Here is a 128,224-nt window from a genome sequence, read left to right as displayed (position 1 = left end):
TCAGATTTTAATATTTTTTAATATTAATATTTAACACTTACAATTTCTATTTAGAAAATTATAGAAATTACAAAAAAAAACTTATTGTATCTAGAAATTATAAATATTTTAAAATTGGAAGAAAAATAAAAACAAAATTTCAATTCGGGAGTCAGAAAAATAGTAATTTCTAGAATTTTAAAATCCAAAGACTTGGGATAAGACTTTATATTTCTTTCAATCTAATAGGAGCTTTGAAACGTGCACTTTCGTCGAATTTCGTCGATTGATACATCATCCGCGTGTTGCGTCTCGTTATACGCGAATAAATCGAAGCGTATCCTGTCCTCAGATTGCAAATTTCAGAGATTTGCAGATCCAGCCGGACTCGAGCGGTCGGGTCAGTGAACATTCACACGACGACGCTAGAAACAACAGCAACGAGCAACGGAATCAGGAGCCGGTACACCTTGGCTGGCTGGAGAGCTAGCGGTTCGTTCAGATCTAGATCCCAGATTTAAGTGCAGATATTAATTAGACGAGCGCTGCTTGCGCGTTCGTAAATTCTAACGGCCTGCGTAACGGCGCCAAATGTATGAATTTTGTCTCTAGACTGAAAGATAAGATGTGAACAGCAAAGAGCAATATGAATTAAAGTACTCGAAAATGACAGAGGTGAGAGATTGAATAATTTGGACAATTTGAATCTCAAGTTCGAATATCAAACAATTCAAATCTTTTGAATTAAAGATACGGTTCGACCAATCAAATTGTGCGAACTCACTTCAAATTTGAAAGTTTGAAACTTATAATTTGAATTTAAATTTAGAAAAAGATTTGTGTAAAAACGTTTCTTTATTTCCAAAAATATGTATATATATATATATATATATATATATATATATATATATGTTTCTAATTCTTTTTACCGTTTAAATTGTCTGAGTTGTAAATGTAAATTGATTTTACAGACTAATTACCGCTTAAAGATTCAAACTGTCCGGAATATTTGAATTCGCGCACGCGCGCAAATCTTTTTTTTTTTTACTTCAAACCGTTTGAATAAATCGAACGTATAATATGTCCAAATATTTTATGTGAGCTCTAAATTAAACGGTCTCTTAAATCCCTTTTCCGCTTTCTCTCTTTCTCATGTCAAATGAGTGATTTTCACTAAATAAGCTTTCAGGTATTCAAGATATTCACTCACATGTCTGGCATTAAAAATTTGTTACTCTAAGCATTCATTCCAAGGATTTATTCCTTTGGTTTTTAATCATCGAGACATTCTCTATACATTTATAAAAATTTGCACGCTAAACCTCTCATTGCACGCTTCAGTCCTCATCAAGATCGGAAGAGCTTCTGATGCGCGTTCTTCAAAGGGATTTCCGGTGCGCGTCATCGAAGCAGACACACCGTCCGTCGCATCATATTATCGCCGTGATGGGAAGGAGAGAGAGAGAGAGAGAGAGAGGAGAGAGAGAGAGAGAGAGAGAGAGAGAGAGAGAGAGAGAGAGAGAGAGAGAGAGAGAGAGAGGTAGGATGACTTTAAAGGGAGGAAGGTAATTTTCAGAGGTAATTTCCGAGCATGAACGCGAGAATGGGAAGCAACTCGGGTGCGTCTACCGTGTTCCTGTCATCGACGGATCGCGCTTCGTTATCTGATGGTGATTATGCGAGCAGCGCATAGCTGTGTGCGCACGCACAATGTATGATAATAAAAAGGCCGGCGCGTCTTAACGCGCTGCCAACAAATATGCATTAGTTGCATTTCGCGTGCACGTCCCGCGAATGCGCTATGTGAACGTATTGTGTTATACCGGGTGGTTCGGAAAAGTTTGATATCTATTGCAGAAAACGCGCTGCTTTGAAATAAACTGAGAATCTCGAGCCCTCCCTTGATCTGACGCAGCATATATATATATATATATATATATATATATATATATATATATATATATCGGACGTTATATTAATTAAAGATTACATTAAACGGAAATCAAATGGAAATATTTGAATATTATTCTTTTATATGAAAACTTTTCATCTTTAATTTGGAAAAAAGAATTTCTTATCTTCTGTATCAAATAAAATATTTCCAATCAATAATGAGGATGCTTCTTCTGAATTTTTTCCAACAGAAAATATGTCAACTTGAAAAAATATAACTATGCTATATAAATATAATAAATCTCTCTCTCTCTCTCTCTTAATGATACACTTCACTTTTTTAAGTTTCATTTTGATCTGTAACTTCCTCATTGGTAAAAGTACCAATAAATTCTTTCATATAAAAGATAGAAGAGAAGGAAAAAGATAAATAAAAAAAGTAAATTCAGAAATATTGAAAAGTAAATATATCTTTTTATATCTATTAATTCTTGTCTTTTCTTCCGAGTCACCTTATATCTTTCGTTTCATAGGAAGTCGGCAGAAATTTGCGGCAGGAATCAACCACGCGATAACCTGGCGTCTCTGATTGGTAATTAAACGCATGACAGCCAACCGCGTTTTCATCGCCTGTTTTTTCATGATTTTTCTATTCACTCTCTTTATCTGCTAACCGAATCTCCTTTTCGAATTAAAATCTTTGCTGCAATTATTCCCGACAATTTAATTTAAGATTTAATTGCAATGTACTTAACATTAAAATTCTTGCTAGACATGATACGATCTCATAATACGCATTTCAATCTTTTTGAGTACGTTTATTTATTAATCTTTATTACAATCAAATGCGATACGTATGTATTTGTAATTTTGGATTTTTAGATTTAATTTGTTTTGTAGTGAATAGTTCCCAGGCAATACAAAGTATCCAAAAGAGAGAGATTATGAGACATAAAACGAGTTCTTTAAGAACTTGTCTTGCGTCCTGTGAATGCAAAGATGTCTTTAAGATTTTTTTATAGACGTCTATGAAAAAAACCTCTTATGTTCCGATTTTGAATTTTGTGTTGTCTGGGTGAGTCAATATTCATATATAAAATTTTCATACATAACATTTTTTACTTTGTTAATAAATTGGGACAATTAATTTTTTGTAAACTTTACATTAATTTCTTAATTGAATACTGCCAAATTTAATTAGCCAGTTTGCCATAAATTTTATAAAACGCAATTCTTCTAAATAAGTTTTTTCCCTACTTATATATGTTTAATGACGTTACTTATATCGAACTTGAGGAAAGAGAGGGTTAATTGATGATAAATGAAACGGCGACGCGTAATTGCGAGCCACGGGACCAACAAATTTATTCCGCTTCTCGGGAATCCGACACGCGTTGCTTATTATCGTTTACAAAAATGCCGCACGCTTCTCGCTTGGACGTCGGCATTTCCTTAATTGTTTTCTTTATCCAAAAGCGAGCAACCGCGTGCAATCATCGATGCCCAAAAAAATGGAACACGCACATTATTTACGAAAACCTGACTAAAATTTACCGATTTCACCGATCACTTTGCATTTCCATTGTGTAGCGTTCTAAATTTAGCAGTACCTAAATTTACACTGTATTATTTTACACAATATAAAATATATAAATATATTTTTATATCCATAATATGTTAATTGCGGTATAATATTTAATACGAAATACTTAAAAAGAAGTGAAATTTTAGAAATTCAACATGCTGTTAAACGTTAGCGCGAACGCTAGAAATACGAGCGTCTCTCTAATTCGAAATCGGGAGATTTTTATTTCAAATTCGTAAGTTATGAACTTACAGAGACGATGAAAATAACACGTTGGAAAGAACACTTATACCGGCCTCTCATTTATATTATACAAAATACACGCGCAGCGTGTATCGCAGCGCGTTCGCACGAAAGGCGTACGTTACGTACATTACGTTACGTTACGTCGCTATCACGGCGCCGTCCGGTACGTAATATAAGCGTTACAAGCGATAACAATTAGCGTGTATCGCTAATTTTATGTGCGAAATCATCCTTCATGACCGCGGCGGGCAATAAAATACGAACTGCCAGGAGTTACCGGATCTAGTCCGCGGCTTCCTTTATTAAACGGCAGTGCGAACCGTGAGTTTCCCTCCACGTGCGCTAGGCGCGCGCGTTTGCATTTTACATGCGGGCGTGCACTTGTAATACGCATTCTTATTAAATAAAACAGACGGGATGCCCCAGGGACGCCGCAGGGAGGTTTGTATATCAACAAACGGGATTCTTTCCCGTCAAGGAGAATTCATCGGAAGAGACATTTCTATAAAGTACACATGTCCCGGCGTGTTATTTGAATTGGCATCTGTATGTACCGAGAATATCCTGTTTCGTTCGTCTGAGGAAGGACTCTCCTACGGAGGTAATCTCTCATCGTTAATAGTACTTTATTCTGTATAACAATTTTCCCGTCTTTTCATCTCGTTTTATGAAAATTTGTCCTTTTTTTCCCGCGATCGATTAAAGGAGTGAGACCGATTTTTTGAGATCTATTCCTTGTCGCTGCATCAAGGATTGCGTTTAACGAGACGCTGCTAGTACTGTTTAACATTAAATATTGTTGGCGGAGTTAAAGGATAATGCTAACAAACACAATCGTGCATTATGATGTCACTAGTGATAACGTTCCTTGATTGCGCTACAAACGTTATTCTTTCTGAGATGTGATGGTAATAATTTACAGTTAATATTAGTAGCGTCTCGCTGAAGGCACTCTAAAATTTTCTGTCTTGATTCCGTCAAACTTTAAATATATATCTATTTCATTTTAAATGAAAATGAGTGTATACTTCAACTATAAAAAACAGACCTTTGAGCTGAGAACGTGAGCTCGCGAGAAATTTATAGAATTTAAAGGACATAAGCAGTAAGCGAATTGGTCAATCAAGAATGTAAGATTGCTCAAGATCATTCTAAAATTCCGGATTAGTTAATTTACCGCTTACCGCTTGCTATTTACATTAAATCGTAAAGACAGCAGTTTAGTAAAAGGTAACAATAGATACTTTCTTAGTTTAATTGTGCAGTTGGTGGGTAAAAAAATGAAAAAAAAGCAATCATTCTCTTTCTCTCTCTCTCTCTCTCTCTCTCTCTCTCTCTCTCACTTTCATTCTTGTATTGTTACATCTCCTCTATTTAGAATATTAAATGATGGAGAAAGCATCTGATCATGCATAACTCTGTCCTTCAACATTGTCGTTAGCTATTGCATATGAATATGCAGTCTATTTATACAAGTCTATAATCGTATTCTTCCTATGAAGCTGTAGCTCTTATACACAACCTAAGCGATGTGAGCATGGACTTGTAAAGACAGACTGCGTATTCATATGCGACAGCTGATGACAACATTAAAGAACAGAGATATGCGTGGTCATTAAAGAACAGTGAGATGCTCTCTCTCTCTCGCACAATGAATTAGACACACACATGAGAATCGAAACAACAAGAGTAAGAGAGGAAGGTAATGTACATTTTTCTCTACCCCTATAAGAGCTATAAGGAAAATAGGATTGCGCGTGTCCTATTTCCTTTTCCCTACCATCTGCACAGTCGGATAAGAAAAGCGTCCAACCATATTGTCCTCTTTTATCGATGTTGTTTTTACTTGCCCTCACAACAGAAGTGTGCGTGTATATAGTTTGTTTATAAGGGCAAATCTATAAAGGCAAAACGGTTTTTTGCAGGTTGTAATTTGCGGATGCGTGAGCTTTCTCACTTGCACGCCACGCCATGCCGCTCGATAGAGAACACGGCGAGCAACACCCGCGAATTTCGTCCGCTTCCTTCATTCCTTCCTTCCTTCCTTCCTTCCTTTCTTCCACATGAAATCCCGAGCGAATAATCACGAATCTCGGGTGGGGAAATTGCCGCGAGACACGCACGCGGTCGTCCGTCCCACCGCGTGTCGATCGCGTTGTAGATCGAGTCGCCTCGGCTTGGATCACAAAGTCACAGTCAGTTTGAATGGCGTTATGTAGATATGTGAGATCCGGGACTCGGGAATCTCCTCATCTTTCGACCGACAGTCTCTCATGTAAAGTAGGCTATATATTAAAATTTTCAAAATTAGGACTTACAAACCAAAAACCCCGGACAAAAATGCGCTTAAGTTAGTAAAATTGATTAGAACAGTAAATGAATCGTTATTTCACATGTAATTGTTTCCATTAGCATTCAGAGCAAAGAGAAATTTAAACTGGATACTAAATAAATACAGACTATTTTGATTTAAAATAAAAAAACGTTATTATAGGTTTAGTTTAAGTTTTATTAGGTGTTAAAATTAAAAAATTTTAACTCTTTTATGCGATATTTGTGCTATTTGGTAATGTGCAGAGTAATGAAAATATTTAGAAGATTTCTTGAAATCCCGGACGCTTTCAAAAAATCCTCCCGGTCGCCTTAAAAAAAAAAGGACATTGTTCGGGGGAAAAGAGGACGGATGGCAACTCTACTCTCATGCCACTTGCGATCGCGATTAGCTCTCTACAGCCCGATTGTGATTTCGCGCTACATCCATGGCGCGATTACCAGACTTTAGTCGCGAAGTATGAAGAGCGTATTTGTTTCCTTCCTTTCTGCAAGCGTAAAGATTCAATCTCGAGGAAAATCGAGATAAAAGGAATATAGAGCTAACATATGTATATTATTCTAATTATTCTATAAATATATAGCAGAGTAGTTCTTTTCTTTTTCAAAGGTGAAAAAATTAATTGAAACGTTGATCGAAATTTCCAATTTTATTTTAATACAACATGGCATGCAAATAAAATATATTTGAAAATTAAATTTGAATTATTTTCAAGCGTAATTAATTGTAACAACATTTTCGATAAACAGAAGGAAGTTCATTTTTTTTTTTTAAAACTGTGGCTGCGATTGCACAGCCATATTTGACTTGTGCCAACCGTCCAGCGAAAAGGCTCGAGAACGGCTCGCGGAATTAGGCGCAAACGCGCGCCTAAGGTTGTACGTTTCCGAGCTGCACGGCGCTCATAATCTCGCATATTTACACTGGTTGCTGTGAATAAAACTGTTACATTATGCTTCGGCATTTTCGCGCGAGCGCGCGCGAGCGTGCGCGCGCGCGCACGATGAGGCTCGCATCGTGCCCTTTTTTTACCATTCTCAGCATAAGCCGGACGTCAGTATAATACGGCGGTCCCTCTTTCTTTCCTTTCTCTTTTTCGTTCCTACCGCTTACGCATGCCTCGCGATACGCGGTGGCCGTCCCCGGCGCAAATGCGCGTGCAATTAAACGGAGAAAAATGTAACAGGCCGCATGGGCACAAACGAGTGCGCGCGGCACTCGGAGCGCTTTCGAATATCCCAACTACCTATGGTGGTTTTTAAGTAAGAAGAGATAAGTCCCCTTATACATTACGATTGATAAAATAATATATTTTTCCCGCCTGTTCCCGCTTTGTTAATATATTATTTTGATACCTTCGATAAACTAGATATCTTTGCGTACTGTTTAATTAGTGCAATCTTTGTGCACGAGAAATTTATCAACAACAGGAAAAACGCGCATTCACAAAAGAGCATTGTATCTCAAATCACATTTTGTACTGGTCGCACATAGATTTGTAAATTTTATCGACAAAGAAATTAACGATCGACTTGCTCGAAATCTGCTGAAAATCGACATTGTTTTCCTATTTTTAGCTTTACTCAGGATATTTGGAATTTAATTTTAATATCAATTTTGGATCAGTTAGACTGATTTTTTTTACATTACACTTGACACTTATCTCTTCTATTTTGAATCTCAAAATTTTATGAAAATTGATTGAAAACCTTTTCCTATGGGGGAAAGGCTAATAAAGAGGATTTTTTTATATCAAAAATATTGATTATCGAATTGTAGAACCACGTTGTAAGTCCGCTAAAAATAATGGCACATGATTGGTGATATAATTATTTGAATTTATTTCATATAGATATTTAGCACCTGAAATCCTACTTCTGAAAAATCGGCTATGTTATCTTTTAGTTGTTTATTAATATGTACTCGGCTTACATTAATATAAATAATTTAAAAACCTTTTGTTTGAATCTCAAAGTAGGAAATTATTCGTTTTTTTCAAATTTTAAATGCAAAATAGGAGTTTAATTCATAAAAACTTCTATCACAATTAGAACTTATCTAGAACTTATAAATTTTAAGGCTTCTGCTGGATGGCTACAGTCATCTTGAATTATGATGTCGAAGCGAGAAAAAATATATGATAAAAATTTTCGCAAAATACATTAAAATACATAGAAAAATTTTTCGGTAAAATAAACTTGTAAATAATTTAAAAAAAACTCTCTTTTTGTTTTAATAATTAATCAATAATCATATATCTAGAAAATGAATTGTGCCTAATCAAAAAGAGAGTCACAATTCAATTCTAGATGATTATTTATTTTCTATGATTATTTATTGATTAACAAAGCAAAAAAGAGATTGTCAATATATATTACTATTTTATAAAATGAAAACGTTATTTTATCAAAAAACGTTTCTATTTTAATTTATTTTACAATATATATATAATTTATTTTACAATTTTTATTATATGTTTTTTTTCTGACATCATAATTTACGATGATGCAGTAAATCAAAAAAATCTTAAAACTGAAGTAAAAAATAAAAGTAAAATTTTGATTCAGAACATCAACGATATATTGATTTGCAAAATTTATTGATATAATTTGTGAAAGTGTAAAAATAACAAAACTTGTAAATCTTTTTGCTATAAAATGTGATGTGTTTTTAGGGATAAATGTTTTCCTAATGGAAAGAAATAACGATAACATGAAAAAATTTTTAAATATGCAGATTAATTTGAAATACTTCAAGTTGCATTGGATTTGTCGATGTATAAAATAAAATGGAATGAGCAGGTCGTGTATCATGTGAGTGAATTGCCATTTCATAATACGATACGATACCTGACGTGTATTAAAGGTGAGTCGCGCATACTGCATACTTACCTACGAGAATTCCAAGTTTTTATGATTCGAACTTCCGGAAAATCCCCAAAAATCTCTAAAGCTCATAACAGAGATTCAAAATCGCGGAACATCAGCAGTCATAATTCTGGAGGAAGGTATTTATAAGATCCAAAAATCCACATCTTTGACATCAAATTTCTATAAATTTTGTATGAAAGAGAAATACAGAGAAAGAGAATACGCGAGTATTCTTTGAATTCAAAATATAAAAAAAAATAAATGTAAATTTACACATTGCGGATTAAATTTTTCATTTTTTTCTGTGCGTCATTTTATTTACTCGGAGCTGCGCTACTTTAAACAAATATAAATGCTATATATAAATAACATCATATAATTTACATTAATCTAACTATAAAAACAATATCTACAATGTCTAAGTAAATTTAACTCGACGTCACATAATTTATCGAACATCGATTTATGCGTTAGAATTTAAAGGTAAATTTAGATAGACCGATGTAATGGCGATAATTAAATAGCTTCTTTCGGGGAATGAAATAAAGGTCGGTGTACGCGGTGACTCGATAGAATGAATAGCAGGTATCAAAGAGAAATTGCCCGTATTAAGTGCCCCATAAAGGCTTCTATTAAAGAGGCTACGTGGATGGCTCGTTGACCGGCTCGGACCATGTACTACGTAGCGCATCGCGGGGCACCTGCCGTGCCGTGACGAAGAGGCGATACTGAACTCGTAATATCAATATGAAACTGCATAGATCGTTCTATTGACTCTGTGCTCTCTCTTTATCTTTTTTTTTCCACTTCAAGAGAAATTATCTCGAAAGTAGTCAAGCAGAAGTTATGTGAATCGTCGGCCGGATGTATCTATTACATCTCAAGATATCTAAATCTATCTTAATTGTATTATTATTATTGTTGTTGTTGTTATTTATATTATTATTATTATTATTATTACAAGAGTAATTAAAAAATTATCTATTTTGATTAATAAAAAGTATCTGATTAGTAGCTAATAAGGTTACTCAATCATAAATGATAAAAGTTGATTGTCGAGCAACGCGTGCATTTGTTCAAAGAGAGATATGTACAATCTTAAAATAATTTTTTAAAATGTAACACGCGCGCGTGTAACATTTAAAATTATGTTGCAAACATACTGTTGTCGCGATTAGGCGATTTCCCGCACGGAGCACAACGCGAGCAGTGACTTACACTTAAAAATGGCACGAGAGAGTATAAATTTCGCGCGCATTAATCGCGCGATTTAGGCGGCGCCCAACGGACGCTTGTCGCGACATACATACGGTAGACTTCGTAATAATTCATTTGCATGAGACGATGATCAGGTTCCGGTCATTGCGCGGAGATGTTTATCCAGTACGTGTGAGTGGCAACCACCTGCCAAAACCGATACGCGATTAATAGTAAACGATCGTATGGCATGCGAGTCTTGCGCATATATGCATTTTTAGGAATCAACGGTCATCCTGTTGATCGTTGTCGTGTTCATTATAAATTATGAGTGCGACTAAGTGACAAATCTTCCTCTTGCTCATTTACTACTAGAGGAGAAAAAGGGCGCAACGCAACATTGACGCAACATTTTGAAGAGGGCAAATTTGTGAATAATTCAGTAGAATAATTTCTTGAGAGTTAAGTCAAGTCAAGTAGGGTATTATGTAAAACCATCGTATTAATAGATACGTGATACATAATTTAATAGACGAAAATTTGAACGAGTAATGCCGCACGATCAGATTAAGGCGCCGGGGGCCAGGGGGGAGGGGGGAGGGGGGAGATGGATCCGTTCCCCTCTGAGAGATCCCCGCTTCGTTCTCTAATCTTATTCTCATTCTTATCTTGATCCAAAGCAGACTTCATAAGTTCTCTCAAAACTTGTAACTCGAGATTTTATTGTCAAGATATTTAATGCAGGATAGTGAAAATAGTGTGATTCCGGTGTACAGCGTGTAGAGACTCGAGACGCTCACAGATGAGCTAGTAGCTCTTGATTAATTCAGGTATTGTTACGAAGCGCAGAACAAACGACTGTTCGACATGCTTTGCCGGATCGGTGCCACGGGAACTTAACAAGATCCCGGATTTTTAATGAACGCGGTTGGCACATCGGCGAGCTGGGAACGGGGAACTGCTTACATCCTGAGAACTAAATAACAGCTCCCCGCTCATGTATGCTCGGCAGTATCTGCCTCACCGATCGATCATCATCGAGTTCGGCCTGTATCACCTGCTTGTGCGAATCGCTGTAGTTTGCACATCGCGTGAGATCGCAAAAATATGGTATCGGAAGCGTCGCTCGCGAGATGCCCGGTAGAAAGTACGAAGGGATATTAGACCGTGATCTTTATCCGTCAGTTTAGAATAGATTCTTTTCTATCGAGGCTTAATAATAATAGTTTTATTTTTAATGTGAAATAGATTAATACCTAACTGATACCTAATCAATTTTTCTTTTTAAATAATAAATTTTTTGTTAAAAGAAACGGTGTAATTTACAACTTTAGTCGTTCTTTGCAAAGGATATAATTTGGATACAATTAGACACACTGGAAATAATAATTTGGATACAATTAGACAAACTGGAAATAACCGCAGCATTAAACTATATAAATAAATAAATTCTGATTTAAATCAATATTGATAAATGTTAAATATTACATGTTACACGCAATTGTATCAAATTATTAATCACAATGTAATATAATACGATATCATTCATGGGAAGACATGCATTTCAATATTTCAAATCTGGCATTGTATTTACAGAATTTCTATCCAATTATGAAATTTGGTTGATACCTGGTTAAGCGCTTTTAATAAAAAAAAAAAAAAATATTCCAAAGAATCGATTATATTATTCTAGTTTTCATCATAATTGGCTTTTTTTGAATGATTTTTATCATCATTCTTAGATTTTTTAGCTATTTAAACTTTCAGGATTTCTGAATACCATATCTAAATCTTTAGGTGTCGACCTCAAGTTTCTTCTTATTCCTTGATACTCAGATACTGCGAATTGCTAAAATCATTAGAATCTCTCATTCCTTAAATTTTCGAATATGGAAATTCTCAGATTCTCTCTTCGAGCTCCGATTTGCTCCGTTTTTCTTATATAAAATCATAAAAAAATTGGAAAATCGTACAGTCCGTGTGAGTTGTCGTGAATCAAACAGATCGGAATTACAAGCCACGGCACTCTCATCCCCCTTCCGTTTACATTTTAACGGTTCTCCACTTCCTCCCGGTCTCGATCGACCGATCGCCCCGTTGCCACACCGTGAAAATTGAGAATCGCGAGCAACGCGGGCGCGCGCGCTCCACGTGGGATCCCAAGCAGAAAAAAATGGTCTGTCGGATCGATAAGATCGTCTGCTCGAAGCCAAACAAACTATTCCATTAATTCGTGAAAGAAGTGAATTTTTCGTGGCGGGGAAAATAGGAAACGCTTGCCCGAGCGCGCATTTTATCGCGCTCTATCGTTTTAACTAAACGCGCGCAGTCATCATCAGATAAATGTTAGCAAGAAAGGATATAGGGATGAGGAGGGAATTTTTACGGGATAGGAAAAGCTTGTTGTTCACCGATCACAAGCAATGGACTTGCATTGAAATCCACGAAGAAGAAGAAGAAGAAGAAGGTGCGAGAAGCTGTGTGATCTCTCAATCTTTTTATACAACGTAATTTGCAACGTTGTTTACTCTTTATAATGTGCGTGTCAGAGATATTTGTGGCGATAGGAAATTTAATAAATGGAATTCTGGTAGCTCAGATAAGTAGGATAGAGTGTCGCTAATCTTTAAAAAGAAGAATAGAATGATCGGTTTTTTTCACGAGCACGCGCAGGAATTTTCCTAATGCGGAACATTCGAACAGGATTCACGGTTCACCTGGTAACATAAAATCGGAAATCGCCTTGGAACCCCATTGATAAGCCACCAGGTTTCCACCGAAGTGGCTGCAGTTTTCTATTTTCCGACGATGAGAGATTATCCGGGATCACGACTACGCTTCTCTCCCATGCCGAAAGGGCAAGAACGATTCGCACACCAGGATATAATGACACTTAAACGGGACACATCTTCGTGGTTCAGCCTGCAAATGGGTGGGATTAAGGGACTCTACGAACGTGAGTGCTACCGTTATAATTATTTTCGCGTTTAGGAACACGAAATGCTGAAAGCAGCAGCATGAAAAAGGCTAAAAGGACATTGTCCATTCGCCACCACGATTTGCAACTCCTTGGCGGAATTGTAATAATTCGTGTCTGGTTGCATGTCGATAAATTCTTTGCCTCTTTCTTTTTGCCGTATTTAAAATGCTTTTCATATACCTCTAAAATATATTTCTTGCTTATTATACTTACTTTTTACAAATTTTCTGTTTCCTTATTTTGGAACATTGAATTTTTAAATAAATCATCAAAATCTTTGATATTAAATAATTTTTATATTTTTTAGAAATATTATCTTAAATATCAATTATTCTAAAAATCTTTTTTTAGAGCAATTTTCATATTTTCACTTTTTTATTTAACAGGATTTTTTAAGTAGTTCTTCTGTAATTGTAGTATAAATGTCCAACATGTAAACGAAATAGTCATCGTCACCTTTTGACCTTGTGTAGTGTTTCTTACTCAAAATCTTATTCAAAAGAATGGAGTAACACAAGGATGAAGCTAGGCAGGATCAGAAAAGCGGAAGGGAGATGGAATGAGAGACGTGTCCTCAGTGTGCACGACTTTCCCACAGTTAATAAAGCTATTAACTTTATCTCTTGGGTCCTGAAACTCATCCGGATAGGTACCGCTGGTACCGGTGAATATAATTCAACTTGCCTTATCCGTCGAACATCTACGACCATCTACGAACTATGGGCTTTTAGGTTGACAGGGAGGTTTGGCCCCACGGTCGCGTGGCGTTTTTACCTACGTTTACCATACGCTCGCGCATGCATGGACGATATCACACACAAACACACTACGCGGTCGCGTTCGCCAAGTTGGCACGGGCGCTGGTTCTTTGAGGGATTTCAGCTCTAAACGCTATCTGATGAGCCGTCCACCCCAATAAGCCTCCCCACTCGCTTTTGTGCGGTGTACCTAGCCTGGCAAAAGACCCGGGCAGGTATACCCGGCGTTCTACACGACTCCGAGGACAGGTATATACCTATAGAGAAGTCGTGCTAGATTGGGATATGTTGGGAATCCAGTTTTCAAGAAGATGTGACTCTCTCTCTTCTTTGATGATGGAGGCGAAACATGTAATGAAAACGATCTTTTCACGAATTTGGTTCTCGACTTTTAAGGATGAATTAACCACTAATTTATTGTTAAAGGTACAAAGGAACAACGTAATCGAATTTTAAAAGGAATTTCTTATTGATATCTAAAAATACACACACAATTCTTAGAGCCTTCTAAGAAATGCCTTAATATCGTTACATTTGTTTTTTTTTTTCAATAACGAAGTAGTAATAACGTCATATATATTTTTAATAATATACACACGGAAAATATAGTTTGGTTCGCTGAATCAAATTTTGATAAAATATGAATAATTCAGAAATTCTGAATAAAATTATCAGATTCCTATTTAAATTAATCGGAAATCTTGATAATTTAGACTGAATTCTATATAATGATATAATAATCTCAATCAAAATTTGATTTATTCAATCAAACTAGATTTTCTGTGCGATAATGCAGTTACATTTTTTTAGATAATGATAACAAATATTATCGTTACTTTTATTAGTACTTTATACATGTACAATTATTACACTTCATACATATATTTAGAATAATAAAACAGTGTTCTAAAAAGTTATCTTTTTAAAATATTAAATAAAAAAGTAACGGAAATTGTAATTGTCTTTTCAAGTAATGATAACGGTAACGAAAGTTACTTCTCAAAAATAATTTTTTCAACTTTGACAATTAATCACTACTTAAATATAAGAATGAAATGAATATATGATAGTTCAATTTTGAGACAATTTCAAAAAGAGAGGAAATAACATTGGGACGAATTTCGAACGAAATAAAATACATCCCTTAAAGTTAAAAATATATATCATAATTTTTAATTTCTTAAGATTTTAAGATTTCTATCTTAAGATAATTAATTTGAAATGTTAATATTTTTTTACATTGATCGATCATAAAATAAGCAGATGTTTAATTTATACAAATTTTAAATCTCGGCCATTTCTAACTCCTCAGCTCCCTACGGTATCTTTTCGATCGTAGATGTCGATCGTCGATTGCTTCTGTTCGCCAAAATTCTATATTGCCGAGAACGTCGGGCGCTAACGAACCGATCAATCCTTTCATAGAACATATTCTCACTCTGATTGAATGGTCGTGTTGCTTTCTCTCTCTTGCTCTCTCTCTCTCTCTTTCTCTCTCCTTCTCTCTCCAGGGTGTCTCTCTCTTCCGATGAATCGATACGGCACGGGAGATCGAAGGGTGATCGGCACGATAGCGACGGATCGATCTTATCAGTTTTTGCGCGTAATTACGCGTGTTGGGCATACAGAGGGCCCGCAACGCGTTGTAAGCGGGCACGGTGTAAGTGGCCTTAACGCAGATATCGCGATCTGAACAAGCGGGAAGAGAAGGCGGAGGGAATTCCCTGCCTACGTGATGGAAAATCAACGCGATTGGGAGGGGGGGGGGGGAGGGAGGGGGATATATGCGGCCACTCTGATTGAATTTCCTGTAGCAATAATTCTCCTTTACACGGGCCGCTTGGCTGGGCAGGGGTAAAAAGGCGGATGCTGTTAGACGGCGCAATTAATATTCGCGCGAAAATCGTACGTCGCACCGGGCAGCCAGTCCGCCGAGTAGCTTCTCAGAGCTGAACAAAAGAACTGAATAAGCATATTTGCAGAGGTGCAGGATTTGCAAATTGTATGTGATATCGTTTCGCGAGGAGAGAATTTAATTGAAAGAAAACAGAGGGAAATAATTCTTCAAAGAAATTAATTCTTGGATTTATTTTCAAGAAACAAATAGAGATTATGCATTACAAAGACATAAAACATTGGACAAATATTCACATAAATTCACATAATTCTTCTATTGGAGAAGGTTTTTATATGATTTGAAAGTAGACGTTTTGATCAGATTTTCAGATTTTTTTTTATTGATTATATCTTGATTAGGAATTTATCGAATTTATTTACGTTTTTCAGTAAATCAGCTCCGACAATTTGGACAGATAGCAGCTACTTTAGTTACACGGTCTTGCCGAGAATATAAATCTCTCTTCCTTGCTCCGCATAGTGCCTTTTACTGTTACGACCGAATGGTGATCCGCTCGTCATCGCTCCCCAAGTATTTATTTAGAAGAAGAAGATTGTTCCTACCGACCGAAGTGGTGATTTGAGCTGGTCAGACTTCGGTCGCGAGAGAGCAAACTGTGATCGTTACGAATATCCTCTCGATTCTCTTGTTCTCGCTTTGTTAAAGCTATTTGCTCTTTTTATAAAATGGTCTAATTCACTTCACGCGAATGAGTGAGTGAATTGTGCGAAGGGCTACCGCAAGCGCGACACTACGAATCATTATTTTGCTAACCGATCGTTACTTCTGGAAAACAAAAAGGATGAAGTATACTCGACGTTACGTACAACACGATAGGATAAAACGCGATTAAAGCCGAAAGGCTGTTCGTTTTATTGGTTTATGGCTGGACGAAATGCTGTTTCGAAATGTGCGTTTCATGGCACACCGCACATTCCGCAGAATAATAACCCTGAATTTCGTATTGCCGTCGTAAATCTTATCCGTGATGGACAATTATGAGATCTACAGAAACGCGGCTAGTAAGGATCAATTTTACAAAATTTTAGTTTTAATTAAAAATAATGAAATATCTGTATGTAAATTCCGCATAAGCGCGTGATTGTATGTAAATTGGCGTGTTTGTATGTAGATTATACATAAAAAAAAAAATATCTTCATTTAATTATGATGAGACACATAGAATCTTTCTCTTCTTTTTTTTTTATTATCGAATTATTATCGAAAAGATATAACAACAAACCTTTGTAATTTTTTTATTATGTTAGGACGTAATCATTCATTTATCCAAACATCATGTATCCCAATTAGTTCGGATGATCGAAATTGGTAACTGTTGTTCTGAGTTTTGCCCCTTCTGAACATGGACATCGGTTTACGGGTACCAACCCCCGTCGTTCACCCGGTCGGGCGCTATATCAGAGAGCCCCGCGTTCAAGGGGTTGCCCGTATAATCGCGTATTACACGGCGACCCTCGCGACCGTTCGCCTGGTATCTGGCCGAATCGACGCAGCCGAGCATCAAACTGGCTTATGTTGCCCGTCAGAGCTGAATAAACATGACCGCAAACGTTTGTGCGCGTAGCGCTAACTCCGTCCCCGAAATAAACCATGGCGATAATAAGGCATTCAAGAGGTTGGGGATCTTCCGTCCGATATAGAGGGGTGAGATCGCGATTTTAATGCTCTCGTGGAATCCACTTGAAAACGATGCATAATGTGTATATCTCTTTATAGATAATTCAAAAGTAGAATATTGAAAAAATGAAAGAACGATATTTGATATATATATATATATATATATATATATATATACATACACACACATACATATATATATTCACAAAGCTGTTTCCCGCGAAGCAGTTGTAGATGAGTCAGTGTCCAACAAAATTTTCATTCAAAATTCTAAGTAAAATTATACGATTCTTAAAAGCAATTTTGAAGTTTATTTTATTACGCACATCTTTTAATATTTGCTAAACACAAACCAAACATCATTTAATATTTAAATATTAACATTCTGGCTCTGATTTCGACAATTTATATTTATAAAAATATAATATATTATAAAAACTATAAAAAATTAGCAAAATTTGTAAATAATTTGTCATAATCTTGCCAATTTTTTCTGAGAAAAGCAAAATTTAAATATAAATATAAAATTTTTAAAAATTTCCAGAATCCTCCATAAAATTCTATATAATTCCCTGATTTTTAAACGTAAAAAAGAAATTTTCTCAAAAAATTTCAGATTTTTTTTAGAAATTTTCAGAAAGTATATACTTTATAAATACATTCGTACGTCTGTGCTTTCTGTCTGCGCGTAGAGCCAATCGATACCCACATTAAATCTTCAAGCTTAAAGTAAACGAATCGCGGTGAATGATTTCCGTTTCTGTTCGTTTCTTTCAGTATGACGGATATTAAAAACCACGGAAAGCTAACGCTTTCTCTTTGGCGACACTCTCTGCTCGTTTGTAACACGTGTCTCTTGTCTCGGACGAGAGCTTGGGGAAGGAGCGCCGACTTAACAAATCCGGCCCGCCTTTCCGTATTTATAAACACTCTCATGCTACATGAATCTAAGACGTCGCGCGGTGACGAAGCGCCGTCTCACTATGCCTTTCTTACCGGCGTATCGCGTCGACGCGAGTCCGTCGTTGTGCGTCGTCCTTCTTTCTCCGCACGATATAAATCACCCGGATTTCTCTCCGGGCTGTCTACAATCTTAGTTATAAGATTGTCCGAGGTAGAAACCCAGAGAAACCCTTTGCTCTAGAAAGCGCTGATCATGTACGCTCGCGATCGCACAACACGATTTCTATTCTCTAAAATTGAGAAATCACCTTTTTTTATTCTCCAACAGGAAGAAAAAGAGGGAAAAAGAATTGGTTCCGAGACTTGAGACATCGATGTGAAATCCTTAAATAAGTTTAAGAATATGAAATTTTGAAGACTTGAAGATTATCTCCCCGAGAGTCTGATAGACGGAGAGTCCTCAAATATTCTTCCACATCTATATTTAAACTCTTATATCCTTAGATATACAACGTGCGCAAGAGTTCGAATTTAATCAAGACAATATTATATTCTTCTCTACATTAGGTCTACTTTACTATTGTTTTCTTTTTTTTTTTTGTTTGATACATTTTTGTTCGGATATTGTTTGGATGTACGTTTGCATAATCGCGGAATTCTTGGCGGATCGACAATATTCAAACTATTTCGAATGATGTATATCCAAGTTACATATTTCTCTCTCTCTCTCTCTCTCTCTCGAGAGAGAGAGAGAGAGAGAGAGAGAGAGAGAGAGACGTTGTGTCATTAACAGATTCCTTTACGTCTGCCGATCGTTACCTCGCGAAACTACCGAGTTCGTTTTCGCGCAAATAGCGAAGAAAAGAAAAGACGACAAGCAGAGAAGAGAGGAAAAAGGAATGCGGCGATTCATTATTCAACGGTGTTCGGAGGATATGGTGCGTGGAATTGGCGTTGCATTTGACTGACTTGAAAGATACATGGGACTGAGGATGAAAATTATATCGAATCTCGTTGGAAAACATACGATAACAAATATGATATATTCGCTATGTAGCTTTGTAAAAAAATTTACGATTTATTTGGAAAGTATATGCGTAGCACGCAGACGGAGTCTTCTTTTAAACTATACCCGCGATGTGAAATGTTGCTTGTCTCTTATTTACAATCGACAATCACAATCAGATTTTGAAGAAGTTTACATTCAGATTTTTGCCACGAGAAAAACAAGCTTAAAATCTTTGCAAAGGAATAACTGTCATGCATTTTATTGGCCATTCCGATGAGAGAGTCAAATCATCATACGATCAAAATCTGTATGCAACCGTTCCGTTTGTTGAAAGTTTCCCCCCCCCTCTCTCTCTCTCTCTCTCTCTCTCTCTCTCTCTCTCTCTCTCTCTCTCTCTCCAACGCCAGCTCTCCTCGTCCCGCCACATCTCAGCCGTTTTTACGACGCTTTGAGTCGCGGGCGTCGCGGTGGAATGCGCTAATGAGGACTTGGCTACCGTCACACTTTCCCCCTTCATCATCTCATGCCACCCCAACTGTACCGACGACGGTGACTGCAGTTACAGTTACGGTTGCAACTTTAGGCTCGACTAAACATCAGAAGCGAGAAGTGAGCGGCCAGAGGGAAGATGAAATTTCATTGACGAGATCTCTTAGAGCTCGTTCTCTCCTCTACAGTCCCATGATAATAAACGAGGTTCGGTGAATCATTTCTCATTCTAAATTGTTATATCAATTTTGCTAACGTAATAGTGACCATAGCATCTTAGTAATATATTAGCTATATTAATTTGCGTAATGTTGATTTCAGTCTGCGGATCTAATTCTCGACTATTAACTGATTAACCCATTTGCTACATTTTCCTCTAACATAAGTTGATAAGTTCTTTGATAAACCTTGAATACCTCTTTAAGTTAAAGTTTTAAATTGAAATAGTAGTAATTGATGTAATGAATAGAATATATATTTCTTAGCTTCAACGTTGTTGCGTTATCAAAATTCAACAGCATTTAGACAGGTGCAAGTGCATTTTCCAATTCCGTCGTAAATTCTCTCCACTGTCGCGTGGCGATCGCGAATGAATGTACGAAACGAACATGAACGCATCACGCGCATATAATAAAAATGAACGAACTCGGCGCATTAAGCCGAGTAATAGGCGTCTTCGAAAGGAAACGCCGCCACGAAGCAAGCTTATCGGGCGCCGCTCCTGAGCGTAATACTCCATGACAAAGTGGCGCGTCTGGATCGTTGCGACGAGGACGTGCCTCGTCGGTATCCTTGACCATCATCCGGTCGTGATCCCAAATGGAGAACATCGCCGGCGATGATGCAAATGTGCCTTTGATCCTATTTCAAATTTACTCGCTATTTTACTGTGTAACAGGGACATCGAAACACATATATTTTTTCTATCTTTTACAAGTTGAACATACATGTCTTATTTTGTATCTTATTTAAAGAAAATTCGCAATCTTAATTCTGAATCAGTCAAAGAGAAAATTAAGTAATTTATCTAATTTAATGTAAGTAATACGTTTTCTTGATCAATCATTTTTTTAATTATTTTTGATCAAGTTGTCTTAGATTACATTTTCTCGGAAATCTCGTTTTTTGTCTCCTGTTTTTTCTATATTTAGTGACATTTGCGTTAATTAGCGTTTTCCTCATTTTCTCGAAGAAAGGAAAAAAAAAAGAAGTGTGTCTGAATTGCGCAGCCCAGAGTCAAGGCCGCGTGTTATTGCGAGGCAGTCGATGGTATCTGCGGTGACTGCCCGGGCAACGTGATGCGTGCCCATCTCGATGGCCGCGCGCGGTGCCTTTATCATCGCCTGCTCATCGATCCATGGCGCGATACGCGTGCCCATCCACCAGGACGATCGACGTTAATCGAGTAACGCCGCGTTTACAGCTCGGCGACATGCAACTAGTGTCTGCCCAGCGACTTCAACAACGACTTGCTGAAGGGGAAGGATAAGGGGGAGGAGTGAAGGAAGTAAGAAGGAGAATGTCTGAAAGAAGATGCATGCCGTCCTGATACGCTCGACGCATGCAACCGGCAGACCCTCGGCAGCTCCTCCAGGAAACAATGCTTATATACTGATATGCTAATGGATCTGCGTTGCCTTTTTATATGACCGGAGCATGGGACCTCCGCAAGGCCTGTGAGGCCTAGGCTGATAACGATGGCCGCATCGCGTGTGAAAATAGTTGTGTGAATTAATATCGTGGAGTCATTATCTCTTAACCAATTCATGACAAATAATCTAATTTATAATAAATATGATTTTTTAATTTTTATTATTTTTCGTAAGGTCTTAATGATCCGTTGTAATAACGTTAGTTAACATTTATTTAATCTTCTTAAATTAATCGATTAAATTTCGTAATCTTGGTCTTAACTGAATTCTATTTATTCGGAAGGCATTTAAAATTTATCTGTTACATTTTTTGTTAGTAAAGAAAAATATGAGTTAATATTTTTGGCAACTTTTGCTGATATAGGATATTATCGCAAGTGTGCTGCAATCTCGGTGAGCTTTCGACCAACGCTTTGCGTGGCGACCAACGTTGCAACGATTCTCGATACGTACGATTCTCGATCTAGATCTGACGGCCGGAAATGCACGTGTTTCTATGATACACGCCGCATCCGGCGCCACGCCCCCTCGCCTCACCTGCCGCATGATGCGCACGCCGTGTGTGCACTGACGATGATAATAATAATAATAACGCGCGTTCGCATCGCGTCGCATCGACACAACGCGCCGGGGCCTCACGGGGGCCCGCGCGCTCAAGCGCAATAAGGCCCCCTTCCCCTCCATCTTAGTTACACAGCGCGCCGTGCATAACGAGCGCAAACTAGATTAACTGCTGACGAGCGGGTTACTTAGTAACAATAGTAACCGCTAACTACTAGCCGCACCAACGACTGAATTAAACGATACGCTAAATATTTGACTTGCATGAAAGTATGAAAAAAAGTCTGAATGGGCGTCTCCATGCACGGTAAGACGACGCGCTAGTGGCTGTATTAAACGATACAAAATATTTGACTTGCATGGAAACATAAAGAGACTTGAATGAGACTACATACAACTACATACAACATTATACCATGGATCTAACCAGTTCTTTCCGCAAACAGGCAACGCGGAATGAAGCGGGTGAATACGAGCAAATTCAGGAAAGAGATAATAATTTACACGGAACAATAAAAATTACATTTATACACTTTTAATTTAGTCGACATAATAATTCGAGATAATAAGATTATTTGACTCAGTCGATTCTGATACTATGTATTTATTATTTTTTCTTTTTAAGTTTTAAATTCGAATAAATTTTTGTAATCCTAGTTTAAAAATTTTTTTTGCTTTTTAAAATTACAAAATCTTTTTATTCTTTCTTGAGAAAATTGAAATAATATCAAAATACTTTAATAAAAAGTATTTTATAGTTAAAATACTTAAATAATATTATTAAACGTAAACGTTAACTGTTTTATATAAAATTCCAAATCTAATTAGAATACAGAATAAAATTAAATAAAGATAACCTACATTTTTCGCAAATGAAAGATCACATCTCATTTTCATTGAAAATAGAATTTGTATCGAATACAACGTTGTCATACAAATTGGAAAATTCTGTCTGTCATCATTTTAACGTCGTTACCGGATTTTACTGGTTCAGCGTTCTCGCCGATAACCAACATTACGGTCGCTAACGATTGCTCCTATTTTCGGTCATTAATCCCGCGTTGCGTTCATCCGGCCGGAATATTTTCCGGCGGTTCGATCCGGCCGGGTTCTGCCAATTTGTGGGAATATTCTCGTCGATGCGTGCCGACGAGGCGACTCTTCTCTCCCTATGCATCGGATACAGAGTAAAGGCAAACTTACACGGTTTACTTTTAATCGTCGGCGAGATACAGTCATTTGAGATCAAAATTTGTTAATTCTTTTTTAATTTGTGTAACTTCTGGGTTTAAATATTTTGAACTAAACATCTTTTTAGAGTTATTTTATTATTTACATCTTTACATATAATTGCCAAATCTTATCATAGGTATTATGGTTTCTAACAAAATTGTATATTTTTTATATATTTTCTTTATCATCGCGTGTCTTTTTATAAATAATTCTAATATATTAACTAAACAATTTAACTAACTTTTTTAATTTTTTACAGAATAAGATGTGTCAAACAAAATTTATTTAAAAATAGAGTAGAAAATTATCGGTATTTATATTCATATGCGTTAAGAGGAGACTTAATTAAGGTAATTCTCAAGTCACAATAGCACAGCAATAGGTCGCAATAACACAGTAATAATCAGCTGTATAAATAAGCCTTAACGTACATTACTGACAGAGAGCGAGAGAGGTCTTGTTGGTCTCACGAGAGCGCGTTATGCTAGTTACACGCGAGCTCCTCGCGACGAGCATTAAGGAAGCATTATGATAACTACCGCAAACGCGGGGGCGAGTCCGCGTCTCCGGCTCTCACGGGTCCTCCACGGAGTCCGTCGGGGCCCGTCGGGGCCCGCCGACTATTCGCGCGCAATTTTTTCCATCCGCGTTTCTGCTAACACCAGATGAGAAAAATCATGTTGATATATCCAATTGCTATCTGTATTATTATTTGAATAATTTGACAAAGGTAATATTGTATTGCCGACTACTATTTAGAAATTTACAAAATGTCTGCATTGAAAATGTCATTTTGAAAAAACAGATTTTGTATATATCTATGCATAAATTAGTGAATTAAAGAATTGAAGAGTGACAGATTTATATCGGAATTACATGTCTGACGTGACAAATGTTCAGTTTCGTACGGGGTTTTCAAACGGGCGGGCTCGCGTACGATCACGCGATGAGCGAACGATCGATCTGCTCTTCTCGAGCGAGATCGGTGGTTGATGCGCACAATCGCGAGCAGAAATCGTGCGACATTCCCAATGAAGAAACTACTGAATGAAAGGAAACTAGCGGCGGTTCACACGAGGCTGCCGCACGCACGCACGCACGCACGCACGCCCGTATGCAGGCACGCACGCACGCACGCACGCACGCACGCATGCATGCATGCTCGCGTCGACCATTTACTTTAAAGTAAAGCGATTTCCTTTTACACATTATGATCCCACACCGTGCCGCTTGGCGAGCTATCTCCCAGATTATCCAACGCGCTGGTATCATTACCAGACACGCGAGCCGAAAAGAGCACAGGTTGTCAGCGACGAGGAAAAATTGCTTCCGATCATGCCGAGATGGACAAGAATGAAGAAGTTAAGATACCAGTTATACCTGTTTCCATATTTTACTTAAAAGAAAAGAGACCGAAAGAAAAATTGATTGATCCGGAAACGATATTATCTGTATTAGATTCAATTAACTAATTTTTTTTATTTGATCGAATTCATATCAACTCCTTTTTGGATTTAAACTTTTCCTAACATACTTCTCTAAATTTGTTGAAAAAAATTTTTCTATGAGGATCATTATACAAGATTAACATTGTTTTACATAATAAGCGGATAAATTATTTTAGTAAACACATAAAAAATTGAGTTTATAGTCAATTTAAGTGAAAAATAAGAGAATTATTAATATTTTTTGTGTGAAATTTTTTAATAAATTGAAAGATTTTATCAAAAGAATTAAGGCTCGTTAATTCAATTTCTTTAGAAATTAATGTACATATATGTGTCTCTCCCTCCCTCTCTCTCTCTCTCTCTCTCTCTCTCTCTCTCTCTCTCTCTCTCTCTGTGTGTGTGTGTGTGTGTGTGTGTGTGTGTGTGTGTGTGTGTGTGTGTGTCTACACATATTGAATTCTAAGTGATAAAAAGTTTTAATTGCATTAATGAGAAATCGTATTGTGTTCAATGGAAATCATAATTATTATATATTTAATTTCTAATATATTAACACGTCCATAAGGTCGCATGACAGAGCAATGATAATCCTCGCGGTCGATAGTGCGTGACAAATGTCGCGCTGATAATAGGAATTGCGACTTTCTAATTACATATTGCATGATTAGCCTGGCCAGCAATTTTCATAGAACGCGATTGTTATAATCGAAATCCTTTGCAAATTGCAATCCGTTAGACATGGTTAGAGCCGGAAATGACGTTAGCTATCCGCTAGCTGACATTACCCGCTACTTTCAACTTTCAGAAAGTTTTTATATCAATTTTTTGAATGTGACGATATACATAATCGGCATAGTTATTGTTACACTAAAATATATAAGAAATACGTGTAAACCATACATGTAGATAATATAAATCATTCGTTAGTTAAAAATCTTATAATTTCTTAATAATCTTGGATATTTATTCTAATTATATTTATTCGAAAGAATAAATAGGCTATTATACTTATATATTTTATTTAATTTAGATGCAGTGCAGAGAGAAGAAGAAATATAGGACTTCTATTAGTTACACGTAGACTTCTGTTAGTTACATTGTTTTATCTAGTATCAAAAGGATTAGGAAACAGCGATGCGAAAGATTATATGACGACGGTAGAACAGCGCTGACACATCAACTGAAACTCGTCAAAGGCTTTGAAGAATTAAAAATTGATAGGATGCCGTTTCCTGAACAGGACTACCTACTTTACACCCGACAGGTCAAACAGATAAATAGTGGCATCGATCCTTCCTTAGGGGAATGAAATAGTAAAGTTGTCAGAGAAAAGGAATGAGACTCCGAGTCACATCATCGTACATTTTTCGATCGCATCGATAAACGAATGATTCTCATGTCGTTGTTTTCAGTAATCTTTTGTTATAGATCAAAGTGTCTGTATATTATGTACAAAATAGAGAAACTTGTTAATTTTAATTATTAATTTTGCTACTATTAAGAAATTGCCTATCTTGAAATATTTTTACTTTTGTATTATTTTGTATAAGAACAATACAAAACTTTACATTGTTTGTCTATTTTAATTTGATATTTTGCTTACTAGTTATTAACAAATTTAGACAAAAATTGTCAAATTATAACATACTATTATTATATTAACATGCACAAAAATAGTTTTTTTTACCTTAGTCTGTGATGTTTACGAAATAGAAAAGTCAGAACTCTGATATATAATTATATATGCGTAATAATATAAATATATATTTAATATAAATATATATTTTTTATAATTAATATAAATATATATACTTTTTTTTAATTTATTTGTCATTGTTATCAATGATTGTCGATGATTTCAAAAAAACAACTATGAGAAAACAACTGTGAGAAAAGAGGAGAAAGGATGAAAGGAAATCGAAGAGAACATGAAAGAGTGTCATTCTCTTTCTTTTTTTTTTGCTTTCTTTCTCTCTCTCTCTCTCTCTCTCTCTCTCTCTCTCTCTCTCTCTCTCTCTCTCTTGGGTCACTTTAAATGTCTTTATGAGTCTTGGCTGTTAACACGACCATCGGAGCAGGTACGGCTATTTTTCAGTGCTTGATTTTCCCATATCTGTGGGATCTCTCGGGAGGTTAAACATTTATTCATGAAAGACTGAGGAAGCTATGATCAGTCGAGTGCGACCAAAGAAGCACCGCCATTCGTAGATCGTTGCACCGTCAAAGATGTGTGACACCCTGTGAGAAGAAATAATAGCAAGCAAAGGTCTTCCTCATTTCTGATGTATCTCGGAATGTTTTATCAATGGCCAAAACTTCATAATTAAAATTTTATCTTCAAACATTGGAATAGTTAGTCCTTTTCATTTACTTTCCTTTTTCCTAAAATTTAAATCCTCACTTATCTCTAACGAAAGAAGATTCCGTTATCGAACGGAAGAATATTCCGTAATTAAATAATGTAATAAGCCGAGATAAATTTCAAACAGTAAAATAATAAGGTGGCATTGCTCGACAGAATAAGATCTTAGGTGTCCTATAATTTTTTAATCTTTCCTAATTGAATTTATATCTATAAATTTGAAATAATTGTAATTTATATCACGAAATACGTGTTATTATTATTAACAGGTTTTTGACAAAGCAGTAGTCCAAAAAAACTATATTTCTAAATTAATTATCGAATCTGAAAATCGATTATCTTCCTTATTTCCCCTCTACGAAATTCTTATTGCGAAAAATATCGCTTCAGCCAGGAACCTAGATCACCTGCTTTCTGGACAGATGTCTTACCTCTCAATCAGAGGCGTGTGGTGATATTTATCGCCAATAATCAAATAAATAAATAGTGAGAAGGATGCCACGCGGTCAATGCCGCGTAATAAACAAATAATAGAATAAGCTGATATATTCGATTATACATATGCTATTTATATTATTTCATAATCATTTGTGTAGTTCCAAGCAGATTTCGAGTCATGCAAATAAAATCCAAACATATTTGTCAGTTTTCTGGATCTGTTCGAAAATCATATTTTTATCGATTAAACTTGCGCCATTTTAAAATCGTTAGTAATATTATTATGTGACAATTAGATTTCTGCTTTACACCTTATATTTACACTGATAATTACATTCATTATAACTATCTTGAATTATGATGTCAGATGTAAAAAAATATATGTATAATGAAAATTCTTGCAAAATATATTAAAAGAAATGTTTTTCAATAAAATGATGTTTGCTGTTAAGAGAACAAATTTGTTTTTTCGCTCCGCTTACTTATTAATCAATAAATAATCATGGAATCACTGGAATTGAATTATAACTCTGTTCTTGATTAGGCGCAATTTTCTAGACATATAATTTATTTATTGATTATCAAAGCAAGTTAAGTTTTCGATATATTTTATAAATCATCAATGTGATGTTCAAGCGTTATATTATCGAAAAATATTTTTTTTAATGTATTTTGCATTATATATTTTTTCGCTTCTAATGTCATAATTCAAGACGTATGCTGTAATCCAACAAAAATCTTAAATTAAATAATTAAATTTCAGCATTTCGAATACAATTGCAGCCAAAAATAATTAAATGCTATCAATATAACAATATTGCAATAGTGCACGAATAAATAATTAATTTGTAACCCACATTAATAATAACAAATAATTAATTTAAAGCGATCTATGTAAATGAGGGATGAGTTATTTGTTATTTGCGATTAAACGAGGAAAAAAAAAAGGAAGCATATCAGCGATGATAGAAATATAATTAAAAATTATTTGCGCATATGCGCGCGTATTTGTAAAAACGAATCAATGAAATACCTAGTATTGGAATAGTGGAATAAATAATTAAGCGCCAGAAACCGTGCGCGGTGATTAACAACCACCTCGCAATGTGGCATTCGCGCCCTTATGTTAAAAAAATCATTTCCGAGTTGGAGGCAAGGAGGAGGCGAAAAGGACGAGACTGACAGGCGGCGATGGTTAAGGAGGGTTTAAGGGGGTTCCGGGACAATGCGAATCTGTAATTATAAGCGCGCCGGTCTTGTGCTTTCGCTTCTTTTTTTTTTTTTCATGTAAAATCTCTTGCAGCCCTGTATTATCGCCTTAAATCAACAAAGCCGCTCCTCTGGCGTTCGAAGATAGTTCGGTGAAGGCATAGTAAGGAAAGGGATAAGGGGAGAAGAGGGGCAGCGAGATTTGACACAGAGGAAGATGGTTTAAGATCGGAAGGGAGAGAAGGGCGACCTGCAGCTACGGTAGAGCCATGAGAGAAGAACTTTAATAACAGGTCTCGCTTAATAACCCACGTCCCGCATACGGCCCAAACTGAATGTCATTGCGGTAGATTCGATCACGTGACTCGGCACTGTTCCTACGGTAAGAAGGCGTGATGTGCATTCGATACGAGATGCAGAATTGGGAAAGGTTCACCGACAACATCTCCGATCGATCTTCGCTCAAATTTGATAATATGTGTTAAGTCTACTTATCGCCGGTTTCCTAGAAAACATCAAAACATACAACAATAGAATATCTAAAGAACATCTTAATCTTAAGTCATACATTATCTTAAATCACAGAAACATCTTAAATTTTAAACATATCAAATTTTTAGACATTTTCTAAAACTATTAGAATGACGTCTTTAAGATATCTTATAAGACATCTTATATCCCAATTTAAAACGTTTTTAGAATATTATTTTAAGATGTCTTAAACTATCTTATTTTGTATCAATTTTTGGATATATTATAAAATACAAATTATAAAAATATTAAAATTAAAAATATTAAAAATTATTATAAAATGTTATAAAATAAAAATTATTGATACAGAAACGCATATTAACAAGAAGAACAATACGAGACAAAAGCTGGAATTGAAGATAAAACCTGATAAATCAGGATAGCAACGATTTAATATCTATATAACTTTCCTAGTGATAAAATTAATAAAATCTCTATTGATAGATACATTTATTACAATAGAGATCAGTTTTGTCGCTAGGAAAGTTTTGTATATCAATGATATTCAATCAAATCATTGATATATCAATTTATCAGAAAATTGAAACTTGAACTATTGCTTTATGTTAATGCGTCTCTGGACAGTTTTAAATTGTGTCGTTATAACATTATAATAATACAAAATGTTGTGTGACGGATTAAATGACTGCCAATATTTTTATAAGTTATCGAGATGCCTAGACAACATGCACAAAGATATCTTAAAGACAAAGTCTTTTATCAAAAAACATATTTTGACGTTTTTCAGATTTTCTAGGAAGATCTGAAAAATTTTGTCTTTTATAAGATATTTTTTGTAGTTTGTACAGCTATTTACATTATCGACTGATATATTTATTGAAATACATGACATGATCAATCTTGATATAATAATTTATAAAAATATTGGTAATCAGCTAACCTGGCACTTCAATATTTTCTTTTGTTATAACGTTACAATGGTATAATTAATGTGAAAATACATTGACAAGAAGAAGAATATGGTGGAGATAGAAGTTAGAGTTATTTGATAAATCGGTCAACGATTTAATATCTTCAACTCTTCTAGTAAAAACACTGATTCTTATTACAATACAGATAATATGTCTGTTATTATTAGAAATCAATTTTGTCATTAGAAAAGATACTGCGAAGATATTAAATAATAATATACCAATCAGGTAACTTCAGTTTTTGCCTCATTCAGTTTTGGTTTCTTCCTCTTGTCAACGTGTTTTCGAGTTATTAATTATGTCGCTGTAATCACTATAATAAAAGAAAATATTGATCAGATTAACTGACTGACAATATTCTTATAGGTTACGTTATATCAAGATTGGTCATATTATATATTTTAATTAATAAATATATTATATATTGTCTCTCAATAAATGTTATAGTCGAATATGAATTATACAAGCTCCAAAAAATGTTTTATAAAAGACAATTTTTAAGGCATTTTTCCAGAAAATCTGAAAATGTCTGAAAAAGATAACTAAAATATCTTTTAGACTTGCATGGGACATATACAAAAGGACTTTACAGTTATCATTGTATACATACATCATATTATTGTTTCATAATATTACAAGAAAATAGAAAAAATTTTATTTAAGCTTTTTTTATTAAAAATATTGATTTAATTAAAATTATATTATATCTATAATTTTTTTCTCACATTTTTGCTATCATTTTCATTCCAGTGGCGTTATCTAACCTTAAACTCTCCGAACTTCGTATATTTCAATGTCGGTAACTTATCAAACAGTGAAACAAATTTACAAATTATATTTTTTGTAAATTCTGCAATGATAATATACCGTGTAATAAATGAAATTAAACTCATAAAATTAATTTGAAATTTGAAGTAAAAATTCTTGGTAATACATTTCAATTATTAAATAAGAGAAAAATATAAGGAAGATATGATATTGAAAAATTTTGATTACGATTGATTATTGATTGATGAACATTTCAATAATCTAATACTGATAATCACGAAAAATTTATAATCTTTATAAAATAAAGTACATCTTACAAAATCGTATTAATACTATTTGAATGTTCTTTGCTATTTTTCTTCTTCTTTTTCTTTTTTTTTTTTGAAATATAAATTCGCCATTTCTTTGTTTCTTCGCTTTTTTATAAAATTTTTAATTTTCTGTAATAAAATAACAACATTTCAGACAATACGTGAGTCTAAAAGTGTCTTTCCAAGATTATTATCAAAATGTTGTTTTCAAGATCATTTTTCGATGTTGATTTTACCAAAAGAGATTTTCCAGACATCTTCCAGACTTTTTGGAAAGATATCTGAAAATTGTCTCTTACAAATTTCTATTTAGCAATTATTTATAGCAGATATTTACATTATCAACATTTATCGAGAAGTGATAAACATGAACATTTCGGTTCGAATGTTTTGTTCCGTAAAGAAACAAGGTTTTAAATTAAAACTGGCTATGTCTGGAGTCTCTTTAGAAGATTTTTTTTCGCAGGTTAATTGATTGCTCAAGCAAACCGTGGAAATGAAAATAATTGTCATTATTACCCAAATAGCAGATACATCATTTTAAAGCTCTTTTACTGATCACTTTTGACTTAATTGACATTTTTATGATGTGAAAACGGTATAATATTACAAAATTTAGACGTTATTGCAGATGCCATGCCATTACGTAGTGTCTTTTTCATGAACAATGTGACGTATTTAAAACATACTGACACAGTTAATAAATTACGCACACCCCCCTCCTTCCCTCCCCCCCCCACACACACACACATCGCGCGCGCGCACAACATCAGGGTGTCCCAAAATCACCGGATGTCTTTTTAAGAGTGAATTTTTTGAAATATTTTAAAACAAAAATCCTAATATAAAAATATCGAGGCTATAATAGTTTTTAAATTATTAACGATTGAATTTCACTAATCATAGAGCAGACATTTTGCTCAGACATGGTATTATGACAAATAGTAAAAGTGGTACCACCAATCGGACATCTCAACAAAGTCGAAATTTTTATACAAATATGCAATATTTTTATTAAAAAATTATTTCTGCTTCTATATTTCTATACAGAGTTCTATATCAGAATACAGAGCCTATTTGTACATAATTACATTTGTACATAATTAATATGGGGACGTATCAAAGAATATAAATTTAATAGCGAGGTATTATGGCATGTGTCAAAATAAATTCATAATCATGTTTATCCTTATTTCATATGATAAATATTTCAATAATATCGCGGTAAATAATTATTTTTGACATGACCGATAGATCGGTAAATAATTATTTTTGGAAATGAAATGGAATTAAATATGTTGAAAGTAGGATTGAAACATGTCAAATATCTAACTATATCAATTTAAATTAAATATCTTATTAATTTATCAAATGTTATTGATATACACATTTTTTAATATGTATTAAGGTAAATATGTGTAAATATTTAATAAATAAATAATTAATATTTATTGTCCTAATAAAAAATGTTGAAACAAAATTGGTATAGATTTCATCAAGACATAATAAAATTAATGTTGTTAAAATTTATACAGTGAATAAATTGCTAAACATTAGCAATCCCAAAAAAAGAATCTAAAAATGTTCATAAGAATTCCATTTAATTTCTCTTTTATATTATCAATTCTGAGCTCTTTTTTAGATACAAAAGAAATCTTTTTATAGAATAATCATAAATTTTTTATAAAATAATCATAAAAATTGATAATGAAATCGAAACAGTTTTTAAATAATATACCCAACAAATATATTTCATCAGAAATTTATATTAGGTTCGTAAGTTAACTATTACACAAAAATTGAAGTCAAAATATGTTTAATTTAATCTCGAAAATCAATTTTATGGGTTTACCTTTAAGACATCACTAAAAATGCTTTCGAAGCATTACGTCATCGTTTCACTAGAACATAATTCAAAAATCTTATAATGTATCTTTTATTCTGCCTTATATAGTTTTTAATTATAAGAAATAAAATATAATCGCGTCCATCTGTCAACAATGTTACATACTACTTGCGATTGAGCGATTCCTTTCGAATTCATTATAATATAAAATAGAAAAAGTACTTTTTTCAGCACAACTTCAATGTGACTAATAAAAATGAAAATGTATATTTCCATGAACTTCTTTTTTAATTACCGGAAAAAAGTTTTTTTAATTTTGGGCTATTAGAGATGAAAGATTACAAAAATTAGACTAAAAATATACAATTATTATTACAAAATTATTATTTCATTATAAACAAGATTGATTGTAAAATACATTTTTATTAAAAGTAATAAAAAAAATTTTTTAAAATAACAAGATCTGTCAACGGGGCTAATTAATAAATGTGATTTTTAAGAATTAATAACTTGTTGAATTAATAACTATTGCGAAAATTATAAAATGGTAGAGGACTTTTCGACTCAGTTTAGCCCGCTCTATCTACACACAAAAATAGTTCCCATTGCTCTGAGATATCCTATATATCATGAATAATATGTGTACAGGATGGGAAAAAAGTCCCGAATCTCTGAAACATTTCGATGTGTATATACGTGTACAATTTGTAATTTATAATGTTAATAATAATAAAAATGATAAATCAATAATAATAAAATTGCATCTTTTAAAAATTTGCAGAATGTAATTGATAGATAAAAGTTTAGAACAAATAATCAAGAATAAAGATATTAAAATTAAATATTTAAATAAAGATATAAATCAAGAAAAGATTACAATATTCGTTTATTATATATATCTTGTATTGCAGAATTTAAATCTATTCGAAAACATTACATTGTAATAAAATTATATAAAAATTCAAAGGACATATAAGAATATATTTAAGAATAAAGATTTTATTCAAATTATAATTTATAATTATATAAACTTAGAGTTAATAAAATTATATACGCCTTTTATACTGTTTTGATATATAAATTTATGAATGTTGACTTTTTAATGAAAATTATATTTTAACATATTATATTAATAATTATTATATATATTAATATATATATTAATAATATAATATATTATTTTAATATAACGTCAAAATAATATTTCTTAAAATGTTTTTAAAATTAGTGTATCAACTCTTTGAATTTAACATACAAATTAATTACAAAAAAGATATATTAATATATATTTATTAATTTATTAATATATAAATTCGAATACTCCTAAAAAAATTCTCTAAATATATTTTAATTCAAACATTTATCAAAATCTAAATGTAATAATATAAAAAGCGTATATGATAAATGAAAATATGTTACAGTCTCATTATCTGCCATTAATTTAATAAATTTTCCATTTAAGTTTGTTTTTTTATTTTGAACAAAATTTTGAATATGATTTTTCTGAGATGTTACTTCAAATAAACGTTTTTTTATTTTATGTTCCATTAATGGTTTTATTTTTTCAAGTGTTATTACCTGAAACAAATTATTAAAATATTTATAATTTATAAACAATAAATTGTTACTGTAAAAATTTTACATGACATAATTTCCAATTTAGAGAAAAATATTACGATAATATTAAGTTAAAATATTATGTATATAATTATTTGAAACTTTATTCATGTTTGTATTTTATTTGTATTATAGAATATGGAATCAAAATTACTTCGGATAATCCATAATATTGCAACTTAAGATTTAATTACAAGTACATAGATTCTGTCGCGTTATTGAAATGTTATCAGATGTTTTAATCATTCTATTTATATGTTATATCCATATTATATTTTAAATTAGTATCAATGCAAATAAATAAACAGAACGAGCATCTGGGAAAATTCAGTTAATAAAAAATAGTCAAATTACTCGAAATTATTAATTATTATCCGAACTTGGATCAGTTTGGACGTTCAGTTTTGACATGATATAATTCACAAATATAATATGAAGTTTAATCGAATTCGATATTTAATATTTTACATATATAGCATGCATATAAATAAATACACATAATAGTAACATACATATAATAATAATTGAGTATTTTAAATTTATAAAATTTACCTTGTAATTCAGCATTTCTTGAATAAAATTAATATTAATATGTTTTAAATTTGGACCTGGTAACTTGTTTAGAAAATCTTTTATAAATTTAGTTATCTAAAATTGTTTTAATATTTGTTGTTAATTAGTAACTTATCATCATATATATCATAATAACTGAATGCAGTATAATTTTTTTATGCAAGCACAAAGACAATATTTATAATAAGTAATGTATATAGCATAAATAAGATATAAATAATTATATTTAAATATATTAGCTAGTTTAAAAATAGTAAATTAATATTGTTTGCTAATATTATTTATATATAATTTAGCGTGTCAAGATGTTTCTCAGAATACACATGATTAATAATATCAATTAACGCAACAATGGTATTGATTTCTCTATAAACAATATAACGAATTTGTAATTAGCGTGTCTAATAATAATCATAATTATAGTCAGTATATATTCATAAAGGAAAACTTAATTACCTGGGTTTAACTTTCTCAAAATTTGTTAATATGTAATTAAGTATTAAAGAATTGTTTGCATGCCTCACAATAATAGAATGAAAAATATCAATCAAAATATTATTCTTGATTTGATTCTTAGGATTTATTAACATTAATTCCATATAATTGATAATGATTGTAACATTTTTAGTACAAGATAAAAATTTTAAAAGATTTTTATCTAACATATATTTATTTAAAACTTGTTTCCAAGTAGTTTGCTATCATTAAACCTTTGCAGTATTTCCATTCTTTCCATTCTACAGAGAGATCATAATGTGCACTGTATACAAAAAAAAAAAAACAAATTTATTAGAAAATAATAATTTATAATCTGTATTTTAAATAAAAAATAATTACATTATAACATAAAAAGGAATTAACATAAAAGTAGGAAAAGAACATTATATTTATACCTGATTTTATCAGCTACAAGATTCCATCGTAACAAAAAGTAGCCTCTTTTTTACATTCGATAGAATCGAGAATGCATGCCCATTTTACAGCTTCTTGCTTGAAACTATTACTAAGAAAGTTTTTCGTATCTTCGTCATATCCTACTTTCTTAAGACGTTTATTTAATATATTCCGAAAATTTTCCTAAAGTAATAAGATATAAATTTCAACTTTTTTGTTACTTAATGTAATAAAACCAGTATAACAGTATATCAACATATAATACGTCTATGAATTTCCGTTCTTTATTAAAATAAATATAATACGATAAAAGATAAGTGTATTTTTTTCAAAAATTATCATCAAATCTCTTGTATGAAAAAATTTTTTGCATATTACAGGGCGTGTATGTTTGCGCTTTATTTCTGCCATTTTTTTTTTTTTAATATTAAATTTTTAGAGATGATGTATACAGGATGTGTCATAATTAATGATAAAACTCCTCTCGTGGGCAGGCTACTGAAAGCTAAAAAGTTATGCTTATATTATAGAATAGAAAAAGCCTCTATCATTTTGCTATCTTTATCATAGTTAATAAGATATTATTTTATAAAGGTTCGCGAATAATTGTAAACGTGCGCCCGCATAAAAAGACAGTCTAATGTTATGCGCATTTATAATTGTTAGAAACGCGACGAGTTGTTTAGAGATAAATGTAATAAACGAATGCTCTAACATTTGTATTTGTTAATCACATCTCTAAACATCTTGACGCACGCCTGCCAATAGATAACGCTAGGAGGTTTATTCGCAGATCTATATAAAAAATTAATAATTCATTGATTATTACCAAAAACGCATCATGAAAGAGAATTTTTCTATTCGGTATAATGCGTTCTATATACCACGAGAGGTGATACAGTTATTACTGGACACCCTGTATATTATTATATTTAATTAATTAAATCTATTTTGTAATTTACCTTAATATCTTCACTTTCTTGAAATAAAAAGAAAGGTGACATGAATTCAAAAGCTTTAAACATGGGATACCATGCTACATAATCTTCCTCTTGCGATAAGTAACTTGAAAGTTCCAGAAATATTGACAAATTAAGCTTGTCTGTCAAAAAGTGAAAAGCGTCATCGAATTTGAGCACGGTTGAGAATATGTATTTCTCTATAATTCTTAGAATTCAGAAACTTCGCAATGTTTCTCCAGTTCTCAACATCGTAATTAACACGATAATATCCTGTTGCGTGCGTGTGTGCGTGGTGCGCGCGCGCGCGCGCGCGCGTGTGTGTGTGTGTGTGTGTGTGTGGTCATATCTTATACTCACGTGTACACATATACACCTACACTACTGTGCAACATAACTTCTGCTCTATAGGCCTGTTCTTTTTATAATTTATCTTTCTTTCTTACACTGAAAAAAGAAAGATAAACTCTGAACTAGTGCAGCCAATTCAGCTAAAAAGAACAGACCCTATGCATTCGTCTCTCGCGCTCCATGCTGGGTTTGTTGTATATACGTGAAGACTCTAACATAATTCGTAAATTAATAAAAAAAAAAATCACAATTTAATCAAAAGGTGCAAAAATGTTGATGCGGGCATCTACAATCGTTCATCGGCAGACGCTGCTAAAGTCATATGCGATTTCGCGGGTAAAGTACTTTTGCGGCTTTTTAGAGGTTAACTCTTTATTAACTGGTAACGAGAAATAAAAAAACGATGGATTCTTATTTCAAAGAAACGATAGGTTACAATATGAGTAACAATGACTGAATGTCATAAATTTTACAAAAAATATACGTATGCATGTCGACAATTTTCTATTAAATACATTCATTTAATTGGATGTGTCGATATATTTTACTTTCATTTTTGTTCTTTTTCTTTTTATTCTTTGTTCTATTCTTTTTTATATAAGAATTTTATTATTGACTGATTGTTTACCATGATACTTTCTTGCTTATGTAAAGAATTCTTTTTTTAGGAAATTATTACACATAGGCACATTCATTTAGTTGCTCAAAGAAAAAGATTTTTTAAAGATAATAATTTACTGAATCAATATAAGATCTGCAGAATTACAGGAATTTCCTTAGTTCGTAATGCAAGTACAAATGAAACACCATCACAAAAGACCACAAATCCATATGATGAAATACCAGGTTTGTATGGAGACTTCTTTAAAACATTTCTTGAAATTTATCAACATTTATCATAATGAATATTAAAGAAAAATAAGGCATATTAATTTATTAAGATTAATTTATTATGTAATTTTTTTATCTTTGAAGAAAATGTTATGTTGTGATAATAGAGAATAAGAAAACAAAAAAAAAATTTTATAAAATAAATATATAATATATATATAGATCCACCCACACCAATACAGGAAATAATGGAAAATGTTATGAAATTTCATCCAAATGGTGAACCAACTTTTGAGAGCCTAGGACTAGGTGGTTGGACTCCCCCTGGACTTGTGCAACATTTCTTAGAATTCATGCACATACATTTAGATATGCCATGGTGGATGACAATTGTTATAGGTATTCTTTCTTTTATCATAAAATTTATTTATTGATTTGATAAAAATTCAAGTGTTAAATGCATTGTTTTACATGCATGTAATTGCATTGTAATGCATGAGTATAACTGCATTGTTTCAGCTACTACTTGCGCGAGGATTCTCATATTTCCTTTGGTGATAAAATCACAAAAGAATATGATTAAACTCACAAATCATATGCCAACAATACAATCGATGCATATGAAATTGACGGAAGCCAGAAATCTTGGTGATCATATGGAAAGTATGTTACAAGTATTTTATAAAGAATTTTTTTTTTTCGTTGAAAACTGCATTTGACAAATTTGCCAGAATTAATAAGATAGTAATTTGTTCTTCCTTAAACAGGTGCACGAATTGCAACAGATTTGATGCATTATATGAAAAAGAACGATGTTAGTTTCGCAAAGAATTTCATGGCACCACTAATTCAAGTATGTAACACTCTTAGATAAATATGTATGTATGTAAAAAAGATAATATAAAATAAAATAATATAAAAAATAATTCCCTGATCACAATGCTAATGTTTTATAGGCGCCAGTATTCATCTCCTTCTTTTTAGCCTTAAAAAAGATGGCGGCTCTGCCAGTGGAAAGCTTAAAAGAAGGTGGATTTTTGTGGATGCAGGATCTAACTGTATATGATCCTTATTATATAATGCCGATACTTACCAGTGTAACAATGTTTATCACAATTGAACTTGGTACGGATGGCACTAATATTCATGCAATGGGCATGTTTCGATATGTTTTTCGAGCTCTGCCATTTATCATATTGCCATTTATGATACATTTTCCTGGTGTAAGTATAAAAATAATGCTACTTTTATTACAATTGTAAAAAATTAATATTGAGGCATTTATATGTTGTAAAATATTTAAATAGCAGATAATTAACTAATTGTAACTAATTGTATATCATGTATCATTTTAAATATTTCTCTTTGTTTTACAATGCATTGTAATGCATATAATATTGTAATACTTAATTTTTTTATATTCGTAGACTATTTTAACATATTGGGTATCAACAAACATCATTTCTTTACTACAAACCAGTATTTTGAAAACCCCATATATAAGAAAAACTCTTAATATGCCTGTTCGGATAAAACATGATGCTCCAGCATCTCATAATAAAAAAGGTTTTATTAAAGACTTCAAGGAATGTAAGTATTCATAATATCATATAGTGTTATGTCAATATATATTACTATGTATTAAAAACCAATGCTATAATCAATGCTTTACAAAAGTTTGTAATAATGTAACAGTTCAACTTCAGATCTAGGCAATTTAAATAATCACTTGTATACAAATAATATAAAGAAAATATACATTTTGCAAAAGTATATTACATTAAATACATATATCGTTGTTTTTAGCCTGGACAAACATGAAGATAACGAAGCAGTTAGCTGATAGAGAACGAGCAGATACAGTACAATTTAATAGCGCTGGTAAGGGTCCCATAATAAAGACATTTAAATATGATCCGACGAAGCAAAAACAATCGACAAAAACAGTCCTTACAAAAAGTAGATAAAATTTCGTTTATAATTAATATATTTGATTATACAACATATAAGATAATAAATTAATTTATAACAAGTAGTATAATAAAGCAAATCTGATTTAATATTAGAACCATACAAGATTTTCGTGATCTTTTATCTGTATATAAATTTAATATTAAAAAAATTTAAAAAGAAATTTAAAAAATGAAATTATAACATTGATAATATAATTATAAAACAATACACAAATAGAAAACAGTTTGTATTTTGATCGAAATTTCAAGACTTATCGCATTTTTCATTTTCGTGTATAAAATGAAAATGACTTTAATATAAAATCTAGTAATATAAATAAATTGTTAAATATAATAAATCTTCCATATAATTTTCTCAATATTTTCTATACATCTATAATATATTTTTTATTGAAGAAATTGTGGAAGATGAATTTTTTTTATATTCCAAATCTATTATTTTTATACAGGGTGATTCAGAACCGTTTGTCCTTAAAATATCATATTTCTGAGTCGATTCTAAGATGATTTTTCTTCTCAAATTTTTATCAGAAGCTTAGATTTTGAATTATAAAGGAAAACAATTCACGAATTACGGGTCGCGTACAGAAGATAGACAGAGGTGATGCAACTCAGCGGATGTCCGACGCGAGTGATTGCATGTGCGCGCGCGCGCGCGCGCGCGTGTGTGTGTGTGTGTGTGTGTGATAAGATGCAAATATGCATGTGTTGCATGTATCAATACTCGCGTGTAGCTATCAGCTGATTGCATCGAGTGCCTCACGTAATCGCCCGCGTCGAATAGTGAGTTGCACCGCTCCTGCCTATCTTCTGTATGCGGTCTGTAATTCGCGAACTGTTTTCTCTCATAATTCAAAAACTAAGTTTCTGATAAAAATTTGGTAGAGGAAAAATCATCTTAGAATTGACTCAGGAATATGACATTTTAAGGACAAATGGTTGTTCTGAATCACTCTGTATATCATTAAATGCACACTCATTTGCAGATCTTTATTAATGAATGTTTCTTCATTAATTATCGCAAAAATCATAAAATGATATATGAAACCTTTTTTTGTTAGTTTGATTTGTCTACAAGAAGCAATCTACGAATAATAAAACATCCAATATATAAGTAAGATTTATAATATAAAATAAATTCACAACTAAATAAATAAAAAGAAAATAATAAAAAAGATAAACTTATTAGATAAGAAATTGAAAATACAAGCTTCTAATATTTTCATATAAGTTTATTTTTTTATTTAGAAATATTTTCTCTTATTCTAAAGAATGTATTAACTACAAAAGGAAGTATTTGGAAGTTCTATTTTCATCTCTTATAACTTATATACTTTATATATATTTATATACTTTCACTGAAATGATTGTTCCTCTTCCGGGCTGAGTGATCTTTCAACACTTTGTTGCGTAACAAAGACATTTTGCGTTTTTGTCGTAAGATTTGCTTGCTAAAGAAATGAAATATTTTCTGTAGTTATATACATATATATACATTTTTGTGATTTTCTTAAACCAAAAATATATACGTTCTAATAAATAAATTTAAGGGATGATACCTGCGTCATTGATGTATTAGTGTGACCACTGGCAGACATGCACACTACAACTAATTTCGGTGTAGAACTTTGTACATGTGTCTTCTGTTGACCGACATTAGTTTGCGCCAATTTAACTTGCTGCTGCTGCTGCTGCTGCTGTTGCTGTTGTTGTTGTTGTTGTTGTTGTGGCTGTGATTGTGATTGTTGTACCTGTGTTTGTGTCTGCTGTTGTTGAATCGTACCAGTATTGATAGTATTTATATTGGAGACAGTAGGCGTTTGTGAGCGCGATTGCAAAATAACAAATTTTTGTCCACCAGTGGAGGAAGATCCAGTAGCACTTCTACTTGTGCCAAGCATAAATGTCCGACTGGGTTGCTGACCTGGATTCGAACTGGTCACTACATTATAATATGTAAATTATATTCACAATTCAATTGACACATGTCGCCACATCATCAATTTGCTTGCCTGTTTGCATGAGTGTTTTTCCTGTGCAATTAGAACCTTGTTGCTGATTCGTGGTAAGTGCGGTGGTTGTAGCCGTAGTCGTTAAAGCAGCTGGTTGTGTACGAGCTTTCGCAACTGCAGCGCATAATGCAGGTCCTATGTATCCATAATCCTGTTTGTATTCCTCCACATAATCCGGTGGTGATCGTATCGTTTTCAAGACTGGTGCCACTGATTTCTAGAAATATTTTTTACAATTCTTTGGTACATACAATTATTTATATAATAATATATAAAAGAACAAAAATAATATAATCAATATTAAAAGATATTAGTTACATTAATCTTCTAGAAATAAATTTTCTTTTTTGCTCTATATATATATATATATATATATATATATATGCTTGCTACATACAATAATTTAAGAAATTCTTATTATAAAGCTTTATGTGAAAAAGCATAAAAAAATAACTTGAATTTTTTTTCGATAATAATTTTGTTAATTTTTTAAAAGATGATTTTATCTTACTCTTAGATATTTTTTATTTAATAAATAAGTAAAAAATCACAGCTAAATGTTTATGAAAACAATATAAATAACAAGAAACATAAAATGTGAACGCCAAATCTCATGTACAATTGTTATAAAACAATACAAATAATTATACAATTAATAATAAACATATAGATAAAACAAATATCTCCTGACCCTGGGTCATCTTCGGTGCCGCAAATGACCTATAAAAATAAATTATATTCTAACATGTTTTAATGTAATATAATGATAAAACCTGATATGAGCGACCTGATGTGAGTGTGTTTTAAGTTCATCATGTAATTGCGTTTTAGTTTTTATAGAATTGATAAGTTTTCGTTTAGTTTTTTCTTAGTTTATATTACACTAAACCATATTAAGATATAATTTATTTTTGACTCATTTGCGACATTGAAAATGACCGGATCAGGGTCGAAATGTTCCTTTTAGCTACATGTTTATTATTAATTGTATGATTATTTGTATTATTATTTTAAAACAATCGTGAGATCCAGCATTCATTGTTTCATGCTCCTTGTTATTCGTATTGTTTTAATTTGAAAATTTGTTTTACCACAAGCAAAGTTTTGATATGTCCTGCTCCATTTTTATCCACACTAGATAGTCCTTGGCCCTCAATGCATGATTCAATACGTTCAGAGATGGATTTAATTTTGGGTATAACCAAAGCTTTAATTACTTCCGGACCTAATTCACAAAGTCCTTCAATTGCTCCATATAGAGATGCCAATGGTGTCTATAAGAAATAATTTTATAAAACTTCTCAACTTCTTGATCTGTTATTTTTAAATTATTTTTCATTTAATAATTTTTTCTGTATTATTTATATGGCTATTACCTGACTATTCTTTGCCAACGCTTTACTAAACATGCGAGTAACTCTAGTTTGTACATTATTCGTGGATGTATTAAAGTTTTTACATATCTGTGCCATTAATCGAGAAGCAAAGTCTCGTAATGCCCAATGATTATCTACCTCCGGTCTCATACACAATTGTCGAGAAACTATGCAAGTTGCAACCGATGGTATCAGTTCGTGAAGCTAAAAATTGAAATATTCCATCAAAATAGAATCACACAACAAACTCATTAAACATCAAAGAAAATAAAAAGTAAAGTTTACATATTTCTCCAAATAAAGACTTGGATTATCAAGCAGTGCTTTAACCATCCGCATGAGATAAATGAGTAATGCGAGATGATTCTGCACGACGTTGACCCGTACACCTTCTGCGATGAATGTACACATACGTGCCAGCATCTCATGCAGACCCGGATCCGCTGAAAGTGATTGAAGAGCTTCGGCTCTGCGACCTTCGTCAGATCCAACACAAGCTTCAGTTATTTCTTTATAGTATAATTGCTGTTCTACGCTGAGCTCGTGTGTTGCAAGTTGCTTTACATGAACTGTTTCCACATTTCGTAATTTTTGACTTTTGCCACCACCACCCGGTTTACCAACGCCAATGTTCTGATTTTTACTGGAGAGTTTAGTAGTTGGATCAACGCTCTCCAATTTCTGGGCATCTATTAAAAATTAAGAAGTGAAAATCAAGACTACATATGAATTGTATCTGAATGTCTTAATTTAAAAAAAATTTTTTTAATAACTTCAGAAAATATGAAAAACTTTTTATTATATTCTGTAAGAATAAAAAAATCAGAAACCTTTTGATACTGGCGGTGGATTCTCTGGTATAGTAGGTTGCACTCCGTCAATGCATAGCCAATGGGCTCGCAATGTAACTTCCAAAGGCAGCTTTGGCCAAGATTGTCCACCAGCTGTAGCTACAACCTCATTAAGATCAATTTCTTTCTCTTCTACAAAATGCAATTCCCTACCGCCACCTGATGCAAAACGAAATGGTATGTAATCCTTGGCGAAAAATCCATATGTTGGCTCAATATTCTTAATTTTAAGTGCATGATCTATGTCATGTGCAGTCATGCGTTGGCGTTTTCCATGACGCATAAATTTTGCAGCATCCTACAAAAAATATAATTATTGTAAATGTTTTATTAATTTATATGTCATATGTAGCATTATATTTTTATATAGTCTATTAAAAAATAAAAATTATATATGTGTTGTATTATATACTTAACATTACAAACATTGTTATAATTCTTAAAACAGAGATGATAAGGATATCTAAATATAAATTAGAAGATATATATCTTTATATTTATATCTTAATTTATATCTTTATATTTAATTTTATATTTATCTCAAACAGAAAATTTAAATAATATATAAATGATGCTTAAAATAAATAATTAGAAAATGTTAGTCTTATCTTTTCAAAGATATTAAAGATATAAATATAAAATTAATTTTTATTTCAAACTTGATAAAATGAAAACTTGATAAAAATCTTTTATCATTTAACTAACCTGAATAATTTCTTTTAGTCTATAACTCACATCTTCTGCAAGTTCCTTTGCAGCCTCGTCTGGAAAGTTACCTACACCAATACTCTCTGCTATAACTTTGATAGACTCTTGAGACAAAGTTGTCCCGTACATAGATTCATTTTCATTCATTTTGAACTTGTTTAATAGATATCACTTAGTAAAAAGATAATCGTTAAGTAACTTTCATAAGTAAGCAATAAACTTTCACAGCTTCCTGTAAATAAATGTAATATTTTAATATAATATTTTGCAATATTGCATTATTAGCAATACTGCAAAAAAAAGTTGACACATTACCGTGACATATTAACCTAAATAATAGCGTTTTCCTTCAGACATTGTAAGTAAAAATATAAAATTCTTAAGTAGTGTTTCATAAATAAACAATATAAGTGCGAATTATCATCTTATAAAAATTTAAATTTACAAAACAATATCACATAGATTAAAAACATTGTAAATTTAAGTATCTAAGCATTACGATTGCAGTGCTGCAAAAATTATCTTACATCTGCAAATTTCTGTTGACATAAGATGCAATAAATTCTTGAAGGTTAAAATTACAGCATTACTTTTAATTTGTTTCACTGACATAGTGAACACTTTTTCACAATTATTAAGAGGTTAGATCGGATTACATTACAATCATGAAAACTAGAAATCAAGAGTAGGCAGCAGGGATGCCAGATTTTTGAAACCAGAAAAAAGCTTGAGAGCGGCCATTCCGGCCTTTTTTTTTTTGTGACACCAAAAATCGCTGTACACTACCGCCACCAATTCCTGAACTCTTGAAATTATAAGTCACATCTATTTCTGCTGATAAAATCGTGTTTCATGAAATAGTAGATGTAGTAGTGCGTGTCGATGATCGAAATGCGTACGAAATATGAAATAAATGCAATGTATAATAACATAATGAATAATTATCCATGATATGTTCTACCGGTAATTACTTAGAATACCAGTCTTCACCTCCGATTTTGATAAAATTGAGCTTAATCGACGCGGTTTCATTCAAAATAAAAAAACTTGGCAGAAAAACTGAATATGAGTTGTGACTTTGTTATGCATGATAGGAGATTCGGGGGGGGAGGGCAAAGCTCCCCAAATGGGGATTGAGGGCACAATTTAACCAGTTACGACAGTAAGTGTCGGCATCTTTGATGTTGAGGTTTGCCTTGAAACAGGTGACCTGCCGCCATAGTGTGGATAGAAAAAAGCGCCAATTTCAAAAGATAAACATTATAAAATTAGAAATATTAAAAGTAAAATATTAGTATCTTAAAATTAAATATATATACTAACAAATAAAATAACAAAATAATAAATATTTCAGTTATTTCATTTATTTTTCATTATATTTTATTATTTATGAAATATAATAATAAAAATAATAAAACATTTCAGAAGTAAATTACATATATTTTATATTCCTCATGTATATAATAAGATATAAGATATAATATACATTACAATATAAAGATTTATTATTAGATATGTACTATTAGATAGATTAGATAGAAATATTATTATAAAAATTTATTGCATTAATAAAATGAAAAATATAAACGTAAATTACACACACACACACACACACACACACACACACACACACACACACATAATACTAATAATGAACTAAAAACTATATATATATGTATATATTCATATTAATATAAAACATATTAATATAAAAGATATTATATATATATATATATATATATATATATATATATATATATATATATATATAGTAGTATATATAGTAGCGAAATTCCGGCAGATGTTCGTAGTTGTTTTTCTGCTCGCACATGTGTTAAACATATGAAGTGTCGTACATTAAGTGAAAGCTAAAATTTGTGCTGACATTTTAAGAAAGTATTCATCGAGATCCGTAACATATACGAAGTTTAATTATATTTTGAACATGGAAGGAAAAAACGTGTATTTTCGGTGTATTTCGCTTTTTTATTTTCGAAAAGGCAAAAACGCGTCGCAAACTCATAAAAAGATATGCGCCGTGTACGGAGAGAATGCCGTAAGCGAAAGTGTGTGTCGGAAGTGATTTGCGAAATTTCATTGTGGAGATTTTGATCTCGCTCTGATCGACCAGTCACTACTGATGTCGAACAAATCAAGGTTTTAATCGACTCCAACCGGCATTTGACGACTACAGAGATCGGACATAATCTCAACATTGACCAATCAACTGTTTCGAGACATTTACGGAAGCTTGGGATAGTAAATAAACTTGATGTTGGGTGCCACATGAACTGAGCAAAAAGAATTTAATGGACCGAATTTCAGCTTGCGATTCGGTGTTTAAATGCCATCAAAATGAACCATTTTTAAAGCGAATGATCACTGGCAATGAAAAGTGGATTGTCCACAACAATGTCAATCAAAAAAGATCATGGTCGAAGCGTTGGGAGGCTGCTCAGACGGTCGCAAAAGCTGGATTACACCCGAAGAAGATCATGCTCAGTATCTAGTGGGATTGGAAAGGAATCGTCTATTATGAACTACTGCCATCCAATAAAATGATTGATTCGACCAAATACTGCTCACAACTGGCCAAATTAAAGCGAGCAATCGATCAGAAACGGCCCGAATTGGCGAACAGAAAGGGCGTTGTGTTCCACCAGGACATCGCTAGACCACATGTTTCTCTGATGACCCGGCAGAAGTTATTGCGGCTTGGGTGGGATGTTTTGGTGCACCCATCATATAGTCCGGACCTTGCACCTTCGGATATCTATCACTTGTTCCGAATGCTACAGAACAATTTGAATAACAAAACCTTCAATTCCCTGGATGTCTTTAAAAATCACTTGGACTTCTTTCTTTGCTCAAAAATTTCAGGACTTCTATGAAAGAGGGATAATGAAGCTTGTAGAGAGATGGCAGAAAGTCACAGAATGGAACATATTATTGATTAAAATCGTTTTTTTTTTGCTAAATATTTTGCGTTTGAAATTTACTCAATTTTCGCTACGGAATTATGCATAGACCCAATATTTTATAAATATTTTCATAATGTATTTGTGCGGTTTATTTTGTAATAAATATGTTTATTTTGTATATAATGTTTACCTTTGTCTTTATTAATTTTACATACCTACTTAATTATCTAATTATCATTTAATATCTATTTCAAAGAAGTGAATTTCAAACTATTGAAAAGATTACATATATATGGGTAAGTCACTCACAGCGCTTGAACAGTGAAAAAATTCTAGACGCTGGCCCCTGTGTGGCTAGTAGTCAATTGGGACGTGGTCAAATGGGTGTTATCCCATGTATATATGAGACGAAATCCTACAATTTACTTTCGCTCCACCATCAGATGACAGTCTCATCTTTTATTGCCCATCTTATATACAGAGCTTTCACTTCTCTTATATGTTCTGTGCTTTCAGGTAGGTTTAGTGGGTGCTTTCCATTTAGGTCCGATTGCACCAACTGGTCATTCCAGTTCTTCGCTTAGTTAAGGTGTGTTTAGAATAAATGTTACTTAAAATTTGCTAGCATTGCACGAATGTCACGAAAATATTATTTAGTTAAGTGGAACTTTTGATAGTAATTTTTCATGTTTCATGTTGTCAATGTTGGATAATTTAAGATAATTTGTAATATAATCATAGATATCGCAAGGACGCAAGAGAAATCCAAATATTTATTTTTAATCGCTAATAATTAAATTATTATATTAAGAAATTGTGAAAAACTGGTGTGTCTACGGAAACGGTGAAGAAAATAGAAAATTTTCAATCAAGAAAGATGGAGGAAGAAAGAGAAATTTCTTTGATTTGTAATAACAATAAAAATGTAAGATTGTAACGTTACAATACAAACATTGATTGTAATTAATTTAATATACATATAAATTTTAGTTGTGTCATATCTCTTTATTTTTATTAATTATACATAACTGAGGAAATTGAATCAAAGAAAAAGAGAATACGTAACACAAATTATACAGCAGAGAAAAAAGCTGTTCTCATAAATGTTATTAGCAAATATAAAAATATCATTGAATCCAAAAAACAGATAAGTAGTACATATACAATTGGTTATTAAAAGATGTAATAATACTGTATCAATAAAATAATTTTCATTAGATATAAAATCTATGAAACTATGTTTCATGATTTCACTTTCCATGCATCCAAGCTACATATATAACGCTGTACGTGAAAAGTTTCACGTGAAATGTCAAGGTGTGAAAAATGAAAAGTAAAAAGTGAAAAATGAAAAGTGAAAATTTCACATAAAGTTACATGATTGACCCCTCTAATTCCGAAGCATATTTATTAATTCCCTAGATTTCCGCCTTTCTGCCACTAAGGTACAGGGCGAAAAAGTTCACGTGAAAATTTCACATTTTCACGTTTGAGAGAGTTACATGATCCCGCAAAATTGTACATGATCGTAAGTTCACGTGAAACTTTTCACTTTTCACGTTTTCGCCTTAGGGGAAAAGTTACATGATTGACCCTCTGTATCTAACATTTTCTCTTCCGAACACGTTTTTTTTTATTGTGCATTATGTCTTTTTCTTAAAGAATTGAAGGCCGTATCAGACTACGGGTTGTCGGTTGACGATTCTATTTCAGCTAATTACATTGACCGTAATCAGGACTTGCAACATTATAATTGGTTGAAATAGAATCAACCGGCAAGGGTGGCGCCCGATTGTCCAATTTAAAATAAAATTTAATTGGTTGATCTAGTGGAAAATCTCTAGGCATCGATCATTATAAATGTCCAATTGCAACATGGTCAAACGGGACGCTCCCTTTATATTTAGCCTGTGATATAACAACTATATCTTTTAATAATTCAAAAGCTAAGTTATAATTCACTAAGCTTTGGACAAAATTTTAGAAAAACAATTGTCTCAGAATTAAATCAGAAATACGATATTTTATGCAAAAGGTTGTTTTGAATCATCCTGTATATTCCTGTTATTTTATTTAGAGTATTTAATTTTATTGAGAGTATCATAGCGAAGAAAGAGTTTAGGAAATAATTTATAAATGTATTGCCATTAAAAAACTGATTTGTTTCATTTTAAATCATTTTATAATAAGTTAAAAAACAGTTATGAAAAGTTTTAAGATTGATTAATGTAATTTACAAAAATTTTATTTTTAGATTTATATAGAAAATAAAACAATATGTTTATATTATTTTTTTTATAATATCCTACAGAAATATCTAAAATACATCATAAGAATATTGATAAACCCACAGCATTGAGAAATTTCAGAAAAACTATCAATAAAATATGAAATCTTTCAAAAAAATATTTCAGACATGTTTCAGACATGTTTCAATTAATATGCTTTGATGTAATTTCAGAAAAGTTTCTGAAATATTTATGAAATTTATGAATATTTTAATAAAATCTTTAAAATATATCAAAAATATTTCAGTTATAATTTTTTCACACAGTGCCGAAGTATATTAGAAAGTTTGCAGAAACTTTTCAATGAAAATTGAAACTTTTCAAAAAAATATTTCAGGCATATGTTTCACATTTATGTTATGTCCGCTTTTTGAAAGCTTTCTGAATGTTTTTCTGAAATCTTTTGTGCTTTGTAGGTATATTATTTCTGTTAGTTTCTGTGAAATATACAAGGTGATTGGAAACTCTGGGTTTTTGAAAAGACATGATTTTGATTATATTCTGAGATAATTTTTTCTCTTACAAAATTTTGTTCGGAGTTTTTGAATTATAAAAGAAATAATCTTGTTATCACAGAACGAATATAAGAGATAAATAGTAACGGTGTAACTTCTGATTTATCTTTTCGAAAGGTTTCTGAGAGGTGTTGTGCTGTATGGGAAGATATCGCAATATTTTCAAAATATCCTTGTGATGCATTTTGTAAATTTCAACTATGTAGAATACTATCATGTGAAAACTAATAACATAATAGTAAAAAAACTATATTAATATAAGAAATTCTACACTATAGATTATGCAATCTACAAAATTAAATTGTTAAGATATAATTCACAATTTAAAAGTTTATTACAATATTACAATATTACATTAGATACAAATTATGCGATTTTATAGCTAATTTTAAAGATAAAGAAAATTATTGACTATAAATCGCACTTTTTTAGCGTTACTAATGTAATTCTAGAATATTTAAAATTATTGATAAAATTATTGATACGTTTGTTGATGTCTCATTTCTTGCTACCTCGATTCGCCAACTTTCACTAAACCAAAGAAACTTTTATCGTGTTGAAAAAGAGTATACCTCGCTGATCCAATATCTTTTAGAACTAAGTGATCGCCAGCCTGTAGAACAGTCACTTGGGCTGAGAAACACGAACGGCTCTTATGTCCTCTACCAGGGCTATAAACCTAAAAATTATATTTATTATTCTTTATGTTTATACAATTTTTTATATTTTAATAAACTACTTATATTAAATTATTTCCTTACATAAATAGTAATTATGATATTATGGTCTCTTATTTAAAATTTTCATATTTTACATAAGCGTCTAATTTAGAAAATATTTTATGTAAAAATGCTACAACTTTATATCAAATTATCAAAATTTATTATTATCAAAAAGAATTAAAATCTGGATTAACAATAAGGTACAAAGCTACTTGATCATACATACATATTTGATACATAAATAAATTTAACAGTAAATTTTGTTACATAAAAAGAAGATAAATAAACAAATAATAAATAATATATTTTATAAACTTTTAAATATTCATTGAGGTCATTTAAATTTACGTATAATTATTCACTTGGATTGTTGAAATAAAAAAGGAATTTTTGATATATTTTACAAGAATTTTTATTACGTGTCTTTTTATTATACGTCTTGCCTTTTGACATCTGAATTCAAGATGATTACAGTAATAATCAAGAAATTTTAAATTTGCAATAGAGAAATGTGGAGATTTAAAAAGAAGGCAAAATATTGCAGAGAAATATTGCAGAAGTCGAACCATTCAGAAATAAATGAGAAAAATAAAAGAGAGGCGTGACACATTGATTAATATCAAAAAATGCGAATAAATTCAAAAATCTAATCTTCAGTTATTTAAAATCATCAACCGAAAGAAACTTTAGTAAAGGGCAAAAAGATAATATTCGAGAACGTATTGTGTGAACATAGTGACGACAATTGCAAGAAATCGTTTAAAGGGAAAAAAAAAAGTTCCGTTAATTTATTTGTTACGTCATGTAATTCCATGCCCAGAATTGAATGAATCTTGAATCAAGACTAATTGTTATTAAACTGTTATTAACTGTTAAGCAACGAATCGTGTACAATACAATCGTGTACAATAAATTATTTTATTATGTTAATAAAATTTTCTGCAGTAACAGGCTCCTCCTCGGAGCGCTCTTATTTCCCAAGGTTCTTACCATGCACTGCAGGATAGGTCTGCCGTTCACCAACAGGTGGAAGCCGTTTTCATCGTGCTCATCCAAATAATGGATTTGCGCGTAAACTAAGTACAATCCTGGTTCATGGACGGTAAGTATGCCGTCGTTGGCGAGCGTAAAATGCCTGTTCATGCCGAGATCTGCGACCCACTCGCTCGGCTGCCACGCTCTGAAGATGCTGTTGTAATGTCGCGCCCTACCGTTGCCCGTATGCTCGTCCTGCGTCGAAAAGAGCGCGCTGTCGCCCCCGTAGTGAATCGCATAGACCTGCCGTGGTGCACGCGAATGCCTTCGAGTCAATTTCCGGTGTAACCTCCCCGCGGCCACCTCGTGTTGTTTCTAATTCAATTCATAATCTTTTGCGTGGTTCGCTCGGCTATCGTGAGAAATTTGATACTACGGGGTCTTTTTTTTAACTCTATGCGAACGCGAGTTTCTCGTAATAACTCTCGTAATACGCACCTGAACAGCTCGACGAATCTCGGTTCTGTTTCCCGAAACAGAAAGGTCACGACTTTGCGACCAGACGAGTCTTCTGTGCTCACCCGCGATGCCCGTATCTTCCCTTCCGTATCTATCAGGTTGACTGATTTCCTCATTTAATGGATTACGACGTGCCGGAGTCGTCTCCAGTGCATGGGCGTGATACTTTTTTGGAGGATGTCTGTCTCAGAAAAATAGTTGATTTAACATGAAATGGACGAATCTAGGAATTAATCGAATTAAAATACTTTACTTTATCACATTCCATTTTTTAACGACGATTACAAATACAAAAACGCTAACGCGTTTTCACATTCATATATCTATTTCTTCGATTATTCGCGAATATTGAGCTTTATCGATCAATTGCTCTCTCGCTCTCTCTCCCCCCCTCTCTCTCTCCCCCTCTCCCCTCCCTCCCTTCCTCCCTCCCCTTTCTCCCTCCCTCCCTCTCTCTCTCCTTTCCCTCTTTCTCTCTCTTGAAGAATTCGTCCTAATTAATAATGTAACGACAATTTATTGTTCTGATGAAGAAGAAGTATGATCTAGCTATTCTCGAACGCGAAACAAATACGCACGCTAAGTTCGTAATAAATGTAAGTGTACATATTCGAAAAAAATCAACAGGAAAAGAGATATAAACATGTGATTTGGTTATTTTTAATCGTTTCTATTTTTTTAAATGAATGTATTTTTCTAATATTAAAAGTAGAAATTGAAAATTTTATGATTTTAATATATGTATATGACTTTCATTTCTTATCTTATTTTAGGGTATTCAGGTAAAGACAATAATTGATGAAAAATTAGAAAATTCCAAAATTATATTTCTAATACAAAAAAATTTTTTAAATTTAAATTAATTTAAAAACAGAAATGACCTCTTAGAAGTAACCTCTCGATTATTTCTAACTGTTAATTTCTAATGTTAATTTATATGCCACTTTCTAATGTTAATTTATATTAAATCCGATCATTCTCATTCACTTTTTGACAGACAGTTTAGCAAAAATAATGTAAAAAAATTAAATGAATGAATGAAATTTTCCGCGATTATTTTTATCTACACGTCTTTATTTCAAAGTTTCTTCGCATTCTCAGCCAGTGTTCAGATATTATTCATTTGTGAATATTACATATTTTATCATACGGTAATCTAGGCACTTACGGAGTTGGATCTATTTCAGAATTGTCATCATTTGCATCGCTCTCGCTGTTTGTGTAAGAACGTGTTCTAAATACAATCTTCCTAGTATGATGTCTACCAACCGTTGTATCTCTCAGAGAATCATCAGTCAAATCATCGCTCACAGATCGCTTCATTTTAACGTTTTCCTTGCTGTATTTCCAATTCAAAGGAACGATATCGGATTTGTATTTGGTGCTGTTTGCTGCATCGTTTATTTTCTCTTCACGACTGGATTGTCCTTTATGTCCTTTAAGATGTTCTTGCTCGATGTTTCTGTAGATGATAAATTTAGTGGTTGCTCTATAAATCAGCTCTATAAAAATTGCAATAACCCGAATTATCAAACGACCCAATAAACAACAAACTGTAGTTTTGAGCAAAATTATAGCAAATTGATTTCAATTCCACATTAAATTATTTTGTCATTAGATTTTACCAACATAATTCGACAAATTACACTACTCAACAAATTTAGTTTTTTTTTTTTAATAACATAATTAAAACAAAATGATTTTAATATTGTTTTTGCATACGGAGAATACAAAAATTACAATAACACGTTACATTTTTGTATTATGCTTGTAATATGCTATTTATTATAATTTCAAAAAAGTTCTAGATATCATAAAAAAGATGTTAACTTCATTTATTATATAAAAATTAATTTATTATATGAAAGTAATTTCGAAATATAAAAAAAAATTCAATTTAATAACAAAAAATGTGTTAATACAAACAAGTAAGTTTAATAAAAATAGTATAATACAAATACAAAATCACTTTAAAGTTGATATTTTTTTCACAAAAGTGAATATATATTTACTTTAACTGAAAAAAATAGAAATATCATTTATCTATATGAAAGAAGTAGATTAAAGAAAGAATTCGTTATTAGTCACTTTTTTAAAATTAAAAATTAATTTCTAATAAAATAATATAAAAATAAAATATAATATTTCAAAATATTGTACTGTTATATTTCAAAATATTGTACTGTTATAATCAGTCAGTATGTATAATAAATAAATTAATAAAAAAATGCATATTTTTATCTATATTTAAAAAATTGTTTTATTCTTATCAAGAGAAGTCAAACAAACTGTTATTTCGCAATCATTTCAATAAAATCAAAATATCATTTCAATATTTATGAAATTACATATTCTGCTCGATTTCTGCAATAAATCTGTCGTCATATTCTATTAATAGATTCTGTTATATATTTTTGCTGGCATTTGACACAATTTATGATAAATACTTTGCGAAATGATTCTGATTTTATATAAATATATATAAATGAACAAAATAAATCTGCTTATTTTTATTTTTTCTTCTCCTCTTCTCAAAATACTACTGTATATATTGTCACTCACTTGCGATTCTCTCGTACGTTCTTTTCGACGTCCTGTCTATGTTTTGTCTCGACTTTGCGCAAGGTCGCCAGCAACTTGACCATATCCTCATTGGCACCGGGATCCGGTGATGTAGGTATCGGTATCGACGTAGATGTAATTTCGAGGAAATCCGCAGACTTGGTACCGTAAGATAAGGGAGCGTGATAGTCGCCCGAATAGTCGTGCGATGCGGAACTATCGTCATCGTAATTAGAGTCATAATCAGCGTTATCAATGTCTGCCTCGCCTGCATCATCATCATCATCCTCGGTCGACTCTTCGGCGTACAGCTGCAACGCGTTATGCATTATTTACACGATTCAGGATCACGCGGTCTGTATATACAGCAAAAATCTTCCATCGAACAACACACACAATTTGTACGATCACTGAATTAAATCAATATATATATGTCCGTGTGACTAACATCTAATACGAGGAAATTCATTCGTAATAAGTAATTGTATGATTTCCTTTTAGAGGGCAATCAAAATAATTGCCGCGTCTAAAAGTAATACGGACAATACCACTCGGTGTAACGGGGAATTCCAGTAAAGGTAGAAATACCGCTGTTGACTCAAATAACTTCAGCTGTGTAACATCTTCCGAGAATTTCAACAGTTTAATAATATCCTCCAAATACAACTCAAATGAAAACGTTTTATAAATCAATCAAACTTTTATCAGTGACGCGATAAATTGAAGCGATATATTGAATTACTACGAAATAATTAATAATTAGAAAATTAGAAAAGTCTTGTGTCTATACTTTTCTTATTCTATTCAACTTCTTTTCTTTTTCTTTTTAACACTTCTCTATCATTTCTCTTGTTCTTATGTCTTATTTCAGTTATGTGTTTTGGTAAAATTTGATAATGCTCTGGATATGCCAAAGCGTTACGGAAAATATTTTTTTTGAAAGTATTAAAACATGTTTAATGAATGTCTTTAAAAAAAAAAAATCTTTTGCAGAAAAAGCGTCTTTTTGATATTAATAAAAGTCTTATCATATATATAATTATCTTAATAATAAATTTGAATAATCTAATATTCAAAATAATCTTAGAGTCTTTTATTTTAATGCTAAATATTACTGTGTTTTCATCAAAATTAACTTGTTAAACATCGTTTTGATCTCCTTTCGTACTTAGTATAACAGTTTGTAAAACAGTTTTTAAGAAAGAATTAAGGTCAATAAACTTATTGTAAATTTCCGCCCTGTATGATTTCAATGCATTTTTAACGAAATCGACTTGTAAATCTTGCTTTGATTAACATTTATTGATTTTCTGTTTCAATAAATAATTTTTAAAAAATGTTTAATGTATCTGCTATTTCAAAATATTTTTGTAAATTTACAAATATTGCTCGAAAAGTAATAAAAGTAGAGATGAAAAATCGCAAATTTAGCATTTTATTTATTTTCGTCTGATTTTAAAGAAACAAGGTTATCACAGAAGAAAGATTGCAGTAAAGCCGATGAGATAAGACCCGACCGTATTGTGTGAATACGCGAGAATCTATATAATATGAAGAGTTCAATGATCTCTCCATTACTCAAATCTTCTGTAGCTTCTGTATATTATAGCATGTTAATTGCTATATAAAAATTCGAATTGCAAATTGAATAAAAAAATGTTTTTTTCTTTTACCGATATAAAAAAGATTAACCGTGCCGGTATCAATTTAACGTCAATTACGTTGACTTGGAGGAACTTACCTGTTCCTCGAAAGCTTTTAATTCATTCATGAGGTTCTGCTCCAGAAATCGATGCTTCAAGATATCAACATCTCTTCTCAGTTGCTCGATTTCGTGTATGTTTGATAGCAGTTTCCATCCTTGAAGACCGAGACAAAGAATAGCTGCCATAAGGGCAAGAACACTCAAAATCATGTTCCTGCTCGGTCTTATAAACGATCTCGTTCTATTAAATCCTTGCTCGAGGTCGGAGTGCGAAATGCTCAAGTTCTCCCGCGAGAATTTCAAAAACGATCTCGCCTCTTCCTTCATAGGCGCGTCCCTCATCAATTTTTGCTTCATCTTCGCCGCATTACTGTCTTCTCCGGACAGCATGGAAGTCATCACGGAAATCAAACGAGTCTCGAGACGGGATTACTGCGTAAGTTTGAAGTGAATATACGAGTTATATGTTTATATGCATCTTCGTGATTCAACCGAACGACACGACATATGGAGAGTACAGTTCATTTTGTATCAATTGTCTAATACGTCAAGAAATCATTCTACTATATATATATATATATATATATATATAGGAACTGCGTGTTGTTGCGAATTTTTTACTTTTTCATTTATTGATATGTCCTCTAAGAGAAACTCGTTTGTTTCTCTATCGAAGACTACTAGAAAAATTTATCTTATATATATATATATATATATATATATATATTATACTTTCAAAATTTGAATTTTAATATATTTATGCATTTAAATATTTATTCTTTTGTACTTGTCCAAATTTATATGTGTTTAAAAAATATTACGTCTATAGCTTCAAAAAGAAAGCATAACTAAAACTTATTGGACTAAATAATATTCTAATTATTATAGTTTTCTTATAGTCGATTTAAAGCGCGCAAGATCATACTTTTATAATGTTATTGATAACAACATTTACGAATAAATACTTGTGAATGATTGTTGAAGAAGCTAATCGTGTTTCAATTGAACTCATATAAGAGTTAACTGAGATTTGTCTTCTTTCTTTTGTTTTGTCCCGTTTCTGCATTATGACATTATGACATAACGCGCAACAAATAAGATTTTGTTCAAGTAATCTCTTGGTATATTCATGAAAATATATCGAATAGCGAAAAAAAATCTGTGCGAAGCTTTCCGCATTCCGCGAAATAGAATGTGGTTTACTTAATTGTACAAATTTCGAAAATTTACGATGTACAGAGATGTTAAATATCCAACACCGAATATCCTGTCCCGCTTTAAAACCTGTCCGGTGAGTTCCCTCCCCTCCTCGCTCCTAAAAAGAACCTATAACCTTTTCTATCCTCACTCTTTCCCTCTCGTTCTTTTGTTTTCTCTCAGGTCCGTCATTTTTCTGCACTCTTGTCTTGCGACCAAAGAGTGGGTACAAGAGATAGAGTGTTTTATCTCAAAATTAAACTAAAGAGAAGAATCGCACTAGCTTTGATCTAATCTAGATGAAAATTTTTACACATATTTATTCGACAAATTTTAATAATAAAATCAGTTTCACAATAAAATGTACCTTTTATTGAGAGTATAGCATTACGAAATTAGATCAATAATGTAATCTAATTTTCAATTTCTTTTAAGAAGTATCTCATTTTTCCCTTTGACCTGATCAGATTGTTTACTTTTATTTTAAAATTTGCTCAATATATGAGCTTTAAATTAGTGCAATAGAAGACTAGTAAAAAATTATTTTATAATTGACTTACAAACAATATCTTTAATTTATTTCTATTGTTAATAATTTTTTACTAAAATTCCCTTTACTTTTATTTAGTTGTTATAATTTTAATAACATTAAATATTTTATTAATTTTTACTTATTATTAATTATTTATTATTAATTAAAAATTACTACATGATTTTTTTAATTAATTTAAGATAATTCTTGAGCTTTAGAATTTATTAATAAATAAGATATAAAATATTCATTATTAATAAATAAATTCTCATTTTTTAAGAAATGCATTTATCTCAAATTTTTTTATTTAAAATTTTTAATTGTTACTTTGTAATTTAATTTTCGAACACAGTTAAAGTTAAAAATTTTTATATTTTATTATTTGGCTGATATATTATTTTATTAATTTAAATTACATTGGTTCACTAACAATTCAACACTTTTTTTTTCACAAAATGCACTCTGTATCTATAGTCAAAATCACTTTTAATAAATTTCAATAATTAACGTACACGTTAAAATTTCACTTTTCAATGTTAGTAAAAATAATTTATTTTTGTATGTACACATTTGACAATGTGTTTCAATCTTCGTTATTGATATTTCCGGAGGCTTCAAAATTTAAAAACGTATGCACGTCATTGCACATCCGTCGCCTACGATCGGCAGAAGCATACTGAAGAACAGAATACATACGTGTTTATCATCGAGGCGCTTTCATTCTGTGGTCGGCACAATATCAGTATGCTTATATATCAGCATGTTTATATCATATTTATATTTTGTCACATCGTTAAATTTAATGGACTTAATTTATACACCGAAAACTGACATGTGTAGTAATGGATTTCATTAATATTAATTCATGTTTTATTCCAATATTTGAAGCCTTTTCGAAAGAAAATATATGTTACGTAAGACATTATCTAGTTAAATAAATTACGACAATACAAGGTAAAACTTAAAATTTAATAAAAGATAAGAATAATGCAAGAGGTAATGTAAGTAAATGCACAGGACAAAACAAATGACCGCAAAGTGAAGAAATATGCGTAATGATGACCACAATTAAAAATTTCGCACTACGTCTGCAGGTTTTCATGCTTACTTTGCTTAATAACAAACGTCAAAAATATACTGTGCAACTACGAATACAATGGCTACGATAACAAAGGCATTTGTATTAATTCTTTTAATATAATTAAATATGTTATATAGATTATTCATTTATCTATATATTAACTCTAATTAAAACAAAGAAAATTATCTTACATTTAATCTGGTGATATTATCCATAATTACATTCGTAAATTATTTTTTATAGGTCTTCTATTTCTTCTTTTCTTCTCTATTTTGATTTGGGTTACTAAATAATTAAATTCAATATACTTTAATTTTAATTTATAATTTTAACTTTGTTACCATTTTGAAAGCATTGGTAAAAAAGTAATAATAAAAGAAAAATTGAAAAAAATAATTTTTTATTCAAATATATTTTTAATTTTAAAATTCGGTTCATAGTAACGCCTTCTGCGCACGCCTGAAAAATAACCTATTATTTCAGAAATTTGTGATTCTGCGTAATCATATCAGACAGACATCTTAATTTACTGCATATTTTACAGATTACAGAATACAAACTATTGTTTTTACTACATTTTTAAGAAAAAATTAGGAAAATAAAACTGTAAAATAAAGCAAGAAACTTACTGCATGTCATTTCTTGTCTACGACGTCACAAATCAATATAGCGTTGGCGAAATAACCAAGTCTTAAAAAGGCTATTTTTAGAGTTAAATTATTTTTTTTAATTATTCTTAATTTGTATAATATAAAATATTTCTCATTAATTTAATACAATGGAATAGGCTTTGAAAATATTTTGCTAAAAAAAAATAGTTTGTATAAAAAAAAAATTGAGATACTCATGATTTTCTTATTATTATTAAATAATATTGATAATATTAAGATTAATTAATATTGGTATAATTATTAAAATTTTTAAAATTATTAAAATTTTTTTGTTCTTCTTTTGCATTCAGTGATATAATGACAACAATAACTCCACAAAAAGATTTTTTTTCTTGGAACACATATTGCTATCTATCTTATATGTGCATTGTACTGAAAAATTAAATAATTCAGACATGACATCACACAAGCGTCTGAATTTAAGACTTACTCGCAGCTCACCATGAGATAAATTAAGATGATAAAATAAAAGCTTCTTAGAATTAATGTCGCTGTCGTGATCCAAATGTGACTCTTGTGTTATTATTGTTGATTATTTTATTTTTGCTATTTTATTGTTACAGTTAAATACTTATTAATATTGCATGTTGATTAATATAGGGAATAATTGTATAAATGAATATTATTCGATTAAACCATATTTATATGATTGAACATTTGGTCAAACTGAGCAATTTTTTTTTCACTAAATGCGTTCAAAAATAAATAACTGCATTGCAGTCGCGCTACTACAAATAATATCGGATCATCGGATATTGATTTGGAAATTTCATGACTAATTGGCAGTCATCTAATAAGTATAAGTACGCAATAATAACAAACAAAAATGCATCTAATCATCATTATTATTATTCCCATCAAACAGTTCCCATTAAATTTCTATATAAGTACATTTCATATATTATAAACTTTTTGTTTTGCTCGTAAAAAGTACATTTGCGTTTTAAAAACCTAAACTTTTTATGAGAGACAGATCCTCATATATATATATATATATATATATATATATATATATACTATAAGAAGAAAAAAAATTAAAATCTTTTGTTTCTTATTTAATGTTTAATAACATATAAAATATTTTAAACAATTAAATAAATTTATAATTTAAGATTGCTGTTTTTGTTAATATAGTTATTATATTATAAAATTGATTAATTATAAAATAAAAAAATATAATATAATATAATGTAATATAATATTTTTAAATCGACAATATATAAGTTATAATAAATTAATTTTAATCATAATTTTTGCTAAAAACATAGAGCACATTATAACCAGCTTTAGATAAAATTATTTATTAATAGAGAAATTTTTATTATTATTATTATTGAGAATAATATAACTAAAGGAAGATAATTTATATATAATTTTATATATAATTTATATATAATGTATTTTATTAATATTGTAATAAAGAATATAAATATAGAAAAAAATATATTTTATTTTGACATATATAAATTGTAAAAGAAGAGTTGATATCTTTAACGTCTTAATCCAATATGGCTATTGTGAGGAAATTGAAGTTTTTAATGCGTGTTTAGAGCATCGCATGATGACTAATTAGTATTATTATTATAGAGTTCTTTCTAACCATGACTTTAATAATGAAGCTTACGAGTACTCGGAGTTGTAAGTATAAAAACGTGATAAAATGCCTCTTTGCAGAAACTATGATAAAATTTATTACACATAAAATAAAAATAAAAATGTCTTATTTCTATATTTAATTATAAATTGAATAATATTTTCTAACTGACATTTTTATAAAAAAATTTTTTTATAACAATTTTTTTATAAAAAAATAAAAAGATAAAACAATATTTTTCATTGACATTAATTTTTTACATTTTACGTTTCTTGAAGATTTAATTTCACTGGCCTCATTGTTTGTAATTATTTTTTGAACGAAAGATTTATTTCATAAAAAATTTGTATATCAGCAAATAAAACATTTTATCATTTCTACAAATTTTATGTCAAAAATTGATGACAATTTATAAGAATAAATTAATATTTATAAAGAAAAGATTTTATACATAATAGTAAAAAAGATTTCATTAAAAATTAATGCCAACTTGTAATTATTAGTAAGATTTAATATAATTTAATATAATTATTGTACTATATAACGTTATATATCATAAAAAATTTAATGTGCAAAATTATATAATAACAATATTTTTTGTATATTATTTCACAAACTTTAATTTATTTTTTTTAATTATAGTGTAAGACACGAATTTGAAAATCATATTCATAATTTTAATATATGCTTTTAATATAAAAATCAACATAAAACATCTAATTCTATTATAAAATTAAAACAAAAATATTTTTGTTAATTAGTATTAAATAATTTATTATAATAGATCGAGCATATGTTCAAATTGATAGTATTAATAGACAATTTCAGCAAGTAGGATCATAAGCATCTAATAATCTATTTTCTTACTTTTTTAAATTTATATATATAAATTTAGAATTAATGCTTATGTCACCAACTAAACTTGAAAAATAACGCGTTGTTTTTAACAGATTAGTGTTATTAACAAAGCAAAAATATTAATGATTAACGTATTATAGGATAACACAACTATATTTCTTTTTTCTTTTCTTCTTATTCATAACAAGTATTTGTAATCATATATATGTTACTACAAAAGTCTTATCTTCGATGAATTCTAGAATTTACTGATAAATACTAAGATTTAATTTCTTTATTTAAATTTATTTGATAAATGTTAGAATTTAAATCTTAGAATTTTAATCTTAGAATTGATTAAAATTCGGATTCTTTTAATTACACACACACACACACACACACACACACACACACACACACACACACACACACACACACACACACACACACGCACGCACGCACGCACGCACGGATATGTACATAAGAATATATTATTATATTGTGTATTTTATAATGTATTTATAAAAATCTAATAAATTTATTAAATTCATTATGTTAATTGCAAATCACCATGATAGCTAAAATGTCAATGATAGCATTGTATATAATAATCATTATACGATCATTGTAGAATTTTTATATTTAATGTTTAAATACTAATATACTTTATTGCTGTATTGATTCGTCTTAATTCTAAAATATTGTATTGTTTTTGTAGCGAAATTATTGGTTAATGATAAATAACCGTCGCGTTTAGTTGGAAATAAAAAAACAATATAAATTTTCTAAATTTCATTTAAACAATGAAAATGGAAGATGTGTTCAAATTGTGTTTTATGAAATTATGATTATATTAAGGATGTTATATTACCTAATCATGTAAGCAAATATATATATTTCTTTTTGAATATAAAATAATAAATAAAATAACTGAACAATGATATTTAATAATAATAAAAATAATAAACAATGTTAAATATTAATGTCTAATAATTATTAATATATAATACATAGAAAATAAATATAAAATAATATAATATAATACATAGTAAAATATAATATAAAGTATGTTTTATTCATGTCAAATTACATCTTTAATATATATATATTTTTTGTAAATAATACACACAAACATACACACACACACACACACACACACACACACACACACACACACACACAAATAAGCAGACAGGCAGGCAGGCAGGCAGGCAGAGGAACGGAGGAGAAAAGGAAAAAAATGAAAGAGGAAGGGAAAGGGAAGAGGGAATCATGATTAATTTAGTAACGTATTGTTATTATTTATATTTAAAATATTATACTAAACATATTTTTGTATTAAGAATTAAAAATTGTTTATATATTTACATTTTCCAGTATTAAAAGGATATATCAAAACAAATTTATGCTGTTGTACATAATAATAAATAAAATGATCGATTGTGGCTCTATTCCATATAATAATTTTAAATTAGAAGATTTTAAATTACATATCATAAATTTCAATGAAAATTATGTAGAAAACTTAACTTGAAAAAAAGATGATAAAATTCAGCTAACTGGTATTATGCAAAATACAGATAAAATATTTATATATATTGTTAAATTAATTTATATATATATATATATATATATATATATTCCCTTTGATTAAATTTAAATTAAATTAATATGTTGATTCATAAGTTAAATTTAAATAAATTTAAATTAGTTAAATATATTCATTCATTCAAAATTTCTCCATAATTGATTTAATTAAATAAAGAAAAATATTTGAGATTAATAAATAAGGAAATTTAAGATAATTTTATTCTTTAATATATTCATATTCACAAAACTTAATTTTTTTATATTAAATTTTTTTTATCTTACAAATTAATATAATGTATAATTTAAATATATAATATTACTTTCCTTTAAAAAAGAATGTATAGATATATAAAGTATATATAAGTTATTTATCTAAATAATTATATATATGTATAGGCTTAAATGTTTACAAATAATAAATTGAAAATTTAGTAATAAAATATATAAATTAAATATATAAGTTAATATACAGGATGTCCGAAATGTGTGGAAATCCCTTAATATTTTATTAAGGGAAAGAAATGTTTTAGATAAAAGTTGTACGATTCAAAAAGATCTATTTATTGATTTTATCAATTTGACCTTGGATGGCGTCATCAAAGTCACATCGATTTTTCTAAATGGAATCATACATTTTTTATTACATAATGTGATTCTTCTAATTATTCTGCATATAAAAATATTAAGGTACAAATATCGAAAACTCAATAGTTTACGAGATATCTTATACTTTATTCTGATACATATTCTGATTCATATCTATGAAATATCTCTTAAACTATTCATTTCTTGATGACGGTATCTTAATATTTTTTTGCATAGAATAGAGAGACAAATCGATTGGTGTAGAAAAGGTACATAGTTGATTTAAAGAAAAATTATTTACTTGTAATTGTATTTGTTTGTAGATATTATAATATATTACGAATTTATGAAAATGCCATTTGACATTGTCAAACATTGTTATTTTTATTTTGTAATTACATGATACAAAAGAATTTTCACAAATTCATAATATATTACACAATGAGACTCTGCGCATAATGGAGAAAATATTAGGAACAGAAATAAATATAAAATTAAGGTCTATACACAATAGACAACAGAAATAATATCGGCAATGGACTTCAATCTGTCGGAAATCGGTATCAATTAATAGGTCAACGTATCAATTGATATACAATTGAAATTGCCTGCGTTATTCTCCGTTTCTGTTACCTATTGTATATAAATCTTTAATATTTAATATTTATTTCTGTTCCTAATATTTTCTCCATTATGTGCAGAGCCTTATTTGTATAAAATATTAATTATTAATATTATTAATACAAAGCCATACGCACTTTTCCCGCGAAAGTCACTAAAAGATTACGAAAAACTCAAATTACTGTTCGCTGAAAATATGAATGATATCATCTCAACTTTTCAACATGATATTGTTTTGACGTCATTTTAATGTCATCTTGATCTTTATATTTTTTGGATAAATATCATTGTGATACAGGTTAGGTCAGGTTTCGAAAAATGTCTCCCCTCTCTCCCCCCCTCCCGTAGAAGAAACAGAACTCACTGAAGATCATAATAATTGAAACATACATACATGTATTATGTCCATACACATACATTGTGCTGAAAGATATCTATTAGATTCAGAAAAATAAACGGAGATAAAATAGAGACGGACTGAATTTGAACTCGGAATCCTTATCTACCAAGATACTTAGTCTGCACGACCGCTCCTCTCTGTTAGCTGTTTATATTCCGAATCTCTTTCATGATCGCTTACGGTCGTCTAATTCTTACAGTACTATTTCACATCGATTTTTTTATTTTCAATTTTTAATAATAATTTTTTTTAACAACGAGCGATAGTAAATATTGATAACTTTAATCTTTTTAAGAGTTATATCAAGATTAGTTAGAAGTTATATTAAGATTAGTTAGAAGTCATTAATAGCTAATTATTTAAAAAAAAATATATATATATATATATATATATATATAAAATATATATATATATATATATATATATAAAATATATATATATATATATATATATATATATACATACATATATATATAAAATATATATATATATATATATATATATATATATACATATATATATTGCATATAATTATTTTTCAAACTTTATTTTATTAATAACTTATTAATAACTTTTTAACGGCTTTTCGAACGTTGTTCAGAATTATGACACATTGACCCATACCCAGATAGCAGTAGAAGTGTTTCAAATTTGCTGTCATATAGCAAGTCGTTGCAAAAATTAATTTAGACGAACTCGGGACAAGGTGAGACAGCATTTTGTCTGTCGCGTTGAACTCAATGGAATGATAATTTTGATAATGACATATCGATAATGACATATCGGCAATATGTCAGCATCAATCTATTATTCACAACTTAACGACAACTCGTGTTGTTAATTTGTCATCCGCAATTACCAACATGTCGATAGCAAATTGACGACAACTTGAAAGCAACTTGTCATCATCGGTATGCTATCCACAGCATGTTAACAACAACATGACGGCAACATATGCCGTCAAACTAATGAATGCTGCATATGCTGATAATATGCTAACAAAATGTTTTGTGCCAGTTTCCCTGATAAAAATGACGAACAGGATCAGAAACAGACAAGATTTCTATCGGTTTCTGTTAGCTATCTGTATACTGATAAAATGAACAGCTTACAATGTAGAAACTGATAGAAATCATGTCCATTTCTGTCCAATTCTGTCCATAACTTTTACCAGGGTGCATTGTGCATTGTAAATATTTCAAAACAACAATATTTAAGAGGTAATAGAGAATATATAAACTTATTATTTTCGAAACGACAACGTGTGTCCAGAAATATCGCATTGTTTAACAAAATGCCAATAAAATTATATCAGAAGAAATTTTTAAACAGATTTCAAGACGACAAACTGTTTCAAAAACGCTTCTAATATAACTATAATATATTATCATTTAATCTTTACTTTTAAGGCACCAAGAATATCAGAATAAGATTTCAGAGCATCATTTCACATTTCATTATTTCATTAGAACATTATTAAAAAATCTCAAAATATAATGTAATGTACGTATGTATGCTTTTTATTCTATTCTGTATGGTTTTTAGTTACAAGGAATATAATTTACAACGAGAAACATGGCTATTTTCTCGGCAAGCAGGATCTTGGTTGCTAAATTTTTTAAATGAAAATTCAGTTATATCACCAACTACGCGTCACTACAAGCGGTCTTCCAAGTTGTATAACAATTTGATAATCAATATTTTGATATTGATAAAAATCTCTTTTATTATCTCCTCCATAGGAAATATATATTGCTAAAAATATTAAATAATATAAATTAAAATTATATAAATAAAAATATATAGCGTAGTTGGCTGTTTGAATTTATTTCATTTAGAAAAGGACCCTGCATAAAACCACGTTTTTGGCCCTCTGTAAAATTGGCTGAAATTTTAGTATGTATAATATGTATACACTCGCGCACACGCATGCACGCACGCACGCGCGCACACACACACACACACACACACACACACACACACACACACACACACACACACACATACACATCTACAGATATGTGTGCTGAATAAGTGATGAAAATTAGTATATATATATATATATATATATATATATATATATATTAGTATATTAGTATATTACTTGTTGTTACTCCAACATTTTGAAACATGCTTTTGGAGCTAAATAGTAACATACTATTTAGCCCCCTCTCCACACACAAATACGCACACATGCATAGACAAACACATATACACATATACACATAAATCTTTCTCAAATATATAGGTAAATCGCATATTATTATCTAAAATTTCTTGATTTATTATAAAAAACCGATTTGGAACATTACAAGAATAATAGTAAAATACAACATTTCAAATGGCTAGCAAAAAAACTAGCCATTTTTAAATTTTCTTTGTGCCTAAGGAAACTTGATCAGTAAGTCAAGAAACTATAACATACTAAAATTTCAGCCAATTTCACAGAGGGCCAAAAACACGTGGTTTTGTCCTTTAGTAACCAAAATCCTGTTTGCCGAGAAAATGACCATGTTTCTCGTTGTAGTTTGTTAACATGTACTTGACTTATATCTATGTATTATTTATTCTCATGTCGGCTAAAAAAGACGTTTGACACATTATTTATCTGAATATTGTGATAAATATTACCTTAGCCTCAATGGTCTAGTGGATAAGAAGGATCTCCTCGGAGAGCAGACCAGGTTCGATCCAGGTTCGATCCTTGGCTGAGGTGATATTTTTCGCAATATATATTTCCCCCTCTGGGGGGAATGGGATAATAAAAGGGATTTTAATCGATATTAAAATATTGATTATTGAATTATTATAGAATTACTACGTTGGAAGACCGCTTGTAGTGGCGCGTAGTTGATATAACTGTTTGAATTTATTTTATTTAAAAAATTTAGCAACCAAGATCCTGCTTGTCGAGAAAATGACCATGTTTCTCGTTATAGTTTGTTAACATGTACTCGGTTTATATCTATAGAATGTAATTTAGTTGCGTCCATTTGACCACGTGCTACTCATGAGTGAGCGAATTCATCCGAATAGAAAAATCCGATTTCATTACGAATAAAAAAAGGACTTCTTTCAGAGCAATTTTGATTTAAATTCACAGAAATCAAAATGTATACTTTTATAGAATCCTTTTACTGAAAAGAAATTTTTTGAGTTTATAACAATTATTTGTATTGTTTGGGTTTGAATTTTTGCTTTTCATAAAGGTGAAAATCTCGAAAGAGTTGGATTATTTCTTCTTACTGTTTTTTACATAGTTTATATGAGAAAAATATTACAAATAAGATTATTAGCAGTTCATACTTGTGTAGTTAATGTTATATATGTAATCTAAAATATACTAATTTTGTAATGCTCTATAATTTGTTTAATTGTTCTAATATTTATTAAATATTTATTATACTAAATTAAAACTTATAATAATAAAACATTTTTATATTAGTTTGTATTTTTATAATAGTTTGTATTTTGTAGTTACAAATAAAACAGAAATATTAAAGAAAATTTAGAAATATTAAAGCTGTTTGTTCTTTCTCTTTAAATGTTGATATTTTTGTGATAAATTGGCTGCTGACACAACAGATTGATGTAAATTTAATTTACATCGATTAATTTTAAAATTTATTTATAAAAATTTCTTAGTATTACTTTTATTTTTTTTTAAAAGCAAAATGATTTTTTATATAAAATTTTTCACTATTACTTTTATTATTTAAAATCTTTTTTCCTAAAATTCATTCATATTCACAATATAATAGGTCTGTTTTTTTTTTTTTTTTTTTCCTGCACGATTTTTCTCCTTATTCTTCCACACTAAAAAAAGAAATGAACGATGCAAGTTTAGTTAAAAAAACAGGTCTAATATGTACGTAACTGAGATTTAGCGTCTGCTAGCACTGACTTTACTGCGCATGTGTAAGCATCTCCAAACTGCGGGGGACAAGTAAACAAAAGATCTACCGCGTCTCATTCGGGCGGGTCAGCTCCACTCAAACTGGTAACGTTCGGTCGATGGATCTATCGCGTTTGTTCAGCTACAAAGTAGAGCGGGAAGTAGGTCCAAGTAAGTACACGTGCCGCTTGCATTTGTTCTAATCATCGAATCTTCAATTTCCTGAATTAAATTGTGTATTAGTATCATGTGAGATGACACATGTATATTTTTTATTTCATTAGCTCTTCAGATTTGAATAAAAAACTACTCTCTACGAAAATGACGAATCGAACAGGTTAGGAGGCACCACTTTCAAGAATAATAATTTGAAATTGTGACAAAATAATTCTAAATAATAATTCTCTCTTCAAAAGCTTTTCTCGATTAAAGAAATAATATCTTTGTTGTATATGTTTTTGTATATGTTTTTATTAATTGCATTTCGAAGAAATGTAATTATTAAATAACACAATAAGAACATAAATTATTAATTATAAAATAATGTTTTAATAAAAAAAATTTACGGAAATTATTAACCATTTTATACAATTAATTGTATTTATTAATTGTAATTAAATTATTGTATACAATTATAATATTACTAAGATTTTATTACTTAATTAAAAGCTGTGATTAAAATGTGTGAGTTAAAATATGTGATGTGTAGGAATATTTGTGAATTTATAAAAATTTTGTTTTTCAATATTTATTATATTTATCATATAATATATTTTTTAAAGAAAATTACTTGTAACACACAATGTAAGAGACATGTAAAATACTTCTATAGTCCGAATTCTATGCAGAAACATATACATAAATAGCAAAATATAGCGATAAATGTATTGTAGCTACGGAGCAACATATCTTATACCGCAATATTATATATTGTGTTGTCGAAATTCCCTTGAAAATCCTGCTCTTGAATATTCTTTGAGCTATCTTTAAACCTGTTGCAACCGAGTTGCAGCTCCATTTCCGACTAACACAATCATGTTCTTATGTCGCTTATCAATAAGCATCGTAAACTCAGCCAGTTTCATAAAGTAGCGTCCACACGTGATAGCAAGAAAATCGAGAAAGAAAATTATTTATGAATGAACATATGATGAAATTAAGATTGAATGCAATTCCTATTGCCACACGAAAAATCTATAAAATTCTATTGTATATTTATTTACTCAAATGCAAAAATGCAGCGTCGCGATTGACGAGATATTCAATTAATTCAACATTTCGAATATCTTGTTTTAAATATTTGATTTTGAAATTTTAGATCATTAAACAATTTTAATTTAATTTTTTTTTTTTTGAACAAAAATGCCAAGGAAGAATATATTATCTATTATAGTATTTTCTAATTTTTAAAATTATGTTTTTATACTTAAGTTAAAATACTATTGAAGCAAAATTAACTAAAGGAAAATTTAATTAGGAATGATATACTGTTATTTGATATTATTATTTATTTTTTCTCTGAAAAATTTAAGCGTCAGGAAAGGAATATGCAAAATTGAAAACATTTTATGATACAAAACCAATTGTCATGAAACTTGATAAAGTAAAATATGAAGAAATCTGAAGAAATCAAAATCGAATGATTAAATAAGTGGATTCTGATATGTCTATATTAAATTTCATGATGATTGGTTTTTATACCATAAAGTTTTTCCAATTTTACATACTTTTTTTATTTTTCCAATTATTGGTAACTTAAAAACTTAAAAACTATGAAAAAAGATTTTTTAGCATTAAATAATAACAAGGAAAAACACTAGGATAATTATAATTTATTACAATAATATATTGTTTATAAATACGTAAATTTATAAACAAAAATGTGCCACATATATAGTATACACACAAATATAGTAAATACAAGAGAGAAGAGACGTTAGCATATCTTCTACTAGCGTGACATGTTTTTTGAAAGATATTTTATCATAGAAATTGATAGGATAAAATGTCTTACCGTAAAATTTTTTTCGTTTTTCATTTTTTTTTTTAAAGAAGTCTTTATTTTTCAAATGAAATATAATAGATCTTCTTTCCGAAGTACAACTATATTAAAGATAAAAACAGCAACATAATAAAAATTCTATAAATATTTCCTCTTAGACAATTTTTCTTTAAGCACAATATTTTAGAAAAATATGAATATAAAATAAATAAAGAACAAGTGAAAAAATAAATGTATTTAACAGGTGTAAAATATTAATTTTATATTAAATAACAATATGTTAAATGTATATAATCTAATGTATAGTATTCAATTCGCTTACATTCTACGATCAAGATTTCCTGTAATATATATTTAAGTATATTCTTTTGTTAATATAAATAATTGCAGTTTGACTACTCTATTCTCGCAAAAAAGAAAAAAATTAATAAGCTGTCCGAAGATTTGAGTTACGCAAATTAACATGATATTAATGAGCAATTCTAGTCTATTAGGTATTCTATGTCTTTTGATTGTATATATAATTTTCAAAATATATTATTAAAATATATAAAAATCATTTCACACTTTGTACATATGTATATAAAATGTTATGCATGCTTTGGGTTTTTTGCATTTCAGCTCTTATAAGTAAAGAAGAAAGATATAATTCTAACGGCTTTGAGCCGCTACATTTCAAGTCGGTTAAAAATAACAATACATAATTGGTGACAAAAGCCATTGTTTTTAAATTTATTTAAATTATTCTTTGAAGATCTTATTTTACTGAATAATGCCTATATTTCTAGTTTTGTCGTATCATAATATGTCATTTTAAAATCAATTATCATAATCTTCATAATCTCATCTTAAAATCAATTGTGCTTCGATACTTTTATTTTTATTTGGTAATTTTATCATCTCTTTTTTGAATAAAATTCAAATTTGCTTATTTATTTAAAATGTTGTTTAGATGTTATTAATAGAGTTATGTCATTAACATATTATCGATGAATTTTTTTGTAACTAAAATGAAACAAGATAAATGTATTAAGGGGCATATTTAGGGCTGAAATAAAAGATTCGAACATATTTACGAATAATTTAAAGCTAAAAAAAAGAGAATCAATTCGAATATTTCGGACAGTTCGAATTTAAGCAGTGATTGATTTAATGATAATATCAACTCATCATATGTAAGTTCGGACAGTTTAAATAATTCGGAAACATAATATGCATTGAAAATAAAAAAATACTGTTTTAAGAATTTTTTTTTAAATTTAAGTTTAAATTGTTGAGTTTCGAATTTTTGAATTAGTAATAAATTCAAACAATTCTAATTTTTTGAACATACTTTCAATTCAGAAGATTTGAATTATTTGATCTTGAGATTCGAACAATCTGAACTATTTAATTATTTGATGTTTCCGAGTATTACACATTATTTTAACTATACTTAATATTAAAACAAACTATTATTAAATAATTCCTAACTAATTTTTTAAAATTGGAAATTATTTTTATGTCATAAATTACGATAAAAGTACACGTAAATAACCAGATAGATCCTATAAGATTTGCAGACTCAAATCCTAAAAGGAATATTTGTATTATTTGTTTTATTTTCTATTTCAGAATTCTGAAACATCTTATACTAAGATCAAAAAATATTTTCATATCACAAAGTTTATGACATATATTTTATTTATATATCCTTTTATTTATACTTAAATAATCGATCAATATAAAGATGATATAAAGAAAAATAAAAGAGGAAAGAGAGAAAAGATATAACAAAATTATATTTACCGTGCCTCGTGTGTATGTGTGTGTGTGTGTGTGTGTGTGTGTGTGTGTGTGTGTGTGTGTGTGTGTGTGTGTGTGTGTGTGTGTGTGTGTGTGTGTGTGTGTGTGTGTGTGTGTTGTCTTTCTAGCCATCTCATAGGCTACAAAATAAATTGTTAGCAATGAGATAACATGAGATTGATTGTAGATTTGAACAAAATAATAGTAAATGAGTATCAAGTACATCTGCGTTAAGCTGATGTTTCATACGTAATGAAACTTAACGAAACTTATTAATGGAAGAATGTATTAACAATAACACAACGAATTATATTTTTGAGTTTATTTCTATTAATAAATGTAATAATAATTTTTTTATGTAATAATGTAAGAATAATTACATGTTTTGTTGTATTTGAACATATTTCAGACACACATGTTGAATTCAGAATAACATACCGGCAAGGAATTTTTTCATGATTAAAAGGGATCAACATTTATGAAAAGATGCAGGAAGATACATCACCTTTTTCATCGTCTCCATCGCCTCCGTTAAATAATGCAATAACCAACTTAGAGAATAAGATAAACCTAAATCTCAATGTGAAACGTCAACGTATTTCCAAGACTGTAAAGGTGTACATCGTTTTTTTCACCATCATATTCTACAGTATATTGTTCTTCCAAGTTTGGACAATAAAACATCTGCAAAAACAAATACAAATTCTAGAAGCACAGGTAAAACTTTCAATTTTCGTAATAAGAAATTTTCTAGATATTCCTTTAATCTAGAAAACCGATCGGTCTTTCATGCCTTTGTTCCTTTTCTTTGTTTTTTTACCTGAAACACGTGTTTACTATGTCAAGTGAAACGCGTCTGAAAAGTAACAAACTCTGAATAAGCACGAAACTGTGACACAATTATAACACGCTTTGAATCTCGAGTATTAATCATCCACGTTTCTTTTATCGCATGGAATGCGCATACGATGAATGTCGACGATATTTTTGTAGCTTGATCTACATAATCATGTTGGCGTAATCATGTGTCAGATGAATCATAAAAAGCAAAATCATTTAGCGTCATCTTTTTACGTGATATCCAACGTTCATTGTTTCTGACACCGGTTTGTATATAATGTAATGTCTCCGCCCAGCAAATTTTGTATATTTTGTATATTTTAAGAGTTGGAAGTAACGCATTACTTGTAACGGTGTTACCATTACCGGTTCCTTTTCTCAGTGACAAACTAACATAATTAACTAATTAACTAATTAACAATATTATATTTTTTATTAGTAAATTTAGTAATGACAACACGGTTACATTTTTAAAATAATAGTAACAAATGTATTCGTTATTTTTGTCGTTACTTTGCACACATAATGATATGAAATAGGTATATCGAACCTTAATAAAAATTTTCAAAATTTGATGAAAAAGTAATGAAAATTATAACGATTTGTTACTTTTTAAATAACAACAAGTATAACTTTCTAAAAATAACTTTCTTAATCCTGTTTGATTCAAAATTTAAATATAAAGGTAAAATCATAAATAATACGGTGCAGTCCATAAGTTTTGAGCCAAAATTGTATAAAATAAAGTAAAATCTCAAAAACTTATTTAAAATTTTTTTTATTTAAAATGGAATTCTTTACAATCAATTCATTGCTCTCCTTTTGTTTTTGATTATTGCATTGCAAATATGTACTCTTCTTTTATGATTGTCTTTATAGTTAGTTGATTAATCGCAGCGGCTTGAATTTCTGAAATATCGTCAAATCGTAATTTTTTTGATTGTATTAAATTTCTGAATTATTGCTAATTTATCAAATACTTTGTCGGGAGCATAGACGAAATCATCACGAGTGATTAAACAGCCAAAAATTCAACAATATTCCAGAAATTCATAGCTCTGTGAATAATTAATAAAATATCATTGTAAAAAGAAGAATACTTAATGATGATACACATATTGAAAATAAGAGTAGAACTATATCTATATATATATATATATATATATATATATATATATATATATTTATATTGATATTGATTCTAAAGACTCTTACTTTTAATTAAAAAATATTCGAAATATTTTTCTAAAGTAATTATTTTATATAGCTATTGTCTTAAAAACTTATGAATTGTACCGTGTAAAAGTATATAATAATAGCATGTTTCGTAATATAATTAAAAATAAAATCATATCTTCATGGCAGTATATCGATTAGTCCATTTTTTACTTTATTTTATATACAGTATGTAGTTATATTATTTAAAAGTTTATATCGGATGGCATTTATTTTTTACAAGCATTTCAAAAGATTTTTGATGGCATCTATTACGAACGACCATGTCAATCAATATATTGATAATTTATTTGTGCAAGAAATAATGCAGTCTTTTACAGTTGAAATAACATAATTATATAATTCTTTATCGTACCATAAATTTATTAAATTTATTTCTAAACTATTCTCTCGGGTAGATATAATTTATACATTTTAAATCTTAGAAATTTAATTTTATTTCAAATTAATATTTTCTCCCGTTTCGTATTTTAGGTGGATTCCCTCACATCAGTATGTCGTTCTCCGAGGACTCATACTGATTCGGGATATTCTCCAACGTCCCAACGATTAGTAGATTATGATGATTCTGTGATATCAATAAAATCTTATTTTGTCGAGCTCTCCAATGTAACGGAGATCAAAAGTGATAATAACTGTAGCAACATTATGACAATTCCTTGTGTTAATAAAACAAGTCTGAATATTATAAAACGATCAACAGATAAAGGAAATGTGAGATTTAAAAAAGATGCCGAAATACACGACAGAAACATCTCAGATCTTAATGTCATGACGCAGATAATATTTAAAAAAAAGAACCAATCTAATAGTTTTAACAACAAACAAAATTTCTCGCAATTTGAGACAACGACGCAAGATGGATTAAATGATTATGAGTTGAGAGAGTTGGAATCGAAAAAAATACAAAGAAACAAGGAAATAACTAAAATATCGCAACACGAAAAGAAAAAAAATAAAAATAAAAGACTGTGCAAGAACGAAGATAAAATATGGCAACAGGGCGAAGAAAAACAGAAAAACTGGCGATGGAATGGAAGAGAACGAAAACGTAATCGCAATCGATCAAGTATATTTTCTTTCTTCATTAATATTAATATTCTTATTCTTGTGACACAGAAACGGACTTAAGGTGACACTGGAGAGACAAGTAATTTGATGAAAGCATCCATACATATGCACGTTGTATGTCCAACATACGTAAATTCATACATTCATATATACATGCATACATACACTCATACATTTGTGCACATGTTATGAACAAGTTTTTGTGTACACTTTTTATATCACTATTATCAGGCCTAAAAACTCAATGTTATTTCTTCATGTAATCTACTAGTTTAGTAATACTAGTTTTATAGGTACAGTCTGCGAAGTTTTTTATATGAAGCAAATAGCTAATAACTCTGGACGCCCATGTTAAAGTAGCAAATGATAAAAAAGATTGAAATTAAAAAAATTTTTCTCATTCATGACGCGAATTTCATATAGTAAATATGTATTAATGCATGAACTTTAATTGTGAAAAAGGATTTCCAAAACTATAAAAGTACTACATAAAAAAAATTGCTACGAAAAATATCGCATTCTATCAGCCCCGATAGCCAAACCTGAAAAGACAGATTATGCGCAAAGTCTATTATAAATTTTTGATGCTAGAAAGCTAACAGATTCTGTAATATCTGACAATGTTAGCAAACTGTTGCCAGAAACGTGACAGAATCTGTTGACATTCTGTGCCAGTAGATTGGCAGCAGAAATCGAGCAGGACCTGCGCGACACAATTTGATGGCAGGATCTGCTCAATTTCTGTTGCCAGTCTGCTGACACAGAATGTCAACAGGTTCTGTTAACAGAATGTAAGCAAAATGAGAACTCAGATGAAGTCAATCTGCTAACATTTTCTGATTAAATCTGTTGCTAGTTTGCCAACATTCTGCTAACATTTTGCTGACGGGAAGCAATGCAGACGAGTTCAGCAAAATTCCCTTATTTATTAGATTTTATATCAAATCGACTTTACTTAATCGTCTAACGCTAAACTCATGTAATTTATATGATGGAAGTCAACTAGATTTAAGAAATAATTTTAATCTTATAGGTATGTTAGTTACATTCGTTGGTGCAATACCGGAACAAGAAATCCCAACCATTACAAATACTGAAGGTATTTATACCGAAGATATTTAATAAGCAAAATTAGCAAATTAGAAGTATATTAACATTTCGTCAGTAAATTTAACAACAACATAACATGTTGACAAATTGATTGCGCTTGAGATATTTATACAAATAATTTTTTTTCAGTTTATATCGGTCCTTGGATCAAATATCAACCGGACAGCACTATACATGATTTCAAGAACTTTCATTTAGTGGAGAATAATATGTCGATCGAAATTGGCCAAAATGGTTTATATATAATTTCTGTTCAGGTAAAAACTATCTTGTTTTTTTCAACTATAATAATACTAAAGCATCGATTATTTGATTTTCATGTATCAAAATTTATTCCGATAAAGATATTTACAAATGACAATGCATCTTTTTTATTCTCACTGCGCATATGTGACGGATGTGGCTTCACATAGCATATATTTTTTACTAAAATTTCATTATTTATGCCTAATATTATATTTAAAACAAAAATCTTGATGATCTCTATGATCTCTTAGCGAAAAATTGGGAAGAAATATATTTTCATCCGAAATATAGAAAATAAAAAACTTTCTTTCTTTTTTTCTTGGTTGATTATAACTTATCTATTAATAATTTATCTATTTTATCATTTCATTGTTATTATATTTCAATTATAGCATTTACGAGCATGTATAATATTTATATCAAACCGACGTTTGTATTTTTGTTACTGATAAAAACTGATAAAAAGATTTATTACAGATTTTTTACAAAAACATGGAGAATAATTCTTACTGGATACTATTAAATTCTCTAAATTCATCAACAAAAAAAAAACTCGTGACATGTAGCACTCATTCAGATAAGATAGCAGAAGTGTCCTGTTACACAAGCATAATTGCATATCTACGAAAAGGCAATAGATTATCTTTACAGCAAATAGAATCGAACAGGTAAACACAAAGATATATAAACGAAATATTTATTTTTTTTTAGAAGAATTTATTCTTTCTTTTGTGACATTATGAAGTAAATTTTGAAAAAATTAGACTATTCAATGCATCATTCACATAATTTTTATAATATCACTTGATTTATTAGAAATTAAAAAAGGTTATATTAAGGCTCCTGAATATTCAGCTAAGAACTCCGCGGTGAGGATTGACGGTAGAGACGTACCATCGCAATGAAAAATGAGAAAAATGAGAAGCTCATTCATCCTTGTTCATCTTATCCTTGTCCTTGTTCACCTTTATATAAGTGACAATACAGACAACGAAATTTTTTATTGCAGCTATTTTCGTTATTATGTTCTTAATCGTGCAGATGTGACTTGTTTCGTACTTACCAAATTCGTAAAAATGGGTGGCAGCTAAAATTATCTTTGGACATTACATGTAAAAGCATTTTTTTCACTTCTTTCAACAGCTGTCAAATCATCGTGTGTTTTCTGTCTGAACAGGCTGCATTTCACGTTTTTACCTTTTTATTGCTACTTTGGCTATTTATTGACTATCACGAAGAGAAAGGATAACAGTCGCCCATTTTCACAAGTGTCTTAAAGTCATATCAGGTGTTATTTCAAATATCTCTTTATTTGCAAAATTAGTGCAATAAACTTTACTGTGTCATTTCTCGCTTATGACGTGACGATTCCAATATGGTCGCGATGACTACTCAGGAGCCTTAAATATGTGTGACTGTGATAAAAAAAATTATATTAAAACCATGTGAACTATATGTAAAAATATTTCTTGGGTATTTTATTTTATCACTTGTTAAATTTACAGTCATTGACTTTGTACGAATATATAACGCCTTTGGAATGTGAAATAAATCTCAATATGACATTTTGCATTTTTAGATTGATCAATTTGCGAGTTGGATATAGTTACATACAGCTTACACGGCTTGATAACAAATGCTCATGAATTATAAAATAAGAGTAAATATATTTTAAGTTAAAGAACTAATAATATAGAAATAACATAGAATAATAATAATATTTTAACTAAAAGAACGATACCATTTATAATGGTATATAAATGGTAAATCGAGCGTTGTGATTCATAGGATTAGAATCTTTGCTAAACTTAATGAAAAATTAAGATATAAATTGTACTCTTAATTCTTTAATCTATGAGATAATGAATAGCTTAAGATACATATTAGAATACATGTGATACCATGATGTTACTATTATATTTCACGAAGTAACATATTGACACATATATGTAAATCAGCATTATTTACATCAGTAAGATGTAATAAGTTATTTATTTAGAAAAGTTCAAAGTAAGAGTCCAATTTAAAACAGAGGAAAAAGATAGCAGAATCAATCACATATCTATAATAATAATTACAATTGACTTTCTCTCAGGTTCTATTTCATAAGCACTATACTCATTTTTTAATATTTCCTAAATGGACAAATATGTCCCAAGGTTTTATGGAGAATGTATAATGAATAATCATGATAATCAGAGAGTTGTGTATATCTTTAAATGATTGTGTAAATTACAAAAGGAAATTTATAGTTTTCGACATGCGAAGTTGCAGACTCTAGTGAATTTCCTCCTTGTAATTTTCAAAATACACTTGATTCCTCTGATTATTTTCATTAATTCATTTGTTTATAAATTTTGGATTGCATTATATAAAAGTATATACTTTTATATAATGCAATCCAAAATATATATACAATATGTAACAAAAGTAAACAGTTTATGTATTAACAAAAAAACATTAAAATGAAGATAAATGTTTAATTTTATACAATAAATTTATATTAATATTTATTCATATTATATAAGAATATAAGTAACTACTTAACTAACTAATATAAGTAACTACTTAACTACTTAACTACTTAACTAACAAAACTTTTATTAAGATTCTATGTAAACAAAAAAATTAAAACTCAAATTATGTTGTGAACGCATATTACAAAAGTAAGTAAACAAAAAATTTTATAAACAAACTAATATTGCCATTGACACAATGATTGCTATTTTAGTGTAATGACAGTTTTTAATGTAATGACAGTTTTGCTAATCGATAATCGCAATCTGATAAGGAAAGCGTATATTTTTTACGTACATTTTTCAATAGTAAATATCGCCACATTTTTTTTTATTAACTATAATTCCTTAATGTTTCATGATCTTCTCTGCGTAACACGCAATTTTAAAATAGACCACATATTTTCTATTGGCGAGAAATCAAGACTTTGTGGAGGCCATTCTAATATATTTATTACACTTTCTTGTAAATATTTGGTAACGATTTTCGCCTTGTGCATCATCTTGTTGAAGAATAAAATCATTTCTTATCAGTCGTTTCTCTTTTAAAAATTATTACTTCTTTTAGTAAGTTAAGGTAAGAACTTGAGAATTTATTTTTCTTTTTAAAATTATAATTTTTCCTACTCTAAAATGTAACATGCATCTCCTAATCTTAATACTCTGTTCTATTGATTTTAATGTTGGTTTGGCACATTGGAAAGATAAAAATTCTTGTCTTCTCCAGACATATATCCGTCTATAGCTATATTTCAGTTTAATGAATTCATCAGTCCAAAGGGCATTTTTCCAAAATGTCAACAGTTTTAACACATGTTTATTGTAAAAGTCGATTTGCTTTTTAAGATTTTTTTTTTATTCACGTAGGATAATTTCTTTGCGACGTGTTCGTGTTTGCCCGATACATGTAATCGACGGCGAATATGGTATATTCTTACCTTCACATAATAATTTTAAACATATTGTGGGCGCAGATAAAAAGAGATCTGATGATGAAATATTCATTATTTTTTTATTTATTCGAACATCAGTGACTTTTGGACGTCCTGATTTTGGCAGCTAAAACTCATCCATCATTCTTATGCAGCAACTATTTTAAAAATGATTGCCAGTTTTATTAAAAATTCGAGTAATTTCTCGATGTCTATTTCCCTCATTTTTTATTTTAATAATTATTCTTCTCTCCTCGTTGGTTAAATGCTTCTTTCCAAGCCATTTTTTCGTGTTAATCTTAAAAAAAGGAATGCCAAACATATATTAACAAATAAAAAAAATATATTTTAATAGCAATATAATCCAAATACATCAAAATGATTGCTAGACTCTATGAATTTATAATATAATATAGATTATATAAAAATACATCTTACACAATAAAATAAAAACTCAAGATGTTTACTTATTTTTGTAAGTCTTGTAAATACCCTGATTTAATAAATTCGATATAATAAACAAAATAAATTCCTTAATAATACAGGAAAAACAATGAAGAATCATGCTCTGACATTGCCTATTACCATTGCTTCAGGTTTTAGAAAAAAGTATTCGAATATTAAAAACATTTACATGTTTACTTACTTTTGTTACATACTGCATTTTATACATATGAGAATATTTTTTGTTAAGTAAATATATTTATAAATCACATATTTTGCTTCAGGAATAAGACCTATTACAAATGTGATGTTATTGGTAATTAGTTATTGATAAATTCAAAGTTGTTCATTGCTCAATTATATATACATTTTACGATAAACATTTTTTATACTTTTTAAAATAGAATAATAAAAAAATTTTGTTACCTTTTTATATTATAATTAAATATTAAATTTGATACTGTGTCAATGTGATAAGTGTCTATGTAAAAAGTTATAAATAATTTCAATAAAATATTTTAATAAAAGATCTTATATTATTGCTTGTAATCTATTGCATTTTATGTGCATATTATCTATATTATCTATATTATCTATATTTAAAGATTTATATTAAAGTCTATTCTGATTTTATAGGAGGTCAATGAAGAAATTGCGAGTTTTATTTCTGGTTGCCCCTTCGCATTTCTAGAATTTATTTGCATTTGTGCATTGAATATGAAATATAGAAATATAGGAAATATATACAAAAGTATATTTACAATGATGATATACAAAACTTATGAATTAATATGAGCATGTAATAATTGTTTGCTTTTATACATGCTATAATTAATACACACTAACGAATGTCATCATTAATAACTTATGTAACTTATGTTTGAATATCTACGTACTCACAATTTACGATATAAATACAAAAATTATTTGGTAATCGTTGGTACATTAAAAAAAGTATTAATTTTCTATCAAGGACTTTTATTATAAGTCAGTGCCCATTTAATCTTTTTAAGAAAACAGTTTGTTTCCTTTCTTTTTCAATATTATTTCTGCACTAGAAATTTCCAAAACTCAATGATTACGATCGAATATCCATCTAGATAAAATTTCTCATTGTATGTGAATCAGCTGAATGCTCAGATAAGATCTTGCTTTGCTCTCTTGACGTTTATGTTTGCCATGTAAGAATCATGTTAAAATGAGAAAGCAAGCAAGAGAAAAAGCAATATTTCCATCTTATTATTTCCATCACGTCATTAAAGTAAGATTAATTACTCAAAAAAAGTTTCACTATAAGGATACTATTTAAGCGTTCATTTTTTTAACTTGATAATATGGACATTCGATTGTTCCTCCGATGAAAAAGTTAAAAAATGGTGCGTATTCTCAACAAGATGAATCCATTGGATTCAAATATAGGATTCAAAGAAATCGGAAAATCCAAAGATTTTATCGTCTCAACTGCTATCTTATTTGTCATAGGCTGCGATTCATTTAGGACAGCAATGCTTCGAAGCATTTGATTAATTGATTAACACAAAGAAATATATATTTTGAAACAATTGTAGCAAATGGATTGCAGAGTTAATTATTTTAAAATTTATCTGACTGATTAAATCATTTTGAATACTCTTAAAGCTATTTTTTATATTATTAAAATAAAACTACATAATAGCTTAAATAAAGTGTTATAAGTTATTTTTGCGGAATTTATTAGAAATTAGTGATAAAATTTTTTTTTAATCTTTCACAATTTTTAGGAACTTTTTATATAGTCACTGCTACATTTTTTATATAATCACTGCTACATTTCTTTTAGCAAAAAAAATCTTCTATTTTTTAAATGGAATCTCATGGAAGAAAAGTTACACTAATCAATGTAAGTTTTTCTTTTCTACAAAAAACAATTATGACGTTAAGCTTAAACATTATTAGTTAAGAAGTTATTTTATACTTGATGGCATAAAATATAAAATATCATGTAAAATATTCAATTTTAGTAAAATATATTATAATAAAATATAAATAACATTAAAATATAGATTTATGATTGTTTCTTGTAAAAGACCGTATGTCGATTATGTGTGTTAACAGTCATGAAAGTCTATTTAAAAAATGAAAAATTAATCATCATTGCTTCTCGAAAATCCGTACTACTCACATATAAATTCTAAAATATAAAAAAAAACTTTCTTGCTATTTCTAACAAATTCTAAAAAAAATTGCTTATAATGCTTTATTATGGACTATCCTTATAATAATATCTATACAAATTTTTTTATTCTGATATTGGAACAAAATTAATACCATATAGATTTTTTTAGAATTTTAAAAATGAATATAACTTTCAAATTTATATACTATTACTAGATTGTTCTATTTCAAGATCAGAATACAAAATTTTTGTAAACTATTATTAAATAACAATCTATTCAAGCATGTTAATTTATTAAAAATTATTTATTTAAAAAATGATTATTTCAACTCACAAAAATTATTTTTTAACATGCGTGAATATTTATAAATTTTAATGTAAAAAGTCCTATTTTTCTCCCTTCCTTACTTTACAATTCTTTTAACATTTTTTTCACTGCAATCACACTTCTGCTTCTCCAAGATTATTATAATTTTAAGCTCCAAAAAATCTCAAGAATCGAGTAATAAAATATTATAAAATTTTATTATAAAATTATAAAGGAGGAAGTCTAAAAATGGCTAATTTTGGTCATGGCCAAATGGCCATGAACGAACACTTTTGAAAATGCGTGATACGTGCGTGCCTGTGTGTGTGTGTGTGTGTGTGTGTGTGTGTGTGTGTGTGTGTGTGTGTGTGTGTGTGTGTGTGTGTGTGTGTGTGTGTGCATTTATTTGTGAATCTTCTGAATAGTGTATTCTTACAGTGTTTAATATGTTAATATGTGTTAAATGTACACATCAGTTTTGAAATCGTTATCGTTCATTAGAAATAAAATGAGATAAATTTTTTTACAAAACGTTCAAACAATCTATTTTATTATTTTGGAAGATTTTCTCGAGTAAATAATAATTTTCTTAGATAAATAAGCTTTCATTCATGAATATATGAATTTTCAAAATGATAATCTGCATGATATCAGAAAAGATAAATTAAAAATGTCCGTTTACAGTTAAAATTGATCATTTTTAGACTTCCTCCTTTTGAAAGCACCTACAAAATTATTATTAAAAATGAGATTAATAAATTATTGTCCGGTTTAGTTTCTACGCATCTTGATTTTATCGTAGATTGAACAACATAATGAAAGAACAATTTAATGACAGCCGCAACTCTTAACAACCATATTCTTGTACTTTTTAAGGATAACATTGCTCTCATCCAGGAAATATAATACGGATATAGCGGAAAGTTTGGTGGGCGCACAGCATGGTTTAGGTACCTTGCCTGGGCTCACCAGATGCACTAGAGTCTGGACTATCGCGTGGTTGGTTGCATTCATATGAGCGTTCAAGGGAAAGTTGCATTCCCCGCTGCAATAATACGCATCATACCCATCCGGCGCGATGATCCAATCCTGTACAACAAAATAAATTGTAAATAAAATGTATTCCAGGACCCCCTCATCGTATACATTTGGATTCGGGGAAAACATTTATACAATGTCTGTTTACGACATCGTAATCCAACACGATATGAGGAGGAAACTAAAGGAACTAGAAGCTTCAAGACACGCTGATTAATGGCTCACCTGCCACTGTAAATCACGAAAACTGACATACAATGTTTGGATTTTACAGGTTCGTGAGTAATATTGTGCTCCAGGATCTGTGAAAATATAACATCAATGTACATATATCTTTTTTATGAATTCTCTATCGATAATACAAAGAGAGGAAACAGAAGAGAATGAAGAAAAAAAAAAAAGAAGAAAAAGAAGTTGTTTATATTTCATAACACACAATTATTGATACGTGATACATCAATTAAGTTGGAAATTGATAATATTCCATATATGTGAATTTACCAGTATAAGGATTACTCCGATAATCCCAATTGGTAGTCTCGCTTTTCTTCTTCCTTCTGGCATCACGCTTCTGTCGGACTTTGGATTCTCTTACACCGGAGCTCTTAAAGTAACCTACCATGAAGGGTTGCTTGTCTGGATTACCCCGGACTACGATTCCAATATCTTCCGGTTTCACTTCATGCGCTATAATATATTAATTGAAAAATGAACAGATAAAAGTCACTAACTGACTGTCGCGACAGCAACAATAGCTTATTTTGCATTAGAAATATATTTTTAGAGAAAAAAGATAAAATAAAATAATAATAAGGAAAGAGGGGTTTTATATATATATATATATATATATATATAAAGTATAGGAAGAAAAAAAGAGAGAAGAAAAATATATTGAGAGTCGCTAGAAATATCGATGCATCGTTACTCTTGACGCACCAGAGACGTTCCGCGAAAATTGTGTTGTTACGAAAGCCGAAGACTTCTTCTCACATATTTCGAATCTTTGTTTCGTAAGAATGTATCGGGTATATGTGTTTATTAGAATGGCCTGCGTCTCGGGATTATTAATAGTCAACCTTCATGAATATTGAATGCTCAAGAATCTCGACGCAAAGTCAAGTCGGTCTATCTTATAGACATTCACTTCCAACGCGCGTTTCAGTTGCCTCGTTTTAATTACTTTGGAAAATTCCAGAAACTGCGCGGAGGGCAGACACATTTATCGAGATACTTACAAAATTGTTTGGCGTGCACATCACAAATTATGATTCCATTACGCTCGCTAACTCGATCGTTAGAAATTTATCGCGCCCCCCCGATTCCACGATTATCCCTTCCCTCTCCCCCCCCCCCCGATATATACGATCTTATCTGTGTGAATAAAGTCTTAAGGAAGAAGAGACGAGTCCCGATTGGGATCGCGAGATCGAAATCAAGAATGCAAATCGGCGATTTCGATCGTTCGCCTTCCGATTTCATCGGCGAACGATCTTATCGCAAATAATAATCGGGGGCATTCGCGGAGTTCGCTCTCCCGCGGTGCTCCCGCGTCCGAGAAAGCCAGTAGTAAATTGACCGGCAGGAATGCGCATTTGCCGTGATTGCGGCGGACACCTGCCGCCGCAGTTGTTGCACTTTGCGCTGTTCCTGAGGAATGCGCCGGGCGATTGACGCGCGCGCAGCGCGGCGCGGCGCGGCGCGGCGCGGCGCGGCGCGTTGTGCCTCTCCTCCGAGGCGACGTATTCAAGTTCTGTGTCAAGTAATTTTGTCATCCCACCGATTCTCGTTCGCGTCGGCTGGCAGATCGCATTTCCGATCAGCGCCGGCCTAGTTGTATACGCCGGCGCGTAAGCGAATGAATGAACCTATTAAATCTATGCCTACCTTCACACGTACACGTGTAGCCGCCGTAAGAAAACGTAATTATGGTTTTCGAAAGCGGGCACGCGATACCACTGGTTTCATGGCTGGAAATTAAAGTGATTACTGATTCAGCGGTGACGATCGCACCGTTTCCTCTTTCATTTTCCCTTTAATGCGAACTCGAAGAGAACGCTAATCTCGAGTAAGACAAGGAGGAAGGAAAATCTGAGATAAGAAAAAAAGCGAATTTGCTATCGCGATCATGATCTTATATATATAGTAGAAATAATAAAACTGCTCATAGGAAAAGTGAATTGAATTCGAATAATCTGAAATCTTATTCGATACTTGGAAATTGACGAGAATATTACTTCATTCGGAAGATGAATTATTAATTTCCAAAACAAATCTATGAATTTTATCGAATTTTATCGAAATAGTTAGAATTGCTACCAGAGATTCTATTATTCGCAAATTGCCAGGAAACGCATGCGCATGCGTGCGTGTTAAAAAGCGTGTGAAAAACATATAATTATTGCTGATTTATATTTAGGATTTATATTTAGCCTATATTTAGACACAGGATAGGATATTCTCCTTGGAGTTTTTCGCAGGAGAAACGTACGGGCGAGGGAGAAAGAGAGACAGAGAGAGAGGAGCAGAAGTCAGGCGTAGAGATTCGTGAGAGAGGCATGCGACTCTCCGATCTTGCGTTTTATATTGAACGATCAAAGGTAAACCGGTTGCGTGTTCTGAACAGCGAGATAAGAGGAAGGAGGAGAGAAGTCAGGTGAGAGAGAAAGAGAGCGAGTAATGAAATAATCTAGGTGCGGCGAACAACAAACCGCACACATACACAATAAACATGACACGTGACACAGTAGACTGTATATACTTGGATACGCACGCGCTGTATTTGTACACTTGAACCTACGATTTATTTTATATCCACTATATAATATCCAATGTTACATATCGCTAATTAATAAATTAAATTTTCATTTGCGGAATATAGCAAAAAAGTTTAATATGCAAAATACATAATATGCTTCGATCCTTTGCTTCGTTCCTTTCAAGAAAGAAAATCTCTAAATATTTGACAGTACGATATTTAAAAAGTAAGAAACAATCCTGAAATTAATTCCTCAAAGTAAGGAAAGTTAAACAATCTTGAAACTCCCTAATTCCTTAAAGTGAAGAAAATTAAAGATCTTATCTATTATTCCTTACATTTAAATACTTTGTTTACGTCTGAACGAGAATCAACGTGTTTACGATCTACAGTCATTACGTTTGCATTATGGAATCGAGCAAGATTCATTTCAATAATCTAATAAATAATTCTATTAATTATTTATCTTATTAATTTTTCTTCGCGCGGTAATCCTCGTTCAGTAGTAAAATTCAGTAGTAAAATCGCCAATCTTCCATTTTTTTTCTTTATATCCTTTCCTCTCTTATCCTTTCCTCGAGATTGCTGGCCTCTTGAATTCGACGCGAGCACATCTCGTATTCGTAAATGTATCTCATCAGTGTGGGAAGACAAGACGACGCTATCGCGGATGATGTATCTCGAATGCTAACTAAAAGTATGCGAGTCAATCGTGAATAAGATCAAGAGAACTTGGACGTAAAGAATATAACGTTTAACTTCCCAAAAGCGATAGAATATTCGCGCATGGGAATATTTGTAAGGTATATTAATTATACATAAATTAGAAATGAAGATAAATAAAGATAAAGATATTTCAAACATATATATAATAATAAAACCCTACGTGATTAACATTTCTAGAAAAGAGTTTTTACGTTACATCGATTGTTTCGATTTCAAACTGTACATAGTTTCAGACATTTTACTTGAGTTTTACTTGTAACATTAATTTTTAATGTATTATTAAAGTTCGTTAAAGTCGTACTCTTTAACGAAGATTTAAATTGATAAGAGAACAATATTGATTTCCTTCTCGATTTCCTCCTGGATATTTTCAATATCGTGAAATGAAAATTTTCAGTAATTTATTTGTCGCGATAAGAAATAATAATAATAAGAAATAATAAGAAATAATAATAAATAAATTGTGATAAGACGCAAGATGTGTCGAGTGTTTCTTATAAATTGCGAACGCAGGAAGAGACTAGGAAGAGATTCGTGATTCAAGAGCTGTCAACTGCTCGCTACTAATCTTTCGTGTCACGCATAAAGGTATGGCAGGAAAGCGCTGAATAGGTGTAGTACACACATAGAAAAACATACGAATATATAAAATACACACACACACACACACACACACACACACACACGACCGCCAAGCATATAAAAGATGTGAATACGTTGCTTTAATTCAAATAAAGAACTAAACCTATATGCATTTTTTATAATATTACATGTAAATCTCTCAAAAGTCAAACTGATCAACTCTTTAATTAAAATAAAAAAATAGAAAATATAAAAAATATAAAGCAGATGATATGTGTTCTGGTTCTCAAAATCAAGTCGATTAATTTATGAAGAGTGCAATTGATTAATTTGCCTCATGTATAACTAATCGAGAGATCGATTGTTTCAATTATTATATTTTTCGCCATTTATAGAGAATAAATATAAAAGATGGATTTTCGGCAAACTAAGAGTTAAAGTTTGAATTTCCTCGTACTTCGCTCGTGACCCGATCTCGATAAACATTGAATGTGTTTATTATCAAACCAGAAGCCATCTATATTTAGCGGACTGTTCCTAAGAAGTTGGGCTAAGAAGTTTAAATGGATGATGGACGATTAATAGAAGAGACTTGCGATTTAATCTATAAGTGTTTATAATTCTTGATATGAATATTTTTTTCTTCTTTTTATTATTATTTTCTTTTTATTTTTTTAAGTTAATTGGCAATTATTTACATTTTTATAAAAATAGCGCAGTTAAAGATAAAATTCTATTCTTTCTATTTATTCTATTCTATTCTTTCTATTCTTTCTATTCTTTCTATTCTTTCTATTCTTTCTATTCTTTCTATTCTTTCTATTTATTCTATTTTATTCTTTCTATTTATTCTATTCTATTCTTTCTATTTATTCTATTCTATTCTTTCTATTCTTTTTATTCTTTCTATTTATTCTATTCTATTCTATTCTTTCTATTTATTGCTCTTAAATATTGAATAAATACTTTACGGTATTTTCTTTAAAATAAAAGAAATAAGAAAAATTAAAAAATATGAAGCATTTACCTGAACGATCAGCAGAATGCACAGAGAGATACAGCCCTCGATTTCCGTCCGGGTTGTTCACCCAGTGATCAAGAGCCTCGCTGATGTTCAATGTCAACCAGCCCTCCTTGCTGCTCGTAACATTCACGGCATCGATGTACTGTAATTCTCGAGTGCTGAAATTAAGATGGAACAAAGCTGTATCTCTACGATGACACTTTCAAATTAATTTTAAATAAACAATATAGGAATATGAGTAATGAATTCATTACTGCCAGTTAAGTTGTTATCGACACTCCGCTTAAATGCTCATGATGAAAAACATTTGAATTAAAAAGAAATTTTTACGGAATATAATAGTTTGCAATATTTAATATGTAAAAATATTTAAAATATACAATATTTAAATATTCAATAATAAAAAATTACAACAATTACAACAATAATCTAAGTCGATCTTAAAAGAAAAATTGACCGGGGATGATTTACTAAAGAATGATCATTAAAATAAGGATAAGTAATTCTAAAAAGATAATCTATTATCTATTGAACGCAAATATTTACAGAGATTTCTGAAATTAAAAGTTATATATTTACATAAAATATATCCTAAAATGCTTCAATTTTAATTTGCTTCAAAAATACAGATCTCAATTAATTACAAAATTATAAAAGTGTAACACATACATAGGCACACGCATATTACTGGTTGCAATGTAATGACAGGTATTTCTATTTAGCGAATCGATAGACATATACTCTGTGCACGTAAATATGACGGGAAGTCAATACCATTCGTACAGCCACACTGTGATCGTCACGCACGACGTGTTCCCGTCATGAAATGCTTTGTTGTGATTCTTCGTATAATTTTTAATTAATCGGGAAGCTGCGCGTGCCGCGCATCAATAAGAGTCTCAGCGAAGGAACACGTCAATCATTCTCTATTAAGCAAATGATCTTGGCAACATCTAACTTTTATCATTTTTCCACGTATCGATTATCATAATCGGATCATCATGGGCTGTGATTCCTCGTGTCCTTCAGGCTTGAACTCTAATGATTTTCTGCTCGATAAAAGTAAAATTGAACGAGACCTATTTGTTAATTCAATTGCCAATATAGATTTCGAAAGAATCCGATTCTTGAGGTAGGAAAATGAAAAAAAAATTTTTTATTGATGCGTTTATTTATTTATTTATTTTTTCGAATATTTCGAAAAAAATTGATTATTATCATTTATTAGTTTACGAGTTAAGAATTTCAAGATGTAAATTATTGTCAAACAAGCATTTATAAAAGATAGGAATGAAAGAATGCTACAATAAAATTGCAAATTAGAAGACAATAAGAGCCAAACGCGATTATTGATGCGTAGTAATTTATTAAAAATAATAATTTAAATATCTAACTCCAAGGTAAAAATTTCTTAATATAAAATCGAATATAACAGTAATTCGAACGTTTCGGCTCGAATTTTTATCTTATCTTTTATTGTAATTTTCGAGAGTCATTGAGATATATAATTTGTTAATTAAAAGAATGCTACTTCCAAATCAATAAAATTCCAGAAATTTCTGGAAATTCTTCGTTTCAATTTTTATTTACAAACAATTGATCCCCCTCCCCACAGTTTTAATTTTAAATGCACTTAAATGCAACTTTTCTCACTTGAAGAACGTTTATTAATGATTATCATTGGAATTCCGTATTCATGTTTATAATGATGTACCGCGAAAAGGTCTTATTACGAAAGCAACGAGTCGCCAGCTTGTCTCGCGACAATAAAGAAGCAAGGGGAGGAAAAGAAGAAGATAGAGGATGCGTCATGCATAGTTTGACTTTAATGGAAAGAGTCGAAAGAATTGGCATGAAGATGAATTAGAAGAAGAGAGATGCGGACTGAGCGCAACTGCGTAGGCAGAAAAGACGAAGAAACACGCGAAGAGAGCCTGTTAGCCTGTCTCCATGGCTAATTTACCTCAATTTACGGAATAGCGTTTCCTGTCGGAGCCTATATCGGTCAGGCTCAGGTCACAATGCCAAAAGTCGAGAGAGAGAGAGAGAGAGAGAGAGAGAGAGAGAGAGAGAGAGAGACAATGATACAATCTATATCACTCCATAATCCTATCACTCCATAATCTACCAAAAATAAATAAAAAAACTGAAAAATCTAACTAAATAACCGTTACGAAACAAGCAGAAATTTTGAATAAATAATTGGAATAATCTTGTGGAATATTTGATACATTAGCAGTGAGCGTCTCGATAGAGGTGATTACGTAAAGCTTCTTAAAAGACATTAATCGTTACATAAATTTTCTTTAACGCGAAATTTTAGAGGATTAAATGAAATCTTTTTCTAAAATCTTCGCCGAATTCTTTTCGGAAAAAGCGCCGCCTATCGGAATTCAAAAAATTTTTGGTTTTAAGCATCTTATTTCAGGTAAGCGCGATGTTAAACTTGAAGAACAATTAGGGATCTGCGTGATTCAACTATTGAGGAATGCCGAGGCTATCTGAAGTACAATCTGTGAAAACGAGCAATTCTTTTCAAATTAACACAAAGGACGCTTGAAAACGCACTTAAAAGCATAGTTACGACGGCGACGGAGTGTCTCGTGACTCACGGTTTGTAGGACGGAGCGGTATGTCCATTAGAGAGCGTTTCTAGACAGACCGTCGCCATTTATCGCCAGCGTGGAGGAAGTTTGCCCCTTCGGATTAACTCACCATGCTTTCCTTTTTATAATTCTGTTCCTACTCAAACGGGATGGTCGGATGGTCCCCGCAACAGCTACATTTTTATCGTGGTATACTTTCAATTATCTCTCAGTCACGCGCTCTACATATTATTTGTGTACAATTTTTAAACTCAAATCGTAAGATAAATATAAGATAGATTGTTTATACAACAATACGAAAAGAAACTAAATCCAAAATATATCTTATTTCCTAAAGCAAAGAAAGAGAGAGAGAGAAAGAGAGAGAGAGAGAGAGAGAGAGAGAGAGAGAGAGAGAAAGTTGAAGATATATGAAAGAGGATGTTTGGTAGAATACTTGAAGTATTCTTCTTGTTCCAGGTAGAATAAATGCCTGAGACTCTTTCGGCGAAGGATTAAGGACCTCCTAATTAGAGGTACGATGACGATGTCAAAAACCGCGAAGGATGCCCGGAGGAATATGAAATTGGTTTAACCTAAGCGTCCTTGGCATAAAAGCGAATAGTCTTTTATTTTAACTTTATTATTGTAACATAAAAATGTTCTTTAATGTTCAAGTTTCTCGGAATTTTAATCTAGACTTTTTGCATTAGCAACTCCTAAAAATGTATCGAAATACATCGGTATCCATTTGCTCCAGACGCGATATAAATATAGATAGTTCTTCTTACCCGTTTTCGATCTTCAACACTTGATACACCGTGATCGTGTGGGAGCCATGATTCTTTCGATTTTTCACATGTGTACTTTGATACAGCCTAAGCTCAGCGCCGATTATGTATTCTTCAGGTGGTATCTCGGACACATCGAACCAGAGCCTCTTCCCACGCTCGTGTCTCACCCCGGCAACGTGATGATCTATTTTAAATTACAAATCTGCGATCAACTTGGGCATTATTCAGAGCTGTTCATAAAAATAATCATAATCAACAAAAATTATATTTTTCTCACGTACAATGTTAATATTCAAAATTTTATGAAAATGAAAATTTATTCAATCGAAATATGATAGTACTAGATATTTTTACTGAAGGGAAAATAGCTGGATAGAGATAATTTATAAAAATTATTTTTATTCGTTATTATATTTTTGTATTTGTTATAAAAACGAAATTTCAAAAAAGGCAGATTTTGTACATTTAACAATTTTTATATATGTATATCGAAAAGCTATTTCTTCGATCTTATCGGAGAATTCTACTAATGTAGTCCATTTGAAAAATGGTTATGTAAATGGTCAGTCTAGGCTATCGATGCAAGTTTTGGAATTTATGCCGAACTATTCTATGGAAACATCAAAGTCTACAATGGGAAGCCAATTAGTCCTTCCTCTTGACAAGGAGGATAATGTTCCGTTATCGCAAAACAAGACTTCTAGAAAAGAACCTGAATCAAATGGAATTCTTGATAAGTCCACTTGAACTCTCTAAAATAGACCTTTAAAAATGAACCGTAGACAATTCGCAGCGTGAAATCGAGCTCTTTTTTATCGCCAAAGTGGTTGCCGCCTTGCGAGCAAGGGCGGTAAAGTAGACGTACCCTTCCTTCGCGGAGTCGGGGGGGGAGGGGGCTCTAAGTAATGCCTAATGCCTCCGTTGAAGTGGGCGGTTTGGATCTGAACAGGGACGCGAGGCAAAAGGAAGGGAGAGAGGGGGGACATAAAAATTTGTTTTGTTTTTTCGTTCCGACGGTCGCATTCCTATGGTACCAGATTGCCAGGCTTCCTTGCCTCTCGGGGTGGTCCCAAATAGCTTTTGGGACCGTCCATGGTTCTGTGGCGAGCCGCGTTTTTGTTTTTCACATCACCGCCGCTGCCGCCGCGTTATACCTTCCCATCGCCTCCCTCCCTCCCCCCCCCCCCCACCGCGTCGCCTTTTCTTTTATGTATATGTATGCGTGTATTGATACACGTATACAACAAATAAAAGGCAAAGTCTTATTAAGTCTTACTTTCTAATTTTTTGAACGAACGAAATTATAAACACATTTTTTTAAATATAACTTTTGATAAAAACATAACAAAAAGATATAAAATCTTTTCTCAAAGACGTGAAAACGTGAATTTTCACCATCATATATTCTGCAATCAAATTTGCATAATTTCAAGACTTAATGCCTCATCTCTATTCAAAAACTGAAAAGAAGAAGTTGATCTATGTTTGCATATTACAATGAATGGAAAGCGAAATATCGAGACCGAGTATCGACATTACATTGAAGAAATCTCTTGGTCACACGGATCCGTTACATTCAGTTTCACCGCGGATCCATCCATCTCTAGGGGTCCAGCATCCTAATCTTCATAATTCGTAGCTGTGTATCTCCCTCCGGGCAGCTAACCGTCCCGCTGTCCGCACGAAGAAGCGCGGAAGGGAGAAAAAGAAGCAAAAAGACGAGGTGAGCATGGGCCTCCAAGTTGAGACATTTTAACCTGCTCATGGCTTCGCGCGTGAGGAAAAAGAGATGCTTATTGACTCGTCTTTCCCAGAGGGGTATCTCAGGAAACATGACAGTGGGAGGAGAAAGACAGAGAGAGAGAGAGAGAGAGAGAGAGAGAGAGAAGAAAAACTTTGTATAAAATATAGCCTATAAGCAGATCTAAGTTAATATGTGCAACCCACGGCGATTGATGCATTCTGATTTAATCCTCTCTGTTTTTATAGTTCTTCTTTTTCATTTTCATCCCTCTGTCTTTCCATCTCTACTTGTGTTTTACATTTTCATCCTCTCGCACTTATAACGTTACTCGCGATAATAAATACCGATTTAAATGCACATCGCATTTTGCGTTTGAACAGCCTAAAAAATTTCTCACTGTTCCCAAAGAGGAAACGACAGCAAAATAGAAAACCGGACATGTACGTGCACACACTGAAAAAAAGAGAAAGAAAGAGAAAAGGGAAGGCAATAATGGAAGTTTCCAAGGAATTTGATATTCTGTTTTTTTCCCCCTTCTTCTCTTATCTCACCCTCGCGCGAAATATACCTTGTTCGATGCTTCAAACTAATGTTTTTTGCTCACTCAATTGATATCTATTTATTTTAGAAATCGCTATAAATTGAGAAATAAATTTAAAAAATCAAAAGAAAAGAAGAGATAGTCCTAGAGATACTCTTATATTCTTCATCAAGCGAATTTTTTATTCGAATTGAATCAAAAAGCGACAATACGATCATATTGAATTGTATCCTGCGATTTTCGAGAATTTGCTACGTGTGTTTCACATTCTTCCTCATGATCTCATATCTCAGGAACGTGCCTAAGAAGGAAAAGTATTTCTGTATTAAAATTTTTTTTTTTTTTTGCCAAAGGACTGCCACTGGAAAATTATCAAGACTACTTGGCATGAAGAATTCGGAAATCGCGAAGAAATGCGTCAAAGATTTAGTGTTTAGGACATTAAGAGATTTGAGGAATCTTTCTTTTGCATAAATTAAACCAACATCTCACGCTAAACCAATTCATATAAAAATTCATATAAAAAAAAAGACTAAGAATCTTTTCTAATATTTTTATAGTGGACTTACAATTTTTCATGAATGTTCATGAATGTATTTTTTGCTTGGAATAATTTTCCCCCCTCAAAAATATAGAGATGTTATACGAAACCATTTAACTATGAGTTAGATGAATCGTTTCGTCCTTAAGTCCTGATGCGAATAGTGAATGATGAATGAATGAATACGAAGAAAATATTTTTTCGAGATAATTTGTGTTCTGCAAAAAGTTTTATATAATCGATGTCGACCTTTTTTGATCAATTTGATGCTAATTCTATCTTGAAAATGTAATTTAATCTTTTTTTTCCAAAATCTTAATATTAATTTAACACTAAATATGATAATATAATATACATATCTCAAAGCAAGTAATAATAGATAAAAATTTAACTAAGATCAAATTATTGCTTATTTTCAAAATCTAATTTCTATGAAAAGCGTATACAATTAATTCTTTTACCTGCGTACAATTAAAAAGCTATTAATTGTTGGACTCTACGAAGAAATCAGTTTCAAATTCGATCGATGAATTATCAAGTAATTATCCTGCATTACTATTCGTAAAACACCTCTCAATTGATTCGATTGGAACTCACTGTGGGCTGCGAAAGTTATGATGACATCGCTTTGATCGATCGCTTTCAGATCCTGCCCGCTGAGATCAAATTCTCCGGCCTTGTGATAACGCATCGCTGATTTCTCTTCCTTGTCCCCCCCGTCAAGGGTATTCTTGTAGATGTCCAACAGAAACTTGGGCGCCGACCTCTTGACTTGAGGGGGCCTGTGGATGGTGTTTCGCGGACGATCGGGGAGTCCCAACAAATCCAAGATTTCATACTCCACTTCGCGTTTCTCACGATTGTTGATCACTCGATGGATTACCGTCTGGTCAAAACCGTTGTCTACATATAAACCGCTTAGCCTTTCGGCGTTACTGATAGGACCACCGAGGATGGCTATAAGCATCAGCCATCCAATCTTTCGGGCTGACATGATGATATCAAAGAGAGAGAGAGAGAGAGACAAATGTTTTTTTTTTAATTTCAATGTCCTTTTCTTATTTTCTTCTTTGATTCCTTGCTCTTCTTCCTTTTGACTTTTCTTTTTCGCTCTGCAAGAAACTTCAATTCGTGCTGAACAGAATTCTTCAATTTTTCTCCTCCTCCCTGTCTTATAAATTCTTTTTTTTTTTTCTTCTCTTCACTTTCGTCTGTTCATTTACCTAATCTGTGAAAGAAAGAAGTTCCTTGATTGTTCGCTTCTTACATTTAATTCTTGTGTGATTCTTCAGTTCCGCTTTGCAGCAAATATCGCGGCGAATATATACAACAAAAATGACTTCTGGAACGACTTAATATATCATCGAGTATCTTGAATAGATGATTCGAGATTAAAAGTTGTCCGAGCTGCTACTACGAACTACGTAGCTTGATGTTCAAGAACTCATGGCCTAAGCGGTTGAAAATCTAAAGATTATCCCGATTATCACCGCGAGACAACGATCGGGATTCTTGAATGACGGTGATCTTGATCGATGCGAATCCTGGTGAACGGTGATCTGGATCAACGACGCCCGGCACGGCGACAATTGCGCGCGTTGCGGTTTCGTTGTCAGGAATGAACATCGCTCGCGCGCGCGCACACAATCACAGGCGGAGCTCTTCGTCCTCGAATGTCCTTAACGGCTTGGTGACCTCGTGTTGCGACTCGTCCCGTCGTTTCGCCCGTTGGTACCATGAAAATCTTGGTGCCAACAACTTGGTTGATTGTCCCGCACGTCTTTCTTACAGACACGTATCGAAAATTCTATGCTACTGCTACGATTGTGCCGGAATTCAACGACTTCACTGAGAGAGAGGAGAAACTTGTCGTGCATCGCGTCTTCCCTGATGATGATTCCCTACGCGTCTGTTCTGTTGATCACGTTCTTACGGTACATTACAGTTTGCTAAAGACAGTTGCTAAAGACTCGAATTTATTAACTCCATTTCTAGTTTTCAAATCTAACTTTCAATTTTTATGATTTCTTGCCTTTTCTCGCGATAGTCTCTCTCTCTCTCTCTCTCTCTTCACTCACGACCGAAATATCAGTATCAATATCTCCTCCGCGGTAACTATTAATCTGAATTTCTATTAAAAATAAAAGAAATTAATCACTTCGCTGCCTCGAGTATCTTTATTTTACCGATTTTGGTTGAATTTGGTTTTTTAAAACTTTCTTAGTACACACATTTCGATATCTCAGCACTTCGAAACACTTTATCACTGCGGAAGCACGATAAATGACAAACTTGACAAACTCGCAAACTTGACTTGAAATCGCTAATCGGATATGATAAGAAACGATTGAGTTCGTCGAAATTGGAAGTTCCAAGATCTTCCAAAGTATATTCGACGTTTGTCAATTATTGTCGCATAACCAGAGAACCAGCGTCAATGCTCCTTGTCTCAGTGAACCGTGGAATGACCATGGGTCACCACGAACGACTCCTGACGACTCTCGTGATGCCAGTGCCAGTCTGTTTGTCTGGTCCATGCCAGTCGTCGTCCGGAGTCGTCTCTCTAGCAGGCTCACCGCCTCCCAGGTCCGTACCGAGGGCCAGTCAGGCCCCACTCTCCAGATTCTACTGTCAACTCTCTCTCTCTCTCTCTCTCTCTCTCTCTCTCTCTCTCTCTCTCTCTCTCTCTCTCTCTCTCTCTCTCTCTCTCTATCTCCCCCCCTTCTCTCTTCTCTCAACACCGATACAAATGTATAGAGTTATACTGTTATTTAATATCACTGTGACAATTTCAAAGATAGAAATGCAAGATTAAATAGAAGATTATTTAATAGTCTTTGTGACTTTTAAAATATTAATATATTAATAATATCAATAAAATATAATAATAATCCTGTAATAAGCAAATAATAATAATAATAATAATAATAATAATAATAATAATAATATGAAACAAATAATATAAGAAAACAAGCGAATCAATATTTTATAAAATATAATAGAATTGCTTCGAAAGGAATATATTAAAGGAATTATATTCTTTCGGTTTAATTTTGCATTATAAAATATAAGAATTAAATTTGTTTTCTTTTATAATTAATAATTATAGTAACATTGAAATAATATTAAAATTATTAAAATAAAATAATTATAATTAACCTTTTATAATATTTAATTACCTGTTCAACACCAAAAACTATTCAATATCTATAATTGCAAAATATTAAAATTTTATATGAAAAATGAGCCTACTCCTGACGCATAGAGGAGTATTTTTACCTCGTTATTCACACGTTCCTGGATCATAGAGGTAGGACCGCCCCTGACGAACGAGTAGGCGGTTAGTATTGGCAACCAGGCCTGTCGCCGATAACTCGATTCTTTAACGAGATGGTATCGTAGACCAGGACTAGAGGACGCGATGGCGGCTTGTGAGGCCGTAAAAGCTTTTTTTACATAAATAATTAACATTATCAACTAGCAGGATATTTCTATTGATCGATAGAAAAATGTAGAAACAGTTTTAAAACCTTTTACTGATTTAAGAAAAAATAAATACATTTAATTTTACTGCTAATAAAACAATGGTGATTTTACATAGTTTTGTGGAAAGACTCTTGAAAAATATTACATCAGTTATTATTTCTGATAATATATAATATATATAATTATTAAACCAAAATAATTATAGATTAACTGTATTAATTATGGAATACCATCAATATATTTATATAAATGCGATTAATGTTATTTGATAAATCGTACACAGTATACGTGTATCAATCGACTCTCCACATAAGATGTAGAGAGAACAGCGAAGCTGAGATTAGTGGCCGATGGTGAAAGTGAATTCAAGCCGCAAATATCAAACGAAGGTGATATGAGTGGCGTGAAATAAAAATATTAATTCCCGTTAACTTTTGCCAGCTTTCTCGGCATCTATTCAAACGAGTCAGATGAAGTTATTTTCTCAAAATAAAGCCATTATCTTCAGCGCTTCCTGCTTAAGATCTTTAAAACCATAAAGCCTTTTAAACGATCGATAACTTGTCAAATTTAAAAATGAATCATAATGCTACACAATGTATTTTGATAAATATTTTATAGACATATGTATTTTTTAATTTTTCAATATAATTTGATATATAATTGATATAAATGATGATATATAATTATATAAATAAAATATTATCTACTCATAATTTCGGCTCATTCTGACACGAATTAAAAGCGTCGAGAGTGACGATCTCACAGATTAAATAGCCGTGTAAGTTTCTTTTATTGTGATACAAAACACACCTTTTTCTGTTTGGTTTCTCGCAATTTTAAAAGAATAGCTACTTTTAATAAAAAAAAAAGGCGTAAATTAATGAAATCATTTGAAAAATAGAGATCTGACAAAATAATTATACAATCATTACATAAACTTTCTATTCTTCAATTTCCACTTTTCAATTTTATGCAAGCTCATATTTTAAATTTTATATAATCGTAAATATTATACAATTATTATACAAAAAGTTCGTGTATACAATTTTGGCAGATAAATATAGAAATATATAAAAAATATATAAAACTTCACCTTCCAAATTTATAAGAAAGTTCGATCAATCAATCCCGAAATTCCAGTCATTTCTAAAAGTGATATTTTCATTGACTCATGTGCATTCCTGTAGAAACATATAGGAAGATATAGATAAGATATACAAAAATGTGAGCAGGTACAAATATTCTAAAATAAATTTCCTAAGATAAATATCTTAAGATAAATGTTATTCTATCACGTATCAATTGTAGAAAATGTATATTCTAATCTTTTTATTTTATGTTCTTTTTATTGCACTATGTTTATAACATATAGAAAAAATTTAAATACAAAAAGAAGTTTTAAAATTTTTCGACAAATTGTTACGGTGTATGTATATATATATATATATATATATATATATATATATATATATATATTGTAAGTTCATATTTAAAAAGTTCTTTTTTGTTCATAATTTTTCTATTTCGAGTTGATTTCGTTTTTATTATTATGAAAATAATAAAATAATGTGCGAATAAAATTATATGAATACAAAAGTATAAATATCTTATTGCTAATGCTTTTTGAAACAATACGCACCTGTGTAGAGTTATAATCGAAAGATTTTTTTTGCCAGAATCGGAAGATTTTAATTTTTTGTGATTTTTTTATAATCGTTCAATCAAAAAAACTTAAATAAAATTATTTAATAAAATAAATAAAATTAAATTCTAAATTTCCAAAATTTCTTAAAAATTAGTTTTATAGATTTTCTGGATTTTCTATTTTCAGATGTTTTAAATTTTTTATTCTAATGTGTGTGTGGGTGTGTGTGTGTGTGTGTGTGTGTGCGCGCGTGCGCGCGCGCGCGCGCGTGTGTGTGAATCTACTTTAAAATATAATGTGATATATAAATTTACATCGAAAAATTTATTTTTAATCAAGTTCTTAAATGTTCAATTAAAGAATTAAAAACTAGGAAACACCAGAAATTATTCAAATACTTAAAATTTAAAATTTTCTTAGAACAATCTCCAAGTCGCTAAGTTACTCTAAATCGAATTTTTCAAAATAAAATATATTTGTAATTCGTTCTGTATGTTCTATGTACTCTATGTGAATATTTTAATGAATATGTTAATGTATGTATGTGTGTGTGTGTGTGTGTGTGTGTGTGTGTGTGTGTGTGTGCGCGCGCGCACGTGTGTGTTCTAATTTATATAACTATATAATATGGCACATAAAAATACAAATAAATTTTGTTTCTTTAAAAGCTTATCTTATATGATCTATAAATCTGTATCATATTTCAAGAGATAAATGTAAAAGATGCGTTTATCACTTAAAATGCCTCTTATTTTTCGATGTTCCAATTTACATTTTCTAGAAATTTCGTTTACGCTCCTGTTATTTTTTCCTTACATATTCGACTTACACTCCAATTTTTATTTTCGTCGGAGGGGGGAGGGGGGGGGGAGAAGTCTGCCTTTGGTTTTTATGGACAATTAGAGATTTTACGAAACAAAATACTGGGTGTCGATCCGTGTTAATTTCGGATACGCTCTCTCGGGTTACGTTGTCTCTTTGTGGGACGGCTGTGCAGCGAGTTGTTGGTTGGGGCTATGTCTGTGTCAAGTCGGTGCCAAGAAGTCTACCGGCGCGCACGATAACCAGCTGCACCGGTAGACTGCCTGTTGCCCGCACGCGGGCCCCGCGGGGTCCCGCGGGGCCCCGCGGGGCCCCGCAGGGCTCCGGGACCGGTTATACTTGACCCAGCGCGCGATTCGTTGCGCGCTGCGTCCGAGACCGGATCATGTTGTCCGCTACCGAAAAACACACACGTTCATGCAACGAGCATGGCTCCCTCAAAGGTGCGCGGATGCGAGTCGAGAACGGGGAGCCACGACATCGACGTGGCGTAGGATAAAAGAGGAGGGAGTAGATTGGCAGAAATTCACAGTTGGGAATATACGAAACTTCGGCTCAGAGACGGGCATTTATATGCAGATACGGAACAAATGATAATAATGTAATGTTTCGTAAATTACACGACCTAATACAACGGCATAAAAGTGAAAATTATAATAGAAATCCTCATCTTGATTATTCACGCTACATCTTGATTATACACGCTACATCTTAATTTTACAGATTTATATTGTATAAATATTCTCATAATTATAAAATGAAATGAAGTAATGTATTTTTTAATTAGATATTAACATTGGTCTTGTCAATATGAAAAAGAAAAAAATAATAAAATACAATATTACTTTTATATTTGAAAAGACTTAATGAATATATATCATTATACATATACATATTTGATGCATATTTTATTTTAGTTGGATAATTGTTTAATATTTATATAAATACATACAACTTTATATTTTTCGCAGTTACTTTAAATTCAATCTCAATAACGAAGAATTGCGTACAGCGATTTCGTCTAATTTTGCTTAATTATCAACTTAGGACTAATAATGTAATGATGAAAAAAAATGTACTTTTATTCATATAATATATATTAGAAAAACATTATTTACAACTTTGCAATGCTCAGTCAATAAATTACTTAACATATTTCTCCATAAATTTGCGATGGAATTCACTTCGCAAGGAGTCATTGATGAATACGTCATGTTTCTTCTTCGGCTCGGAACGTGCACAATTTTTAAATACCACGTCATCGTCCCATCGTCTTCGTACTTTCATATCCACTCTTCCGCTTTGCGAAGAATAATTTAATAAAGGATTCCCTGAAAGAATATTTTCCATACGTATCCTCTCCTCTTCTTGGCGCTTCTCCATCTCCTACAAAATTCAAAATACGTTCGTGATATTTTATATTTATTTTTTGGACATTTGTAAGAAAATAAAAACAAGTCACGATATTTTAATTGACAAAATTAAATTTTTAGTACACACTTTCTTAGCTTGTTCTGCTGCTCGTTCCTTCTTAATCCTTTGAAGTTCGGCTAAGAGCGCAGCAGTGTCATCTTCATCACTGTCTGAATCTGATTCATCATCAAGTGGATCATCAGCATCTAAACTAGCTGCGGGAACCTGATCTAACTTTTGTCTCTTTGTACTGGATGCAGTCGATTCTCTGGAAGGTTCGATGGCACGACGACCTGATCCTTTATCCTTCTCTGTCCGCTCTCTTTCCTCCAATTCTTTTCTGAAGTCACGACTTCGCAATTCCTCGATTGTTCCTTGACCATGTTCTCTGTAAAGCAATAACAAATTTAAAATAAGTATCATAAAATATTCTTTATATACATTTCTTCTGCATCTTATATTTCTATATTTGGTGTATAATGTTATATCTTTTGATAAATTAAGAGTAACAGTTGTATCTTGTGCTAAAAGATATGCAATAAATAGCAAAATGGATCATACATACACACATACATACATATACACACATACATACACGCATATGCACAAGCTGCTTAGTTAAAACATTGAATCTTAATAATGATGATGAGGTCAATTAAATTTCTAAGATTTTAATTTTATAATAAAAATTAATTTTTGCTTCATGTTATAACGCAAAATATGAATTATGTTTTAATCTCATACATATTAACAAGATACTATTAAAAATCTATTATGAAAAGCAACTTCAAGTAAATTTTTATGATTATCAAATAAATTTTAAGCTCACAAAATAATTAAAAAGTATAGATATTCTCGATTAATTTGATCAATGTTATTGATCAATGTTATTACTTCTTGTTTGTCTGTTTTTCTTGGAGAGATATGAGAAAATGAAATTCTTTCAACTTAAATTTTATATTATTTATTCCTATTATCTTAAACAATTATAGAGGATATAATGCTATTCAATAACCTTAAGACAAAAAATGAATGATCTATTTTAATTAATATTTAATTGATTGCACAAGATAAGTTAAAAATAAATATAATTAACAAGATTCTTAATAATATTAGCTTTCTACATATAAATTTGATTTAAATAAAAGTATAAATCAAGGCTCTGCTGATAAAATAAAAAAAATATAATAAAGTTAAATGAGAGTCAACATTGGATATAAATATATTCAAATTCACTTTTATTTATCAATATAAATGTAAATGTTTCGATTTTATTTTTGAATTTATTTTCTTCAGTATAATAAAATAATACAATGTCACAAATAGAACTTAATAAACTGAAAATTTCATCTTTACTTTGTTAAAAAAGAATGATCAGAAATATTGCAAGCATGGAACATAACCAATGAAGTACACATTCAAATGAGAAATAATTAAAATTAAAAATCAGGAAAGTAATGTAGAAAAAAAATATTAATCAAATAAATGAAAACTCGAGAATAGGCTCATGACATTACTAAACACCAAGTGAAAACATATCTAAAGTTTGATTTACATGCACATTACTTATTTATTCGTATTTTTATTTATACTTACGCTAAATTACAGATTAGAGAAATATTTATGTTTTAAAGGGGGAAACAAAAAAAAGAAGAAAAATAAATCTAAAAATTTTTAAAAAAATTTAAACATCATAACCTCAAAATAATTTCTATCAATATTAATAAATTATAAGTTACGAACAAGTGCATATATTTTTTTTTTTATTTCCTTCATGCACGATTACGAGAAAACTTAACGTGTAACTGCTATGAATAGTGAAGAATGGTGATTTTCGTGCTGAATTTGCAATCTGTAATTTACCTGTACTTAAGCTTTGTGTGCGACGGCAAGTCCCGGCTGCTGTATTGCTTTGAGATCGCGCTCAAATCCTTCTCACCCCGTCCTTGTCCTCCTCGGGCAGGCTCGAAGGTCGGTCTCGCCGCCGTGGTCATATTTTAAAACAAAATCACTCGAATAAACCTCAAATCAATTAATCGAGAGAAAATTGAACGTAACATCAGCAATCAATTCTGCCCTTCGACTATATAAATATGGACTGTTAGTAGCTCACTTCACTCGTGACGCCAACATTAATTTGGACAGTGGTGCTACCATGTCGCACGAACTAAAATGCGTGACGTCATTGAAGCATGAGTGATTGATCAGTGCATATCAGTTCATATCATTTCATTTGACGATCATATACGAAACTTACATATTCTTGAAAACCATAAATACGAGTTAATTATTGCACGAACTTATTTAAACGTAATAATGTTAAAATATCGTATTTCGGTGCGTGTGAAACAAGAAATAAACATAATTCTTTCACTCGACATACATTAACAAAAACTGTTATATTTAAAGGACAATAAATAATATTTTTATATATTTTATATCTATTTTTAATCAGTACATGATTTTATAAATTATTACACAATTTTTATAAAATGTTAATAAAATATATCTGTTCGTTTATGGAAATTCTTATTTCATTTTTGAATTATCCGCCATTTGAGATACATGATGGAACCGAGGGCTGTGTTCCGATATTCACTGCCAGTACTAAAAATCTATAATATACGTGACCTAAACCTAAATATATTTTCAGTACTGACAGTGAATATCGGAACGCAGCCTTAAATCTCGAAATATCTCGATCTAATGTTGATGACAACAGGTGTTTACGACAAATGATCAGATCTCTGATCGAACAAAGCAGTGGCACTTAACCAATAGACTCTAAATTTTCCTAGATTAATTCGGATCAGAAAGTCAATCATGTAACTTTTCCTCTAGGGTGGAAATGTGAAAAGTGAAAAGTTTCACATGACCTTACGATCATGTACGATTTTGCGGAATCATGTAACTCTCTCAAACGTGAAAATGTGAAATTTTTCGCCATGTACCTTGGTGGCGGAAAGGCGGAAATCTAGGGAATTAATAAATATGCTTCGGAATTAGAGAAGATTAGGGTGCGTTAGGATTAAGTGTACGTAATACATACAATTGATTATTAAAAGATGTATATAATACTGCACCAATAAAATAATTTTCATTAGCTATAAAACCTATGAAACCATGTTTCAATGATTTCACTTTCCATGCATCCAAGCTACATACATAATCGTTGTACATGAAAAGTTTCACGTAAAATGTCAAGGTGTGAAAAATGAAAAGTAAAAAGTGAAAAATGAAAAGTGAAAAATTTCACGTAAAGTTACATGATTGACCTCCTGTAATCTCTGCATTGATTGGATCAATCATCGTGGACCAAAGAAGCATAAAAGCATTTTTGTTGAAAGATTTCTCTTTACTTTTTTTATATGAAATATTAAATAATTTTATGAAATATAAAATAAAATTCGTAATAAATTTGAATTTATATATTGTAATATTTTTTTGTACTAAACATTTCTTTCTGTGAAAATAATCCATTTCAAAGCTTGAAATTATATAAAAAGTGCAAAGTCACGCAAAGTTAATAAAAAAATATCCTATTAAAAAATTGAAAAATATGAAGAGATATGAAAATACATTGATGACTTTATCGCTTCGAAGCCGGTGAGCTTCTATCGTCAAGGAATTCGCAAGCCCGAAAGATGGCAAAAAGTCGTTGATGCAAACAGGGAATTTCGCTGATTAATATTTTTTTGTTTGTTTTTGAATAAAGAATTTTACAAAAAAAGCTCAGAACTTTTTTGTACACCTAATATATATATATATATATATATATATATATATATATATGTACAGAGATAGAGAGGTTATGTTTATGTACGATTTTATTTTGATATTAGGTTATGTGCTCGCTTATGTGCTGCATTGATATACAAATACAAATATATTACATATACATATACAAATATATTATTTTAATTCAAGTGTTATTTCTTTAATTTATGTTTGTAGAATTATAAACACAATATTATGTGCGATTTGGAATCCATTTTCTCTTTCTTGTTGGGAATCCTTTTGTGTCTAGAATGTCGAGCAATCTAATCGATGCGTGCAAGGAATTGCGCGACAAATGATACAATAAAATGGAGTGTTTGATTGATCAATTGTGACGCGACGGACGTGCGCTCAGTGGGAATTCACCCCGACGCGTGACGCGCTCAATGGGAATTTACCCTTCAGGTTGGTTTATGGAGGCCGTAATCTGTTAACTTATGCCGTAACCATAAAAAATTGACGAATCATAATCGATTATTCTTCTATAATTCGATTGTGATTAATTTTTTACGGTCATCTTCGATTGCGGTCTCCATAAATCAACCTTTACTCTACTCATTGAGTAAAATTTTGAAATGCAGTAGGAGCCTTATCTACTAAGGCTCAGTTGTCTCTCTGCAGCCATATTGAATTATGACGTCAGAGGCGAGAAATGACATGTAAAAAGTTTCTTGCGTCGTATAGCCTTGTCCTGTATTTTCTCCTTAAAAACATGATACTTTCGTATTCTTAAAACTTGTAAAAAATACCAGAAAGTAAGATATCTGTCCAATAAATCACGTAAAAGTGTAAAATAAATCTTGAAATAATGGTTAATACTGCTTAGCTATCAGAAATTACCAGATCACTAGATCTAGTTGTTTCTCGCGACGCGATCGTGTTGATTAATGCGGCAAATAGAAGCGGCATGAGATAAAGGCGCTTTCGCGAATTTAAGAGAAAAAAAGTTATCTCTTCGTGAAACGATCCTATTGTTGGCGCGGCGTGGCGCAGCGCGGTGCGGTGCGGTGCGGTGCGGTGTGACGGGGACGAGACGGGACGCGATTGGTGATGGCCGACGGGAGTTGGTCGCGCGATCCTGATCGATTGTAACGAGGTGACCGGCGATTGCGATTGATATGTCTCCGATTGTCTCCCGGCGTGACCGGTCACGGTGACCGATGCAGCCTGAGCTTGCGACCGAGCCTGCGGCGGCATCAGACGACGGCACCGACCCGGGGCTCGATCGGCGTCGCTCAGCGTTCGCGAAGATGAGCGAGAGGAAGTTCACGCGCGGTCTGGGGAAACCCGGTATGGCGGCACAACTGCGGGAAACCGTGTCACAGGTCGTTCGCGAGAGTACAGTGCAGGTAAAAATCGACACGTATCTCCGGATATCCGGACATATCCTCATTTTGTCGAAAAAAAAAAAAAAAAAGAGTGCATGGAGAATCGCTTGTTATTGACGAACGCGAGATGTAAACAACTGCGGGGGTGAAGGTGGGGAGGAGAGGAAGTTCTCTTGACCTTCGAGATTTTGTAATCCTCGTGGAATTCCGTCACATTTAATCAAATCAAGATTCCATGGAATCGCAATTTGAAGTATCGCTGAACGAAGAATGACTTTTCTGTTTGAAAAATGATTTACACAATATTTCTTATCTTTTAAGATTTATGTGTTTTTTTTTCTTTTTTTCTTTCTTTTTTTTTTTGCAGAATAAACCACATCTGGTTGATCCTATTGACTTCGAAAATTTTGTTCTAAAAAATAAGACACTGCTGCAAAATGATCCACAACGAGAGTTATTGCTGTATCCTCAGGATGATATTTCTGTGAGTCAAACTTTTATATGGCTTATCTGTTGGCTTGTCAGCATATTTCCGACATACTTTTCATTTATAGATAAGCGAACAAAGCAAGAATTATACATAGGATATGAGATAAACTTGTGAAATACATAAGGAAAATATTTAATATTTTGCATTTTCAATTTAATCTTTTAAATTAGTTAAATTAAAAATATTAATTTTTTTTTAATTTATATTTTTAACTTTATTTCAAATTTTTATTTTAAAATAAATAATTGATATTAAATATATATCATTATTGTTATATATTTTTTAATAGCAAGTGGTTTTACCAAGGAGATATCGCAGTGTGGTACCAACGGCACAACATATTACAGAATATGAAGAAGGAGCTGAGAATCTCCTAACAAAGGAATGTCTTTCTAGTTATACATCTAATTGGAATCTTGTACATTATAAATATGCAGCATATAGTGGAACTTATCTTGAATTACCAAAGTATGCAAAATATGTTTGCTATTAATTAGGATTTCGAATGTCGTCTGTTATTTTGTAGACATTACTTTATGAATTTCCAGAATATTGAAAGCAGATGATCTAAAAGATGAAGTGTATGAGATTGATACTGAAGTAGATCAGATAGACGAGGTAATATTATTTTTTCATTCTAGAAGATTTGCAATTGCTATACTGGCTTTGGATCTTAAAAATTTTAGATCGTTTAACTATATGTTACTTTGGCAACTATACTTTCATTACATTTAAGGCTAAATGTGGCTATATTTTTGTAGGACCTAACGAAGAATGATGGTATAACGAAGGAAGGTTATTTGATGAAAGGTCCTGAGATTGGTAGTACAGATAGAATGTTCGCTCACATTGGTTCAAAATCGTTCAAGAGACGTTTTTGCCATCTCAGGCAGGAAGTTGATGGCACTTATATACTCGAGTTTTTCAAAGATGAGAGAAAGGGTGAGGCAAAATTGACGATAGTGATGGACTTTTGTATAGAAGTTATTAGAAATCCAAAGCGTGGAAGGTATTGCTTTGAACTGCGAATGAGCGACACCCACAAATCTTATACTTTGGCTGCTGATAATGAGGCTGATATGCAGGATTGGTTATTGAAGCTCAATTCCGTTTTACAACATTACAAACAACAGGAAGAGAAGCGTGCTGCATCACTAGAGAGAACTTGTAATACGCCACCACCGTCGCCACAACCCATGCAGGTAATCATATCATATTATAAGTTATTTTAATTTTATTATTAAAGCTTTGAAATATGTAAGTTTTTAATGGATATTTAATTAAAAGCAGTTTTTTAATGAAACAAAAATATTTGATATTAAAATTCAGAAATACTTCTGTTAAAGCTAGCATCCTCTCCCCCACAAAAAATCGAAAAAATATATATGCTCTATTTATGTGCTAATTATGTGCTTTCCCGATTGTTTTGCTTGCGCGGTTTAGCAGGAAATGGGAATTGAAAATGGGGGGTGTTGGCTTAACGAAAGTTAGCACCTCCCTCTCCCTATTAAAATTACATACAAAATAAAAAGTTAATAGCTCAGAATTATGTGCTATTTATGTTTTCAAACGCTATAAAAATAATTGACATCGCTAATAATTTAGAAGATATAGGCCAAAAAAATAAATATACCTACAACCGTACAAAAGTAAAATATCAGTAAGAATCCAGATAGCGAATTCTAGATTTAAAATATTGCTTGATTTATGTACTCTCAAAATATGCAAGACCCAATTTTTAAAAAATAGAAACAGCGAATCGGTTCTACGCTTAAAATGAATCTAGAATCGATTCGCTATCTCTATTTTTACTACTTTACTCTTGTTCGTTAAGACGGTGCTAACTTTCGGGGTGGTTTATTAGTCATAAGGGATGAGCACAAAAATTGAGTATTACATATTTTGAGAGCACATAAATCTAAGAACATTTTAAGCTTAAAACCGATTCGTTATCTGCATTCTAACTGGTACTTTACTCTTGTACGGTTGTTGATAGATATATTTATTTTTTTGACCTATATCTTCTAAACTTTTAGCGATGGGTCAATTATTTTTATAGCGTTTGAAAGCACATAAATAGCACATAATTCTGCTATTAACTGCTATTAGCTATTAACTTTTTATCTCGTGTGTAATTTTAATAGGGGGGGGGGGGGGTGCTAACTTTCGTTAAGCCAGCACCTCTATTTTCAATTCTTCTCATTTTCTGCTAAACGCGCGAGCACAAAATCGGAACTAGAGCACATAATTAGCACACAAATAGCGCATAATTTGGGCATATATATTTTTCAATTTTTTATGAGGGGAGAGTGCTAGCTTAATAAAAATGAAATATACATTTAATATATTTAAATTAATATATTTAACATGTTTCTGATTTTAGGTTTATGGTACACTGAAAGGTCTCGAGCAGAGCATGAATCCGCAACTAATAAAATATTCAAGGGAGACTGACACTAGCATTGCTTTAGCAAGGAGAGAGAACAGAAAAAGACTGTTCAGTGTGTATCCTTACATGCTCCATGCCAAAACGCACATAGGACAATCTACTGACAATGTGGATCCTTATAAAGAGCAATTTGGTCATAGGATCCTTGTCAAGTGTGAAAGTCTTAAATTTAGATTGCAAGCGCCTATCGACGAAAAAGAATCTCTTTGTCAAGTGGAACCTTACCACACAACATTGAGTCTTTTTGATGCTAGAAATGGTAGGAAACTCACGGAAAACTTTCACTTTGATATTAATCATGAAATAGTGCGAGATATGGCAAAAGAACTTAGTCCTGTGGGAGTTATAACGGAGACAGGGGATATTACTCTTCCTGGCGAACTGAAAAATATTCCTTCAGACTGGATTAAATATCCAAAACAGGTATGAATTATTTAAGTATGAAAGAAAACAAATAAAAGGTAATGATACTGATCTATAAACATAATATCCAAAAAAATTATTAGAATTTATAATAAGAATTTATTAATTATTAATAGAATATGGATTTATAAATACAAAAGCATAATGTATATCGTTGCAGGCTATATTTAATGTTAGTAATCCTCATCCTGATATTTTCCTTGTTGTAAGAATAGATAAGTTACTACAAGGAAATATATATCAGACTTCAGAACCATATTTAAGAGCTACTAAAGATCCAAGATTGGGCTTGAAGGTGCATAAACAAGTCCGAGCGTGTTGCCAAAAGTAAGATTGTAGATTCAAATATCTTTTCATATAACAGCATTAATTGAACATTAATTTCATATTTTAAGATAATTTAACAATTCCGAAAAAATTTTATATAAATTTGTTTATATTCGTAATTCTTTTTTTCAGACTGGGAAATTACAGAATGCCATTTGCATGGGCTGCAAGACCACTATTTAGATTGTATAGTAATGAATTGGATACATCTTCAGACTTTCCAGCAATATATAGACAGGAGGGTAACAAAATTAAGGACGAAGAACTATTAAAGTTTCTTTCTGAGTATAGAAAGTGTGTATTAATAATTAATGATTTAACGTTTAATATAATATAGAACTTAATATACATTATTATTTATTATATCAACAACAAATCTTATTTACAGGCCCGAGAAACTTAGCAAATTGACCGTAATACCTGGTTGGTTGAAGATTAAGATAGAACCCATCATAGACATTCCTGAAAGTGCGTATTATCATAAAAGTTTTGTTTTCCTAGTTCTACAGTAGATTTTCACTTAAGACTATTTTTTCAAGCAGGCTATATTGGTTTTATGATATTAGGCGAGAAATGACATACAGGTTTTTGTGACGTATGGCTTTAGTTTTTAGTTTTCTTCTAAAAATGTAATAATTTTGTGATTCTAAAATTTGTAAAATTTATGAACGACCAATACATTTGTTCGATCTGTCATGTAGAAGTATAAAATAATTCTTGAAATAATGGATCATTTTTCAGCCATGCTGAAGTGACCATGATAGTTGAATATGGCTGAAAAATGATCCATTATATTATAAATTATTTTACGCTTCTATCAAATTGATTGCCCATAATTTTTATAAATTTTAGGATCACGAAATTATTTTTAGAAGAAAGATAAAGCCATCACAAAGAGCTATACGTTTTCTGATTTTACATTTTAGTTTCAGGATTAAATTATGCTTTTAAGGAAAAACTAGGAAATGAAGTTATATTCAAGAAAATTAGTGTACATAATTTTTCGCCTATGATGTCATAAACTAATATGATTGTGACGAGAGAATTAAATCTTAGGCCATGCGCACAAGAGGAAATATTAAGAATAAATATTAAATTTTGAAACTAAAAATTAGGAATAAAGATTAAATATATATTTTATATTTACTTGTGTCCATTGCACGTTTAATCTCTTTTTAATTTTTATTTTCAAAATTTAATATTAATATTTTTTTCATTATGCGCAAGATCTTAATGACCTCTAGAGTAGTGACCAGCATTGCATATAGGTAATATAGTATGTGATTATATGTATAAAGTTTTTTGTACAATTGTATTATTTTATTTATATATGTTAAATTATATATATTTAATATAAAAATTTAATATGATGGCATTAACGAAGCATAAATTTTAAATAGTGTTGTAAAAATTATAGAAAAAATATATATGCAATTATAATAATAAAGAATTTTATGTGTATATGTATTTATAAAAAAATTAGAAAAATATTTTGATAATAATTTAATAAAAAGTCTAATCTTATTGTATTTAATGAAGCAAGGCTTCATAATTAATTAATTCAGAGAAATGCGAGTGACAAGAAAAACATAATAAGCATTGATATGAAAATTGAATCAGAAGTCCCGTCTAGGATGCTGGTTACTGTTCTAGATTACATTAGAACTAAAAATATATAAATTTAAAAATTTAGGAATTAAAAATTTAAAAATAAGATCGGAGGAATAATAATCATTTAAAGATATCTGATGCAATATCTGGATGCAAAAACTGCACAACATTTATAATTAAATTTTAAATAATAACAATTCTTGTAATACGTAAAATGATTTTTAATGATCTTTATTAGTATGAAAAGAGAAACTTATAGTCAATAGTTTCGAACGATTCCAGGTGTACGATACATAAAATACGATTTCTAGATACGTTGTCGACTTGCCTAGCGCCGTTAAAGCCATTTCCGATTCCACCAACGATGGAGCCAACTATTGAGGTTGCCGAGTTCGAGAGCACTTCAGAGAGGGATGTACATCCATATACGACGTATATTAATCATTTATACGTGTATCCACAAACACTCAACTTTGATAGTCAAAAAATGTTCACCCGAGCTAGAAACATAGCGTGCATAGTAGAGCTTCGTGACGACGATGGTGAAAACACCAAACCTTTACGAGTACGTGATAAAAGAAGAATTATTCGAAGATAGGAGAATCTAAAGAACTTTATTTTTTTCTATTGTTCCCCATAGGTAATTTATGGAAGACCAGGTTCATTGTTATTATGCTTACGAGCATCATGCACGGTGTTACATCATAATGCAGTACCTTCTTGGTACGAAGAAATCAAGATTAAACTGCCCACGAAATTGCACGCAAAGCATCACATACTATTCACTTTTTATCATATAAGTTGCGACATGAACAAAAAAAAAGAAAATGGCATCGAAAATTGTGTTGGCTATGCATGGGCACCTTTACTGCATAAGGGAAGGTAAGATTCAATAAAATAAACACCGAGATGAAAATTTTAACTGTTAGCATATCTTGTGACATATCATAATTGCAAAAAGAAAAAAATTGAAAAAATAGATGTTGATATTTTTATTTTATACAGACTGAATGTGGATATAGAATCAAATATCCAAGTATTGCCTGTAGCAACGCATTTACCACCGGGATACCTTTCCATACAACCCCTTGGCCTAGGGAAAGGGGTAAGAGTAAGATCATTGGTATTGTCTATTAATAACATATTTAGGATGGCATGAGCATTAATTGTGTATTTCCGTAGAATGCAGGACCAGATATCACCTGGATCGATTCTCAACGGCCAATCTTCACGGTATCTTTTCAATTAATTTCGACGGTATTCACTCGAGATCTTCATCTGCATAATCTTTTCGTCCATGCTGAACGTATCTTAGATACAAAACCTTCGGCGATGCCTTCAGATTCAGAAACGTGTAAAATCTTGAAGGCGGCGCATGCAATTCAACTAGTCACCGTTATTACGTTTCTTCCAACTATATTAAATCAACTGTTCGTATTGTTGACATGTAATACCAGCCAAGAAGTCGGATTGTATGTGATCAGAGTCTTGATACATTTTATAAATATGGTGCACGAAGCTGGGCGCAAGGAAATTCTGCAAGCATACATCAAGGTAGAATTTCAAGTATTTTTTGATCAATATATGAGTTCTGATTCTATCGGCTTTTATTTAAGGTCCCTGACTAGTCAGCGAAGAACTCCGCGTTGACGGTAGCGACGTACCGTCGCGGTGAAAAATAAAAGCTCATATATCCTTGTTCATCTTATTTTTGTTTTTGTTCATCTTTATACAAGTGACATGCGGACAATGAAATTTTTTATAACGGCTATTTTTGTTATTGTGTGCTTAATCGTGCAAATATGACTTGTTTCGTACTTACTAGATTCGTAAAAATGGGCGGCAGCTAAAATTATTGTCGGATATTTATATGTAAAAGCATTTTTTTCACTTCTTTCAACAGCTGTCAAATCGTGTGTTTTCTGCCTGAACAGGCTTCATTTCACATGCCTTTTACAGCTATTTATTGACTATCAGGAAAGGAAAGGATAGCAACCGCTCATTTTCACAAGTGTCTTAAAGCCATATCAGGTGTTATTTTAGTCAAATATTTCTTTATTTGCAAAACTATCGTCATAAATTTTATTGTATCATTTCTCGCCTATGTCACGATTCCAATATGGCCGCGGTGATTATATTCAAGGGCCTTAATATTTTTAGAATTTTGAAATTTTAGTTTATTTTGCGATTGATCTGATTCTACTATAGTTTTCTAATTTTAGTTCGTATTTGTGCTGCCTTCATTACAAAATGGTAATGTCACAGTTCATGAGCAACTAGCAAGGTACTTGCCAATTTTGTTGCAACCGAGTAATACCGATTTTCTGGTGGTAAATAAGTTCATGCATCATTCAAGTTTTTTTTTTGAAATAATGATCAAAAGTATGGCGCAATATCTGTTAAGCACTGGCAGGATAAAGGTGAGTTCTTCAAAATTGCCTTGAAATCTTGGAACTTGGTGATATAGAATTAAATTATTACTAAATATTGATTTTTTTTAAAAAACATTTTGTGTTTATTAAAATAAATTATCGATCCCTTTTTTTTTTTTTAATGAAAATTAGTTATTTTAAGCAGCATTTTCATTTCTTATTTTTTAGATGCATCGAAATGAGCGATTCTCTAAAGATTATCATGAAAGGATCAAGATGTTATTAGATGTGATTATGCCATATTTAATGACTAAATATAAAGAAATGCCGGTAGAGACACATGAGTTGAACAAAAGTCTTGCACAATTTTTAAAGGTATTTAACATATATACGTATATGTTTACACGTGCGCGCGCGCGTGTACACACATGATTATCACATACAATATATGTCTTTATCTTGTTCTTAATCTTGATTATATCATGATACACAGCGATGTCTTACATTTATGGATCGTGGCTTTGTATTTCGTCTCATCAATTCTTATCTGGATAATTTTTCGCCTGGTGATCAACGTACGCTGCACGATTTTAAATTCACTTTTCTACAAATCATCTGCTCTCACGAGCACTATGTATCCTTCAATTTGCCAATGATGCAGTCACGCCTTGCTTCAAGAGGTAGGTTGTATTAATTACAAGGATTATGGTGAAGACTAGAATTACTAATTTGTTATAACTTAATCATTTCGCGTGTTCGAAAGATACTGACATTGAGAGTGAACCAGAAAGTGATGGTACGTTTATAATTATATTCATACACAAACACATATTGTATGTATGTGTATGTTTTTGTTTATAAAAAATATTCATTATGTATTTTTTATAGCAATAATACCAATTATATAATTTATAATTAATTTAAAAACAATGATTGATTCAAGAATTATTTTTCAAATCGACAAATACGCCTATTATGTTATCACATAATTCACATTTCATTATCAGAATTATTTACTGCAAATGCAGTATTCATTTTTCTATTTGTTTTGTATACATTTATAACGTTATATATTATTTTAATTGCATTTTGTAATTAGTGTATGTTAAATATAAATAAGATTGTGATGAAATGTTTATTTGACAACAGATTTAATGAATGAATATTGCCTCACGGAAGAATTTTGCAAACACCATTTCCTGGCTGGTCTTCTGATGCAAGAAGTTAGGACCTCCCTCAATGAGATTGTGCAGATTCGTAAGGTCGCCATTGGCGCTCTACGGGATTTAATGGCAAAACACGAATTAGATGATAGGTATCAGAATAAGGTGCGATTTCCGTCTTGTTCATAATTACTATATTCATTTATGATATAATTTCTAAGAAAATGTATTATTGAAATAAATATTGGAGATTTTTCTTCTTTACATAATTTATATGACTATAATCTAAATATTTAGTGCTTTAAATTTTAATTATTTCAGGGTCAACTGAGTAGAATAGCATCAATTTATATACCGTGGCTTGGTATTGTATTGGAGAATTTGCATCGATTACAATCAGTAGAAGAGAACGAGATCAAAATAGAAATTAAACAGAACGACGCTAACAGAGTATCAACTAGTAGCTCATTCTTGACAACGAAGGATGTTGGTGCTAGTTCTACGATCGCTGGTACACCCAAATCTATTCACAGGTATATAATAATGTACTAATAAGACAAATAAATAGTTACTAATAGTTATTAATAAATTGAAAATCAAAGAAAAATTTTGATATACAGACTGACTCTTCATCTGGACACACAATCGCCTATAAGAACCTCTATGCATCTACGAGATTCTACTTATTTCGCCGCCATTGCGGGCCAAGGATTAGTCAATGGATATTCTTGCACTAGTGTTGAATCTGATACGTCAACGATGTCTGGTGCGTCTCAATCCAATATTTCCCAAGAGACCGCCATTGTTCGAGAGTTGACAGAAAATGGAACAGCTGAGAAAAAGAGACATTCGCGTACGTTGAGCGTGACACAGTCGTCGCCTAGGTGTGATAAGTTGCAACCCTCGGAAGTGAAGGACATATTACTTTGTTTCCTATTTATTGTCAAATATCTGGGTGATCATCAAGTGATCGCTTGGTGGCAGCAATGTAATGATACAGAAATACTGAGCTTTTTCACAGTGATTGAGTAAGTAACAAGTGGCAAGAAAAAATAAAACTGCTTATTTTTTTTTAGAAAATATAGTAAAATTTTTTTATTATATGAATGATATTGTTATTAGACGAAATTATATGCATCTGATATAACTCTTAGACTTTATGTGAATAACTTTTTTTTCTATTTTTAGAATGAGCTTGTATCATTTCAAGTATATTGGTAAAAGACAGATAGCCGCGAATGTTACAAGTAATGTTGGAAAGCCCCGTACTGTTAAAGCAATGACTTTACCCGCCAGAATGGCACCGCCAGACTTTACCACTGAAAGTCCTACTACTAGTACATTACAACCTCACAATACAGCTACTAGAGAAAATCTAGTTGAAAATGATAGCGGCAAAGTGTATCAAGCTCTATTAGAGGCAAATATGGCAACAGAAGTTGGTCTAATCGCGTTGGATTGCTTGGGTCTCTTCTGTATTCATTTTAAAGTAATGATTATTAAGAGAATTTTTTGTTTTCTTGATTTTATGTGTTAATGATTTCCTAGAACACGTTTATTAGCAGCAATTGCTCTCGTTTAAAGCAATTATATATGTTGCAATAGTATAATTGTCAAAGATTGAAAGATTGATTAATCATTCTTAAGTAATACAATAAATAAATATTTATCTAAAGACATCAAAAAATCAATACAAACATGTCTATAGATTTTGAAGATGCATAAATCTAAATATAAATATTTAAGATGCACATAGTATATTTTTTATCATATTGATTTCAAGTTGATATTCACGAAACATTAACATGATTTACTTTTTTCAGGATATTCTCTTGGCGAATGAAGGTGACAATGCTGTTATGCAAAAGTTTTTCAACATTTATTTATCGTTTCTTCAAGTTGGTCAGTCCGAGACATTACTACGTCACGTTTTTGCTGGATTTCGAGCTTTTTTGAATAATTATTCTATCGCGCTTTTTCAAGGTGATTATTTTTTTAAAATTTTAGAAAATTTAGTTTTCTTTATAACAGAAAAAGAAATAAATGCATAATTAATCATCTTTAATAATAAAGAGCATATATGATAGATATGTAAAATATGCATAAAGCTTGAATATATTTTTACTTTGTAGGCAATGCTGTGCTTTGCGGTCGTTTATGTTATGAATTACTACGTTGTTGTAATAGTAAACTAAGTTCCATACGACAGGAGTCCTGTGCTTTACTATATTTGCTCATGCGAAGTAATTTTGAATTTACCAGTCGGAAAGGATTGACCAGAGTGCATTTGCAGGTACAGTACTCTTGTTGAAAGCACAATTTGCTAAGTTTGTTTCATTTATGCCATACATTTTTTTTTTGTTGATTTCAACAAAATTGAAAGCTTTAAAATCTATATATTACATATTTGTAGGTGATAATTTCAGTTTCTCAAATGTTGGGGGATGTAATTGGTCTAAACAATTCACGATTTCAAGAATCGCTATCGTTAATCAACAGCTATGCCTCTTCTGATAAAGTGATGAAGGGTACAGGTTTTCCAGTTGAAGTGAAAGATCTTAATAAGAGAATACGAACAGTTTTAATGGCAACTGCGCAAATGCGGGAACATAACAATGATCCTGAGATGCTGGTCGATTTACAACACAGTTTGGCTAATTCTTATGCCAGCACACCCGAATTGAGACATACATGGTTGGAGACGATGGCTAGGAATCACACCAGAGACGGCAATTTCTCAGAGGTGCATATTTTTATTATGTTGACATAAAAATATATTTTCATGTATTTTAAATATTTGTTCAATATTATTTAATGATATTCTTAACGCATATTTAACATGTACTCTTAATTTTTAAGGCTGCTTGTTGTCAACTGCATATAGCAGCGTTAATGGCTGAATATCTGAAATTGCGGAAAGTTCATCCGTGGGGCGCAGAGGCTTTCGATCAAATTTCCGTGAACATATCGAGAGACGAACGGAATCTCAAACTTGATGCTGGTGAGATTTGTATGTTTTTACTGCATGGTTTTACGTTTATTTTTTGTTACGCTTTTATTGTGTTACATGTACGTATAAATCAAGAATAGCTATAAGAAATATTAATCTGAGGGTTTTTAGGTGTTCAAGATATTCAGTATAACGAAAGTTTACTCGTCGAACAATTAGAAGTTTGTGCCGATACGTTGGAGAAAGCTGAGCGTTTCGAATTGCTTTGGCATTTATATCGTTTAATAGTTCCTATGTACGAAAAGAAGAGAAATTACGAAGCTTTAGCTAATTGTTACTCGCATTTGGCGCAAGCCTGTAATAAAATTATAGAAGTGACACGAACTGGAAAGAGATTGCTCGGGAGATTTTACAGAGTAGCATTCTTTGGCATGGTAAGATATATTATTATTTCAGAATGCATATTTTTGTAATCCAAAAAAATTTGTACATGCATATATAATCAAACTTATAATAAAGAAATAACGAAATTCGTGATCGAGAAAATTATGAAATAAAATTGGTATATCCATTATTTAGGCATACTTTGAAGAGGAGAATGGCCAAGAATACATCTATAAAGAACCCAAAGTGACATCATTGTCTGAAATATCGGAACGATTATTACGTTTGTATAGTGAAAAGTTCGGATCTGAGAATGTTAAAATGATAATGGATTCTATACCGGTCGATGTAAGCGAATTGGATCCTAAGATAGCATACATTCAAGTAACGCACGTAACGCCATACTTTGAAAAGCCGGAACTAGAAGTGCGACAAATCGAGTTCGAACAGAATCACAACGTGTCTTGCTTCATGTTCGAGACGCCATTCACTAAGGAGGGCAAAGCAAGAGGCAATCCGGAGGATCAATGGAAACGTAGAACTATTCTTACAAGTATGGTCAAATGTCAAATGTCCTAATAATTTAATTTATTTATTCGAATATCTGACATCTCACTTTCTTGAGAAAGATATATAAAAATTTTATATTTGTCGTTTTTATAGCGCAATATGCTTTTCCCTACGTGAAGAAGCGTATTGGGATTGCCGAAAAACGAATAGTAGAACTTAGCCCTATCGAGGTCGCTCTAGATGAGATGAGGCAACGTGTTCAGGAATTGGAAGATGTAGCTTTGATCAAACCGACGGATGTAAAGAAACTACAGTTACGTCTTCAGGGTAGTATTTGCGTAACAGTGAATGCCGGTCCTCTAGCTTATGCTTCCGCATTCTTGGATCCTGCTCTGTCTCCACAATATCCCGATGACAAAGTAGAGGAGTTGAAAGATGTTTTTAGGTATGTTTTATCATTTTACATTTTGTGTAATTTTTTGTATATGCGATATTGTATTTACAGGGAGTCATTTACAAGGAGTTTTCTTGTGATTTCAGGGAATTTGTCAAAATATGTTACACGGCATTACAAATTAATAGTAAGTTGATTACACCAGACCAACACGAGTACCAAGAAGTGCTGCGTGAGAACTATCAAAAATTGTGCCAGAGTTTATCATCCTTGTTTGGAGAACCGATATGGCCAGACGAACAAATAGGAAATTTCAAACGCAATAGTACTGCTCTCTTCAGTGCTATCAGCGGCGCTAACAATCATACTAGTACAGCCTAAGTCAATAATTTTAGAATATTCATCTGACAGACCTCAGATTTATCATTTTTTTAGTATAACATGTCTAAGGTTCTTCCAAGCACAAGTTCGCGAAACATCTATATCGTAAATATTAATATCTTTTTATTTTTTTATTGACATTTATGAATCTATCATTAAATGTATGTATTAATTTTGTAATTTTTGCACTGGCCTAATGAAAGCTACTTTTTAATCACTGCCAGTTCTTTTAGAAAAATTTACGAATGTCTCCTAGAGAGACATGACTATAAAGAATACATGAGAATAGATTATAGTTGATAGCAGTTAAAAAATTTCGAGAAAGCCAATTGCTTTTACCTGTTAAGTCTTTAATATAGGTGATATAATTCGATAATTTGTGATTCAACTAATAGAATAAGTTAGTTCACATGCCAGGGCATTTATATCTATGGTAAATAAAAATGTATACCTTAGTTCTTTCACTGGATAATGCTAGTCTATAAGATATTTATACTTGTGATGTCTATATATAATCAACTTTATCAGGATTTTTGTCCTCGTCCCTTTCATCGATTAGGGAATTATAATCTGATTAACAAAATAATTTAATGAAACAAAAGGATAGCATCCATTTATGATATAACAATACAATAAGATTAATTTTATTGTGTTTCAATGAAATTTTTTTTGTTGGATTTTTTTGTAATATAACGTTAATATCTAACAAACACAGGCAAATTTCAATTGTTGTTGGTGTGTATTTTATTGTTGATATACTAAATTTATACCTTATCCCTTCTATATAAATAGTAATTGTACGGATAAATTTTTTTACCCAGTGCACGTTGCAATATGTATAGTATACAATGTACTGATGATTTATCAAAAACATATTGAGATATTTCATGTAAAAATTGATTTGTATATATTACTTGTTTAATTTCTTGCGTGCGTATGAGTGCTGTGTAGTCGGCTGTTTTAGAGGTAGATTGAAGGGAAAGTATTAAGTCCTCGATGCTGTAGCAATTGAATCGTTGAATACTTTATTCAGCAATTATAAAAAACTTATGTATGCGCTTGCACACTATTAGTAGTACAAATACAAACTCGATTGAGTAATTTTTATGCCAATTATTGAAATTTTTAGAAAATTAAACGAAAATTTATTTATATCTTAGAGTGGAGTGAAGGACCGTAATGTCAAGTAGCGATTACAGTCGATTGAAAACAAGTCCGACCACTTTGATACTTTGCAAGTACGCACAAAAGTGATGTTACATATTGATAATTATTTGAGAAAGTGTGAAAAAATTTTATAAATTAAGAATGTGAGAGAATAAGAGAGAAAGTAGGAGAGTATGTATGTGTAAATTCACTTATAAGCTGCGAAATCAATGCGAGTATCATAAATTAGTAACAGCTTTATGAATAAATATTACAAACATACATAGTGAAATTTTTAAATATATTGTGAAAATAATAATTTTGATGTTCTTTTCTCATGTATGGTCATGCACAATATAAAAATTCAAAAAAGAAACTTGTCTAATTATAATATTTAACATTAAGTTTTTAATTAATAAATATTTTATAAATATTTTTTTAAATAATCTGCTAAATTGAAATCAGAATTTAACATAAATTTTATAACAGTCTGCTTTAAAATAAATAGATAAAATAAAAATATAAACATAGTACATAAATATACAGAATATTTTGCAGTATATTTCTTTAATTTTTTAATTTTTTAGGAAATTAAGAATATTTAGGAAATGAACATTATATGACAAAGATAAAGATACTTTTATAACTGTATTTAATAATTAAAAGTCAGAATGCTACTAATTTCAAAATCCACTTGATTTGTTTAAATGACATTAATGATTTAAAATAAATGTTGCGAATATTATTTTGACATAATGTAATAAAACATGATTAATAAAATTAAATTAATAATTATGATAAATTATTTAAATATATATAGAATTAAAAATTGATATCTTCACTAATGATGAAAAAATACATGTATGACTTATAAGATACTAATAATTAAAATTTTTAAGTTACAAATATATATTAATTAACAACAGTTGATAAAGAAAAGAAATTTTAGTAGTCAATAATTTTCTACATTACTCTTTATTATTTTTTCAACATAAAAAAATTTTTAATTTTTGGTATTGTGCATTATTGAAAAACAAAAAAATTAAAATTTTCTAAAATCTATATCAAGTAATTGGAATATAATTAAAAACATATAATTAAAAAGAGTTATATAACATTTATAAACAGAAATTTTGTTATTAAAAAATAGTAAAAGAAAGAGTTAGTTAAGTAAGTAATGTAACACCAAATAATTAACTATCTTATTTCACTAATAAGGACAGCAATGCAAATGCAAATGCAAATGTAAATGAAATCCCACGCAGAAATGTAAATGGAATCCCGCACCGAAAAATTTTGGAAAGTTTTCAGAAAACTGTCAATGAAATATGAAACCTTTTAAAAACATATTTCAGACATGTTTCAGATAATATGTCCGCTTTGATGTAATTTCAAAAATGTTTCTGAAATGAGAGCGATGCGTAAAGTGTGTGAGGTTCGAGTAAAATACACGAATATATCTTGACTTTTCTGGGAGCCGTCTGCCTGCGCATCTTGCTCGCTCCTGTCTCCTTGCTTGTCCTCCAGGTGGCGCCAAGGACACATTCACACAATAGTTTCTAAAATATTTTATATGAAATATTTTAATAATATAAATCTTTGAAATATGTCGGAAATATTTTATTTATAATTTTCTCAAAGTGCTGAAGTATATTAGAAAGTTTGTAGAAACCTTTCAATGAAAATGGAAACCTTTCAACAAAAAAATATTTCAGGCATATTTCACATTTATATCAGCTTTTTGAAAGCTTTTTGAGTGCTTTGTGTGTATATTATTTCTATTAAGTTTCTATGAAATATACAGGGTGATTGGAAACAATTCTGGGTCTTTGAAAAGACATAATTTTGATTATATTCTGAGATAATTTTTCCTCTTACAAAATTTGACCCGGAGTCTAGTTTTTGAATTATAAAAGAAATAATCTTGGTATCACAGGACTAATACAAGAGATAAAAGAGTGGCGGTGTTTCCTCAGACATATAATCGTTTAAATATGAGGCGATTGTCAATTGTTATGACGGTGAGTTATACGGCCACTGTTTAGTTTCTGTATCCGTCCTATGATAAGAAAACTATTTCTCATTATAATTCAAAAACTAGTCTTTAAGCAAAATTTTGTAACAAAAAATATCGTTTCAGAAATCTAATCAAGATTATATTATCTTTTTAAAAACCCAGGGATGTTTCCATTCATCTTGTTTCACATTTCACACGAATGTAATCCTGAAATAATATACCTATATTACAGAAGGTTTCAAAAGGCTTTCAAAAATATTTAAATCTTTCTAAAAGCTTTTTGAGTTCTAAAAGTTAATCATGCTGTATGGATAAATATGCACAGCGATATACGAATACGACACACGATGTCCTATAGGAGAATAGCTTTCCAATGGAGAATTGAATTCTCTATTAGAAAGCTGTTCTTAATAATTATATTTCAATATAATGTTTCTGAAATTTTTGTTATACAGCACAAAAAGTTTCAAAACTTTTCAGATACCTTTCAAAAACATTTCAACCTTCTGAAAATTTTCTGAAACCTTCTATTCTGTATAGTATTCTATATTTTATTTTAGAGATCAAATAAGAAATATTTCTATTAAAAGTCTTGATAATATGTTAGGGACATTTCAATATTAACTGTCACATAATATTTCGATGTAATATTTCTGAAATGTTTCGATAATGTATGTATTTTAAACATTACGTACGAAAAATTTCTATGAAATGTTTCAAAATATTTCTAAAATATTTCAATAACAAAAATAAGAAATGATTTCAACGAAATATTTCCCAAACATTTCTGAAATATTTCTATGTTATATTTCAATATTAACTTCCGACTTATCTTTCCAAGAGGTTTCTGAGAGTGCATCCCCATGAAGAAGAAAATAACGGAATGGAATAGTAACGGAAAGGAAATATGATGGGAAGCTAATCAATCAGAATGATTCCGTTCTGTTTTTTCATAGCCGGGTTCCCCATGGCAAACATTTTATTAACGGAACGAATTTATTACAGAATACGTGAATTTAACCTGTTATCGGATATATCGTTGGACGGCTCGACGTAAAGCCATTTTAACCGTTCCTCAACCTATCATACACCTAATTTATCATATCTATTTACCATATCTGTACAATTATGAAAGAAAGCAATATGTAGTTATAGTATATATGTAGTTATAAATAAACTTTAAATTAATAAACGTAGATGTATTATAATTAAAAATAACTAGTATGAAAATTGGAGATACCTGTTTCATTAATAATATAATCGCATTCTTATCGTAGATTTGGATTTTGCAATGCCACATATTGCATATTAAGATATTTTAACAAATCTGATGCCGGATATACTTTGGAAAACCTAAATTGTGCAAAGTAAGTGTTTATTGTAAGAATGTTATGCAGGATACAAATAAAAAAAAGTGCTTCTCTGTTTTCTCCATTTCAGGTTCACTTTGAGCCATCCAATTTATTGATGGCAACCGTGAGCAACCGAAAAGAAGTAAGGAAAGACGCGGTACCATGCGACTTGTTACAATCCTCAATGGGACAACGAGAAAAACGTGACGATATCTTTCTTACTTCTTTTCGGTTACTCACTACGAATAAATCGGATGGCTCAAAGTGAACCTGAAATGGAGAAAACGGAGAAGCACTTTTTTTTTTATTTGTATCCTGCACAGCAATAAATATTTATTTCCCAGTCTGAGGTTTTTCAAAGAACGTTTGAAATTCTCCCCTAAAG

The 128,224-nt window shown here is 30.9% G+C and overlaps 7 protein-coding genes and 3 long non-coding RNA genes across 22 annotated transcripts; 4 read left to right on the top strand and 6 right to left on the bottom strand.

Annotated features, from left to right (window-relative positions):
- Positions 1 to 34,349: 34,349 nt before the first annotated feature.
- LOC148937338 (uncharacterized) lies at positions 34,350 to 37,403 on the bottom strand. The gene is made up of 3 exons (XR_016138469.1): positions 37,114 to 37,403; positions 36,151 to 36,334; positions 34,350 to 36,017 (listed from the first exon to the last, which is right to left on the bottom strand). It is a non-coding gene; the product is annotated as an uncharacterized LOC148937338 (long non-coding RNA).
- A 175-nt stretch (positions 37,404 to 37,578) lies between these two features.
- On the top strand, positions 37,579 to 40,368 carry OXA1L (OXA1L mitochondrial inner membrane protein). Its single transcript, XM_089073353.1, has 8 exons — positions 37,579 to 37,797; positions 38,130 to 38,307; positions 38,515 to 38,691; positions 38,812 to 38,955; positions 39,060 to 39,145; positions 39,249 to 39,515; positions 39,720 to 39,882; positions 40,099 to 40,368. The coding sequence occupies exons 1-8, from the start codon at positions 37,732 to 37,734 to the stop codon at positions 40,257 to 40,259; spliced, it is 1,242 nt and encodes a 413-aa protein (XP_088929479.1). The 5' UTR covers positions 37,579 to 37,731; the 3' UTR covers positions 40,260 to 40,368.
- Positions 40,369 to 41,476: 1,108 nt separating this feature from the next.
- On the bottom strand, positions 41,477 to 46,316 carry LOC105434178 (transcription initiation factor TFIID subunit 6). The gene is made up of 9 exons (XM_089073345.1): positions 45,740 to 46,316; positions 45,210 to 45,444; positions 44,484 to 44,802; positions 43,939 to 44,342; positions 43,654 to 43,857; positions 43,369 to 43,551; positions 42,278 to 42,494; positions 41,825 to 42,207; positions 41,477 to 41,716 (listed from the first exon to the last, which is right to left on the bottom strand). Exons 2-9 carry the CDS (start codon positions 45,357 to 45,359, stop codon positions 41,621 to 41,623), a joined length of 1,956 nt encoding a protein of 651 aa, XP_088929471.1. The 5' UTR covers positions 45,360 to 45,444; positions 45,740 to 46,316; the 3' UTR covers positions 41,477 to 41,620.
- Positions 46,317 to 51,248: 4,932 nt separating this feature from the next.
- Positions 51,249 to 59,824, bottom strand: egr (TNF superfamily member 12 eiger). 7 transcript variants are annotated; one of them, XM_089073348.1, is made up of 8 exons: positions 59,565 to 59,824; positions 58,984 to 59,075; positions 57,456 to 57,851; positions 55,715 to 56,025; positions 54,321 to 54,641; positions 53,132 to 53,333; positions 52,649 to 53,008; positions 51,249 to 51,615 (listed from the first exon to the last, which is right to left on the bottom strand). In XM_089073348.1, exons 3-8 carry the CDS (start codon positions 57,816 to 57,818, stop codon positions 51,445 to 51,447), a joined length of 1,728 nt encoding a protein of 575 aa, XP_088929474.1. In that variant the 5' UTR covers positions 57,819 to 57,851; positions 58,984 to 59,075; positions 59,565 to 59,824; the 3' UTR covers positions 51,249 to 51,444. The 7 variants fall into 7 exon arrangements, with proteins under 7 accessions (XP_088929474.1, XP_088929473.1, XP_088929475.1 ...); XM_089073347.1 differs by lacking the exon at positions 58,984 to 59,075; XM_089073349.1 differs by lacking the exon at positions 58,984 to 59,075 and having other exon boundaries at positions 59,579 to 59,824.
- Positions 59,825 to 70,453: 10,629 nt separating this feature from the next.
- LOC105434168 (uncharacterized) lies at positions 70,454 to 86,336 on the top strand. 4 transcript variants are annotated; one of them, XM_089073376.1, is made up of 7 exons: positions 70,454 to 70,593; positions 74,619 to 74,926; positions 76,760 to 77,336; positions 78,390 to 78,455; positions 78,596 to 78,723; positions 79,190 to 79,380; positions 86,195 to 86,336. In XM_089073376.1, the coding sequence occupies exons 2-7, from the start codon at positions 74,696 to 74,698 to the stop codon at positions 86,319 to 86,321; spliced, it is 1,320 nt and encodes a 439-aa protein (XP_088929502.1). In that variant the 5' UTR covers positions 70,454 to 70,593; positions 74,619 to 74,695; the 3' UTR covers positions 86,322 to 86,336. The 4 variants fall into 4 exon arrangements, with proteins under 4 accessions (XP_088929502.1, XP_088929500.1, XP_088929503.1 ...); XM_089073374.1 differs by having other exon boundaries at positions 76,760 to 77,354; XM_089073377.1 differs by lacking the exon at positions 86,195 to 86,336 and adding an exon at positions 80,292 to 80,752 and having other exon boundaries at positions 76,760 to 77,354.
- LOC148937337 (uncharacterized) lies at positions 70,513 to 71,440 on the bottom strand. Its single transcript, XR_016138477.1, has 2 exons — positions 71,339 to 71,440; positions 70,513 to 70,644 (listed from the first exon to the last, which is right to left on the bottom strand). It is a non-coding gene; the product is annotated as an uncharacterized LOC148937337 (long non-coding RNA).
- Positions 81,524 to 99,953, bottom strand: gbb (glass bottom boat). Its single transcript, XM_089073378.1, has 6 exons — positions 97,994 to 99,953; positions 94,568 to 94,754; positions 91,195 to 91,349; positions 86,606 to 86,791; positions 86,330 to 86,406; positions 81,524 to 86,155 (listed from the first exon to the last, which is right to left on the bottom strand). Exons 1-6 carry the CDS (start codon positions 98,388 to 98,390, stop codon positions 85,895 to 85,897), a joined length of 1,263 nt encoding a protein of 420 aa, XP_088929504.1. The 5' UTR covers positions 98,391 to 99,953; the 3' UTR covers positions 81,524 to 85,894.
- A 4,288-nt stretch (positions 99,954 to 104,241) lies between these two features.
- On the bottom strand, positions 104,242 to 106,893 carry c12.1 (spliceosome-associated protein CWC15). Its single transcript, XM_089073481.1, has 3 exons — positions 106,629 to 106,893; positions 104,853 to 105,153; positions 104,242 to 104,738 (listed from the first exon to the last, which is right to left on the bottom strand). Exons 1-3 carry the CDS (start codon positions 106,757 to 106,759, stop codon positions 104,496 to 104,498), a joined length of 675 nt encoding a protein of 224 aa, XP_088929607.1. The 5' UTR covers positions 106,760 to 106,893; the 3' UTR covers positions 104,242 to 104,495.
- Positions 106,894 to 109,429: 2,536 nt separating this feature from the next.
- Positions 109,430 to 124,846, top strand: Ziz (dedicator of cytokinesis protein Ziz). 4 transcript variants are annotated; one of them, XM_089073383.1, is made up of 29 exons: positions 109,430 to 109,891; positions 110,238 to 110,354; positions 110,650 to 110,828; positions 110,909 to 110,978; positions 111,122 to 111,562; positions 112,744 to 113,232; positions 113,393 to 113,559; positions 113,692 to 113,853; positions 113,948 to 114,027; positions 115,482 to 115,735; positions 115,811 to 116,052; positions 116,176 to 116,275; positions 116,353 to 116,724; positions 117,393 to 117,590; positions 117,771 to 117,917; positions 118,036 to 118,222; positions 118,306 to 118,338; positions 118,692 to 118,870; positions 119,027 to 119,238; positions 119,326 to 119,733; positions 119,894 to 120,194; positions 120,529 to 120,688; positions 120,838 to 120,998; positions 121,119 to 121,448; positions 121,565 to 121,706; positions 121,827 to 122,089; positions 122,235 to 122,592; positions 122,703 to 122,994; positions 123,090 to 124,846. In XM_089073383.1, exons 1-29 carry the CDS (start codon positions 109,703 to 109,705, stop codon positions 123,322 to 123,324), a joined length of 6,468 nt encoding a protein of 2,155 aa, XP_088929509.1. In that variant the 5' UTR covers positions 109,430 to 109,702; the 3' UTR covers positions 123,325 to 124,846. The 4 variants fall into 4 exon arrangements, with proteins under 4 accessions (XP_088929509.1, XP_088929508.1, XP_088929511.1 ...); XM_089073382.1 differs by having other exon boundaries at positions 116,176 to 116,281; XM_089073385.1 differs by lacking the exon at positions 118,306 to 118,338.
- Positions 114,034 to 114,919, top strand: LOC148937336 (uncharacterized). The gene is made up of 2 exons (XR_016138483.1): positions 114,034 to 114,154; positions 114,486 to 114,919. It is a non-coding gene; the product is annotated as an uncharacterized LOC148937336 (long non-coding RNA).
- Positions 124,847 to 128,224: the final 3,378 nt, after the last annotated feature.

Source organism: Pogonomyrmex barbatus, unplaced genomic scaffold, assembly GCF_055798465.1.
Source record: "Pogonomyrmex barbatus isolate J1 unplaced genomic scaffold, ASM5579846v1 scaffold15, whole genome shotgun sequence".
Classification (NCBI taxonomy): domain Eukaryota; kingdom Metazoa; phylum Arthropoda; class Insecta; order Hymenoptera; family Formicidae; genus Pogonomyrmex; species Pogonomyrmex barbatus.
The sequence above is the reverse complement of the archived record's forward strand: the minus strand, read 5'-3'. Positions and strand labels throughout refer to the sequence as shown.

What these genes read in the sequence shown, in the direction of transcription:
- c12.1 (XM_089073481.1), bottom strand. Translation starts at nt 106,759, where the DNA reads ATGACCACGGCGGCGAGACCGACCTTCGAGCCTGCCCGAGGAGGACAA. An exon ending in CACACAAAGCTTAAGTACAG is followed by an intron (nt 105,154 to 106,628) that starts GTAAATTACAGA and finishes ATTGCTTTACAG; the next exon opens with AGAACATGGTCAAGGAACAA. An exon ending in CAGCAGAACAAGCTAAGAAA is followed by an intron (nt 104,739 to 104,852) that starts GTGTGTACTAAA and finishes TGAATTTTGTAG; the next exon opens with GAGATGGAGAAGCGCCAAGA.
- gbb (XM_089073378.1), bottom strand. Translation starts at nt 98,390, where the DNA reads ATGTCAGCCCGAAAGATTGGATGGCTGATGCTTATAGCCATCCTCGGT. An exon ending in GTGTTGAAGATCGAAAACGG is followed by an intron (nt 91,350 to 94,567) that starts GTAAGAAGAACT and finishes TCTTAATTTCAG; the next exon opens with CACTCGAGAATTACAGTACA. An exon ending in GCATTCTGCTGATCGTTCAG is followed by an intron (nt 86,792 to 91,194) that starts GTAAATGCTTCA and finishes AATATATTATAG; the next exon opens with CGCATGAAGTGAAACCGGAA.
- egr (XM_089073348.1), bottom strand. Translation starts at nt 57,818, where the DNA reads ATGACTTCCATGCTGTCCGGAGAAGACAGTAATGCGGCGAAGATGAAG. An exon ending in TCTGAAATAGATCCAACTCC is followed by an intron (nt 53,334 to 54,320) that starts GTAAGTGCCTAG and finishes TTTCTGAGACAG; the next exon opens with ACATCCTCCAAAAAAGTATC. An exon ending in AGATTCGTCGAGCTGTTCAG is followed by an intron (nt 53,009 to 53,131) that starts GTGCGTATTACG and finishes GAATTGAATTAG; the next exon opens with AAACAACACGAGGTGGCCGC.
- LOC105434168 (XM_089073374.1), top strand. Translation starts at nt 74,696, where the DNA reads ATGCAGGAAGATACATCACCTTTTTCATCGTCTCCATCGCCTCCGTTA. An exon ending in ACGTAATCGCAATCGATCAA is followed by an intron (nt 77,355 to 78,389) that starts GTATATTTTCTT and finishes TTAATCTTATAG; the next exon opens with GTATGTTAGTTACATTCGTT. An exon ending in CAGCAAATAGAATCGAACAG is followed by an intron (nt 79,381 to 86,194) that starts GTAAACACAAAG and finishes AATGTATTCCAG; the next exon opens with GACCCCCTCATCGTATACAT.
- Ziz (XM_089073382.1), top strand. Translation starts at nt 109,703, where the DNA reads ATGCAGCCTGAGCTTGCGACCGAGCCTGCGGCGGCATCAGACGACGGC. An exon ending in TTCTATCGCGCTTTTTCAAG is followed by an intron (nt 120,689 to 120,837) that starts GTGATTATTTTT and finishes TTTACTTTGTAG; the next exon opens with GCAATGCTGTGCTTTGCGGT. An exon ending in TGACCAGAGTGCATTTGCAG is followed by an intron (nt 120,999 to 121,118) that starts GTACAGTACTCT and finishes ACATATTTGTAG; the next exon opens with GTGATAATTTCAGTTTCTCA.
- LOC105434178 (XM_089073345.1), bottom strand. Translation starts at nt 45,359, where the DNA reads ATGAATGAAAATGAATCTATGTACGGGACAACTTTGTCTCAAGAGTCT. An exon ending in CGTTGGCAAAGAATAGTCAG is followed by an intron (nt 43,552 to 43,653) that starts GTAATAGCCATA and finishes TATTTCTTATAG; the next exon opens with ACACCATTGGCATCTCTATA. An exon ending in ATATCAAAACTTTGCTTGTG is followed by an intron (nt 42,495 to 43,368) that starts GTAAAACAAATT and finishes AAATATTTCTAG; the next exon opens with AAATCAGTGGCACCAGTCTT.
- OXA1L (XM_089073353.1), top strand. Translation starts at nt 37,732, where the DNA reads ATGTTGATGCGGGCATCTACAATCGTTCATCGGCAGACGCTGCTAAAG. An exon ending in AGTCATATGCGATTTCGCGG is followed by an intron (nt 37,798 to 38,129) that starts GTAAAGTACTTT and finishes TTCTTTTTTTAG; the next exon opens with GAAATTATTACACATAGGCA. An exon ending in TCCATATGATGAAATACCAG is followed by an intron (nt 38,308 to 38,514) that starts GTTTGTATGGAG and finishes ATATATATATAG; the next exon opens with ATCCACCCACACCAATACAG.